Raw genomic sequence first — 144,179 nt, 5'->3', positions numbered from 1 at the left:
GTCCACGATCAGCTCCTTCGTTTTGATGACGTTGAAGGAGAGGTTACTTTCCTGGAACCACTCCACCAGGGCCCTCACCTCCTCCTTGTAGGCTGTCTCGTCATTTTTGGTGATCAGGTTGTGTCGTCTGCAAACTTATAATAATAATAATAATAATAATATATGCCATTTAGCAGACGCTTTTATCCAAAGCGACTTACAGTCAATACATTTGATGATTGAACCCACTATCCTGGCGTTACAACTTGATGATTGAATTGAGTGTGGCCACGCAGTCATGGGTGAACAGGGAGTAAATTATGGGGCTGAGCATGCACCCTTGTAGGGCCCCTGTGTTGAGGATCAGTGAAGTGGAGGTGTTGTTTCCTACCTTCACCACCTAGGGGCAACCTGTCAGGAAGTCCAGGACCCAGTTGCACAGGGCGGGGTTTAGACCCAGGGCCCCGAGCTTGATGATGAGCTTGGAGGGTACTATGGTGTTGAAGGTGGAGCTATAGTCAATGAACAGCATTCTTACATAGGTATTCCTCTTGTTCAGGTGGTATAGGGCTGTGTGCAGTGCAATGGCAATTGCATCGTCTGTTGATCTATTGGGGCGGTAAGCAAATTGAAGTGGGTCTAGGGTGTCAGGTAAGGTAGAGGTGATATGATCCTAAACTAGTCTCTCAAAGCACTTCATGATGACAGAAGTGAGTGCTACGGGGCAATAGTCATTTAGTTCAGTTACCTTTGTTTTCTTAGGTAGAGAAACAATATTGGACATCTTGAAGCAAGTGAGGACAGCAGACTGTGATAGGGAGAGATCGAATACGTCCGTAAACACTCCAGCCAGCTGGTCTGCGCATGCTCTGAGGACACTGCTAGGGATGCCGTCTGGGTCGGCAGCCTTGCAAGGGTTAACAAGCTTAAATGTCTTACTCACGATGGCCACGAAGAACGAGAGCCCACAGTTCTTGAGAGCGGGCCGCGTCGATGGCACTGTGTTATCCTCAAAGCGGGCGAATACGGTGTTTAGCTTGTCGGAGAGCAAGACGTCGGTATCCGCAACGTGGTTGGTTTTCACTTTGTAGTCCATGATTGTCTGTAGACCCTGCCACATACGTCTAGTGTCTGAGCCGTTGAATTGCGACTCCACTTTGTCTCTGTACTGACGATTTGCCTGTTTGATTGCCTTACAGAGGGAATAACTACACTGTTTGTATTCAACAATATTCCCAGTCACCTTACCATGGTTAAATGCGGTGGTTCATGCTGCCCTTCTTCCCGGAGAGTTTTTTATTCCTGTCTGCGCAATGTACTGAGAACCCAGCTGGCTGTATGGACGGGGAGATCCATGATTCATTGAAACAGAGTATGCTACAGTCCCTGATGTCTCTCTGGAAGGAGACCCTCGCCCTGAGCTCATCTACTTTATTGTCCAGAGACAGAACATTAGTGAGTAATATACTCAGAAGCGGTGGATGGTGTGCCCACCTGAGTTGGACTAGAAGTCCGGCAGCATCTTGGAGCAGCCTATGGGATAAGTTCAATTGCCCGGGGGTGCGAACATAGGATCCAATTCATAATGCCGGTGAGTTACTGCTCCTCTGATATCCAAAAGTTATTTCCAGCTACAACCCCTACATACCCGATTGACCTAGTCTAAAAAACACTGCTGTATCAAAATAAAAGATGGTCAAATCAAAAGTGGAAGGGTGATGGGCCTAGTTCTGGTAGGCTTTGTCAAAGTAAAAGCCCTCTTATTCATAATAGGGAACAATCACCATGCTACACACTCATTTAAGAACAAACTGAATGTAGATTACAAGAGTTATTAGAGGAAGATAGAAGTCCAAGTATTAAAAGGCAATATGTTTTGGTTTATCAACCTTCATCTGGAGGTGATGCATACCAATACCAGAGACTTCACCAGAGATCTCCAGGCCTCAGCAATAGTTTCCTCTGCATCAGCTACCTGTACAGTGTTTGAGAAGGAAATAATAACATGGGGAAGCCACACAATGAGATGGGAAACTCTTTGGCTCATCCACATGTGTCCAAAAGAAGTGTGTCTGGCCTTTAAAAGAACACACCTAGCCAATCCCAGTAAGGATGATGAACACCATGAGCCTAGATTTTGCAGGTTGGCATTTATTAAGATGACTCATGTACTGTAGGCAGCTCTGCAGTGGTCACTAGTAGGCACAGCTACAAAGTCATCAAATCTGATTTTAAACCTAACCCTAACCGTATAACCCTACCCTTAACCACACACTAACATTAATGCCTAACCCTAACCTTACATTAAGACCAAAAAGCATATTTTTGTTTTCAAGAATTTTATGATTATAGCCAATTCTGGTGGCCCATCTATCGAAAACCACTCAGTTCTGCCTCTAGGGCAAGACTCGTTACAATAAATGCCAACCTGCATAGATTTTCCCCTGGTGCCCTCCAGGCAGAGTACCTTCCTAGAGGTTCCCGGAGATCCACCTGAAAGACATGGAATTACTCATTGGATGGGGACAGATGATAAAGATTGTTCCAATGGCATTTTCTAATTCCTTATTGTGTGATTCCTTGGTTCTGTTTCTATTTTACCAGTGTTTCAATGATAAGAGGAGAAAGAGACGTTTTTCACCGTAACTTGAGCATTGATTGATTCCTTTACGATACCTCTATTCGGGGTTGAATGACATAAACTGGGATTTTAAAAAAAAAAATAGATTGGCTGGACTTTAAATTAAACTAACACAAACTATGATGAGGTATTAAAACATACACTTTACAATAGTAACACAGATCACAGATATAGCAGATAGATAAAGCTGCCATGGGTGAGTGCTTTCCGTGGCAACAGGAAACAATACACATCAAGTGAAACCTGCTGACTACTGCAGACACAACCCAGCAAACCAAAATTGATTCTGTGAAAGTTCCCAGAAATGTTTTTCAATCGCTGCAAATGTTCTCATAACACAAAAACTGACCAATCGTGCTGATGATTATAAAACATTTGCCTAATTTTGCAAGAACATTCCTATAACACATTTAATATGTTCTTTAAAGGTTCACTAAATCTTTCATTAGGTTGTGGAAACAGTTTAGTGAGAACATTGTGGGGTCATCAAAAAATATATCTTCCCAAAACACCAAAACTATCCAGTTGTGCGGAATATTCTACAATGTTTATTTTAGGGTGCAAAAAAAAACACAAAAAAAACATTCACCTGATGTTACAAGAACGTTCCCACACACTGCGTCTGTTCTTTAAAGGTTCCCAGAATGTTTCTTTAGGTTGTGGGAACATTGTGGGTACATTAGAAGAGATAGGTTCCCAAAACACAAAATATGCTCACTTGTGATGACATTCATACCATGTTTAAGTAAGGTTGCACAGGACATTCAAATAATGTTGTAAGAACGTTTACAGAATACCTGGTCTAAGTTATTTAAAGGTTTACAGAACATTGGGAGTTGTCAGGGATGTTGCAAGAAGATTATTGTGATATTCACATTCAATGCATTCAGAAAGTATTCAGACCCCTTGACTTTTTCCACATTTTGTTACGTTACAGCCTTATTCTAAAATGGATTAAATAAAACAATATCTCATCAATCTACACAATAACCCATAATGACAAAGCGAAAACAGGTTTAGATATTTTTGCACATTTAGAAAAAAACAGTACCAGTCAAAAGTTTGGACACACCTCCTCATTCAAGGGTTTTTCTTTATTTTAACTATTTTCTAAAACTTTTGACCGGTAGTGTGTCATATTTCCGTTTTTAATACATTTGCAACAAATTCTAAAAAACTGTTTTTGCTTTGTCATAATGGGATATTGTGTGTAGATTGATGAGGGGGGAAAAAACTATTGAATACATTTTAGAATATGGGTGTAAAGTCACAACATTTTGAAAAAGTCAAGGGGTCTGAATACTTTCCGAATGCACTGTAGGTTGCACAGAACATTCCCACAATGTTGCACAATTTCCAAATAAATCTGTTTTTATGTTCATATACTGAACAAAAATATAAACACGACATATAAAGTGTCTGTCCCATGTTTCATGAGCTGAAATGAAAGATCCTAGAAATGTTCCATACGCACAAAAAGAGGATGTCTTTATTTCACCCAGATTTATAAATCCTGTCAGAAATGTAGAATTTTGACTAACTGTGAAAATAAATAAAGCATTGTGAAAAAATGTACTGTTCAACTTCTTAACAAACACAACCAATATAATACCTACCTTGAGATGCTTGACATGGTCCCCCGTCTTGTTTTTCATTATCTGAAAAGCAAAAGTGATGCTAGATTAGCACGCATAGTCTTGGATACCAGTATATCTCTGGGTTAGTTATGTCTAAGAAGGCTAAAAAGGAAGTGAGAAATTCCTGATTGAACATACTGCCATGGCTATATACGGGGTACCAGTAGTGAGTCGATATGCAGGGGTACGAGGTAATTGAGGTAGATATGTACATATAGGTCGGGTAAAGTGACTTGGCAACAGGATAAATAAACAAATCAAATCAAATTTATTTATATAGCCCTTCGTACATCAGCTGATATCTCAAAGTGTTGTACAGAAACCCAGCCTAAAACTCCAAACAGCAAGCAATGCAGGTGTAGAAGCACGGTGGCTAGGAAAAACTCCCTAGAAAGGCCAAAACTTAGGAAGAAACCTAGAGAGGAACCAGGCTATGTGGGGTGGCCAGTCCTCCTCTGGCTGTGCCGGGTGGAGATTATAACAGAACATGGCCAAGATGTTCAAATGTTCAGAAATGACCAGCATGGTCAAATAATAATAATGACAGGCAGAACAGTTGAAACTGGAGGTGGACTGGGGACAGCAAGGAGTCGTGTCAAGTAGTCCTGAGGCATGGTCCTAGGGCTCAGGTCCTCCGAGAGAGAGAAAGAAAGAGAGAAAGAAAGAAAGAATTAGAGAGAGCATTCACACAGGACACCGGATAAGACAGGAGAAGTACTCCAGATATAACAAACTGACCCTAGCCCCCCGACACATAATGTACTGCAGCATAAATACTGGAGGCTGAGACAGGAGGGGTCAGGAGACACTGTGGCCCCATCCGATGACACCCCCGGACAGGGCCAAACAGGAAGGATATAACCCCACCCACTTTGCCAAAGCACAGCCCCCACACCACTAGAGGGATATCTTCAACCACCAACTTACCATCCTGAGACAAGGCCGAGTATAGCCCACAAAGATCTACGCCACGGCACAACCCAATAAACAGTAGCAACAGTGTATGTGATGAGTCAAAATAGTTAGTAAATAGAGGGTCAATGCAGATAGTCAGGATAGCTGTTTAGTAAGCTATTTAGTAATCTGATGGCTTGGGGGTAGACGCTGTTCAGTGTCCTGTTGGTTCCAGACTTGGTGCATCAGTACCGCTTGCCGTTCAGTAGCAGAGAGAACAGTCTGTGACTTAGGTGGAAGGACTCTTTGACAATTTTTATGGCCTTCCTCTGACACTGCCTGGTATAGAGGTCCTGGATGGCAGGAAGCTTGGCCCCAGTGATGTACTGGGTCATACGCACTACCCCCTGTAGTGCATTGCAGTTGCCATACCAAGTAATGATGCAGCCAGTCAAATTGCTCTCAATGGTGCAGCTGTAGAAATTTTTGAGGATCTTATTGATGTGGACACAGAGGAACTTGAAGCTCTCGACCCGCTCCACTACAGCCCCGAAGATGTGGATGGGAGCATGCTTGGCCCACCGTTTCCTGTACTCCGCAATCAACTCGTCTTGCTGATGTTTAGGGAGAGGTTGTTATCCTGGCACCACACTGCCAGGTCACTGGCCTCTCTATTGGCAGTCTCATCATCGTCGGTGATCAGGGCTACCACTGTCGTGTAACCAACAAACTGAATGATGGTTTTGTAGTAGTGCTTGGCCACGCAGCCGTGGGTGAACAGGGTGTACAGGAGGGGACTAAGCATGCACCCCTGAAGGGCCCGCGGGTTGAGGGTCATGTGTTGTTGCCAACCCTCACCACCTGATGGTGGCCCGTCAGGAAGTCCAGGATCCAGTTGAAGACGGAGGTGTTCAGTCTCAAGGTCCTGAGCTTGGATGGCACTATGGTGCCCCTTTTTGGGGCAACCCGACAAAATTCACATGTGAGTTAGAGATCTGTCATTCTAATTGAAAGCAAGTCTAAGAAGCACTAGATCTGTTCTGTCTATACTTCCCATTTCTAAGTTTTGTTTTGCTTCTTTTATAATAATAATAATAATAATAATATATGCCATTTAGCAGACGCTTTTATCCAAAGCGACTTACAGTCATGTGTGCATACATTCTACGTATGGGTGGTCCCGGGGATCGAACCCACTACCCTGGCGTTACAAGCGCCATGCTCTACCAACTGAGCTACAGAGCTCGTTTTTGTACACCAGCTTCAAATATACAATATTTTTGGTTATGGAAAATATATTTCACAGCGGTTTAGATAGTACAATGATTCTCTACACTATACTTGTTTGTTTTGTAACATAAACTGAAATTAGGCTAACTATTAGAATTTTACAACCAGGAAATGGTGGAGTGATTTCTGCATAGTGCAACGTAACTTAAACATTGTATGCATGTCATCACAACTGAGCATATTTAGGGTTTTGGAAACCTATATTTTGAAAAGTATCCACACTGTTCCCACAAGCTAATTAAATGTTCTGGGAACCTTTAAAGAATAGACGCAACAAAGCATCCTTCACTCATGCTGCCAAACATACCCTTGTAAAACTGACCATCCTACCAATCCTCGACTTCTGTGATGTCATTTACAAAATAGCCTCCAATACCCTACTCAATAAATTGGATGCAGTCTATCACAGTGCAATCCGTTTTGTCACCAAAGCCCCATATACTACCCACCATTGCGACCTGTACGCTCTCGTTGGCTGGCCCTCGCTTCATACTCATCGCCAAACCCACTGGCTCCATGTCATCTACAAGACCCTGCAAGATAAAGTCCCCCCTTATCTCAGCTCGCTGGTCACCATAGCATCTCCCACCTGTAGCACACGCTCCAGCAGGTATATCTCTCTAGTCATCCCCAAAACCAATTCTTTCTTTGGCCGCCTCTCCTTCCAGTTCTCTGCTGCCAATGACTGGAACGAACTACAAAAATCTCTGAAACTGGAAACACTTATCTCCCTCACTAGCTTTAAGCACCAACTGTCAGAGCAGCTCACAGATTACTGCACCTGTACGTACATAGCCCACCTATAATTTAGCCCAAACAACTACCTCTTTCCCTACTGTATTTATTTTATTTATTTATTTATTTTGCTCCTTTGCACCCCATTTTATTTCTAATTTGCACATTCTTCCACTGCAAATCTACCATTCCAGTGTTTTACTTGCTATATTGTATTTACTTTGCCACCATGGCCTTTTTTTGCCTTTACCTCCCTTATCTCACCTCATTTGCTCACATCGTATATAGACTTGCTTATACTGTATTATTGATTGTATGTTTGTTTTACTTCATGTGTAACTCTGTGTCGTTGTATGTGGAAGCGGCGCAGGTCCTAATCCATTTTTACATTACATTTAAGTCATTTAGCAGACGCTCTTATCCAGAGCGACTTACAAATTGTCATCTCCCGTCTGGATTACTGCAACTCGCTGTTGGCTGGGCTCCCTGCCTGTGCCATTAAACCCCTTCAACTCACCCAGAACGCCGCAGCCCGTCTGGTGTTCAACCTTCCCAAGTTCTCTCACGTCACCCCGCTCCTCCGTTCTCTCCACTGGCTTCCAGTTGAAGCTTGCATCCGCTACAAGACCATGGTGCTTGCCTACGGAGCTGTGAGGGGAACGGCACCTCAGTACCTCCAGGCTCTGATCAGGACCTACACCCAAACAAGGGCACTGCGTTCATCCACCTCTGGCCTGCTCGCCTCCCTACCACTGAGGCCTCCCTACCACTGAGGAAGTACAGCTCCCGCTCAGCCCAGTCAAAACTGTTCGCTGCTCTGGCCCCCCAATGGTGGAACAAACTCCCTCACGACGCCAGGACAGCGGAGTCAATCACCACCTTCCGGAGACACCTGAAACCCCACCTCTTTAAGGAATACCTAGGATAGGATAAGTAATCCCTCTCACCCCCCCCTTTAAGATTTAGATGCACTATTGTAAAGTGACTGTTCCACTGGATATCATAAGGTGAATGCACCAATTTGTAAGTCGCTCTGGATAAGAGCGTCTGCTAAATGACTTAAATGTAAATGTAAATGTAATGTGTCGAACTGCTTTGCTTTATCTTGGCCAGGTCACAATTGTAAATGAGAACTTGTTCTCAACTGGTTAAATAAAGGTGAAAACAATAAATAATGATTCAACCAACTTTTTTAACCTATTAAAAATCATAAAATGTGTTTTCTTTGCATTTAAAACAAGTTTCCGCTGTATAAAAGACCCTTGTAAAATCTTGAAATCTGTCTCCAATAGTGATAATGCTTGGTCAGACATTGAAGCGATAGAGTACATGACAGTGTCATCAGCATATAAATTAATTTGACACTTTCTTATCTCATCACCGATATTGTTTATGTAGAGTGAACAGTAATGGACCAAGTATAGAACCTTGTGGGACCCCTTTAACCAACTCCAATGGCTCTGACTGGATGCCGTCGGCTCTAATAGCCTGACTTCTATCCTTTAGATAGTCATGAAACCAACAACAAGCATCCAGTCCCAGTCCTATTGATGACAGCTTACCCAAAAGTTTTGCATCGTCTACAGTGTCAAAAGCATTAGATAAATATATGAAGAAAGGTCATGGATAAAGGCTTGCTCTGAGAAGTGTTTATAGTTTCTCTTTAAAATGATACGTGGGTCAGGGTTTTTTAGCCTAGTATCTCTGATGCATGCAATAGGGCAGTGGTCACAGATGTCATTAGCAAATAACCCACTAGCTAATTTGCTTAGTGCAGATACCAGAGCTGAGGGTGGGTGATAAACTCCCGCTAGCGTTAATAGTGCATTATGATCAAGGACCACATTTAGAACTAACCATTCATACTGTTTCGGAACAGAAGTTGAAATGGACACAGTGACATCTAGGTTGCATTTAACATATATGGCAATACCTCCTCCTCTACCCACTCTGTCTGCTCTGTAGACATTATACCCAGCTAACAGAACATCTGAGTCTGGAACAGAGACACACAGCCAGGATTCAGATATAATCATTATGTCAACATGTGATTGTGAGACCAGTATTTCAATCAAATCTAGCTTTTGGATCAAGCTTCTAGCATTCAAATGAATAATTCCTAGGCCAGAGCTCATATCAGATGGAGCATTCAAGGTAATATTAGATGAGTGACGCTTCCTTGTGTAACTACTGACAGGCCTGAGTTGGATGGAAATAATATTACTTCTAACAATACCCCTCTGCCTGTGCGAGGAAGTGGCAACAAGTGACAGTAGTGTAACAATAACATAAAGTCCATCAAAGGTTTCATCCATGTTATCAGCACCTGTAGAGCTATTTAAACCTATGGGGAGAGCAGTCAGTATAGCCTGATGGGGAATCGACCAATTCCGAGTATCAACCCCCAGTGTACCTGTGTTCTGAGTTTGTCTGTTGCCAGTTCGTTTTGTTCGTCAAACCTTATGGACTCTGATCTGGATTACTGCGGTGAGGTCGCTAATGTGATAGGGGAGTAGAAGCCCATTTGCAAAAATGGTTTCAACAATGTGTTGTTGGTCTCTTCCACAGATGGTATCTAGATGCATGTAAGGGATAATAGGAATGAGAACAGTGTGAGCCTCACCCACTCTAACCAGCTGAAGTGATGTCTAGAATGGCGTTCACTATGGCCCTGTCCTTCACCACTTCTACCTGAGACCTGAGTCAGTCAACATGTGCACAGCATCCAATCGAAGCTATTCACTGCCTTTTCTCTCAGGAGTGTGACAGGAGTCCAAGTGAAGTGAGCATGGAGAAAGATCCTGTCCAAACTTCTCTCATGCTGCTGGTGTACTGGTCGGTAAATGGACAAGACATAATGGATCGTAAAGGATGGTGGCGACTCAGGTGAGATATTTGTCTGCTTGGCATATTTGTCTATAATATTCCCCAGATATTGGAATTAGGACATTATCAAGGGCCATCCACTTTGAACATGTGCCATTGGGAGGACGAACTGAAACACTACCTGAAGAAGAAAATGAAGAAATGCCAGAAGAATGAGTGCCAGGAAGGAGGGGGATGATCAACCGTGCCCGTAATTGATTTAGGCTTGTCCAAAATTGTTTGTTTGGGGTATCAGGTTGATTGTGGAGGTCTGCACACTGAGAAATGTATAGTAATTTAGAATCAAATGCACTGAGATGCCGATCTGTCATTAACATGCACACGCAACAAAAGCCAGCTGAAATGTCATTGCCAGAATCCATCAATTAAATTGTGAAATGAAGCATATGTGTAACTGTATGAGCTATGGAAATAATCTGAGTCTACAGATCCCTTGTATCTATTTTAAATTGTACAACACAGAGTGAAATGTTTGAAAGGATGAAGTGTCTGGTTTTATGTGTTGATTTCACTTACTTTGATAGAAGTACAGAACCTCCTTTTGATAGAAGCTTTAATCTAATGCTTACCTTAATATTTAACGATAATGAACACATGGTGATAAGAGGAGGGAATGTGAAGGAAAATGTTGTGTTTGTGCTTTTCTAATAACCAATTTGACTGGGTTAATGCAAGTTACTGATTGGTCGTGCCTGAGAGGAATCCTCACTATCAGTACAAGCAATTTGGCAGTACACCCAAGAAATTGCTTTGAGAACCGAAAGGTGTATCTCAGTTCCAAGGTCTCAACTTGGAGAGAGGAAGCCTCGTGGGGAATTGGTTGGTCACATGCATGAAACAAACGTTAATGATGAATTAATGGTGAATAACTAAAAATGTTAATCATGCGAATAAAACTTGCCTGTGTAGGCAGTATATAAGAGAACTAATGGGACTGCCTCGGCGGAGCTCCCAACCGACGTGTACTATGGTGTACCTCTCCAGCTTGCTTATAATAAAGAATGATTCATTTAAGATTGACTTCAGGTGTCCCTGGTGGTAATTTCCACTACAATATATTTTGTGATGTCCCAACAATGTTCCCACCAGACTGTTCCCACAACCTAATTAAACATTCTGGGAACCTTTAAAGAACAGACAAAATGTGTTTTGGGAACGTTTTTGCACTTTCAGGCGAACGTTGTATACAAACATTGTCTATTCATCAGTACGACTGGACAGTTTTTGTGTTATGTGAACATTTGCTGGAATCTAACGAATGTTTTGTGAACTTTCACAGAACCAATTTTGGTTTGCCGGGAAAACATTACTGGTACATTGTGTTATTACATTACCTGGAAACCTATCTGTGGTTGTTGTTACAGATGTTGTGTACAACATTTTTGTGAATACTCCAAGGATATTTCATTTAAAACACATTTATTTATAATTTCTTTGTACTTTTCCTCCTAAATTTTGTGATAACCAATTGGTAGTTACAGTCTTGTCCGATCACTGCAACTCCCCTACGGACTTAGGAGAGGTGAAGGTAAAGACATGCATCCTCCGAAACACAATCCTGCCAAGCCGCACTGCTTCTTGACACACTGCTCGCTTAACCCGGAAGCCAGCCGCACCAATGTGTTGGAGGAAACATTGTCCAGCTGGCGAACGAAGTCAAATTGCAGGCTCCCGGCCCATCACAAGGAGTCAATAGAGCACGATGAGACGACGAAATCCCGGCCGGCACAGGGCCAATTGTGTGTCGCCTCATGGGTCTCCCGGTCACGGCCGGCTGTAACACAGCATGGGATCAAACACAGGTCTCTAGTGATGCATCAAGCACTGTGATGCAGTGCCTTAGACCTCTGCGCCACTTGGGAGGCTCTTAAATCATTTTGGGGGAGAGAAAACAAGATTGTCATCCTAATGTTAGATAAAACTCTAACTAGAAATGGAAATCTTAGCTAATGTTCTGGGAATGTTCCCGGTTTGTTGGGATTACTACTGACATTTTTAAAATTTTTACATTTCATCTTTATTTAACCAGGTAGGCCAGTTGAGAACAAGTTCTCATTTACAACTGCGACCTGGCCAAGATAAAGCAAAGCACTGCAACACAAACAACACAGAGTTACACATGGGATAAACAAAAGTACAGTCAATAACACAATAGCAAAATATATATATACAGTGTGTGCAAATGTAGTAAGATTAGTGAGGTAAGCCAATAAATAGGCCATAGTGGCGAAATAATTACAATTTAGCAATTAAACACTGGAGTGATAGATGTGCAGAAGATGATTGTACAAGTAGAGATTCTGGGGTGCAAAGGAGCAAAGAATAAACAAGAATATGGGGATGAGTTGAGGGTGGGATATTTACAGATGGCCTGTGTAAGCTGCTCTGACAGCTGATGCTTAAAGTTAGTGAGGGAGATATAAGGCTTCAGTGATTTTTGCAATTCGTTCCAGTCATTGGCAGCAGAGAACTGGAAGGAAAGGCTGCCAATCGAGGAGTTGGCTTTGGGGATGACCAGTGAAATATACCTGTTGGAGTGCGTGCTATGGGTGGGTGCTGCTATGGTGACCAGTGAGCGGAGATAAGGCAGGGCTTTACCTAGCAAAGACTTATAGATGACCTGGATCCAGGACCTGACCTGGATCCATACAGGTCACAGTTGCGGGTAGTATATAGGGTTTTGGTGACAAAACCGATGGCACTGTGATAGACTACATCCAATTTGCTGAGGAGAGTGTTGGAGGCTATTTTGTTAATTACATCACCGAAGTCAAGGATCAGTAGGATAGTCAGTTTTACGAGGGTTTGTTTGGCAGCATGAGTGAAGGATGCTTTGTTGCGAAATAGGAAGCTGATTCTAGATTTAATTTTGGATTGGCGATGCTTACTGTGAGTCTGGAAGGAGAGTTTACAGTCTAACCAGAGAAGTAGGTGGTGAACCAGGTGAGGCAGTCATTTGAGAAACCAAGGCTGTTGAGTCTGCCGATAAGAATGCAGTGGTTGACAGAGTCGAAAGCATTTACATTTACATTTACATTTAAGTCATTTAGCAGACGCTCTTATCCAGAGCGACTTACAAATTGGTGCATTCACCTTATGACATCCAGTGGAACAACCACTTTACAATAGTGCATCTAAATATTTTAAGGGGGGGGTGAGAAGGATTACTTTATCCTATCCTAGGTATTCCTTAAAGAGGTGGGGTTTCAGGTGTCTCCGGAAGGTGGTGATTGACTCCGCTGTCCTGGCGTCGTGAGGGAGTTTGTTCCACCATTGGGGAGCCAGAGCAGCGAACAGTTTTGACTGAGCTGAGCGGGAACTGTACTTCCTCAGTGGTAGGGAGGCGAGCAGGCCAGAGGTGGATGAACGCAGTGCCCTTATTTGGGTGTAGGGCCTGATCAGAGCCTGGAGGTACTGAGGTGCCGTTCCCCTCACAGCTCCGTAGGCAAGCACCATGGTCTTGTAGCGGATGCGAGCTTCAACTGGAAGCCAGTGGAGAGAGCGGAGGAGCGGGGTGACGTGAGAGAACTTGGGAAGGTTGAACACTAGACGGGCTGCGGCGTTCTGGATGAGTTGTAGGGGTTTAATGGCACAGGCAGGGAGCCCAGCCAACAGCGAGTTGCAGTAATCCAGACGGGAGATGACAAGTGCCTGGATTAGGACCTGCGCCGCTTCCTGTGTGAGGCAGGGTCGTACTCTGCGGATGTTGTAGAGCATGAACCTACAGGAACGGGCCACCGCCTTGATGTTAGTTGAGAACGACAGTTTGTTGTCCAGGATCACGCCAAGGTTCTTAGCGCTCTGGGAGGAGGACACAATGGAGTTGTCAACCGTGATGGCGAGATCATGGAACGGGCAGTCCTTCCCCGGGAGGAAGAGCAGCTCCGTCTTGCCGAAGTTCAGCTTGAGGTGGTGATCCGTCATCCACACTGATATGTCTGCCAGACATGCAGAGATGCGATTCGCCACCTGGTCATCAGAAGGGGGAAAGGAGAAGATTAATTGTGTGTCGTCTGCATAGCAATGATAGGAGAGACCATGTGAGGTTATGACAGAGCCAAGTGACTTGGTGTATAGCGAGAATAGGAGAGGGCCTAGAACAGAGCCCTGGGGGACACCAGTGGTGAGAGCGCGTGGTGAGGAGACAGATTCTCGCCACGCCACCTGGTAGGAGCGACCTGTCAGGTAGGACGCAATCCAAGCGTGGGCCGCGCCGGAGATGCCCAACTCGGAGAGGGTGGAGAGGAGGATCTGATGGTTCACAGTATCGAAGGCAGCCGATAGGTCTAGAAGGATGAGAGCAGAGGAGAGAGAGTTAGCTTTAGCGGTGCGGAGCGCCTCCGTGATACAGAGAAGAGCAGTCTCAGTTGAATGACTAGTCTTGAAACCTGACTGATTTGGATCAAGAAGGTCATTCTGAGAGAGATAGCGGGAGAGCTGACCAAGGACGGCACGTTCAAGAGTTTTGGAGAGAAAAGAAAGAAGGGATACTGGTCTGTAGTTGTTGACATCGGAGGGATCGAGTGTAGGTTTTTTCAGAAGGGGTGCAACTCTCGCTCTCTTGAAGACGGAAGGGACGTAGCCAGCGGTCAGGGATAAGTTGATGAGCGAGGTGAGGTAAGGGAGAAGGTCTCCGGAAATGGTCTGGAGAAGAGAGGAGGGGATAGGGTCGAGCGGGCAGGTTATTGAGCAGGCCGGCCGTCACAAGACGCGAGATTTCTTCTGGAGAGAGAGGGGAGAAAGAGGTCAGAGCACAGGGTAGGGCAGTGTGAGCAGAACCAGCGGTGTTGTTTGACTTAGCAAACGAGGATCGGATGTCGTCGATCTTCTTTTCAAAATGGTTGACGAAGTCATCTGCAGAGAGGGAAAGCCTTGGCCAGGTCAATGAATACGGCTGCAGAGTATTGTATTTTATCGATGGCAGTTATGATATCGTTTAGGACCTTGAGTGTGACTGATGTACACCCATGACCATCTCGGAAACCAGATTACATAGCGGAGAAGGTACGGTGGGATTCGAAATGGTCGGTGATCTGTTTGTTAACTTTGCTTTCAAAGACTTAATAGCTCCTTTATAAAATGTTTAACCTACATTAAACCGCATGATGACTTGCTGCTCTTGAGTTTGAATACTTTGACAACGATATAGATGACCAAGTAAGAAAATATAATAATATCAAAGGATCTCTCAGATAGCATTTGGAGGAGTATTCCACTAAAAGGATAAAGGGGTGTTGCAAAATTTCTCCTCCTCTGGGCCAAGGAATGTCTCCTTAATACGTGGTTTGGTAACATCAGTTTTTTAGGTGCATAAACGCCATAGTGCATTACAAGCAAGAATCGCACGATGGTGAGTTCAAAGTGGGAATCAAAAAGAACCTGTGTTTGAGTCAAGGCTATAATATTTATACAGCTGGCACCGTTTAAGGCGACATGTTCAAGTGTGTGAGAGTTTGTGGTCTTAGTTGTGTATAAAAACTCTATGCCCTGCCTCTGCTTTAGAAACTCAACTCTGCAATGTAACGAGTCGCTCTGTAATTCCCACTCCTAAATAAAAAAGAATGAGTGTTTTTGGCAGATCCTCCAGCAATCCTGTGGTTTCGAGACAGAACGGACGGGAATCTAGAGCACTGAAATTATATGAACGCTGCCAAGTTCAACTCTAAAAAATCTCAACCCGAGCTTATGATTCCCTATTCTAATTGTTGAAACCCCTTTGCTTTCAGATTCCTTGTTCCTGTTTGTACAATAAAGACTCATGTCCGCTCCACAGTATTGCTATAACGGCTGTCCAAAACAAACTGTTGAAGTTATTGCCTTTTGACTGGATCTCAGTTCACTCTCTCTCTAGCTTTTACTTCACCATCACGGGAAACGTCTCTGGTCATTGGACGTATGAGGATCCCCTCTTTCATATTTGTGGGATAACACCATAGCATTGCGTGACCACTATGGAAGGAGTTCTCAAACAGGCCCCAAAAGAGTTCATACAGATGTGTACATTGTTGACACACAACTCTGAGAGAAAACAGAAGGAAAACAGAAAAAAGTAAGCCTGTCTGTTTTCATTATTTCAATAGAAGGCCCCTTTTCACCTGGCGATAATGAAAACATTTCCAACAGCCAGGATTACGATATGTGTCTGTGGAAGACCTGTATGATTTGCAGTTTTAACAGCTAATAAAATTGCCTTATTCTCCCCAGTGAATAACCAAACCAATTAGATCCACATGCACCCACATGCACTCTCTAAAACATGCCAATCATGCAAGGCCTTCCGTGTTGTTCTGGCACGTCCTGTTTTGAAAGGGAAGGAGGTCTCCTTAGTGTGCAGCAAAAACAGACCTACACTGTAGTGTTTATAAAAATGCCCCAGTGTTTCACTCAAGTTCAAACCAGATACACATTTCTGAATTCAGATCGAGGTGCTGTTAAATGGCTAACCCTCCTGTTGAGTTTGCAAATCCTCCTCCAGTACACTGTCCAATTATCTGGGCCTTGTATAAATGGCCTCACACCTACACACTACATTGAGTGGCTTAATCCAATACAAAATCCCCCCTTTAAATACGTAATAACCTCAAATTGTTAACAGACATGTGAATCCTTAAAAACATCCCAGAGTTAAACACTATAAAAGATGACAAATGAGGGACTTTTAAAACAGATCATATGTTGTTTTGGACCAATTTCACATATGAAACCATTCACTCAACTCAGCTAATAAAAAATGGTTACCTGGGATGGTAATAACAGAATAGAAAATACACTGGTTGATTTCTAACCTGTTCGCCTGAATGGGCCCCTATACATTCCTTAAAACCATGAATACAGTACTGTATAATGGTAATGAACCCATCCAGTGTAACACACTACTCTCCCTCCCATTTGTTATTATGTTTTTGGACACAGAGTCTCCCGCCTGCCTCAGCAACAGTAGAGGACTAGAGGACTAGAGGACTAGAGGACTAGAGGACTCAGAGGACTCACTCACTCACTCACTCACTCACTCACTCACTCACTCACTCACTCACTCACTCACTCACTCACTCACTCACTCACTCACTCACTCACTCACAGACAGACAGACAGACAGACAGACAGACAGACAGACAGACAGACAGACAGACAGACAGACAGACAGACAGACAGACAGACAGACAGACAGACAGACAGACAGACAGACAGACAGACAGACAGACAGACAGACAGACAGACAGACAGACAGACAGACAGACAGACAGACAGACAGACAGACAGACAGACAGACAGACAGACAGACAGACAGACAGACAGACAGACAGACAGACAGACAGAAAAAGAAGGAAGACATGGCGCATGAAGGATTCCCCCAGGGACACAAAAATGTAAACAGGCGCAACCACCAGTCTGACAATTATCTGTGCCACTGTGTCAGACAGAGATACTCTGAGAGAGGTGCAATTTAAGGCCTGGAAGAGCCGCTGAGACCCGCTCTGTCAGACTCTGTACATGTGCCAGGCCAGCCTTTTGGGGAAAAATCCATCCCCCTTTTCTTCTCCTTTTTTTCCTCCTCTCGGAGCCTGGCTGTCTCAACGCTATCATTCCCTGAATCCCTTTGAATCTGCCCGCGTGTGAGCAGGATATGGAGCCAAGCGGGCTTCCTGAGCGGCCCGGAGAGGAAACGCTGTAATAAGCAAGGGGTGTGTGTTTAAAAATAACCCTCCTATATAAGAGGCGAGCAGGAAACCCACTCACTCTCAGAACTCTTGATCGCTCTCTCCGGCTCCGGCAGTGGCTCTCTTTCACTCTCTCTCAGTCCAGCGCTCTCCATCTCCCTCTCCCCAAAGCGCACACACAGAAAACGAGACAGCCTTCCTGCCGTGCAGAGGTAGGAGGAGAAGTAGAGCAGGTGTTTCCAAGAAGTTTAACAAAGACATAAAATATGCACCGTGGGGGCCCACTTTATCCAAACCAGGCATTCATAACTCTCAGACAGTGAGAAAGTCCGAGCTGTTTCAAATAAGAAATCAGGACACAGATAACATGATTCCGCCTTTTGTAGAAATGCTTTGACATTGATCTCATTCACTTTGTACATAACCTGAGCCTTCTTTTTTTTAAAGCTGAAGAAGAGGCATGGCAGCTTAGATAGTAGACCCTAGGGCTTCAAGTCCAGAGTTGTAAATCTATGTCAAAACTATGACATGGACACTCATTACCACGTGTGTAAACCATCTAGCCTTTGGAGGCTCCAGCCCTTTACACATGGAAATCAACGCTGACACAAAGTGACATCACTCAAAAACACGCAAAAACATACTAAGTCAAAACCATTGGCCATCGAGTGATGTGGTGCTGCTGCCTTGGGACACTTAAAGTGCCTAAATGTACGGACACGATTATCAGTGAGGGCTATGAGGACAGATGCAGGTGGTTCAAATAGCAAATATACTCTTTCACTTTAATGAACCACATCGTTTGGAAACACAACACGGAGGACAGAGATGGGACTCTCTTCAAGAAGATATATTGATTCTCATATGACGTGCCAGGAAACTGCCTCTATGCCAGAGCTGTAAAGCACATGCTGCAACATCACATTCATATGGTGACCAACTGGGAAAAGGTGTTCAACATGCTATCCATTCATAATACAAAAGATAGTGTCTGGGAAGTTAACTGTACATGGGAATGTACCTTTTTTTGTTGCTTTTACAATGCTTAGCAGAGTATGTCATGTTCTGTCCTGTTGTGCCACAGCGAAAGCAGATAATTAGCTAGAAACCCAAATGTAGCATGAATGACTGGAGATATCTCCAGTCATTCATGCTACATTTGGGTTTCTAGCTAATTATCTGCTTTCGCTGATGGATGGCGCTTGAATAATTTGCATTAAGACACCACTCAAGTAGCCTTCCCTCTGAAAGGTATGTGCCTACATTCATGTAGCACTAATCACGCTTAAGCACCGAGCAGTGAGTCAAATTCCTCCTAATCGCCAACAGTTTAGGGTTTTACCATATCAGGTCATCTATCAGAAGTTGACACTCAGGGCCAGTGAAAAAGTTCATGCTTGCTGTCTGATACTACTATGTAAGTGCTTCTGAATCTTGGACTGTATGTCGAGATTGGCTCTGTGCTCTTCAATACTGAAATTCCTTATAACCTAAATAGGTTTTCAGAGATAAAAAAATGTCAGACTGGACATCATTCTAAGGAAACAAGTGAAATTGGATACACATGTGGTAACAGCTGTTACCGATACCTGTTTGCTATCAACAAAAAGATTGATACCTACCCTATGTGCTCGCCTATAGTAACTTTCATGGATAGATATAAATAAGTGAAATATTTCGAGTAGCCTAGTGACCGTAATATTCTATGGGTCATACAGATGCTTTGACTTGTGAGTCACTGATACAACTGCTCATCACTAATGTTGCACATCAATCTAACCACTCTACCAATCACGAGTTGAAGGATAACTTATGTCCTGGTAGACGTGCAGTTTTCACCAACCGTCTTATACACTGGAAACAATGTCTGGCCGCCAAACAAAAGTAGAACGCATTGTAGAACATTGTTGCGAAACCTGATTTAATAGAGACATCCTTTCTAATGATGTTGGAATGTCACACATGTACGTACAGCATATGCAAACCACATCATCCCAGCCTATAATTAATACACCAAATTTATGTTGGCCTGAGGAAAGAACACATTGTGAAGTACAGATTAAAGCCTCACCGATTTGAGGTTGGCCTGAGGGAAGAACACGTTGTAAAGTACACTCCCCAGTCCCTGCCGGTGACAAGCGCAACCATAACATGATGCTGCCATCGCAATACTTGATAATAAAGTAAGGATGTATGAAAGGAGCAAAACCCAGATAAAAAGGAAAACCCGCCTCAGTCTTCTGAAAACCTGCAGTGCCTTCAGAAAGTATTCAATACCCCTAGACTTATTCCACATTTTGTAGTGTTACAGCCTGAATTTGAAATGGAATCAATATAAAATGTTTTACCCATCTACCCACCATACCCCATAATGACAAAGTGAATACATATTTCCAGAAATTTTTGCTAATTTATTTAAAATGAAATACAGAAATATCTTATTTACATAAGTATTTACACCCCTGAATGAATACATTGTAGGAGCACGTTTGGCGGCGGTAACAGCTTTGAGTCGTCTTTGGTATGTCTGTATCAGCTTTGCACGTCTGGATTTGGAGATTTTCTCCCATTCTTTCTTGACGATTTTCTTAAGCTCTAAAATTAGATGGGGATTGTCAGTGAACAGCAATATTCAAGTCTTTCCAGAGATTTTCAATGGAATTCAAGTCTGGGCTTTGGTTTGGCCACTCAAGGGATTTGACATCATTTTTCTGAAGCCATTCCAGCATTGCTTTAGCAGTATGCTTGGGGTCATTGTTTTGTTGGAACGTAAATCTTCACCCCAAGTCTAAGGTAGATTTGCACTCTTGAAGCAGGTTCTCATTAAGGATTGACCTATATTTGGCTCCATTCATTGTTCACTCTATCCTTACCAGTCTCCCAGTCAATGCCGCTGAAAACCATCTCCATAGCATGATGCTGCCACCACCATGCTTAATATAATAATAATAATAATATATGCCATTTAGCAGACGCTTTTATCCAAAGCGACTTACAGTCATGTGTGCATACATTCTACGAATGGGTGGTCCCGGGGATCGAACCCACTACCCTGGCGTTACAAGCGCCATGCTCTACCAACTGAGCTACACAGGACCACACGGTAGGGATGGTGTTAGAAGGGTGTGAGCTGTGCAGTGTGTGGAGAATGTTGTTCTTCTGGCAGAGTCTGGGTAGTTCTATATTTTTTTCCTTTTCCCTATGATGGAGACCACTGCGCTCTTGGAAACGTTCAATAGTCTAGATATTGTTTTATACCTTTCCCTTCTTGGAGATCTATGGACAGTTCCTTGGACTTCACGGTATAGTTTCTGTTCTAACATGCACTGTCAACTCTGGGACAACTCTGAACAAAGGGGGGGTCAAAACCAAAAGTAACAGTCAGTATCTGGTGTGGCCACCTGCTGCATTAAGTACTGCAGTGCATCTCCTCCTCATGGACTGCACCAGATTTGCCAGTTGAGAGTGTTACCCATACTCTTCCACCAAGGCACCTGCAAGTTCCCGAACATTTCTGGGGGGAATGTCAGGATGAGCCTGAAGGAAGGGTACCACATGAGGGAGGAGGATGTCTTCCCTGTAACGCACAGCATTGAGATTGCCAGCAATGACAACAAGCTCAGTCCGATGATTCTGTGACACACCGCCCCCGACCATGACTGACCCTCCACCTCCATATTGATCCCGCTCCAGAGTACAGACCTCGGTGTAATGCTCATTCCTTCGATGATACACGCGAATCCAACCATCGCCCCTGGTAAGACAGAAAAACGCGACTCATCAGTGAAGAGCACTTTTTGCCTGTCCTGTCTGGTCCAGCGACAGTGTGTTTGTACCCATAGGCGACGTTGTTGCCGGTGATGTCTGGTGAGGACCTGCCTTACAACAGACCTACAAGTCCTCAGTCCTGCCTCTCCAGCTTATTTCGGACAGTCAGAGCACTGATGGAGGGATTGTGCATTCCTGGTGTAACTCTGGCAGTTGTTGTTGCCATCCTGTACCTGTCCCGCAGGTGTGATGTTCGGAGGTACTGATCCTGTGCAGGTGTGCTGTGCACACGTGGTCTGGCACTGCGAGGACGATCAGCTGCCCGTACTGTCTCCCTGTAGCGCTGTCTTAGGCATCTCACAGTACGGACATTGGAATTTATTGCCCTGGCCAAATCTGCAGTCCTCATGCCTCCCAGCAGCATGCCTAAGGCACATTCACGCAGATGAGCAGGGACCCTGGGCATCTTTTGGTGTTTTTCAGAGTCAGGAGAAAGACCTCTTTAGTGTTCTAAGTTTTCATAACTGTGAACTTCATTGCCTACCATCTGTAAGTGTCTTAACGACCGTTCCACAGATGCATGTTCATTAATTGTTCATGGTTCATTGAACAAGCATGGGAAACAATGTTTTAATTCTTTACAATGAAGATCTGTGAAGTTATTTGGATTTTTACGAATTATCTGGCCACAGGCGGACTCCAATCAATTTGTAGTGATCTCTCAAGGATGATCAAAGTCATTTGGATGCACCTGGGCTCAATTTGGAGTGTCATAACAAATTGGTATGAATACTAATGTAAATTAGATATTTCTGTATTCCATTTTCAGTACATTTGCAAAAATGTCTAAAAACATGTTTTCACTTTGTCCGTAGGGGGAATTGTGTGTAGATGGGTGAGACAAAAATAAATTTTATTATTTTTTAATTCAGTCTGTAACAAAACAAATGTGGAATAAGTCGAGGGGGTATGAATACCTTCTTAAGACACTGTAACCCTGGGATAAAGTTGTATTTTTCAGCGGGACAATTACACATTTTTTTATGCCAAAGACACACTACAATGGCTTTCCAATAGATGCTGAGTGTTCATGAGTGGTGCAGTCTCAATACTGTCTTAAATTTGCTTGAAAATCAGAGACAAGGTATGAATATTGCTTGCCCATGAATGACTCCCAACCAAATTTACTGAGCTTGAGAAATTTTGACAAAACCATTGGATAAATGTTCCTCTAAAAGTTATTCAAAATGATTCACAGCTGTGATGACTACCAAAGGTGCTTCCACCAAGTATTATTAAGTGTGACGACATATGCAATCAATACTTTTTTAAATTAAATTTGGACAGTTTATATTTCTTTCACCTTGAAAATTTGCAGTATGTTGTGTAGATCGATAGGAATTAAATTAAATGTATCACCTTTTGAGATGTAATTTTGAGGCAGAACAATGTGAGGACTGTGCAAGGAAAAAGTGAAGACTGTTCATCAACGCACTCCCACTAAATGTGGTGAGGACTGGAAGTGTAGAGAGAAGTAGATGTGTCTAAAGGTGCAGGTTTACTGGGAACCTTTAGAAATATCCTACAAACCTCAAGATGAGCAGAACAATGTTTCTAGAATCTAGCAAAAGCTCAATAAACCACAACTATGAATTGCTGTCTAGGAAAAAAACTATGTATTAGGTAGGTACAAATAAAGGTACAAATAAAGAAAGCAAATACTTGTTTGTTTACTCCAGTCCATTCTAAAACATTGTTGCGACACCTAATAGAGTGATACAATATGTATGACATTCTTAGTAATGATGTTGGAATGTCACACATGTACCTACAGCCGTATGCAAACCACATCATCCTCGCCAAATGCAATGATAATCTGTACCATACAACATGTTCTTTCCTCAGGTCAAATAATATGGCCCATGGCCTGAGGAAAGAACACACTGTAAAGTACAGACTAAAGCCACACCCATGTTTCTTTATTTGTATGGTTGTTGTTCACAATATAATTTATATAATAGAAGTGTAACCGCTGCTCCTTCGTGCCACAATCAGATCCTTTCTATATGTTCTTTATGTCTCTCATTTGTTGAAAGACTTTACAAGGGTGTTCATGCATGGTTGACTATTGGTGTTTAAAATTGAGGATCAGAAGCAGTTACCATGTTTTGGTAACTGGTTTGCTGGGAAATCTTGTATAAATAAGAATAAAGTAATTGGCCAAAACCAAACTCTGAATTGCCAATCAGTTAAGCCAAAATGTAATGGCACAAAGGAACCGACATTAGCAGGAGCACTTTGGCATTTTAAATGAGTCCTACAAGATAAACAGGCAAATAAAACTTTAAATGGCAGTGGTTACTTGTAGACTTACGGCATCGGAAGGACCATATTTGGTTGGATGATTAGGGAAACTCAGATTACTCATTACATGGCGTTTATGGCTTAGGTTTAGAAGGATGTGGATTATGTAAGAATGATGATAAGGTATTCATTTACTGACCTTCCCCAACTATTCACTGTAAACAGAAGAACAGATAGAACGTGAGAATAGTACTCACACATGCACACAGTTGACATAGAACCAAAAACACTTCCGCCCAATTGTGAGAAAGGAAAGGTATCATCCTGGTACACCTGCATGGATATGGATGTTACAATATAGGTAACAAAACAATTATCTGCATTTAGCTGAAGACTGTTTTGTGAAACTGGCGCAAGAAACCCGATACCAATGTGAATACGTCGCTGGACAAACCAGGCTCAGCAGCCGCTCATTCAGCCTCATTATTTGCACATGAATGGGGCTTCATAGAGGTTAAATGCTTTGTTAGCGCGTGTTTACGGGAGCGTTTGAAGAGGTGAAACGTTTCTGATGAAGGCCTACATGGCGCCTGGTGGCTGCGCCGTTTCGAAAAGCCTGTTGCGTTGGGTAACTGGGTTTATCACAGGCTGATAATGATTGGCAAATGACCTGAGAAGACGGAGGAGTTGATCAGGTGATGGGAAGCCGACTGATCTGCCAAATTAAAGGTATTATATATAGGCCTATGAGAAAAACGAATATGTGGTTATTTTTTTATATATATTTTTTAAATATATACTTTAAATGTGACTTTATGGAATCAAATGCAGTGTCGGCCTTACCTCACGTGTTGTCCTAAATATGCTGCTCGGAGAACATCCAAGCATATGCACCTTGGACATGTCTTTCATATGTGTTTGGAGACAAAACATGAGTGTCGGTTTTTGTGTTTGTTATTTATATTGGGTTGAATGATAATGTATTTAATATGAATTTCCTAATGTTAGCCTATTTTGAAAGAAAAGCTGTGCTTAATAATATTCTATCCAAATGGGTAACTTTTTCTCTAGTGTTCATATTTTGGTTACCTTACCCTATTCGTGACACATGCATTTACATTTCATATATCGTATGCTACTCTGATTATTACCTATGCATAGTCACTTTACACCTACCTACATGTAGATATTATCTCAATTACCTCGACTAACCCGTACCCCTGCACATTCTCTCGGTATCGGTACCCCTTGTATATAGCCCCGTTATTCTTATTTTATTGTGTTACTTTTTTCCCTTGAGTTTATATAGCATTTTTTAAACGTTTTTTTCTAACTCGACATTGTTGGTTAAGGGCTCGTAAGTAAGCATTTCACCTGTTGTATTCGGCGCATAATATTTTATTTTATTTGCCATAATTTGTTAATTGCTTACTAGATGAAGTTCTGCAAGGGGCGGTCTTTGCCTAGCGCGTCATTACGTGTTATACTTGTTAAACTCGTTTCTATGCAGGAAGGGGCGTGTGTATATGTGGCTTTAAGACTTTAAAGCTCGCACGAGCGCATGAGGGAAAGCAAAGAGACTGCAAGGCGCACTGGCTTAATATAGGTGCCTGTTTCCTCCGCTTCGTACAATAGGTCCAGCTTTTCAGCTACAATATTTATAAGGTATATAGGAACTCCTACCAATCAAACTTGCACATGACACTGAAACACTATTTCAAGTGAGGAGATATAGTGATTTACTACTACAACTAGTTTCTCGCGTGGACTCTACATCGCTTTTGCTGATATTCATAGACAGAAAGAACGTTTTTTGTTCAAGAAAAAAAAACGAATTTATTTTGTCATTACAACGTATGGAAATGTCCTTAACCGGGACCATTTTACCATCCATCGCCACATTTGCGAATCAAAAGGAAAAATGCTGGGAATATGTAAGTATACTGGTTTATGTATTTAGAGATTTTTGAGGTTGTTTTACCTGTAGTTGATATATGAATCTAGTATATATTTGGTGTAGTTAGAATAAAGCAATAGCATTTCAGTCCAGATGTAGAGTGAACCCATATGTTGTATCAGTTGGGCTTCTAACTTATTACTTGGTTACATATTGCTTTTACAGTTTTTTTATGTAACAAATATGAATGTTCCATTTTTTTTTGTACAGAGATTTTTTTTTACATGTCTTTTCACTAATGGCATATTGTACTATTGCAGAGGTGGAAGGGCGAGATGGACAGGTCGGTTCATTCCAGCTGTGCCGTGGCTGAGGGCATGGACATCTGCATGGGCATAAAAGACGAAGAGGAGCTAGATAAATTCCTGGATCTGGAGTTTATTCTCTCTAACTCCACTGGCACAGACAGCAACACTCCATCCTCCGGGACAGAGGGAGAGTACAGGCTAGCAGAGCAGAACAACATGTATCACTCCGTGATGCAGTCTACCTACACGGTGCCCGAGATAAACATTCCACCTCCGCCGTACAACAGCCTGATGGCTGAGCTCCTGCGCAATGAGCTTGACAGCAGCTTCTGCCACCAACCCTCTGGCAACAGCGTCCATGGGAGATTTCTAGTCAGTTCGTCTGCTTTCCCAAATCAGGACTTTCCAGACAACATTAAGGTCGAGCAATCCATGGACAGTTACCGACCAGTTATGGAAATGGTACCTCAGAGCTGCCCAAAAATCAAACAGGAGGGGAACGTTTCGTGCATGATGTCCTTCGAGCATCCGAGACTAGCCAACTCTCCGCAATCTGCGGGGAACATGACACCACCTCTCAGCCCAAACGACCTGATGAGCTCCGAGTGTCAGACCCAGATGTGCCACTCCCTGACTTTCCCGCAGAGCTACCGCTCCGCAGCGTGCTACCCTCACTCTCACCCGCCCCCACAGATGCAGCTCTCGTACCAGAGCGCACACCAGTTCGGGATGTACGAAGACGGAATGGGTATACAGCACACCAATCAGAGAGCGCTGCTCACTCCACCGTCCTCTCCATTGGAGATGATGGACTCAAAGCCAAAAAGGGGGCGGCGTTCCTGGCCAAGGAAGCGCACAGCGAGTCACACCTGCACTTTCGCTGGATGCGCGAAAACCTACACCAAGAGCTCGCACTTGAAAGCGCACCACAGAACGCACACAGGTAAGGAACATTCCTCAATGTCTTTGTGCTTTTTGGAAACTAGAAACATTTGGCTATATGTTGCAAATGACTGTATTTTCTGTCAGTATACCCATGGTATTTTCCCCTTTGTCGTTCAACAGGAGAGAAACCATACCATTGCAGTTGGGAGGGTTGTGGCTGGAAGTTCGCCCGCTCTGACGAGCTGACGCGCCATTTCCGTAAGCATACTGGACACAGGCCGTTCCAGTGCCACCTGTGCGAGCGCGCCTTCTCCAGGTCCGACCACCTCGCGCTGCACATGAAGCGACACATGTGAGAAATCACATACGATTGAGAACTTTGCCAAATGAACCAAGAACGACATCAAGAAAGATATCTCCAACAATATGTATTTTGTATTTTTGTTTGTTTATTTAACGTTTTTTGATGAATAGGAAAACATCATATGAAAATAAAACATCGTCATAGGAATTCTATATACAAATACTATTTTAAAAATATGTAGCTGGTACTACTTTGTTATTTTTTATGGAATCATATTTTGTAAAAGGCTTTAAAAAGTGCATTACACACAGAGTTGGCATTTGTGAATTCAAGTCAACATATCAGGTTGGCTCTAAGTACACCCTGACACAACTGGAATCTTACAATAACATTGTTTAATATGATGTGTTTTGATATTCAAGATAGTGCCTTCTATTATATGCATCCTACGAGTGCCATATTTTTTACTGGCAAAAAATCAACGTTTATCTATGTGTTATAACTGTAAACAGCACATGAAATAAGCTTTAAGACAATGTTTTGATCTAAAACTGCCTTTCAGTCTTCAGAGGCTTGAATTGAATGTTCTGTGTGCATTTACCAGTTGAATAACATTTAATGTCAGGGTCTTTAAAAGTATGGAAATAAGAGTAACCAACTCAACATGACAAAGGGCTAAAAGTTTTGTGACTTAATGTTCTTTTTGGTTTTCTGAGTAAATGTATTATTGCCATGTAAATATATTTTATATAATGTAAATAGTTTATTTTAATGTACATATTAAACCAATTGAACAACATAATTCTTCACTTTGAGTAAAAATCCTTGTGGCTTTGGAAAATGGAGCAGCCCTGACATCTGTGTATCATTATCACACCATACTGTAACATCACACCAGTCATAAACTCCTCAACAATACATCCATATCTTTACATGAACCATGAGCCAGCTATCCTACAGCACCAGTTCAGGCCTGAGCAGTTTATAATATGATTTCTGAGTGCAGGGTTTTCCAGCTGTCACAGGGCCACTGCCAGAGTCTTGCGGCTCATGCAGCCTATAAATACAAACATTACATTTACATAATTATAGAGATTCAATATAGATGTCCCCTCTCTGGGTCTGGGCACAGGGGCACACCGCACTGAAAGAGAGAGGAATCCTGGTCGCTGCCTAAATGACAAGACCCAATGGGACAGGATGGAAAGTTCAGTGGGGATGATAAGAGAGAGTGACACAAAGGTTACACATCTGGTAGCCTGAATTTGAGTCTCACAATGAATGTATTCTGTCAAATCAAAGCTTTCACTTCCAGTAGTCCCCTGGAGTTATGTCTTATTGTCTTGTTACTTCAATGTTCATAAAGCATGAAGCAGTATTAAACAGCTATCACTTAAACATGGTTGCATATTCTTAAAAGTGCATTTTTAGGTTGGTATGCTACCCAACAACAAAGCACCTCCACTGTGGAAGGAGAAATATGTTAAAAGAAGAGGCTCAGAAAACCAAAATTTTACCCATGATCCATCTCTTAATCAGGGGCCTTCAGCCTGTGTATCTGGGTCACATGACAGCATCCCTGCACAATAAAGTTAGGTGTAGTTGCCTTCAGAATAAACTCCTATTCACTGTGTTAGGGGCCGAATTATGTCATTTGACTACTGTATGTGTAAAAACAGGCAGAGAGAGAGAGAGAGAGAGAGAGAGAGAGAGAGAGAGAGAGAGAGAGAGAGAGAGAGAATTCACTGTGTTATGGGCCTAATTATGTACTTTGGCTACTGTATGTGTAAAAACAGACAGAGAGTGGGAGAAATAGAGAACGAGAGAGAGAATTCCCTGTGTTATGGGCCTAATTATGTACTTTGGCTACTGTATGTGTAAAAACTGAGCGAGAGAGCGAGCAAGAGAGGAGAAAGGGTCCACCTTTGTGAACTCTGAAAGTCCACAACAATTTCTTCACATTGGCTCTATGGGGAAGCATAAAAGAGAACCCTTTTCTTAAAGTGTTATAACTTTTTAGGGACCGCATCATCTTCTGGTTGCCCCTGCCAGTTTAGAGAAAAGAGGAAATAAGAATGCCTCTATGAATAGCCCATATACTCAAGTGAAAAATGGAACATTCTCATTTCACTTTTTGCTCTTCGTGTAATAATAACTTCTGGAAGAGAGTGTGGGAAGATTGAACCATGAGTTAGGGCTCAGAGGTAATATCATATGGTTTATCCATTCGGTCAGCCATGCCTGTCTATCTATAAACAAAACAGATAGCATGTTTTCCGCATGCATTCATTGCTATCCGGTTTCCCCTTTAGAAGTCTTAAATTACAGGCTTTACTAAATGTTTACATTTATACCTCCTCACATATACAGCACAGCAATTCAGAATAATCTCTGAATCTGAATGATAACCCTCAAGTTACTCTGTTCCCGTTTCAACCGAAGATGATCTGTATTTCCTAGTATGAAACCATTCATAATCATAACACACAGCATTTGCTGGCTCTTTGCCATGGCGCACCTGAAACTCCATGACAGAGATCCAAAATACCATTAACAGAGCCAAGACAACCAAATTCTGCTCTACCTACTTTATTTGTGAATTAAGAGGGTGTATAAAAGCAGTAAATCCAGTTGCAAGGACTGTTCTTAAAGGTCACAGGAGGTTATTATCATAGTTTGGGGACTAATGTCAACATGATATAAGCAGATATCTCTTAAAGTTACCATATTTTATGCAAATGTATCTAGGCCTATTCACATCTCTTTCATATTAGATATACTTTAGTCTGAAGTGAGCATCAGGTCAGAGAAACTGTCCTTATCAAGCAGAAATACTTTACACAGAGTATCTTCAAAAACAACAGCATAATTTTAAACAATTCTACAAGGACGGTTACATAAAAAGGCAATAAAGATGTATGTCCGTAGAGAGAACATGGAGAAGAGAGCTTTTTAAAGCTCTACAGTACAAGCTAGATACGTATGTTTGAGCTTTATATGAAATCTCTGAAAGAGGTGAAAGAGTATTAACTGCTGAAAATCAAGGGCAGTTCAGTGTGTGTGTGTGTGTGTGTGTGTGTGTGTGTGTGTGTGTGTGTGTGTGTGTGTGTGTGTGTGTGTGTGTGTGTGTGTGTGTGTGTGTGTGTGTGTGTGTGTGTGTGTGTGTGTGTGTGTGTGTGTGTGTGTGTGTGTGTGTGTGTGTGTGTTTGTGGAGATACATATCACAGTAGGCCCACAATGGGCAACAGAACACACACAAATGCCCAAATTTCAGTTTCCAGTAATAACGCTCAACAGGATATTCACCAAGACTTTGAGAGACACAACAAGCCTGGCCTCCATATTCAATGTAAAGCCCCAACATCTCATACGAAGATCCTGTCTGAGTCAAATGTATAACATCGATTATACCAGGAAAGAGTTGATCTCCTAGACTTCACGGCAGCCAGAAGCCAATTACCATGTGTGGGAAAAGTGGGAATGTCAAAGGATGAGTACACCATCTACTGGAGCTGTTTGGAAGCTCCTCAGTGGAAGATACTCATCTGGTCTATGGATGAACAACATGGATTAACATTGGTACTGGCTAAATACAGTCCTATGTAGAATGATACTGTATGGAGTGAAAGAGTGGGGTCCTTTGCCAACAGACACATGGTGAGCACAGTCACCACTATGCACTTGAGGCCGGAAATACACAACTCAATTTCTAAGGCACTTGATATATACAGCATATTTTTGTTCATTGATAAATGTGTTCATGTCTCGGTTCATTTCGGGAAAAACACTTCCATACCAACATCAACTTCGTTGTATATTTACGATACAAAAACCATCTCCCCTCCCCAGCTGTATGTAGCCCTAGTACTGCTTCAGTGCATACCACAAGATATATTTCTCAAAGATAAGCATCAGACTAATGGTGAATTATATGGAGTGACAGAGTACCAGAGAGGGTCCATCTGGACTGTTTTAGTCAGCATTCCTCCCCTGACAGTCAGTCCTATTGGAAAACATGAACACTTTCCCCTGGTCTGTACCACAACATTCATGGGTCAGCCAGGCCAGGCAGCCCTGCTCTAGAGCAGCAAGCCCCACTCCTTCCCTCACCAACAGCTGATTAAATAGACTGGGCCAACGGGACTGGGTCTGCTACTCCTCAGGTCCAGGGCAGATTATTTATTAACTATGGCAGATTGGTTAAAGGAGAGGGGGTTCTCTTAACTGTTTTCCTAGGCTTTTCTAGCATTGGGGTGGCAGGTAGCCTAGTGGTTAGAGTGTTGGGCCAGTAACCGAAAGGTTGCTAGATTGAATCCCTGAGCTGACAAGGTAAAAATCTGTCATTTTACCCCTGAACAAGGCAGTTAACCCACTGTCCCTAGGCCGTCATTGTTCTTAACAGACTTGCCTAGTTAAATAAAGGTTCAATTAAATTCTAGCTCTTGGAACTAAGGCTAAAAAACATAATGGCCCCCAGCTAGCTGTCAGAGAGTTGGGGTCTCCATGTATCGGCCCCAACAGGGAGAAGGCATACGGGAGATCCCCTTACAGATACCTCTGACAACTATGGACCCCCAACTCCCCTATAAGGGTGTGTGTGTGTGCACATGTGGAGTGTAAGCATTCTACAACATCATGAATCATTAAACTAGCATTGGAGACCCTCCACAGCTGGCAAGGGATATCTCATTATTTCCAGAAATTCTCTTTAAAGAGGGGGTAGCACAATTGTCCTAGTGAAAACACGTGCTGAAATATGCTGCTAGTGACAACATGTGCAACCTTTCTGCTCTTAACATGTCATGTTCTTGTTTGAAAACATGTCAATTCAGTCACTCATTGAAAAAGTAAAAGACAACACTAGTAAATACCCCAAAAAGAATGCACAAATATAGATACAAATATTGGAGGGGCAATTTGTGAGACGAGCATATCTTTAATACGTCTCCATGTCCCATTTTCATCCTTAAAGGCAAACAGCATTTAATTTCCGTACTTCCATTAGTATAAGGTAAATACAAACTTACCTAGGAATTTCCTGTTATTTCATACGGAGACTGTTAACATTCCAAACACAGGACTTGCTTGGGTTTCAAGTAATATGTCCAGAAATGTGTGGTCTGTTGGCACAGAATTATTTTCACACGTGCAGCTGTATCCTTGAAATATAGACGGCTGTAATTCACAGCCCATTTTATTGCCTGGTGTTGCTTTTTGGCAGGTCTGGCATTTGGGGGACCATCAATGAGCATCTTGTCTAGAGGTTTAGATCTACAGTATTTACTCATTTGGGGGACCATCAATGAGCATCTTGTCTAGAGGTTTAGATCTACAGTATTTACTCATTTGAGGGAGTTTTAATTCAAAAGGTGAAGAAGTATGAACCAACACCCATGGGGGGTAAATTAAGTCTATGAATCTTTGGCTGGTTCATATAAAAAAGAAATTTTGTATTTCAGATTCTTCAAAGTATCCACCCTTTTCCTTGATGACTGCTCTGCACACTCTTAGCATTCTCTCAACCAGCTGCAGGAGGTAGTCACCTGGAATGCATTTCAATTAACAGGTGTGCCTTGTTAAATATTAATTTGTGGAATTTATTTCCTTTGTAATGCATTTGAGCCTATTTGAGCCAGTTGTGTTGTGACAAGGTAGGGGTATATACAGAAGATAGCCCTATTTGGTAAAATATCAAGTCCATATTATGGTAAGAACAGCTCAAATAAGCAAAAAGAAACGACAGTCAATAATTACTTTAAGACATGAAGGTCGGTCAATACGGAAAATTTCAAGAAGTTTCTTCAAGTGCAGTCGCAAAACCCATCAAGCGCTATGATGAAACTGGCTTTCGTGAGGACCGCCACAGGAAAGGAAGACCCTGTGTTACCTCTGCTGTAGAGGAGTTACCAGCCTCAGAAATTGCACCCCAAACAAATGCTTCACAGAGTTCAAGCAACAGACACATCTTAACATCAACTATTCAGAGACTGAGTGAATCAGGCCTTCATGGTAGAATTGCTGCAACGAAACCACTACTAAAGACACCAATAAGAAGAGACTTGCTTGGGCCAAGAACACAAGCAATGGACCGGTGAAAATCTGTCCTTTGGTATGATGAGTCTAAATTTGAGATTTAGACTCATGCTTCACAGTGGGAACCACATGCGGACATCATCTCGATCATCCGAGTCATTGTCCTGTTGAAAAACAGGTGCAAACCAGATGGGATGGCGTATCGCTATAGAATGCTGTGGTAGCCATGCTGGTTAAGTGTGCCTTTAATTCTAAATAAATCACTGACAGTGTCCAGCAAAGCACCCCCACACCATCACACCACCTCCTCCATGCTTCACGGTGGGAACCACACATGCGGAGATCATCTCGATCATCCGAGTCTCACAAGACACTTGGGGGTGCTTTGCTGGACACTGTCAGTGATTTTCAACAGGACAATGACCCAAAACATACCTTCAGGCTGTGTAAGGGCTATTTGACCAAGAAGGAGAGTAATGGAGTGCTGCATCAGATAACCAACCTCCACAATCACCAGACCTCAACCCAATTGAGATAGTTTGGGACGAGTTGGACCGCAGAGTGAAGGAAAAGCAGCCACCAAGTACTCAGCATATGTGGGAACTCCTTCAAGACTGTTGGAGGGACCGCTGAGTGCTGAAGCGCAAAGCAACACTCACTACCGAGTTCAAAACTGGAAGCAACGTCAGCACAAGAGCTGTTCGTCAGGAGCTTCATGAAATTAGTTTCCATAGCTGAGCAGCTTTTTTCCAGATGTCCCAAACAATCGGAAAGGGGATTCATCAGCGATAATTACTTTACCCCAGTCCTCAGCAGTCCAATCCCTGTACCTTTTGCAGAATATTAGTCTGTCCCTGATGTTTTGTCTGGAGAGAAGTGGCTTCTTTGCTGCCCTTCTTGACACCAGGCCATCCTCCAAAAGTCTTTGCCTCACTGTGCGTGCAGATGCACTCACTCCTGCCTGCTGCTATTCCTGAGCAAGCTCTGTTCTGGTGGTGCCCCGATCCTGCAGTTGAATCAACTTTCGGAGACGGTCCTGGCGCTTGCTGGACTTTCTTGGGCGCCCTGAAGCCTTCTTCACAACAATTAAACCGCTCTCCTTGAAGTGCTTGATGATCCGATAAATGGTTGATTTAGGTGCAATCTTACTGGCAGCAAAATCCTTGCCTGTGAAGCCCTTTTTGTGCAAAGCAATGATGACGGCACATGTTTCCTTGCAGGTAACCATGCTTGACAGAGGAAGAACAATGATTCCAAGCACCACCCTCCTTTTGAAGCTTCCAGTCTGTTATTCGAACTCAATCCGCATGACAGAGTGATCTCCAGCCTGGTCCTCGTCAACACTCACACCTGTGTTAACGATTGAATCACTGACATGATGTCAGCTGGTCCATTTGTGGCATGGCTGAAATGCAGTGAAATGTTTTTTTGGGATTCAGTTCATTTGCATGGCAAAGAGAGACTTTGCAATTAATTGCAATTCATCTAATAACTTTTCATAACATTCTGGAATATATGCAAATTGCCATCATAAAAACTGAGGCAGCAGACTTTGTGAAAATGTATATTTGTGTCATTCTCAAAACTTTTGGCCACAACTGTACTCAGTGCACATGCAAAAGGAAAATCAATTAAATAAAAAAACACCACAAAAAAACATGAGACCTATTTATTTAAATGAAATGTTTATTCTAGTAAACAATGACCATGTACATAGGATTAACATTTAAAATAAATCCAAGCATTTTTTTTTACTCTTAGTGTATAGTCATATATCCTCAAAATGTTTTAAGTTGTACATTTTTTCACTTCTTATGGGACGAATATAACAGACATAATATACCGTTTAAGACAGCTTTGATTATTTCTTCTCATCTACAGCGGAAAGACAATTAAAGGCAGACCAAAAGAAAAAGGAATGCATCGAGCTTCAGAAGACAGATCAGTTGTCAGAAAAACAAAAGATAAGTCCTCTACAATCTCTACAATCTGTTTAGGCTTGTATTAGGCCTCTGCATGTACCTCTGAATGTATGATCAAACTCAGCCAAGTTGGGGCAGAGGGCACTCGTATTAAAAGCATAGACATATTAAAAGTCCAATGGGATTCACAGGTGTTTTCAGCACACGAACAACGAGAAAAATACTAAATAAAATCTATTGCACGATGTAGGTATCAAAGACAAAATACAGCATGAGTGGTAAGTATGTAGAGAACACTAGGTAGTGTTGGGCCCTATTTCAATACTCTCAAAATGCATCCTTCCATCCTGCCTCCCTAATCTGACATGATTGGTTGGGTGATTGGGATACATAATGGAACCCTTTCTTTCACCAATCCAACAGTGTCAGATCAAGGGAAGACCTATTCAGTTGCACAACTGACTGATTTCAAGCTAAATGTGTCATCCGCATTTAACCCAACCCCTCTGAATCAGAGAGGTGCCGCCTTAATTGACATCATCGGCGCCCGGGGAGCAGTTGTTGTTGGGGGTTAACTATCTTACTTAAGGGCATAATGACAGATTTGTTTCCACCTTGCCGGCTCAGGGATTTGAACCAGCAACCTTTCAGTTACTGGCCCAATGCTCTTAACTGCTAGGCTAACTTCAAAGAATGGAGTAAGAAATTATGGATGTATTTTCAAGACATACAAAAAGGGCCATGAAATGACCAATGAACAGAGAGCTGACACCCTCACTGTGGATTTCCCCTAACCTGAAGGTACACTACAGGGGTTCTGACATATAGCATGCTGGGTAAGGGCGGGAGTGTTGGCATCCAAAGCTTCGAGAGTCTGACCTGTAATTAAAACACCACAGGTAGGGCCAAAAAGGTCAAGGGTCAAATGCAGACGACCACAGGTTACCTCCCCACTGTGCACAGACATCAGTTCAACATCTAGTTTTGATTTACATTTGGTTGAGTTGTCAACTAACATGAATTCAACAACAAAAACTCCACATGTCATTCGATTTACGTTAAAAGTTAGGGTTATGGGTACCCTTAACTCTTCCTCCACATTTACTGGATTGGTTGAACAGTGCAGAAGAGAACCTCCCCCAACAGTTTTCTTTCTTCTCGTCAAGACCAGTGCATCTTGTTTCAGGCGTTTCATTTACCCCTGCTTCATTAGGTTACCCTATCCCTAACCCAAAAGACCAAATTCCCTCACATTGATTACTTTTTTCTACGTTGACTCAATGTCATCACATACATTTTTTTTGTTAAAATGGAAACAACATTGATTCAACGTGGAAAAAACATTGATTCAACCACTTTTTGCCCAGTGAGTCAGCTATATACAGCAGCACAGTTAAAGGTCAGATCTGTACCAGAACAGGTTTTTCACATATAATATAATTACACTGTTTTAACCACTAGAGCAAAGAAGTTTGATATGTAAACATTAACAAATACATGTTGAGAGATGGTTTCTATTTCAACCTTGTGGCAGCTTTAATGGCCCATACCACTGAATTGTAACTTAAATCATGTCCTTTCCCAACCCAAAGGGGATGTAACTTTCATAATGCATTTTCACAACATCCCATATAGTTAGGTGAGGTCTTTTCACTCAGACTAGTACAATAGAAGGTGACAATAATGACATTACATGGAAGCTTATAAAAGTCAATGTAGGACACATACAGTTCAGTACAACAGGAAAAGACAGAACACAGGGGCAATTAATGTAAGTGTCCTTTTCATATGGTTAGGACCTCAGCTGCTATTATCATCATCTCTATTCAGTTCAATTCAAAGCTTAATTAAGGTGAAAGTGAAGTAAAACCCACAGGTGTAATGTGCTAAGCAGGCAGTACCATCAGCAAGGAGTTTCAAGTAAAAGACAAAGCAGCTATAAATAAAAGTGGTTGAGCCCAAGTTGTAACATCAAACTATGACACACTGTACCGTAAACAGCGGAATATTCCAGTTATAGCTGTGAAACTCATGTGACCTAATGAATTTGCATATTATTGATGGTTAGCTGAAGAAAACCACAGGCCATTTCTAACTTTCTTTAACCTCTGCAGCTTGTGCTTGTAGGTTTGTAATTTTTGGCAGCTTTTTTTCAACTAGAATCGTAATAAACAAAATGTTTCTGTCTTTTAACAAATAATACATAAAATAATAAAATAACACATCACATAGTGAAAAAAAATATTATAAAAAAAACTCTAGAATAAAACTTGAAATAATTTCCCTCATCTCGCCTTTTTTGGTTGTTGTTTGATATACATCACAGCTTTGTGAACTTACTTGAACTTTCAGAGGAGGCACAGCTAAGTACCCATTCCTTCTTCCTATGTTCGCTGAAGAAGCACTGAATTATAGTCAAAACAATGCATCTACTATCTCACACTCAAAGAGAAAGAAAATATATCTGTACAGTTTGTTCTGGTCCAAACAGACCTCTCTCTCACACAACACTTACAGTAGCCAGTCAAAGAAGAACCCTGCCACTGGCTTGCCACATTCACATAATAAACCAATACTAAAATAATGTCTCAATCTTAATAAGCATTCCAGCATAACCTTTAGGTATTCCCTTCTTCACATCTGTCAGAGCTCCAGCTGCGATTAATGCTCATTCACCAAACCAACACATATTATGTTCATCTTTACATCTTTCATGTTGAGCCAGCCTCTATAGTGCATTTAAACAGTGCATCAGTTAATTCTAAAACCACGGGTCATCATCTTTTCCCCTCCCCACCTATCAATTAAAAACAGTAAGAGAGATTGTGATTGTTGGCTTCAATCTCCCACTCCAACTCCAACCTACCACCGTAAAGTCAAATCCAGTTCCATTTCCACCAGTGATGTAGTGGTAAAAAAATAGGTTGGTAAACTCTGATCACCGGTCGTGGTGAAAAAAGTAATGCATTTGTCCGCAAAAGGTGGATTAACTGTCACAAAAAAAATTTAAAAGGTTGGTAAACTGCATTTACTTGCGTTTCCCCTCCACTACACCACCACACCACCGGTTTCCACAGGGCCCAGTATAACCCCAAAAGTTCTGTTTTGTATTTTTTTTTGCTTTGAGAGTTTGTCCATCCAGAGATTGTGTGGTGAGGTGTGTGTTTCTGTGTGTGCGTATCAGATGGCGTGTGTATGTGTGTTGTGGCGGTGGTGTGTGTCTGTGTGTGTGGTTAAGGAAGCGGACATGTGTTGGGCACATCGGCCCTGAGAGAAATGGCCAGCTCCAGGTCCTTCACAGTGTGATGGGGTATGGTGTGTGAGTCGTACACGCATGTGTATGTGCACGAGTAATGCTAGTAAGAGTATGTCTATCTGTGTGTTTGTCTATATGTGTCTGTATCTCTATGTGTGTGTTTGTCTATATGTGTCTGTGTCTGTATCTCTATGTGCGTGGGCATCCCACTGGGCACAGAATTCAGTTCAACGTCTAGTTTTGATTTACATTTCTTCAAGTTGTCAACTAACGTGAACTCAACATGAAATCAACAAAAAATATGTCATTGGATTGGATTTAGGTTAAAGGTTAGTTGAAAAAAATACTAAATACCCTTATGTTGCTGACTTTTTACAAATCCAATGAGTTTTCAACGTTAATTCAATGTCATCACATGTATTTATTTTTTGTTGAAATGATGTGGAAACAACGTTGATTCAACCAGTTTTTGTGCAGTGGGATGTGTGTGTGTGTGTGTGTGTGTGTGTGTGTGTGTGTGTGTGTGTGTGTGTGTGTGTGTGTGTGTGTGTGTGTGTGTGTGTGGGTGTCCAGTCCAGTCCAGGTCACCCGTGGGACATCTCGGCCTTGCTGAGAGCGATGGCCAGCTCTAAGTCCTCTTGCTCCTGCTGCCGGAGCCTCTTCAGCCGCTCCCGTTCCGCTCGCTCACTCTCTCTCTTCGCCCACTCCAGTTGCTGAGCCTCATTTCCAAACTAGAGAGAACAGGAGAGAGGCATTTAACATACAAATGATTCATCCCTCACACCATATACAAAACACATACATTAGAAGGTGTCTTGACAGATTATTGCATTTTAGTGAACCTTACACTGTATATAAAGGGTAAACTTCCATGTTTGCCTGCTACAGTAAGAGGATATACTGTACATGACTGTAGATTTCATAGTCACCATCTAATCTGCTCTTATAACTATACAACGTATACACACATATTAACACACATCAGCACACACACAAAATATACACACCACTAGACACACACTAACTGACCTATCCCTATCCTTACTTTAATATTCAATTCAAGTGTGTTCTGCTGTTGGAGGAAAGGTGCTTCTTATTGTTTAACCTAAGTGGTTGTGCTCAGAGCCTAAAGTATGAGACCAAAACACAAAACAAGCCACTATTCAATTTGACCGCATGTTCAAACATTCTTACCTTAACCTTTTCTGGTCCTGCGAGAGAAAAATGAATGATAAAACACCAAAGAAATAATTCACCAATCGCACATCACCATCCATTTTACACCGAGCACACTTCGAAACACCACAAGATACAACTAACTATGACAAAGCAACATGGAGGACATTTCAGTTTGGTCCCAAGTGACAATGAACAAGCAACTAAAAGCATATTTAAGATATCATGCAACAGTGACATGCAGGGAGAAAATGGAAAGGAAGAAAGTGACATTTTCCTAATCTGTTAAAGTGATAGTATGAGATCTAGCCTGTGTAAGGATCACAGCAAAGTCGAGCTAGGAACTCTCCCATGCATACCAAAACACACATATCAGGAGACACTGCTTTACCAACCTTAGATCTGATTCAGATGTCAGACTCAAATGAGCGCCTTCAATTCTGACTCACCAAAATAAGTATGGAACAGAATCCATTGAGGCGTTTAATAGATACATTACATTTGTTTCAAATGATTCATCATTCAATTCAGGGGCCAAGTTAATATATGATTATATATTATTATTGTATTATAATATGATATGGTATTTTTCTAGATAATATCTTTATTGTGGAACACCATGCCTCTTTAGTTTCAATCAAATCCAGGCAGCTGATTCTGTTCAAAATGTTTTGGTTACTTTGGGAGTAATTTGGCACAAGTCAGAGATGGTAAAGTAAGATCTATGCTACCAATGTCATGCAGCAGACCAACACTAACCAGGCTGAGCAAACTAAGCCTCAAGAAAAGACAAAACTGATACGGCATCTACATACTAGTAGGACTCACATCACTGATACACACCATAGACATGCTGGGTAAGAACTCAGGACTGAGAGCTGAGTAGTGATACTGCTGCTTCCCATGTCAACAGATCCCACAGCCAGACCAGTGACCTGGACCTGTCAGTCACTAAACCACACCGGATTGGCTTCCCTCTCTGGCCTAGCCTGGCATTAGGGCACACACTGACTCACTGACTTACTCACTGAATGACTTAATAAGGGACTGACTTACTGACTGAATGACTTAATAAGTGACTGATTGACTGACTGGCTGACTGAGTGGCTGATTGACTGACTGCTGATGATTGGAGCTAAGTATTCAAATATGAGTATGCTGGATTATGGCTTCACTGAGTACATTTACATGCACACTAATCATTTTAGATTAAACTGATTATGGTAGTAGGCCGAGTATGGTAATAGTCATGTAAACACTTTACTCTGGTTAACTTAATTGGCGTAAAATAAAAAAATAAAAAAACGAAGTAAGCATACGCCGATTATAACACCTAGTGCAAGCCTCCCTCTTATCTGCGAGTGAGTTCAAAAAACTGAATTATGCATCTTAGAAACACACTACATGGCCAAATGTATGTGGACACCACCTCAAATGAGTGGATTTGGCTATTTCAGCCACACTCGTTGTTGACAGGTGTATAAAATCTAGCAGACAGCTATGCAATCTCCATAGACAAACATTGGCAGTAGAATAACCTTACTGTAGAGCTCAGTGACTTTCAATGTAGCACCGTCATAGGATGCCACCTTTCCAACAAGTCAGTTTGTTAAATTTCTGCCCTGCTAGAGCTGCCCCGGTCAACTGTAAATGCTTTTATTGTGAAGCGGAAATGTTTAGGAGCAAAAAAACAGCTCAGCCGCGAAGTGGTAGGTCAAACATAAGCTCACAGAACGGGACTGCTGAAGTGTGTAAAAATAATCTGTTCTCGGTTGCAACACTCTCTACCGAGTTCAAAACATTCTCTGGAAGCAATGTCAGCACAAGAACTCTTAGTCAGGAGCTTAATGAAATGGTTTTCCATGGCCAAGCAGCCGCACACAAGCCTAAGATCATAATGTGCAATGCCAAGCTTTGGCTGTAGTGGTGTAAAGCTCCTCGCCATTGGATTCTGGAGCAGTGGAAACGCATTCTCTGGAGTGATGAATCACGTTTCACCATCTGGAAGGAGAAAGCTACCTGCCCCAATGCATAGTGCCAACTGTAAAGTTTGGTGGAGGAGGTTCAGGCTCCTTAGTTCCAGTGAAGGGAAATCTTAACGCTACAGTATACGATTAGATTCTAGACGATTCTGTGCTTCCAACTTTGTGGCAACAGTTTGATGAAGGTCCTTTCTTGTTTCAGCATGACAATGCACCCGTGCAGAAAGCAAGGTCCATACAGAAATGGTGTGGAAGAACTTGACTCAATCCCATCAAACACCTTTGTGATGAATTGGAATGCCAACTGCGAGCCAGGCCTGATCGCCCAACATCAGTGCCTGACCTCACTAATTCTCTCGTGGCTGAATAGAAGAAAGTCCCCGCAGCAATGTTCCAACATCTAGTGGAAAAACTTCCTAGAAGAGTGGAGGCTGTTATAGCAGCAATGTTCCAACATCTAGTGGAAAACCTTCCTAGAAGAGTGAAGGCTGTTATAGCAGCAATGTTCCAACATCTAGTGGAAAACCGTCCTAGAAGAGTGGAGGCTGTTATAGCAGCAAAGCGGGGACCAACTCCATATTAATGCCCATGATTTTAGAATGAGATGTTTGACGAGACACTACTTTTGTCCATGTAGTGTCGTTTTCACATATAAACTTTATATGTCCGAACTCAGAGTCAAATAGGCTTTGCAAAAATAACATGGTCACTGTGGTAGAACATTTATTGTGATTGCCAATTATCTGTATTTATTTAAGTCCCATCAGGTAGCCTGATTTCAGATGTGTTCATGGAAACAGGATTATTAGGGAAATTGTTCTTCTTGCAAAGCATGCAAACGTTTTAAAGTATTATATTAATATGACTATCCACAATAATAATAGTGTGAATGTAACTGTACTCACAGACAGCCCAGGCCATAGCACAACACTGATTTTAAAGCAACCATTGGCTGGTTGAATAATAATTCACATTCTGCCAGAATCCACTTATTGAACTGCCAGATAGGATTGCCAGAGATATAATACTTTCCAATTGCGCTTGTTTTAGCCCTCAAACTCAACTCTGGACCTCAAAGCCAGTTCAACTGCGTTTTTAAAAATTGTTCCCCTCTAATCAGGGTGTAATTATTTATCAGGTAGAACAGAAAACCAGCAGGCTCCGGATCTCATAGGACAAGAGTTGAATACCCCTGCGCTATAGCATGCTAACTAGCAGCAAACAAAATATATTTGTATTTGTTTAAATGTTCCGATCGCAGCGTACACATCAAACCACAAAAATGGCTGACACCCTTGCCTGCATGAGTACTGGGTATCACTTCTTCAATGCAGCTCCTGTGCTTTACTGCACAACATCAAATGCATTGTAGGTGGTGTGCAACCAACAACAATGCATGTGTTGAGAGAAATCCCCCCCCAGAATCAGAACACAGTACAGAAAAGTGAGCCTTCTTCAACAGGAAACAGCTAGTGTCATCACATCAAATGCATTGTAGGTGGTGTGCAACCAACTACAATGCATGTGTTGAGAGAAATCCCCCCCCAGAATCAGAACACAGTACAGAAAATTGAGCCTTCTTCAACAGGAAACAGCTAGTGTCATCACATCAAATGCATTGTAGGTGGTGTGCAACCAACTACAATGCATGTGTTGAGAGAAATCCCCCCCCAGAATCAGAACACAGTACAGAAAAGTGAGCCTTCTTCAACAGGAAACAGCTAGTGTCATCATCTTAGATATGAGGTAGGGTTGGAACGCACTCTCAGATGATCAGTGATCATGAACAGTAGTTATTGCTATGGATTATGCCATAGGTCTGAACAGTTAGCCTGTTACATGGTGGTTAATATGCCATGGGTCTGATTGGACAGATGTCTGGCTCTGGTCTTTGTGTGGAGTGAAGGTAGGTTATTCACAAACAGAGACATCTGCACAGTGAAGGGGAGGCCAGGATGAGATGCAGCAGAATAGATAGATAGACAGGCTGAGCCTTGTCGTTTGCTCTTCTCTAGATCCTTCAGTTAAACGTTGTGGGAGCTAGAAGTAGCGAGGTAGTGGCTAGGTATATAAAGACTGGTCTGGACAGAGAGAGAGTATCACTGAGCTCAACTTACAGAACTGAAGTCTGCAAAACCCAAGGAAGAGTCTTTAGAGGCTTTACTTGAGGCAGAAGGAGCAAAAGGGTCTTTGCCACTAAAGGGGTCTCCGACCCCCTTTTTACTCTGAAATGGGTCGATGGCGTCACTGCCGAACGGCTGGAAGGGGTCGCAGGGCTTGGCCAAGTCACCCGCTCCTCCAGGCAAGTTGACAGGGCTGCTTTTACCTGAAGACATTGAGACAGTAAGGACACAGTCATTTCCCCAACAGATATGGTGTACTCCCATTTGAACTATAAATCTTACACTGATGTCTCAAAGATTAAATATGTGGTTACGGGGACAACTTGAGGTATTAAGTGATGGTTTTATAACTTTTACCACAGAAATGTGAAGTTTTTCTTTATCACTGTCTGCACCAAAAGCCACACGCAGCTCAACTTAAGCGAAATAGAGAGAGTAGACAAACAACACCATCGCATACACACAAAATTGTAATGAAACAATATGCCAGCATGCTATGAATTAAACACATTAAATTAGATGGGCCATATAGTATATTGCATGAACCCAGTACCAAAATACACGGCGAGAGCAGTTTCCTCTTTTATGCTGGGTTTTATGGCGAGCAGATGGGTAGAGTTTCTGCCCACATAACCAACAGAGGATTCAGTTCACAAGTTCATCAGATCTCTCCTCGGTGGGTGATGCCACTCCAAGGCCAACCAAGGGTTATTTGGCTGTCCCCAAAGGAGAACCCTTTTTGGTTCCAGGCAGAACCTTTTTTGGTTCCAAGTAGAACCCTTTTGGGTTCCATGTAGAACCCTCTGTGGAAAGCGTTTTATATGGAACCCAAAAGGGTTCTACCTGGAACCAGTAAGGGTTCTCCTTTGGGGACAGTCAAATAACCTTTAGGTTCTAGATAGCAGGTTTTTTCTAAAAGTGTAGGGACCAAAATTATTCCTGGTAATGTGAGGAAAAACTCCTGGTCTTATTTATGCCAAGGTATTGTATCCTCATACCTTTATTTCCACATATAAATATATAAATCATTTCACAAAGAACCGAAACTACTCTAAAATAGGCTCATGTTAACATGGTAGTGATGTTTCTCTGTAGGCCAACCTCGGCTGGCACAGTCAGTGGGCCATGGGAACATAGTGCTGGTTGTTGTTGCTTCTGAAGGTGTTGACCACATTTCCAATCAAACTGTTATTTATACCCGGCTTGTCAAGGTTAGCAGTTCACAGCCCCACTGAACAGCCAGGCATTCAGTTTCTCTTTCGCGTAATGGAACATAGTCTTTACCACATACCATCAGCTCCACCCTGTTCCAAAATACCAGCACATCATTAGTGCTACCTATCAATGTAATGCACAAGGCACAACTCAGAACCCCACAAACAAAGGTTCTGACATGATTCTCATAACATAAATCACATGGACTGTATCTCGTAAAAATCTAAAGTATTGCTATGTAATGACTTCAGAAACCACCTAGAAACATTAAGATATCAGCATCAAACTACCACACTACGCTAGTGACCTTTCACTTATCTACTGTATGTTGCAGATTCTTCTCTACCCATATTATTTAATTTCCATGGTTCTATAAAACCAGGTGTGAAAGGTGTTTATTGGCCAGGGCACAGAGTGTGACCCGAGTCGGGCAAGAGGTCGCCAAAAAGCCACACTTCTCACCCGAGTGTGCGCACACACGCACACACACACACACACACACACACACACACACACACACACACACACACACACACACACACACACACACACACACACACACACACACACACACACACACACACACACACACACACACACACACACACACACACACACACACACACACACACACAGGGTGGAAAGAGAGGAAGTGGGGAAGGGTGGGGTTGAGAACATTGTTGTTCTTACTCATCATCTCCTGTGAGACCTGATGCTCTGTGTTCTCCCTGCAGCTTGGCATCAAATAATAATGTCAAGTAAGGATTCTAAAGATAGGGGATTTTTAGTTACAATTCATTTCTTAATTTTAATTTAATTTCATGCATGTAATTCAGCACATAAACCACTCATATGCATCTAAGTTCTACTTTGTAATAATTACATTGCATATTGAAGATATGGTTTACCATGAGGGGGGACCACTTTAATAATAGTAAGTGGTGAAATCCTGAATACCCTGGTCCATTCAACTTCCTTTGGGAGGCTTAAATGGTGACATAACACTTTTACTAACTAACGTTCTGGCTAAAAATGCATATTAGGCCTAGCTACATTGCTACTAAGTTGAGCAGAGCTGCTGCATAGTCAACTGGACTCATCTCTTTGCAAAACTGATCTGTTTATTCGATCTTAAAAAGGAGAATGAGATGATCAACTCTTCTTATCTGTTCTCATGAAGATCCTATCATGTTTTCTAAGCTGCATTGACCATCGCTGTTTGATCTATGACTACTGACTAGCATACTCTACTCTACTCATGCGGAGGTAAGAGAGGAGGCGACACCAGCTGAGTGTTACCTACGGGCACAGACGTCAATTCAACGTCTATTCCACATTGGTTCCAGGTAATTTTGTTGAAATGACATGGAAACAACGTTGATTCAACCAGCGTGTGCCTAGTGGGTATTCAGGGCCCTTACAACTCCTTCTAGTCAACTAGGCTCTAACAGTCAGAAGATATGTGATGAGCCACGCCATTCATCCTCACAAGCTTATTCTGAGTATGTCACTAGAAGATCCAAGCAAAAGAGGGCAACACTTACAATGAGATGAGAAAGACCATTAATAATCTTGAAACTAGGGGGCACTATTTTTATTTTTGGAAAAATAACGTTCCCAAATTAAACCGCCTATTAGAAGCACCGAGCGGGAAGAGAAAAATGGTTTACGTATGTATGGGTGTGGATGGTTTGTATGTATGTATGTGTGTACGCATATATATGTGTATATGCATGTGTGCATGTGTTTTTTGGTGTGCTTTGTCTCTGTTGTTGTATCTCTTAATATGGGTGAAAATTGTGAAATTCCAATAACAATACTGTTACAAAAAAAGGAACCACCTATTTTTCAGAACCAGATGCTAGAATATGCATATAATTGACAGCTTAGGGTAGAAAACACTCTAAAGTTTCCAAAACTGTCAAAATATTGTCTGTGAGTATAACAGAACTGATATTGCAGGCGAAACCCTGAGGAAAATCCAATCAGGAAGTGCCTTTTATTTTGAAACCATTGTATTCCTATGCACCCCTATTGGCCATTGAAAGGGATATCAACCAGATTCCTTTTCTACGTATTCCCTAAGGTGTCTACAGCATTTTGACGTAGTTTCACGCCTTTATGTTGAAGAATGAGCGTAAACGACTACATTGCGTAAGTGGCAAGCTGAGGGCTCTCAGAGTGATTATTGCGTAAAAGACAAAGGTAGTCATTTTTCCTTTCGCTCCTACTGAAAAGCCAATTGTCCCGGTTGATATATTATCGAATAGATATTTGAAAAACACCTTGAGGATTGATTATAAAAAACGTTTGCCATGTTTCTGTCGATATTATGGATATCATTTGGAATTTGTTTCGGCGTTGTCGTGACCGCTATTTCCGGTGGATTTCTCAACATAACGTGACCAACAAACGGAGGTATTTTGGGTATAAAACTTATCTTTATGGAACAAAAGGAACATTTGCTGTCTAACTGGGAGTCTTGTGAGTAAAAACATCCGAAGCTCATCAAAGGTAAACAAATAATTTGATAGATTTTCGTGACCAAGCTTCCTGCTGCTAGCTGGACATAATGCTATGCAAGGCTATCGATAAACTTACACAAACGCTTGTCTTGCTTTGGCTGTAAAGCATAATTTCAAAATCTGAGATGACAGGGTGATTATTAACAAAAAGCTAAGCTGTGTTTCACTATATTTCACTTGTGATTTCATGAATATGAATATTTTATAGTAATATTTTTTGACCGTTGCGCTTTGCTAATTAGTGTAGTTGATGACAATTCTCCCGGATCCGGGATGGGTAGTTCCAAGAGGTTCAGGGGAAGTGGCCAAGGGATACTAAACCATCACAATTCTATAACACAGAACCAAGATCAAATTGACCTATATTGCGAAATGTACTGTTAATCAAGGTACAAGGTGTTAAGTAGTATTATTCATAGTGAAACCTAGAAGGTAGGCACTACCCATCCTTGGTTAACGCACTACCCGTCCTTGGTTAACCCACAACCTCACCCTCCTCTAGTTTTTTTCCTTCTCTTTCCCTCTCTCTGTTTCTCATTCTCTATCTGCCCCTCGTCTCTCTCTCTCCTACACCTCCACTCCACCTCTATTTCTCCCTTTTTCCCCTCGGGCCTCACTCACCACTGGGAGGTTTGGGTCTGGGGGGAACACTCATCTTGGGCGGCAGAGCTGGGCCGTCCTGATTCCTACTGAATGGGTCCTCCACAAACCCCGACTGGAAGGAGAGAGAGAGAAGAGAAGAGACGAGAAGAGGAGGGAGAGAGAGGGGAGAGAGAGAGAGGAAGAGAGGGAGAGAGAGGAAGAGAGGGAGAGAGAGGAGAGAGAGGAAGAGAGGGAGAGAGGGAGGGAGAGGAGAGAGGGACGGAGGGAGAAAAGGAGAGAGGGAGAAAGGGAGAGAATATATGAGTCTTCAGATGCCAAAGCTGAAGCTAATAGCAGTAACTTCACAACTATCCATAAGTTCCAAATCATATCAAGACTGATGTGCAGTGAAGGTGTTAAATCGGGAAGTTAGAAAAAATACCTCTGGATAGGAATTGTGCAGTCTAATGATTAAATAAATAAAATGTAAAAGTTCATAGTCTTTAGTAGAAATACCTGCTGGTATTCTGGGAAACCTCCTCTTCCTTCCATTGGGTCTCTGATCTTTGACATTTGGCTGAAGTCTGCGAACCCACTGTTACTGATACTGCCAAATGAGCTGTTACTGCCTCCAAAAGCAGTGCTGCTTCCAAAGGGGTCCAGAGTACCAAAGAGATCTGAGCAAATATCAACATGAGATGTTCAAGAAACGTTAGTCCAAATACACAAATATTCACAGTATTCGAACGGGTGCTGTATGAAACGTAATCAAAATGGGAACCCTGGCACTCTCCCAGAAGCTTGGCCGGTGGGTAAAAACCGCACATTCAGACAAACAAAAAAGTGTATTCGGTCCGCACTCAAAAAGATGTTGCATAAAGCTAACTTCATTATTAGATTTTTTTAAAACAAGACGGATATTAGTTGTGCTTCCAGAGTCATTGCTCAAATGTTGGCACACTGTTGCATCTATGTTTCACTGTTTCACCCCTGACTGTGTAGAAACCCTTTGTAGTTTCAGTCAAGAGTGACAAAATGAGCTGGCGAAAAGATTTGAATTTCAAGTATCCTTTTCACTTGGCTCATAAGTTCAATAGGCAAACTAACATGAAAACCTGATCCTACAAATATCCAACTGCCACAGCCTGCCCTGTGTTCTAGCACGGCGATGTTATTGCAGTACTGCATGGTGTAATGTGTTTATATGGACTACAGCAATTTCCTAGGGAAAATAAAAAGAGGACTTTCTTGCGCAACGCTAGGGAAGTGAAGGGGTTGATTGAGAATGGGACCTACACACTTGCACAGTTACAGATGGCCCTGGCCAAGGTCTCTCTGGGGCTATTTCAGATGCCACGAGCCATCCTCTGGGCCCAAGCCACAATGCATCTCTTGTTTTCACAGGGACTGTTTCAAGTGGTTCATGTGCTGCTAAGAATGGGAACCTTCGGAAAATATCACATCAAACAATAACCTCAACTGTTTCCCTCTTAAAACCATTAGGGTCAACATTTTACCCATCTTATTCATACAAATTCTATTTGAGGTAATGTGTTATTTTACACTGATATTTGTTAACCACCAGCACCCAAACACAGACTGAGACCTACCCTGTGTTCAAAAACTTGAAGGGGAAAAAAAGGGTTGGAGGGTTTAAACAGATTGTCAAAGATGGGAACTATTTCCAGTGCTTCTCGTCACCTGCTCTGCGGGTTAAGACAGCTCACAACGCCAAAGGCCTATAGGCTTATACACAGACAACAGTAGGCTGGGCAAAAAAGGTGTGGGTGCTCTTGTGCAACTCACCGGAAAATGAATCACCTTTATTCACCAAATACATTTGCAAGTAAAGAAGTGTGACTTTCCACATCACTAGTGTATATCTCTCTATCTCTGAATACAGAAAGCAGACTTATACATGACAAAGAAAGAGATGGGGAGAGGGGGAGAGAGGTAGTCAAAAAACAACTTGGGGTGAGGAGGAATAGGAGAATAGGAAAAAAGAGATTAGAGCATGTACCTGGTCCTGGGCCTCTGGTGGGTTTTGGGCTAATGGATAAGAAAGGGTCTGCGCTGCTTGTAAAATGACTTGTCTGCAAGAACAAGCAGAAAGAAACAGTTACATACATATACGTATACCAAATATTAGGAAGCTATGATCCCTTATCTATTTTATTTAGTTAAATCCACTTCAATCAGTGTAGATGAAGGGGAGGAGACAGGTTAAAGAAGGATTTCAAGCCTTGAGACAACTAAGACATGAATTGTGTATGTGTGTCATTCAGAGGATGAATGAGCAAGACAAAATATGTAAGTGCCTTTGAACGGGGTCTGGTAGTAGGTGCCAGGCGCACTGGTTTGTGTCAAGAACTGCAACGCTGCTGGGTTTTTCACGCTCAACAGTTTCCTGTGTGTATCAAGAATGGTCCAACACACAAAGGACATCCAGCCAACTTGGCACATCTGTGGGAAACATTGGAGTCAACATGGGCCAGCATCCCTGTTGAATGCTTTCGACACCTTGTGGAGTCCACGCCCCCGACTAGTTGAGGCTGTTCTAAGGGGAAAAGGGGGGGGGGGGTTGCAACTCAATATTAAGAAAGTGTTCTTAATGTTTTGTATACTCAGTCTATACACCCATTTATAAAATATACTCAGTGTGGTTAGAAGGTGCCATGATGGCTTCCCTGTACCTTGGTGGGGAGGGTGGCACTTTTACTGAAAGGGTCGGTGGTGCTGAAGGGGTCTGCCTTGATGGTGGTCTTCTTGAAGAAGTCTTCTGACGAGGCCTTGAAGGGGTCCGTCTCTTTGAAGGGGTCCCCTCCAAAGGGGTCTGGGTGGAGAGAGAGATCTAGGAGAGCAGACTGTGGATCAGACATGACCTTTCCTTCACACAGGCCAGTCTGACTGGTCTGTAAATGTCACACAGCTACGCTATATGAATCAGGTGTACTGTGTAGTCTAAAGCATATAGTGGCTGAGATAATGTCTCATTTGGTTAACCTTTTCAGTAAGACTCATTTAACCAGGTTCAGGCACTATATTCTATGCATATTGTTTATATCAGTTCAAAACTCATTGACTACTATAGTCAACTTTGAGAACGTAGCCATTCTCCATTACGCAAGACAAACACAACAAGTGTCTACAGATATTTGGCAATCACCATTTAGATAACATTCAATATCCAGCAAATATTTTCTTTGGAATCTATCTTATAATTACAGTTAGGAGTAAAGGAGGTGCTGCAATGAAAACATCAGTGTTTTTTTTCCCTCATCGTAGAGATAAGGGAACAGAAATTTCACAATATTACAAAGAGAGAAGTGTGACGGTGAAAGCCTGTTTCACAGCTCCATAGTTTCATTGACATAACAAGAGGATGGCATTGTATGTCCATCAGTGGAGGCTGCTGAGGGGAGGACGGCTCATAATAATGTCTGGATCGGAGCTAATGGAATTACGGTGCCACCAAACTCCTGTGATGTCCATGTATAATCAAACTCATGTGTTGTGAATAAATAAATACCTGCAGCGGATGGTAGTGATGACTGCTTTGCAAAAGGGTCATTTTGGAAGGGGTCACCTATAGGAGAAGAATCAAGTGGGGGGGAATCAGAAGCTATGCCAAAGAGGACAAAAGCTAAAACGCTGGAATTGGTCATCTAAAGAGAGAGAGAGACAGAGAGAGAGAGAGAGAGAGAGAGACAGAGACAGAGAGAAAAAGAGACAAGCGAGAGGAAAAAGAAAGAAGGACAGGAGAGAGAGGGAGAGGAAAGAGAGAATTTTGGAAGGGGTCACCTATAGGAGAAGAATCAAGTGGGGGGGAATCAGAAGCTATGCCAAAGAGGACAAAAGCTAAAACGCTGGAATTGGTCATCTAAAGAGAGAGAGAGAGAGAGAGAGAGAGAGAGAGAGAGAGAGAGAGAGAGAGAGAGAGAGAGAGAGAGAGAGAGAGAGAGAGAGAGAGAGAGAGAGAGAGAGAGAGAGAGAGAGAGAGAGAGAGAGAGAGAGAGAGAGAGAGAGAGAGAGAGAGAGAGAGAGAGAGAGAGAGAGAAAAAGAGAGAGAGAGAGAGAGAGAGAGAGAGAAAAAGAGACAAGCGAGAGGAAAAAGAGAGAGGGACAGCAGAGAGAGGGAGAGGAAAGAGAGAGAGGAAAGAGGGAGAAGGAGAGGAAAGAGAGGGGGAGAGGAAAGAGAGAGAGGGAGAGTAAAGAGAGAGAGGGAGAGGAGATGGAGGGAGTGGAAAGAGAGAGACAGAGAGGAAAGAGAGGGAGGGAGAGGAAAGAGAGGGAGAAGAAAGAGAGCGAGGGAGTGAAAAGAGAGTGGAGATGGAGGGAGGAGAAAGAGAGAGAGGAAAGAGAGAGAAGGAGAGGAAAGAGAGAGAGGGAGAGGAAAGAGAGATAGGGAGAGGAGATGGAGGGAGTGGAAAGAGAGAGACAGAGAGGAAAGAGAGGGAGGGAGAGGAAAGAGAGGGAGAAGAAAGAGAGCGAGTGAGAGAAAAGAGAGTGGAGATGGAGGGAGAAGAAAGAGAGAGAGGGGGAAAGAGAGAGAGGGAGAGAAAAAGAGAGAGGGGTGAGAGGAAAGAGAGCGAGGAGGAGGAAAGAGAGAGAGGGAGAGGAAAGAGAGGGAGAGAAAGGAGAGAGGGAGAGGAAAGAGAGCGAGGAGGAGGAAAGAGAGAGAGGGAGAGGAAAGAGAGAGAGGGACAGGAAAGAGAGAGGGGGACAGGAAAGAGAGAGAGGGACAGGAAAGAGAGAGAGGGAGAGGAAAGAGAGAGAGGGTGAGGAAAGAGAGAGGGACAGGAAAGAGAGAGAGGGAGAGGAAAGAGAGAGAGGGAGAGGAAAGAAAGAATCAGCACCTTTGAACGGGTCTGTCTTGAAGGGGTCTTCGGAGTGAAAAGGGTCTGTGTGCATCTCCTGAGGGACGCTATTGAACCCAGATGTATTCACCTTGAACGGGTCCTCCTGAGAAGGGGAGAAAAATAGGGATTTTGATGTCTGTCTGGCTCTGGAGAGCTTTGGTTTATTTACTCTTAAAATGCTACCACCATCTCCAACCATTTTCCCCTCAGACAGGCATTAAGGAGATAAACCAAGTCAGATCGACTCCATTGTTTATTCAGTCGACCGCTAAGTCTCGCCAAGCTGCCAAACACGATGGCCATCAAATCAAATACTTCACATTTCAATTATGGCCCACTCAGGTTCAAGTGGAGGAATTTGAGTTCAACAACACTAACAGAGACCTCGGAGAGTGGAATGTGTGCCTTTAGAGAAGCCCCACTATGACTGCCTGGTTCCAGACCAGACCAGAGCCCCCTGAGCTTGAGTTTCACTTTAATAACACACAGGCAATTTTCATTCTCCTGCAATTTGTCCATTCGGTGTCTGCTGCGCCCCACTGCACTCAGCTGGTCCCAATGAAATAGCACCCGAGTCGGTAGGAAACACACCTCTTATTAGGGCCCACATTCTTCAGGGTGTCAGGTTTCTCTAGAAAACCTGCCTTCACGGGCCAGACGAGCCCTGGCTATGAAAACGCTTACTTGTTATGTTTCATTAGCAGGACTTCTCATTTCAATAAGAAGTCTGACCATGATCCCTGTATTCAGTCCACCATGACATTCAATGCTGCCCAGAATTAGGACTAAGAATAAGAGCTAAGTGTCCGAGCCCTTTCAAAACGCACAGGTAATAAAGCTTAAGATGGAATAACAGAGGGCTGCCAGGTAAAATAACTGTGCGAGAGTATTTAAGGCAAGATAATTACATTATGCGGAAAGCAAATCAAATATAACCAAACTATGGGATTAATCCATTTAAGATTGTGGAGTCGCACGTTTGATTGGAATATTTCTGATGCTAAATCATGGAAGTGATACCTCCTTTCTCTGCAGGTGAAAGTTCTGCATATTCCCATCATCGTCTCTTTAGCTGCAGCTTTCTGCAGCTGTTCAAAGTGGTGACAAGCAGATCAATTTCACACCCAGGCCAGCAAGTTTCAATGACTCATCATATTACCATGATCTGAAATGAACTACAACATTACACTAGGGCTGCAATCCATTGTTCAAGTCCAAATGTACCAGCTGTGTTCAGTAGAGTAGGTTTAACCAGTTCTCCACTCGACACCAACCATTCAACCTCAATTTACCTCTCGTAAATATGACTTCTACAGACTTGCAATGCACTTAGGTACTACTACTATAGGTTTACAAATAGAGCCAGATGACGTGGTCAGGAAAGAAACTGTGGGCCGTAGTAATAAGGACTTCATTCAACCTCCTGTCCTTTTAAACAGTGTGGTGTCCTCACCACGGCGCCGAAGTCTCCGTTCTCGCGGTCGGGGAATCCCTCGCTCATGTCAGCCAGGTTGGTCATGCTGCCTCTGTGTGTCCCATTTAAGGTGCTGTTGTACTGCTCAATGCTCTTATTCATCTCCTGCTGGCTGTCCTGGATCTGAGACAGCTTACTGCGAGCCTGGAGGAACAGCACAGCACATACACAGTAGGTTAATGTAGGGTTTCTTTCAACACAGAGAATGTCATGGTTGTTAGGGTAACAACACCGTCCTATGTGAATGCAGGATGCTGTGGTCCATGTGCTGAGCTGGCTCTAGACTTTTTGGGGTCCTCAGTGAGATTTGGTTGGGCCCCCCACCCAATCTCGTAGGTAAAATCTCGTGGCCCCCCTGTTGACCGTTGAGAAAACATTTAAAAGTTTTGAAGTTCATTTCCTGCAATTTTACACAATTTGCCATGAGGCAAGGAGAAAATGTTGCCCTTTTAAAGCAGGTTTTATGAAATTCTACACATTTTGCCATGACTTTTGCCATGGTAAAATAATATCTAAGTGACAGTAGCTAAGAAAATCCATGGGGGCCACCTGGAGGTCAGGGCCCCTGGGCATGTGCCCTTCATGTCTGGTCGGTAATTCGGACATGATTACTACAAGTTTTGATAATTGGCTAGACTAATTTACCAACCAAAAAAATGTTAGTGTGTGACAATTGAGTGACTGTCATTGACTGACATAACAAAAGGAAAACTGCTGATGAACAACCAAATTTCAAAACTTCACCTTGTGCATTCTACTATTCTAACTTGTGGCTGGGGTCCTAAGAGACCACTTCCGTCACTTGTGCTTGGAGCCAGCCATGTCCAAGTGTTTGTACATAAGGTTGTGATGACTTTTTCCATTTTATTTCAATATGTCCTTGAGACTAAACCAAAAAGAGCCAACACAACAAAAATAATCATAAAGTGGCTACAGCTGAGTACTGGTATTCCCCTTGGCTCCTCACAGATGGTGGGCTGAGAATACAACATAAACTATGGTGGTATAATCTCAATATAATTCAAATTTACTGAGAGAAGAGTGACGAATTCTGATATTAGAGTCAATATGATTTGGTCCTGATGAGTATGGAAGTGCTGCCATTTGTTCATGAGTGTAGATGAGAACGGATCATCTTTCACTTACTTCGATGCAATGGCAAGGACGTCCCCACCTATAAAAGACAACACAGCCATCTATGGCTCAGCATCCTTTCTCGGGTGATATGAGAGATGTGAGATCTGAGGCGTGGGCTGTGGCATGTGGAAGTCATGTCAGATATGATGATTCAGATGATGCAGAAAGCAGAGGTAAAACAGCTGGTTCTCTAACTGAAACTGCCACACCCAAACCTGGCAGAGGACTGAGAACCAGCTGATATCTCCAAATTAATTCAAGAGGGGTTGACGACGATGACATGCACTTTAAAATATAATAACGGAATATATTACATTTCTCTCTAAAAACAACTTCCCTAGAACTTCACTGAAAATGAAGTATGCCTTAAATGTCCAGTTTATGCTGAATATCTTTCAGAGAAATGAGAGGATAGAACTCAAGGGGGAATGAACCGAGCCCAAATTGAATCTGGTTGTTTCCGCCATTCATGACACAGTTTCCCCCTGGTGGTCACATTAGAAAGTGTCTTGCAACAGGTCCTCTCACATCCCACATCTCACATCAGCCTGGTTCACACCACAGGACAAAACAGAGCCAAGCCATGCTGAGCTGAATTGCCTGGTTATACATCCAAAATAGATAGCTGTGCTGAAACCATGCAAGGAAAGGATAGTGCAACAATGAAATATCAGAGCCAGCATGGTTCGGGTTAGATCTATTGTGTGAATCAGGTAGGGTCGTGGTCCTTGTCCTTAGCCCGATCCACAACAGGACATTACTGTGTATGGGACCTCTGCATATCTGACTGGGAACATTCCTGTTCCTTCTCCTCTCTCACTACCTGGCCCCAGTGGTTCTCTCTCACCTGGTTTATCTCGTCCTGGGTAGCTTTGAGGGATCTGATTATAGTCTCCAGCTGGAACTTGCCGGCAGTCAGGCTCTGTTCCATCTGGCTCTCCTCCAACTGCAGCCGGTTCAGGTCTGCTTTAGCCCGGCTCAGTTCCTCCTCCTGGCTCTGCAGGTCTGTCTCCTGGGAGTGGATCTGGTTCTGCAGAGATGAGATCTGAGGTAGAGAAAGAGATTGAGAGCAACAGACAGAGGGGAAGAAAGAAAAAGTGGACAATGTAAGCTTTGTCCACCAATGCAAGGATGGAAGGTCTGTCTACCAGATTGATAGTGAAAAGTAGCTATGGATAAGTTTTATATTGATTCCACGGCTACTACATGACCCCTCCATCCCTCTCACCATTTGAGACTCCTCGTTGCACTGGATCCTGACGTCGTTAAGCATGTCCTCCAGCTTGGCCTTCTGCTGGTCCATCTCCTCCAGCCGCTCCTGGGCATCCTGCTTCTGGGCCTCCAGCTCCTGCAGACTGCACGTCTCTCTGTCCAGGTCGTTCTGCATCTCCTGATGGACAGATGGGGGGAAAGAAAAGGATATTGTTTTGGGGGAAGATTAATTTCATAATTGAAATAGTGTGTTTTGGATAAACTGTACATTCCTGATTCATCACAATACTTCAATTTGGAGAACCACCATATCACATTTAAATATACACTGCTCAAAAAAATAAAGGGAATACTAAAATAACACATCCTAGATCTGAATGAATGAAATATTCTTATTAAATACTTTTTTCTTTACATAGTTGAATGTGCTGACAATAAAATCACACAAAAATGATCAATGTATATCAAATTTATCAACTCATGGAGGTCTGGATTTGGAGTCACACTCAAAATTAAAGTGGTGAACTACACTACAGGCTGATCCAACTTTGATGTAATGTCCTTAAAACTAGTCAAGTGGCGAATTTGCCAATCTTGGTGTTCTCTGGCATATGCCAAACGTCCTGCACGGTGTTGGACTGTAAGCACAACCCCCACCTGTGGACGTCGGGCCCTCATAGCACCCTCATGGAGTCTGTTTCTGACCGTTTGAGCAGACACATGCACATTTGTGGCCTGCTGGAGGTCATTTTGCAGGGCTCTGGCAGTGCTCCTCCTGCTCCTCCTTGCACAAAGGCGGAGGTAGCGGTCCTGCTGCTGGGTTGTTGCCCTCCTACGGCCTCCTCCATGTCTCCTGATGTACTGGCCTGTCTCCTGGTAGCGCCTCCATGCTCTGGACACTACGCTGACAGAAACAGCAAACCTTCTTGCCACAGCTCGCATTGATGTGCCATCCTGGATGAGCTGCACTACCTGAGCCACTTGTGTGGGTTGTAGACTCCGTCACATGCTACCACTAGAGTGAAAGCACCGCCAGCATTCAAAAGTGACCAAAACATCAGCCAGGAAGCATAGGAACTGAGAAGTGGTCTATGGTCACCACCTGCAGAACCACTCCTTTATTGGGGGTGTCTTGCTAATTGCCTATAATTTCCACCTGTTGTCTATTCCATTTGCACAACAGCATGTGAAATGTGTTGTCAATCAGTGTTGCTTCCTAAGTGGACAGTTTGATTTCACAGAAGTGTGATTGACTTGGAGTTACATTGTGTTGTTTAAGTGTTCCCTTTATTTTTTGAGCAGTGTATATACTGTACATATGTGAAAACCCCTGAGTCCCCTTTTAATAAAAAGTGGTATGCCTGCTCACCTGCACCTCTGAGGACTTGTGTCTGATGGCCTCCTCAGCATCTCTAATGTCCTGCTCCAGGGTGAATTTCTCCCTGAAAGAGAGACAAACACACACAACCATCAACCAACAGCGCCACAGGGTAGAACCAGACAGTCTCCTGCTCCTCCTTCCTTCTCTCCTCCTCCTTCCTTCTCTCCTACTCCTCCCTCTCCTCCTCCTTCCTTCTAACCTCCTCCTTCCTTCTCTTCTCCTCCTCCCTCTCCTTCCTTCTCTCCCACTCCTCCCTTTCCTCCTCCTCAATCTCCTTCTCCTTCCTTCCCTCCTCCTCCTTCCTTCTCTCCTACTCCTCCCTCTCCTCCTCCTTCCTTCCCTCCTCCTCAATCTCCTCCTCCTTCCTTCCCTCCTCTTCCCTCTCTCCCTCCTCCTCCCTCCTTCTCTCCTCCTTCTCCCTTCTCTCCTACACCTCCCTCTCCTCCTCCTCCCTCTCCACCTCCTTCCTTCTCGCCTCCTCCTTCCTTCCCTCCTCCACTCCTCCCCCTCCTTTCCTTCCATCCTCCTCCACACAAAACAACAAAATAAAAAGGACAGACTGTGACAGCAAAGAGAGGGTTACCTGAGAGCATTCCAGTGTGTAAAAGCAAGATTTCTGACGCAGCATGTAAAGTATGTGGTGAAAACAAAAGATTGATAAAATACACACAGTAAAGGAAGGTTGGAGGGGGGGGGTGAGAGGGGATGAGGTGGGATGAGCGGAGATGAGGTGGGATGAGAGGGGACGAGGGAAGGAACACCAGCTGTGACCTGTCTTCTCCTTTGAAGTGTGCATTTTATGCCCCGAGTTCTAGTGTGTAGATAGCATAACGATATATTAAAACACAAAACAGTATACAGATGTAGAATCTTAATTCGAGTCAGTTTGCTGCAGCAGGAAAATAATCCTTTAGCAACAGGAAATTATTATTATAATTAAAGGACTTATTATTTCATTTTTTATATTTTATCAACAATACAAAACATACACATACAAATGACAACATCATACAAACATCAACAACATCACACCTGCCCAGACCCACTAGCACACACCCCCCATCTTCAGCGTCCGCATCACTTTCTACCACATGGTGTCAAACTGCACCCCGTTGCCCACACACTTTCCATTTTTAGATAATAAAGCAATTGACCTTTCCATTGCATTAATGACGAAGGATTGGTTAATTTCCAGTTTTAAGTATATGTTGTTTTAAGATGATAATGAATGGAATTTTGTAGGTGGTTCTGCAGGGGTTGATACATTTTCGTAAGGGACATTTCAAAGTGGAAATGTCAAACTTCAGAAGCCTTTTAAAACCTCAAATAAACTTTGCAGGAAAGTTATCTTGCAAAAGGGTGATCAAATTAAGATCATACATCTGTAGTTGCTACTTTTATTGCATTTAGGTTACTGCTGTAAAACCGCAATGTCTAACTAAATTAAGTCAGAGCTATGTTGAGTGATGATTGATGAAAAGGAAATGAAGAGAGGATCTCATACAGGGTGACATAAGCTGGATATGACATAACTAAGCAAAAAATATCTGAAAAAATGACATCCCTAAAGACGGTGTGTTTTTCAGGTACGGATTTCTGGATCATTGTCAGTGGCACAAATGTTGCATGATGAGAAATAAATTACAATTTGAGATCACTTTGAAAGAAAATAACCCCTTTGATGTCTCCACAGTGTTGTGAATTACCTCTGCAGCTGAGCGATCTCTTGACTGATGTCATCAAGCTCCTTGATTCCAGTGAACTCTGACCCTGACCCAACAGAACTGGAGCTGTCCTGTGGATGGTCAGAAAGAGAAAAAGAAGAAGAGAAAGAGAAGAAGAGAAGAGAAAGAAAGTTAGCCCTATTCTTAGATAACCTGAAAGCCCGAATGCCACGACATCAAACCATCCAGACCAAACCAGAGGGTAGATAGAGAGAGAGATCACAGGGAAGGAAGCATCACAGAGGGACGGGCGACGGGACGAGTGCAACAATGTCTGAGGGGAGCCGGTCACCATCGCCATGGTTAGGAAACTCAGGAGGTCAAGTCACACCACCGTTCACAGCCAGAGTTCTCACAAATGCTTTTCATCATTGGGTTTCTGTCTCGTGAGCCATCGAAAGCATTTGTCGAGTTTTACCAGTTACCTACCCAGAACTTGAACATTATTTGCTGATACAGAGATATAACCCAGAAAGTGGCATTCAGCAGCGTTTAGGTTAGGGTAAAGAAGAAAAGAGTGTGCAGTAAGCTCCTGGTAGGGTCTAAGCACCAGACTGGAGCAGGATCACAGCAGTCTACACACACAAAGCACATCACAACTCCGAAACACGGTTCCGAACCATTGCGATTCCAAACCATATAAATATAATTTCACACCAAATCAATCAATGAATAGTTATGTCCATCAAGAGGATACTCTCTCCACAGCTCAATAATGTAGTTACATAACACTCCCTGGCTGCCAAAACAAGTCTTTCTTATCAGAGGATCAATGTCCCTCCCTCCACGCTTTTAAACCAAGCACCTGGAAGCAGGGCCATGGAAAATGCTAACACATTTTCAAAAAGCAAAATATGGGAGGACGTCACTCACCCGCCTCATCTCAGACAGAGCAGCCATCTCAGAGCTCACAGGGGTCACATACCCAGACATACTCTGTGGATAGAAACAAGGGATGAAGACTTCCTATTGAACACAAGAATGATTCCTAGCCATGAGACACATTGAGTGTCAATCCAAGAAATGAATACAGAATTAGATATTTTTTTAACTGTGTTATATGTCTAAAAGTGTATAAACATAAAGAAAGTTGCACACTCTATATATGCTCCCAACAATTTCATTGGTAAACCTAATATCATTTTTCTCAAAGTGGAAATACAAGTACTTTAAGCATGTCCCTGCACCAAAATAGGTTGTTTTCAATAAAACATTACAATAATGTGTAGAGCAGTGGTCCCCAACCGGTCGATCGTCACTGGTGGATCTCCAAGCCATTCCTAGTCGATCACCAAACATTTCTGTTAAAAACCCAATAATAAAGCCTTAAGTTCCTATTTTTGTGTTTGTTTCGTGCTTGATTCAGCAGCCCTAGTTCCGGGAAGGCACAGTGTTCCCATTATGAACCATTTCATGTGTCTGAAGGTAGAACTCTGGCTACCTGGCAGGCCTAGTGAGCAAATCAAGTGCACCTATTTGTATTTGTATTTATTATGGATCCCCATTGCCAGCAGCTACTCTTTCTGGGGTCCAGCAAAATTAAGGCAGTTTATACAATTTTAAAGACATTAAAATACATTCACAGATTTCACAACACACTGTGTGCCCCGAGGCCCCTACTCCACCACTACCACATACTTCCAGTTCTAAATCCATGTGCATGTATAGTGCCTACGGCTGGCCAATCATATAGCTCAGACCACCGTGTCTGTAGTTTCCTCGCGCCATAGACTTTAAAAAGAAGCCTCGAACGCACAGTTTAAGTTGTTATTCAGCACTGTCAACACTTTTATGAGCCATAAAATGTGCATTCTCCCTACTTCCACTCAAGATACAACCAGCACTGCAGCTGCAATTAATGACTATAGCAAAGTGTTTCAAAAAGCTTGTGTTGATATTTGCAGCTTGTGTCTTTTTTAATATCGAGGAATATTTCACTTTCTCTGGTCATAGAAGTAACAACATAAATTGGTGCATGAGGCAGAAATAATGCTGTGCGACTTAAGTTTCGCCATCAACTAGAAGACTGTGTCCACTTTTCTCAGTGGAGGGAGGGAGCGAGGTGGGACGGTAAGTCGGGTGAGAAGCAGCCTCACAGCTGCTCCCTTCCCTCAGACTGGCCATCAGATGCAGGCCATCAGTCCAGTAAAATAAATAAGCTAATTTTTATGCTCACTCAGCTGTGCCTCACAAGTAATACAACAAATGATAAATTACCAGTGTGATCATATACCTAAAATGTTGAAATATAATTTCAAAATGGTCTGAGAAGAACAACTGTCATGCCCTGATCTTAGAGATCCTTATTATTCTCTATGTTGATTAGGTCAGGGTGTCACTCAGGTGGGAAAGTCTATGTTTTCTATATCTTTGTTTTTGGCTGCGTGTGGTTCCCAATCAGAGGCAGCTGTCTATCTTTGTCTCTGATTGGGGATCTTATATATAAGTTGTCATTTTCCTTTTGGGTTTTGTGGGATCTTGTTTTTCTGTTTAGTGTCTGTTCCTGACAGAACTGTGAGCTTTCGTTTTCACGTTTGTTATTTTGTTTGAGTGTTTTTAGAATATTAAAATCATGAACACTTTCCACGCTGTGCCTTGGTCCACTCTTCATTCCACAAACGAGAGCCGTTACAACAACATTGGCAGGGAAATTCAAATGTAGACAATATACAGTGATAATATATTGGGCCAAAGCCTATTTCACAAACTTCATTTCTACAAAACTGTTTTTAATTGGTTAAAGTTGCATAGGTTTAAGTTTTTGAAGTCCTGTTTAAAAACAAATCTGAGCGGTAAATCTCAGCTTGCATTTTGCCTCAGAAAGTGATCTTGACACTGGTGTAGAGCATTCGATTTGCTTACTGGGGAACACACAGTTCAGCTAAAACCATTGACAACTGCGTGCCGATTTCAAGGGATTGTTAAATAAATGTTAACTATTTGGTTGTAATATCATCACCTCTTGAAGAGCATAGTCAGACCTACGAATTTCAGATTATTCTATGCAAAACAATTGCGCACATTTATCTCTATCATCAGAGTTATACAGAAAGTACCTGCCTGCTTATCATGATCAGTAAACATCAATGATCATGTCATTTCAGATACATAGAGTAGCCTCACGATATCTCTCAATATTTGCCACCATTAACTGGATAGTTGAGAGATATAAACTAAACCTGACAAGTATAAGTGGTTTAGGTTAATTTCCCATATTTTGTGCGCTGTGTCTATAAGCTACCTCTAGAAACGTTGCACAGTTGGCTAAACATATGCAGTGGGGCAAAAAAAGTATTTAGTCAGCCACCAATTGTGCAAGTTCACCCACTTAAAAAGATGAGAGGCCTGCAATTTCCATCATAGGTACACTTCAACTATGACAGACAAAATGAGGGAAAAAAATCCAGAAAATCACATTGTAGGATTTTTAATTAATTTATTTGCAAATTATGGTGGAAAATAAGTATTTGGTCACCTACAAACAAGCAAGATGTCTGGCTCTCACAGACCTGTAACTTGTTCTTTAAGAGGTTCCTCTGTCCTCCACTCGTTACCTGTATTAATGGCGCCTGTTTGAACTTGTTATCAGTATAAAAGACACCTGTCCACAACCTCAAACAGTCACACTCCAAACTCCACTATGGCCAAGACCAAAGAGCTGTCAAAGGACACCAGAAACAAAATTGTTGACCTGCACCAGGCTGGGAAGACTGAATCTGCAATAGGTAAGCAGCTTGGTTTGAAGAAATCAACTGTGGGAGCAATTATTAGGAAGTGGAAGACATACAAGACCACTGATAATCTCCCTTGATCTGGGGCTCCACGAAAGATCTCACCCCGTGGGGTCAAAATGATCACAAGAACGGTGAGCAAAAATCCCAGAACCACACGGGGGGACCTAGTGAATGACCTGCAGAGAGCTGGGACCATCCTGCAGTGCCAGACGTGTCCCCCTGCTTAAGCCAGTACATGTCCAGGCCCGTCTGAAGTTTGCTAGAGAGCATTTGGATGATCCAGAAGAAGATTGGGAGAATTTCATATGGTCAGATGAAACCAAAATATAACTTTTTGGTAAAAACTCAACTCGTCGTGTTTGGAGGACGAAGAATGCTGAGTTGCATCCAAAGAACACCATACCTACTGTGAAGCATGGGGGTGGAAACATCATGCTTTGGGGTTGTTTTTCTGCAAAAGGGACCAGGACGACTGATCTGTGTAAAGGAAAGAATGAATGGGGCCATGTATTGTGAAATTTTGAGTTAAAACCTTCTATCATCAGCAAGGGCATTGAAGATGAAACGTGGCTGGTTCTTTCAGCATGACAATGATCCCAAACACACCGCCCGGGCAACGAAGGAGTGGCTCCGTAAGAAGCATTTCAAGGTCCTGGAGTGGCCTAGCCAGTCTCCAGATCTCAACCCCATATAAAATCTTTGGAGGGAGTTGAAAGTCCGTGTTGCCCAACAACAGCCCCAAAACATCACTGCTCTAGAGGAGATCTGCATGGAGGAATGGGCCAAAATAGCAGCAACAGTGTGTGAAAACCTTGTGAAGACTTACAGAAAACGTTTGACCTCTGTCATTGCCAACAAAGGGTATATAACAAAGTATTGAGATAAACTTTTGTTATTGACCAAATACTTATTTTCCACCATAATTCGCAAATAAATTCATTAAAAATCCTACAATGTGATTTTCTGGATTTTTTTTCTTCTCATTTTGTCTGTCATAGTTGAAGTGTACGTATGATGAAAATTACAGGCCTCTCTCATCTTTTTAGGTGGGAGAACTTGCACATTTGGTGGCTGACTAAATACTTTTTCGCCCCACTGTATAGTGGTAAGTAGACCTAATGTACATTTTTCTCCAGGCGATGGAGGCCTACCTAGCGAAGCTAGCTACCATTACAATTACTTCTGACAGACATGATATAGACTACATAGATTGATGGACCAAGTCAAATTGGCTAGCTAGTTAATAACAGATCACGTCAATATGGCTAGTTAACAAGCTAACTTTCAGGGGATAAACTAGATGGCTATACCAAAACATTGTTTGATTTGCTTGCCATTTATAGTGGTGATGACAGGAGTCCGACTGACAGCTTTACCAGGACGAGGACTTGTCGATGTCAAGCTCTTTTCAAAAGCCTAATGTCTGATGAAGCAAGCTAAATTATGTTGTTTGCTTAGCTAGCCACATGCCAAATGGATAGGTCCCTTTACATATTTGAAATGACATGATCATTGATGTTTACTGATCATGATAAGAAGGAAGGTACTTTCTGTAAACTCTGATGACAGAGATAAATGTGCTTTGCATGGAATAATCTGAAAATTGTAGTTCTGACTATGCTCAATAGGTGATTTATTTAAACCAAATAGTTCTAACATTTATTTAACAATCCCTTGAAAGTGGTACATAGTTATCAATGCTTTTAGCGACGCTGGGGGTCTCCTTGCAGCCAAACAGCCAAATCTAATGTATTGTGACGCTTTATTGAAAACAACCTATAGAAAGAGTGTGTATGTGTGTGTGTGTGTGTGTGTGGTGCATGAATGCGTACATGGGAGGGAGTGGTACACACTGGAACGGGAGTGCCCCTCTCTGAAGGAGGGATCATGTCAGGGGTCAGGGCCTGAGGAGGGTCCATGCCTTTGCTGACTTTCTGCTGGATGAAGTGCATGGCCAGAGCAAACTGCTCCCGTGTCAGCTTCCCCATCTGCCTGGTGTCTGCCAGGGCCCTGGACACACAATAATAACAACATGAGTAATACAGTCAATTCAGTCCGGTAATCAGGTGGCATCAGCCATCAGTCAATCTCTCCTACCATATATGTGCCAGTAGATTCTGGGGCAGCCCTGAGTGCATGAAGATGTCCTTGACTTCCATTCCGCTGACAAAGCCATCCAGATCCAAGTCTGTCTTCAGGAAGATTTCATCAAAGCGTCCTCTGTCTGTCACCGGGACCACCCAGTTCACTGAGTGCTGACATGGAGAAGAGATTACATGCATTATCACACACATATCTCACATGTTAAATGTTTTTGTGTGTGTGTGTGTGTGTGTGTGTGTGTGTGTGTGTGTGTGTGTGTGTGTGTGTGTGTGTGTGTGTGTGTGTGTGTGTGTGTGTGTGTGTGTGTGTGTGTGTGTGTGTGTGTGTGTGTGTGTGTGTTTACCTGCGCGGATTTGAGTGTGTGTTTGGGAGAAAGGCTGCCGGCACTGTTGAGGGAGTTCATGCTGCCGTGGGAAGGGGTGGAGCGCAGGCTGTCCTTGGGGGGCGGGGGGCTGGCGGGCAGCACAGGCACGGTGCCAGGGAGGGAGCCAACCAGAGACTTCTTCCTCTTGTTAGGAGGGATGAGAGAGGAGGGGAGAACAGAGGGGACCGGCTCCTTCTCCAGGGCCCGATAGACCAGGTGCATGGCCTGGACAACAGAGGGGAAAGAACAAAATCAACTAGTCATTACAAATGCTATTACAAGTAAGCCTTATTACCAATGTTATTAGACAGTTATTATGTTTTACTATTGTGTCAGTTATAATCTTATACACATGTGAAGGTGAGCTGTGAAATATTTGTTTATTCAGATCTAGTCATTCCACAAGTTCCTGGAGTACACCTTACCACAGCAAACTCATCTCGATCCAGATGTCCATCTTTATCAATGTCACTAAGATCCCAAACCTTTCCTAACACGTCCAGAGGTAGTTTTGAGTTGATTAGAACTGGTTTTACTTTGTCACCAGAGAGTAGTCCACTGACTGGTGCAAGACTTTCAAATATCCCATCGAATTTACTCTTTTCTTCGGGCTGGAATAAAAAATGAACAAAAATAACAATGAGTGATTGATAAACAAAGGTAAACTCATTGTTGATGATTCTCTGAATTCAGTGTTTTGGATGATACAATAAAAAAAAGTGTAAGATACAAAACTAAAATATGTCTGCATCAACCAAGCATATGGTCCTGGGGTGTTTCAACATGACTCACCCTCACAGCCCAGTGGGGTTCACTAGAGACCGATGATGTGCTTAGCGATGGGCTGCTAGTGTCCTTCTATAACAAAACCATTTTTAAAATAACTTCACCTTCACGCTTACTTTACAATCTCCCAACCAAACATATAAACATATAGGGTTTGAGAAAATAAACGCATCATAAAACTATCATGAAACATGAGTGTAGTTAGGAATGTACTAGTTAGGAATGTACTAGTTAGGAATGTACTAGTTAGGACTGTACTCTTTAGAATTGTACTAGGTAGGATTGTACTAGTTAGGATTGTACTAGGTAGGATTGTACTTGTTAGGATTGTACTAGTTAGGATTATACTCACAAATTTTGGGGGAGGGATAGTGAGGTTCAGACTAGTGAGGCTGACGTCTTGTCCGCTCTGTGCACAGGCCACCAACCGCAGAGCTACATAGAACCCCTATTAGACAAGACAGGACAACATAATTGTTTATGGGAACCATACAAATACCAGCTCAATTGCCCTCAAGGGCCACAGAATCAAAGGCATCACACAAAGAGAGGAAATGATTAGTTCTCTACCTGTTTGTCCAAGAACCCTTTCCCATCTGGGTCTGCCAAATCCCAGATCTGAGGGGAGACAAACACAAACAAGATGATCAACGAAGGAAACATCAATTAAAGCATCAATGTGCAACAATCATTATGGAATGTGTACAAAGTAAAGTAATAAACAATCAATGTGCATAACAGTCCCAGATAACCAGCTGAATGTGATGGTGAGATAGAATAGGCTAAGACTCAAAGCAGAGTATGACATAAACAGACCAAGGTAACACGTAAAACAAAAGATGGGTACAAACGGTACACCAAATATAGCTGAAACAAGTACACACCCTAAAGGTTCTGATAAAGAGAAAGGAACGACCCTGATTAAATCAGACCAGGCAATGACGTAAGATGTGGTCATCTTTTCCAGTTATATTCCTCTGGGAGTACTGAAGCATGCCTGTGTGGAGGTGCTCGTATTACTCCTTAATGACAGAGACACTCTAATAAACATAACTTCCTGCTGGTTGCTTTCAGAACATTTTATCCGTCTACAGTGTCCGAGACTATTCCCTTGAGTCTGCCACTCTGCCCAAGGTTTCAGAGGCCGGCAGTGCTACACAGTACCCGTGCTACCCACCTTTCCCAAGGTGACATCAGGAAGGCCAGATTTCTTCAGGAACAACGCAGCTTCCGTGGGCCCTACTCTCCCCGTGTTTCCTGGGTCCACCTTGCAACAAGCACACAGCAAACCAAATTATGAAATGTTTCTATCCACACCTTCACTCTATACTGTTGAATGTGTTTAGCGTTGTCTTAATGCATCCATTGAACAATAAAGACATGTAATGATCCCCAATCTATGTAGATAATATGACTATGTGATAACCAAACTTTAAAATGTATTTTACCTGTCTATAAAAGTTCTCGTACACAGGGTTCCCACTTGACAGCTGATTGGGGAAAGGTTTTTCAGATTACTATTTCAAATAGCTGCTGGAAACCATTGTCTTACGTCAAATAGTGTGACACACCCCACCAAACTACTACTGACATCTGGACCCATCCTTTAAAAAGGCACTTAAGGGTCTATCACAAACAATAGCTAGAGAGGGATTTCCTGTCCCATGACATCAAATATGAATGTCCTCTAATAGGCCATAGCCAAGTTGTTGAGTACCCTTTGTGAGCTCTTTAAACTTAAAGCGTTGTGTGAATGATAAGATGGCAAAAGGTGTTATAAATCCATGTTCTCCAATAACACTAAAAGCCTATCTTTGTTATGTTTTAATGGAATAACTAGAAGCATCATGTAGCCTAGCTAATGTGATTGACACAAAACTGGTCCTCTCTGCAAACTTACTTAAAATGCAAAGTACCCAGCATCGACATAAGCGCACAAGCTGGTCAGTCATCATTCATCACATCTAGTAGGTAGCTGCAGGCATTACGGTATCACTACTCACTTCATAGCTATCACAGTGTAGCAGTGTATTAATATGTATATATTAATATACTGTTATTACAGTAACTGTTCGTGTTATTACAATGTTATAATAGACCAATTGTGTAGCTTGCTAGCTGGTATTGTTTAGCTGGCAAGCTATCTAAGCTTACCTAGCTAACTATATATAGCTAGCCTTCTAGCTCGCTATAGCTAACTAACGTTGAAATATGTTGGTATGTTTTGGTTGCATACCTCCTGCTCTTCTGTCTTGTATCTACATCTAAATATTTATGAAACATATCTCAAAATATCTTTCCTCAAATGAGTATTAACGTTAGCTAGCTTGTTCATTTTTAAAGAAAGCTAACGGTAGCTAGCCCACTAGTCAGGCTAGCTAACTAGCTTTCTAACAGTACTCTCTTCAAGCTTACTGTCAAGGCCTTGTCCCATCCAGCTAGCAAGCTAAATACCTTCTGTATTTGTCTTCTTTCTTATACAAATTGGATAAAGAGCACACCACTAAAAACGGCAGGTCATCAGCATGCACAACAGCTAGACTGAAAGTCCACTGCATAATATTGAATACATTGCAGTAACATTACCTGGGTGAGAGATGTGAGTGCTGCCATCTTCCCTGTTGCTGCGGGAACGCACACACCCTCCAGTTCGTAGACAACACCACCTCCTAGTGGACAAGCTTGTGCATGGCACTTATGATTGAAATGATAGTCTTTCAAACGTGTGAAAATTGTCATATTGTTTCAAGCAGTAATGTAAAGTACTTAAGTATAAAAATGTAAAGTACCACTTAAGTAGTTTTTAGGGTATCTGTACTTTAGTTTACAATTTTTTGTATTTTTGACAACTTTTACATTTACTTCACTACATTCCTAAAGAAAATGTTTTACTTTTTAATTTATTTTCCCTGACAGCCAAAAGTACTCTTCACATTTTGAGTGCTTAGCAGGACAGGAAAAGTGTCTAATTTACGCACTTATCAAGAGAACATCGCTGGTCATCCTTACTACCTCTGATCTTACACTCTCACTAAACACACATGCTTTGATTGTAAATTGTTGGAGTGTGCCCTGGCTTTCCGTACAATAAAAAAACAAGAAAGTGTTGCTGTCTGGTTTGCCCTCAAATAAGGAATTTGAAACTATTTATCCTTTTACTTTTTTAGCAATTACATTATATACTTTTGATACTTAGTATTCAGACCCGTTGACTTTTTCCACATTTTGTTCCGTTACAACCTTATACTAAAAAATCTAGCATCAATCTACATAATGACAAAGCAAAAACTGAGCAAAAACTGATTTTCAGACATTTTTTGCAAATGTATAAAACATTTCAAACGGAAATATTCAGACCATTTACTCAATACTTTGTTGAAGCACCTTTGGCAGCGATTGCAGCCTCAAGTCTACTTGGGTTTGGGGCGGCAGTGTAGCCTAGTGGTTAGAGTGTTGGACTAGTAACCAAAGGTTGCAAGCTCAAATCCACAAGCTGACAAGGTACAAATCTGTTGTTCTGCCCGTGAACAAGGCAGTTAACCCACTGTTCCTAGGCTGTCATTGAAAATAAGAATTTGTTCTTAACTGACTTGCCTAGTTAAATAAAGGTTTTTAAAAAAAAGTCTTCTTTGGTTTGACACTACAAGCTTGGCACACCTGTATTTGGGGAGTTTCTCCCAAACTCAGCAGATCCTCTCAAGCTCTATCAGGTTGGATGGGGAGCGTCGCTGCACAGCTATTTTCAGGTCTCTCCTAAGATGTTCAATCAGGTTTAAGTCCGGGCTCTGGCTGGGCCACTCAAGGACATTCAGAGACTTGTCACGAAGCCACTACTGCATTGTCTTGGCTGTGTGTTTTTGGTCGTTGTCCTGTTAGAAGGTGATCTAGTCTGAGGTCCTGAGCTCTCTGGAGCAGGTTTTCATCAAGGATCTCTCTGTACTTTGCTCTGTTCATCTTTGCCTCAAGCCTGACTAGTCTCCCAGTCCCTGCCGCTGAAAAACATTGCCACTGCATGATGCTGCCACAACCATGCTTCACTGTAGGGATGGTCCCAGGTTTCCTCCAGGCATGACGCTTGGCATTCAGGCCAAAGAGTTCAATCGTGGTTTCATCAGACTAGAGAAACTTATTTCACATGGTCTGAGAGTCCACATGGTCTGAGAGTCCTTAACTCCAAACAGGATGTCATGTGCCTTTTACTGAGGAGTGGCTTCTGTCTGGCCACTCTACCATAAAGGCCTGATTGGTGGAGTGCTGAAGAGATGGTTGTCCTTCTGGAAGCTTCTCCCATCTCAACAGAGGAACTCTGGAGCTCTGTCAGAGTGACCTTTGGGTTCTTGGTCACCTCCCTGACCAAGGCCCTTCTCCCCCAATTGCTCAGTTTGGCAGGGAGGCTAGCTCTAGGAAGAGTCTTGGTGGTTCCAAACTTCTTCCATTTAAGAATGATGGAGGCCACTGTGTTCTTGGGGACCTTCAATGCTGCAGAAATAGTTTGATATCCTTCCCCAGATCTGTGCCTCGACACAATCCTGTCTCAGAGCTCTACGGATAATTCCTTTGACTTCATGGTTTGGGTTTTGCTCTGACAAGCACTGTCAACTGACATGCACTGTCAATATGTCAAATTAATTGAATTTGATTTACTCCAATCAAGTTGTAGAAACATCTCAAAGATGATCAATGGAAACAGGATACACCTGAGCTCAATTCCAAGTCTCATAGAAAAGGGTCTGGATAGTTATGTAAATAAGTTATAAAAATAAATAAAAAATCTGTTTTCACTTTGTCGTTATAGGGTATTGTGTGCAAATTAATGAGGAAATGTAATTTAAAATTAGAATAAGGCTGTAACTTAACAAAATGTGGAAAAAGAGAAGGGGTCTGAATACTTTCCAAATGCACTGTAAGTAAACTCAGCAACAATAAAAAAACATCCTCTAGCTGTCAACTGTGTTTATTTTCAGCAAACTTAACATGTGAAAATATTTGTATGAACATAACAAGATTCAACAACTGAGACATAAACTGAACAAGTTCCACAGACGTGATTAACATAAATGGAATCATTTGTCCCTGATCATAGGGGGGGGGTCAAAATCAAAAGTAACAGTCTGGTGTGGCCACCAGCTGCATTAAGTACTGCAGTGCATCTTCTCCTCGTGGACTGCACCAGATTAGCCAGTTCTTGCTGTGATATGTTACCCCAATCATCCACCAAGGCACCTGCAAGTTCCCGGACATTTCTGGGGGGAATGACCGTAGCCCTTTCCCTCCGATCCAACAGGTCCCAGATGTGCTCAATGGGATTGAGAATCAGGCTCTTCGCTGACCATGGCAGAACACTGACATTCCTGTCTTGCAGGAAATCATGCACAGAATGAGCAGTATGGCTGGTGGCATTGTCATACTGGAGGGTCATGTCAGGATGAGCCTGCAGGAAGAGTATCACATGAGTGAGGAGGATGTCTTCCATGTAACGCATAGCGTTGAGATTGCCTGCAATGACAACAAGCTCAGTCCGATGATGCTGTGACACACCGCCCCAGGCCATGACGGACCCTCCACCTCCAAATCGATCCGTCTCCAGAGTACAGGCCTCGTTGTAACACTCATTCCTTTGACGATAAACGTGAATCTGACTCGTCAGTGAAGAGCACTTTTTGCCAGTCCTGTCTGGTTCAGCGATGGTGGGTTTGTGCCCATAGGCGACGTTGTTGCCGGTGATGCCGGGGACATTCAATTTATTTCCCTGGCCACATCTGCAGTCCTCATGCCTCCTTGCAGCATGCCTAAGGCACGTTCATGTAGATGAGCAGGGACCCTGGTCACCTTTCTTTTGGTGTTTTTCAGAGTCAGTAGAAAGGCCTTTTTAGTGTCCTAAGTTTTCATAACTGTGAACTTAATTGCCTACCATCTGTAAGCTGTTAGTGTCTTAATGACTTTTCCACAGGTGCATATTCATTAATTGTTTATGGTTCATTGAACAAGCATGGGAAACAGTGTTTAAACCCTTTACAATGAAGATCTGTGAAGTAATTATCTTTGAAAGACAGGGTCCTGAAAAAGGGACGTTTCTTTCTCTTTTTTTGCTGAGTTTATGTTTAAAATCAAATACTTTTAGACTTTTACTAAAGTAATATTTTACTGGATGACTTTCACTTTTAGTTTAGTCATTTTCTATTAAAGTATCTTTACTTTTACTCAAGAATGACAATTGGGTCCTTTTTCCACCATTGGATTCAAGATGCATAGTCTTGTGTAATCATAACCAATGACACAATTTTAAAGCTTTGAAAACCTATTTATTGTACATAACGCTGAAACAATAACCTTAAAAAACATTCAGCAAACCTTCAAGTGGGGCATTTAAGGCTAAATCCCTATGATTTATTGTAGTTCCTGTGGTTCCACAGCATGCCATAGCTCAACTTAAGCCTCTGTTTTAAAACTCATGCAATCAACCAATCGCTCAGAGCAACAGTCTTCACAATAAAGTGTCTTATTTTGCAAAAGCTGAAATCAACTCCATGTACATTATGATACAGAAAGTCAGCTGGGTCAATCTTTCTCGTCTACACACAAGAGAAAAGAAAAAGCAGAGGCCTGTGTTGCGTGTTGTTCACACAAAACTGGGTGGTTTCTAGCACTTCCAGAACTTCACTGCACTTTTAACACCCATTATAGGATGGCTGTTTGATTATGATAGTCAATATAAATCCTATGGCACTCATCTATGAATAATTAAAAGACACATTTTGACTAACCATGGACCTATAAAAAAATCTGTACACAATTTTGCACAAACAAACAATTAATCTTCAACAAAATGAGACTAACCTCAAGACATGGTAGAGTGGATTAAAAAAAACATACAGCATGATTTATTTTGACATGATACATTAAGGATCAGGGGCAATCAAAACACACAAGAAAGTGTTCAGGGAGAACAGAATCAGGTGTGCATAGCATGCTTATGAAATAATAACAAAGGGACATGGCTCAAATGGCATTCAGCTCAAACTAAAAATCTAATCAAAATATAGATGAAAACTCTCTTGGTAAATAGTGTGGTCTACAGCTTATCATTAGAACTAGCTTTCAAGTGTTGAGCAAGTATTTGTAAAAAACAACTATGTTGCTCAAACTTCATTTAGTGCAGTCATATGGTACCTTACAGTGAAACTACACTGGGACACATCTGGAACCAAATCCAGGATTACTCATCATGTCTCATCCTACAGTGAAACTATACTGGGACACATCTGGAACCACTGCTGCTACTCTCTGTTTACCATATATGCATAGTCACTTTAACTATACATTCATGTACATACTACCTCAATTAGCCCGACTAACCGGTGCCACTGCACATTGGATACCGGGACTATCTGCATTGTGTCCCGCCACCCGCCAACCCCTCTTTTTCGCTACTGCTACTCTCTGTTCATCATACTTGCAGAGTCACTTTAACCATACCTACATGTACGTACTACCTTAATTCATCTGACTAACCGGTGCCTGTATATAGCCTCACTGCTGTTATAGCCTCACTACTGTTATTATTCACTGTCTTTCATTGTTGTTTTGTATTTCCTTACTTATCTATTGTTAACCTTATACCTATTTTCTACACTGTTGGTTAGGGCCTGTAACTAAGCATTTCACTCTAAGGTTGACAAATAAACTTTGAATTTATTTGATCTGAAATCCAGGATTACTCATCATGTCTCATTTTACAGTGAAACTACACACTGGGACACATCTGGAACCTAATCCAGGATTTCTCATTATGTCTCATCTTACAGTGAAACTACACTGGGACACATCTGGAACCAAATCCAGGATTACTCATCATGTCTCATTTTACAGTGAAACTACACTGGGACACATCTGGAACCTAATCCAGGATTTCTCATTATGTCTCATCTTACAGTGAAACTACACTGGGACACATCTGGAACCTAATCCAGGATTTCTCATCATGTCTCATCTTACAGTGAAACTACACTGGGACACATCTGGAACCAAATCCAGGATTACTCATCATGTCTCATCTTACAGTGTTATCACATTTCAATATGATGACACTTATCAATAACATAACTTCCTTATCTTTTACACAAATGATTTTACATAAACAATAGAAACATTAATTCTGTAAAAGTAAAATAAAGTGCCAAAGTAACTTTCCAACATTGATATGACATTTAATTTACAAAATATCTGAGTTACCTTTATATGAAAAAACAAACAATAAACAAGTTCCATGGCCATTTTGCTGGTTTTGTCACTTTATCACGGGAAACTCAAGTATATTCTCCCAAGAGTTGAGGCCCACATAGCAAACACAAATGAAAGTATGTTTGGGGTTTCCTTTAAGAGAGGTTGAAAAGCAATATATGGTGAGGCAAACATCCACTGTAACTCTATGGATGGAACCGGCACAAGCAGCAGTGATAACAGCAGTGATAGCAGCAGTAATAGCAGCAGGGCTAGCAGCAGTGATAGCAGCAGTAAAAGCAGCAGTGATAGCAGCAGTGATAGCAGCAGTGATAGCAGCAGTGATAGCAGCAGTGATAGCCGCAGTAATAGCAGCAGTGACAGGAGCAGTAATAGCAGCAGTGATAGCAGCAGTGATAGCAGCAGGGATAGCAGCAGTGATAGCAGCAGTAATAGCAGCAGTGATAGCAGCAGTGATGGCCGCAGTAATAGCAGCAGTGACAGGAACAGTAATAGCAGCAGTGATTGCAGCAGTAATAGCAGCAGTGATAGCAGAAGTGATAGCAGTAGTAATAGCAGCAGTAATAGCAGTAGTAATGGCAGCAGTAATGGCAGCAGTGATAGCAGCAGTGATAGCAGTAGTAATACAGCAGTAATAGCAGCAGTAATAGCAGTAGTAATACAGTAGTGATAGCAGCAGTTATAGCAGCAGTGATAGCAGTAGTGACAGCAGCAGTAATAGCAGCAGTAATATCAGCTGTGATAGCAGTAGTAATAGCAGCAGTGATAGCAGTAGTACTAGCAGCAGTAATAGCAGCAATGGTCGCAGTGATAGCAGCAGTGATAGCAGCAGTGATAGCAGCAGTAATAGCAGCAGTGATAGCAGCTGTAATAGCAGCAGTGATAGCAGCTGTAATAGCAGCAGTGATAGCAGCAGTGATAGCAGCAGTGATAGCAGCTGTAATAGCAGCAGTGATAGCAGCTGTAATAGCAGCAGTGATAGCAGCAGTAATAGCAGCAGTGAGCAAGAGAGACCACTGAGAGCTAACATACTCAGAGAGAATGGAGAAGGCATAGCTTACAGTAACTAAACATCATGCCTTTGTCCAATGACAAGTCACTTTTGGTAACCTTTTCCACTCCTTCCTTCCAAATCACATTTTGTAGCACTATCACTCGTTCTCTAGCCCTCCATTCTTCCCCTTCATGCTGACGCATGCACATTCACTCGTCATCAAATGTTTGTTGGAGCAGGAAATTAGCAGCTAAATTCTCGTTCTTCTCACATGCGAAATATGCTTGAATGACAAGTCCCTCTGGAAATCCCAAGGCTTTTAACTGTAATGAAAACACATAGGCAATTGTCAGCTCAGAAACACATAACCAATGACACAGCGAGCTTCTCATTGAGAAAGTGATATAAATGAGTTCAATCTCAATTATTAAACATAAATATTCATACCCTCTCGATGGCCTCCTTCTCTTGTGGAGTGACCTGGATGTAGTTAGTCTGTGGCGCCCCCTGGGACTGAACTCCCTCCTCTACCATCTCTCCTCCTTGGGGCTCGTTCAGCATCTGCACAAACCGCTCCTGGTGCTGGGTAATTTGCTGCAAAGAAAGAACATCATCATATAAACCCTTACGAATACAAATAATGATTTCCTTTTTAGTAGGTTAAGCCAAAACAGAATCTAAAGGGCAGAATATTTACAACCTCCCATAAAACCAGATTGGGTCTGGAAAGCCAAAACCGATGAGCATGGCTACGTGGATGGAGAGAGACTGCATGCAGTCACTGGGATGTCCAGTCTCCCCACTGACCTGCAGCAGCTGGGGGTTGTCTCTGCCTAGCTGCTGGAGCAGGGCAGGAAGGAGAGCTGGGTTCTGCTGGATGACCTGTCTCATCTGCTGGAACTGTGGCTGGTTCCTCAAAAACTCCAGGGGGTTCTCATCCCCAGTACTTCCACCAGTACCACCAGTAAGCCCACCAGTCAGCCCACCAGGTGAGAGGGGCTGCTGGGTTGAAGACACTGCGCCTGCTGCAAAACAAGAATTAATGGACAGAGAGTTCAAAGACCTCTATGAAACACAGTACAGAGCTGACAATGTGCGTCCAGAGAAATGATTGGTTGGTATGAGAGACACATGGGCCTGGTAAAAGAATAAGAGTAGAGTGGAGGGTGGTCTCACTTGTGGCTGCTGGCGGGGGCTGGGCTCTATCTGTGGCTGGAGCAGGGGCAGTGGGGTTGAGGTTGGCCAGAGCTGTGTGTAGGAACGCCTCCGGTGGAAGAAGGTCAGCCTCGGCTGGAATCCCCTGAATGAAGTAGAGATAAGAATTTTTGATGCCTTGGGAAAATTAAATAATAATAATGAAGTGCATTTATATTGCTCTCTCCTAAGTTCTCAAAGCTCTTTGCATTGTAAGGGAGACAGATGGATAAACACACAATGAACTGTATACAGCTTTGAGACTGAAAATCATTTTTTATTCTGTGTGCATACAGAATATGCACACTGTCAGTTTGTGGAAAAGAGTGTGGTGGAGCATAGGAATTAGCTCCACTGCTCCCAGGTCATAATACACTCATCTACCATTAAATCACTGATAGGATGGAAACTCACCATTAGCAGATACTCCACGGCTCTGTCTGGGTTGTTGTAACTGGCTCGCAGCGCTGCAATAACCTGCTCCCTTTCATATCCCATAGACATGATTTCAGACACTAGATTCTCATATGCCTGTCCTGTCACTGTCTCATGAAGAGAGGGGGGAAAGATACAGGGTCATAAATCAATGGTAAGATGAAGCATGATATTTTGATGTGAAAGATTCGACTAGTCTCTTGATTACCCAGTATTGACGCTGCTTCTTCCAGGAGACTTAAGTCATCAACAAGGCTGTGAGAGAATGTTTTGTTGTTGATCAAAACAGACACATTTATGAACTAAAAACATGTTTGCCATACACATCTTTAAACAATCTAAGATATAAAATATTTTATCAGAAGTCAATACCTGGAGGAGGAGAGGGCTGGTGGTGTAGCAAAGGGCTGTTCAGGGTGCTCCCCCTCAGGCTTGACCTCTGAGTGGGAGGATGCTGCTGCAGCTGGGGCTGCACTCGTCCCCAGGGCTGCAGGGGGAATAGAAGCAGGGGCTGGTGCAGGGGGTGTGAAGAACTCCATTGCTTGTGTGAGGCTTGAGGCAGGGGCAGGTGTGGATGTAGGGGACAGGGTGGAGATCTCCATGGGGGCAGGGGATGAGGTAGGTCGGGCAATGTCAGAGAGGGACAGCCCAGAAACAGCAGGAGGTGCAGGGGCAGGAGCAGGGGTAGAGGCTGGGGCTGCCAGGGGAGCAATCTGTGGAGTAGCTGGAGGTTTGGGCTGTAGGGAGACAACAAACAAGACTGCCCAGAGATGACCACTGTGACTACAGACAACTACCTCATCTTTAGACATCAATGAATAATATATTTCTACAAATACAAATTACTAACTCCTGCTTCCACTGTCATTAATGCTGTAATGACAGTATTATAAGCACATAAATGATCTTGTACGTCCTTTGTCAAAGTTTACTATCAATTCATCAATAAAATGAGGAACTCGTATAATATCCTCACATATGAATGGCTACCAAAAAAATCCATTAAAACAGTGTTGAAATTTTACCTTTGTAACCATGACCACCAGAAAGTTGTTCTCATCAATTCTGTAGTCTTTTAGAGGTATGTCATCATTCAAGATTTTGCCTACCAAAACACAACAAGAAGAACCTGCTCAATAACACTGAACAAAAATATCAAATGCAACATGCATGCAACTATTTTACTGGGTTACAGTTCATATAAGGAAATAAATAATCTTAAATGAATTCATTAGACCCTAATCTATTGATTTCACATGACTGGGAATACAGATATGCATCTGTTGTCACGCCTTGGTCATTGTATCTTGTGTTTTTGTTATATGTTTGGGTAGGCCAGGGTGTGACATGGGTTTATATGTTGTATTTCGTTTTGGGGTTTGTATTAATTGGGAGTGTGTATTATTAGGGGTGTGTCTAGTTAGGCTTGGCTGCCTGAGGCGATTCCTAATTGGAGTCAGCTGATTCTCGTTGTCTCGGATTGGGAACCGTATTTAGGCAGCCTGAGTGCGCGTTGTATTTCGTGGGTGATTGTACCTGTCTTAGTGTTAGTCACCAGATAGGCTGTATTAGTTTCACTCATTCGTTGTTTTCGTATTTTCAGTTATTTCATGTACCGCTATTTTCTTCATTAAAAGTCATGAGTAACCTACACGCTGCATTTCGGTCTGACTCTCTACAAACAACAGACGAAGTTCATTACATCTGTTGGTCACAGATACCTTAAAAGGTAGTGGGTGTGGATCAGAAAACCAGTCAGTATCTGGTATTACCACCATTTGCCTAATGCCGCACGACATACAGTGGGGCAAAAAAGTATTTAGTCAGCCAGCAATTGTGCAAGTTCTCCCACTTAAAAAGATGAGAGAGGCCTGTAATTTTCATCATAGGTACACTTCAACTATGACAGACAAAATGAGAAAAAAAAATCCAGAAAATCACATTGTAGGATTTTTAATGAATTTATTTGCAAATTATGGTGGAAAATATGTATTTGGTCAATAACAAAAGTTTATCTCAATACTTTGTTATATACCCTTTGTTGGCAATGACAGATGTCAAACGTTTTCCGTAAGTCTTCACAAGGTTTTCACACACTGTTGCTGGTATTTTGGCCCATTCCTCCATGCAGATCTCCTCTAGAGCAGCGATGTTTTGGGGCTGTTGCTGGGCAACACGGACTTTCAACTCCCTGCAAAGATTTTCTATGGGGTTGAGATCTGGAGACTGGCTAGGCCACTCCAGGACCTTGAAATGCTTCTTACGAAGCCACTCCTTCGTTGCCCGGGCAGTGTGTTTGGGATCATTGTCATGCTGAAAGACCCAGCCACGTTTCATCTTCAATGCCCTTGCTGATGGTAGGCGTTGTTACTTTGGTCCCAGCTCTCTGCAGGTCATTCACTAGGTCCCCCCGTGTGGTTCTGGGATTTTTACTCACCGTTCTTGTGATCATTTTGACCCCACGGGGTGAGATCTTGCGTGGAGCACCAGATCGAGGGATATTGTCAGTGGTCTTGTATGTCTTCCATTTCCTAATAATTGCTCCCACAGTTGATTTCTTCACACCAAGCTGCTTACCAATTGCAGATTCAGTCTGCCCAGCCTGGTGCAGGTATACAATTTTGTTTCTGGTGTCCTTTGACAGCTCTTTGGTCTTGGCCATAGTGGAGTTTGGAGTGTGATTGTTTGAGGTTGTGGACAGGTGTCTTTTATACTGATAACTAGTTCAAACAGGTGCTATTAATACAGGTAACGAGTGGAGGACAGAGGAGCCTCTTAAAGAAGAAGTTACAGGTCTGTGAGAGCCAGAAATCTTGCTTGTATGTAGGTCACCAAATACTTATTTTCCACCATAATTTGCAAATAAATTCATTAAAAAATCCTACAATGTGATTTTCTGGATTTTTTTTCTCCTTTTGTCTGTCATAGTTGAAGTGTACCTATGATGAAAATTACAGGCCTCTCTCATCTTTTTAAGTGGGAAAACATGCACAATTGGTGGCTGACTAAATACTTTTTTGCCCCACTGTATCTATTTCATCTTCACACTAATCACCCATGGAATAGAATAGAACAGAATACAACTAGAATACAATAGAATAAAATAGAATAAATAGACTAATGAGGTGAAGTTTATAATAAGTCCTCTCTCTAATACAATAGAATGGAGACAAAATAGCGCCAGAATAAATACTTTTTGACATAGAGTCATCAGGCTGTTGATTGTGGCCTGTGAATGTTGTCCCACTCCTCTTCAATGGCTTTGTGAATTTACTGGAAATTGGCGGGAACTGGAACATGCTGTCAAACACGTCGATCCAGAGCATTCCAAACATGCTCAATGGGTGACATGTCTGGTGAGTATGCAGGCCGTGGAAGAACTGTGACATTTTCAGCGTCCAGGAATTGTGTACAGATCCTTGTGACATGGGGCCCTGCATTATCATGCTGAAACATGAGGTGATGGCGGTGGATGAATGGCACGACCATGGGCCTTAGGATCTCATCACGGTGTCTCTGTGTATTCAAATTGCCAAATTGCCAAAATGCAATTGTGTTCATTGTCCGTAGCTTATTCCTGCCCATAGCATAACCCCACCACCACCATGGGGCACTCTGTTCAGCAAACCGCTCGCCTACACAACATCATACACGCTGTCTGCCATCTACCCGGTACAGTTGAAACCGGGATTCATCCATGAAGAGCACACTTCTCCAGCGTGCCAGTGGCCATTGAAGGTGAGCATTTCCCCACCAACAACGACGAGACGGCCTACAGGGAGGAGGTGAGGGCCCTCGGAGTGTGGTGTCAGGAAAATAACCTCACACTCAACGTCAACAAAACTAAGGAGATGATTGTGGACTTCAGGAAACAGCAGAGGGAACACCCACCTATCCACATCGATGGAACAGTAGTGGAGAGGGTAGCTAGTTTTAAGTTCCTCGGCATACACATCACAGACAAACTGAATTGGTCCACTCACACTGACAGCGTCGTGAAGAAGGCGCAGCAGCGCCTATTCAACCTCAGGAGGCTGAAGAAATTCGGCTTGTCACCAAAAGCACTCACAAACTTCTACAGATGCACAATCGAGAGCATCCTGGCGGGCTGTATCACCGCCTGGTACGGCAACTGCTCCGCCCTCAACCGTAAGGCTCTCCAGAGGGTAGTGAGGACTGCACAACGCATCACCGGGGGCAAACTACCTGCCCTCCAGGACACCTACACCACCCGTTGTTACAGGAAGGCCATAAAGATCATCAAGGACATCAACCACCGAACCACTGCCTGTTCACCCCGCTATCATCCAGAAGGCGAGGTCAGTACAGGTGCATCAAAGCTGGGACCGAGAGACTGAAAAACAGCTTCTATCTCAAGGCCATCAGACTGTTAAACAGCCACCACTAACATTGAGTGGCTGCTGCCAACACACTGTCATTGACACTGACCCAACTCCAGCCATTTTAATAATGGGAATTGATGGGAAATGATGTAAATATATCACTAGCCACTTTAAACAATGCTACCTTATATAATGTTACTTACCCTACATTATTCATCTCATATGCATATGTATATACTGTACTCTACATCATCGACTGCATCCTTATGTAACACATGTATCACTAGCCACTTTAACTATGCCACTTTGTTTACTTTGTCTACACACTCATCTCATATGTATATACTGTACTCGATACCATCTACTGTATGCTGCTCTGTACCATCACTCATTCATATATCCTTATGTACATGTTCCTTATCCCCTTACACTGTGTATAAGACAGTAGTTTTGGAATTGTTAGTTAGATTACTTGTTGGTTATCACTGCATTGTCGGAACTAGAAGCACAAGCATTTCGCTACACTCGCATTAACATCTGCTAACCATGTGTATGTGACAAATAAAATTTGATTTGATTTAAAGTATGCTATGACGGCGAACTGCAGTCAGGTCAAGACCCTGGTGAGGGTAACAAGCATGCACATTCAATTCTCTAGCTACAGCTCTGGTGAACATACCTGCTGTCAGCATGCCAATTGCATGCTCCCTCAAAACGTGAGACATCTGTGTCATTGTGTTGTGTGAAAAAACTGCACATTTTAGAGTGGCCTTTTATTGTGTCCAACACAAAGTGCACCTGTGTAATGATTATGCTGTCACGCCCTGGTCGAAGTATTTTGTGTTTATCTTTATGTATTGGGTCAGGCCAGGGTGTGGCATGGGGTTTTTGTATTGTGGTGTGTTTTGTCTTGGGGTTTTGGTGTGTATATATTGGGATTGTAGCTAGTGGGGTGATCTAGCAAAGTCTATGGCTGTCCGGAGTGGTTCTCAATCAGAGGCAGGTGTTTATCGTTGTCTCTGATTGGGAACCATATTTAGGCAGCCATATTCTTTGAGTTTGTCGTGGGTGATTGTCCTTAGTGTCCTTTTAACTGTCTAGTGTTAGTTTGCACCAGTTTAGGCTATTTCGGTTTTGGTTCCGTTTATTGTTTTGTAGTGTTTGTGTTTAGTGTGTTTTTTTTCATTAAACATGAATCGTGATCTACACACTGTGTTTTGTCCGACTCTCCTTCACCACACCTAGAAAACCGTTAAAGAATCACCCACCGTAAACGGACCAAGCAGCGTGTCAACAGGCAGGAGCAGCCCAAAGAGGAGATGCGCAATAAGGATTTCTGGACATGGGAGGAAATCCTCGACGGGAGAGGACCCTGGGCTAAACCAGGGGAGTGTAGCCACCCAAAGGTGCAGCAGGAGAAGAGGCAACAGGAGCAGCCCAAAGAGGAGGAAGAACTGGACGGTAAAGGACCCTGGGCTCAGCCTGGAGAATATCGTCGCCCCAAGGAAGAACTGGAGGCGGGAAGAGCGGAGAGGCGCCGGTATGAGGAGGCAGCACGGCGACCCGGATGGAAGCCTGAGAGTCAGCCCCATGAATGTATTAGGGAGGGGGTTCAGGGAAAGTGTGGCAGAGTCAGGAGTCAGACCTGAGCCAACTCTCCCTGTTTATCGTGAGGAGCAAAGGAGGAGACCAGAACCAGAGCCGGTGTTGGAGGTGAGCGAAGCAGAGACTGTGAAGGAGTTAATGGGGAAATTGGAGGAGAGAGAAATGAGGGAGTTGCTGTGTTGGTGCTTTTTGCATGGAATTCGCCCGACGGAACGTGTCGGGGATTTGATGGCACCTGGGTCAGTGCTCCATACTCGTCCTGAGGTCCGTGTTAGTCGGCTGGTGAAGTTGGTGCCAGCCTCACGCATCAGGCCTCCTGTGCACATCCCTAGCCTTGCACGTCCTGTGCCAGCACTGCTCTCAAGATCTACAGTACGCCTTCACGGTCTAGCCCATCCTGTGCCACCTCCACACCCCAGCCCTCCGGTAGCAGCTCCCCGCACCAGGCTTCCTGTGCGTGTCCTCGGTTCAGTTCCGCCAGTACCAGCACCACGCATCAGGCCTACAGTGCGCCTCGCGTCTCCAGCGCTGTCGGAGTCTCCTGCCTGTCTAGCGCTATCAGAGCCTTCCTCCTCTCCAGCGCTGCCGGAGTCTCCTGCCTGTTCAGCGCAGCCAGAGCCTTTCTCCTCTCCTGCGCTACCGGAGTCTCCCGCCTGTTCAGTGCAGCTAGAGCCTTCTTCCTCTACAGCGCTGCTGGAGTCTTAATGTCTGTTCAGCGCAGCCAGAGCTGTCAGCCTGCATGGAGCAGCCAGAGCTGTCAGCCTGCATGGAGCAGCCAGAGCTGTCAGCCTGCATGGAGCAGCCAGAGCTGTCAGCCTGCATGGAGCAGCCAGAGCTGTCAGCCTGCATGGAGCAGCCAGAGCTGTCAGCCTGCATGGAGCAGCCAGAGCTGTCAGTCTGCATGGAGCAGCCAGAGCTGTCAGTCTGCATGGAGCAGCCAGAGCTGCCAGTCTGCAATGAGATGCCAGTCTGCAAGGAGCTGCCAAAGTGCCGCCAGTCTGCCCAGCGCTGCCAATGGCGGCAGTCTGCCCAGCACCGCCAGTCTGCCCAGCGCTGCCAGTGCCGCCAGTTTGCCCAGCGCCGCCAGTCTGCCCAGCGCCGCCAGCGCCGCCAGTCTGCCCAGCGCCGCCAGTCTGCCCAGCGTCGCCAGTCTGTCGGGATCAGTTAGATCCGCCAGTCAGCCAGGATCCGCCAGTCTGCCAGGATCCACCAGTCGGCCAGGATCCGCCAGAGGTGCCAGTCGGCCAGGATCCGCCAGAGGTGCCAGTCGGCCAGGATCCGCCAGAGGTGCCAGTCGGCCAGGATCCGCCAGAGGTGCCAGTCGGCCAGGATCCGCCAGTCGGCCAGGATCCGCCAGTCGGCCAGGATCCGCCAGTCGGCCAGGATATGCCAGAAGTGCCAGTCAGCCAGGATCTGCCAGAGGTGCCAGTCGGCCAGGATCTGCCAGGATCTGCCAGTCAGCCAGGATCCACCAGTCAGCCAGGATCCGCCAGTCAGCCAGGATCTTCCACGATCTGCCAGTCGGTCAGGATCTGCCAGTCGGCCAGGATCCGCCAGTCGGCCAGGATCCGCCAGTCGGCCAGCAGGATCCGCCAGTCGGCCAGGATCCGCCAGTCGGCCAGGATCTGCCAGATCCGCTAGTCAGCCAGGATCTGCCAGTCAGCCAGGATCTGCCGGAACCACCAGCCAGCCAGGATCTGGTAGATCCATCAACCTGCCTGAGCTTCCTCTCACTCCCGAGCTTCCTCTCACTCCCGAGCTTCCTCTCACTCCCAAGCTTCCCTTCAGTCCCGAGCTTTCTCTCACTCCCGAGATTCCCTTCAGTCCCGAGCTGTCCTTCAGTCCCGATCTGCTCCTCAGTCAAGTGGGGTTCTGGGTGAGGACTACTAGGCCATGGTCGGTGGCGAGGGTGGACTATCCAGGGACGCGATTAGAGGGGACTAAGACATTGACTGAGTGGGGTCCACGTCCCGCGCCGGAGCCGCCACTATGGACAGACGCCCACCCGGACCCTCCCTATTGTTTTGAGGTGCGTTCGGGAGTCCGCACCTTAGGGGGGGCCGGGGGGTTCTGTCACGCCCTGGTCGAAGTATTTTGTGTTTATCTTTATGTATTGGGTCAGGCCAGGGTGTGGCATGGGGTTTTTGTATTGTGGTGTGTTTTGTCTTGGGGTTTTGCTGTGTATATATTTGGATTGTAGCTCGTGGAGTGGCTGTCTATGGCTGTCTGGAGTGGTTCTCAGAGGCAGGTGTTTATCGTTGTCTCTGATTGGGAACCATATTTAGGCAGCCATATTCTTTGAGTTTGTCGTGGGTGATTGTCCTTAGTGTCCTTGTAACTGGCTAGTGTTAGTTTGCACCAGTTTAGGCTGTTTCGGTTACGTTTATTGTTTTGTAGTGTTTGTGTTTAGTGTTTTTTTTCATTAAACATGAATCGTAATCTACACGCTGCGTTTTGGTCCGACTCTCCTTCACCACACCTAGAAAACCGTTACATATGCTGTTTAATCATCTTCTTGAAATGCCACACCTGTCAGATGGATGGATTATCTTGGCAAAGGAGAAATGCTTACTAACAGGGATGTAAACAAATTTGAGAGCAATACTATTTTCGTGCATATGGAAATTTTGTGGGATCTTTTATTTAGGCTCATGAAATATAGGACCAACACTTTATATGTTGCGTTTATATTTTTGTTCAGTCTAGATCTATAGGCTACAACATTCCTGATGTGTCCGATAGATATTCAAGATGCAGTTAGTGATTAACTGCTGTTTTACCTGCGTAGATTAACTTTTGCCCTGTGGCTGGATAGCCATCCTTCCCTTTTTCAGTCTCAATCTTCTCCTTCAGGGATTTTACCTGCCAATAACATAACATAATGACAAGCTGTTACATAGGACTAGAGATAGAACACATTTAGTTTGATCTCTACGGGTAGGGCATTCTTCTGATTAGTTCTCTGAGGAGAGCACCTCTCCTGGACCTCCTGAACCTAATGAGGTGACACATTAGTAGAGCATGGCGCTTGTAACGCCAGGGTAGTGGGTTCGATTCCCGGGACCACCCATACGTAGAATGTATGCACACATGACTGTAAGTCGCTTTGGATAAAAGCGTCTGCTAAATGGCATATATTATTATTATTATTATTATTAATATGTCTCAGCTCCGTCATAAAGCAGAATCTTTGAGGATTATGGGATTGGAAGTGGAAAGCTGTGAGCCTGTGATTCACATTCTGCCATTACTTCACCCTGTTGTGAGTGCTTCAAGGCAGTACACAGATATTTTTTATAGAGATGCATTTCAATGGCTCTACATTCCCTTATGTGATACACCATACATGTATTTTTAAAGTTGACACACTATACACAAGTTAATGATACAGTAATACATGTTCCAGTTTTAAAACTGAGCTGTAGAGTTGCTCACCAGACAGTGTTATTACCAGCAATGTAATATATCTCTCAGTCAATTAGCAATGCAGGCCTAGGGAAAGAATTTGTAAAGCAGATGCCATAGCTTGTACACAGTCGTACTACTATTTACATTTCTCTTAAGGTTGAGTGTTACTCAATCTTGGTCCTGTGGAACCTCAGGGGATGCAGGCTTTTGTTCCATCCCAGTGCTACTGCTAATTACTAACACACCTGATTCAACAAATCAGGGTCTTGCTAATCAGATGTTTGTATCTAAACCATTTTCCCAGGTGAGTTGACTGAGAAAGCATTCTCATTGACAGCAGTACTATAGTAGAAAGCTGCTCTAAAGGTAGAACCCTAAAGGTCACTGCTATGTAAGGGGCTATGGTAGTTACATTCTAAAGGGGAAACGTCACCTGAGAATTAAGCCAAGTATAGAGCAGATAAATATGCAAAGACGATGTGTTGACATTGGAAAGGTATTGAAAACAGCAAACAATCATAATTGTGTGTAATATTGTGTAAGAAAACATTTAAAAATACATTTTAATAATCAAGAGCCCCCCAATGTATAGTCTACGTTATTTTAATAAGGACAATTGTTGAATATCAAATGCATTAAATAATGTATATTGTTATTAACCTTATCTTTGTATTGTTAATTTTACAGCCTCTCAAACTGTTTTTTCAATGGTACAGTGTATTAACAAATATAGCATAACAAATGTACATAACGCCCCCCTCCACCCGATTCCTATAGTCCAAAAAAGGGGGTATACGAGATCCGCTCTATGGTATCGAGACCTGGGCTTGTCAAATCTTGCGTCATCATTCATGAGAATACAGCCAGGCAATCTCAGGCGCCACGAATATCGCCATTTGACAACAAAACCTGTTACAATGTGACATGAGGAATGACAACATAAAATAGCATCCCCCTCTCCAGATTAAATTGCATTGTCCAAGGCCCTGGTTACTCCCAGCCCCTCGGCCTCAAGCATTTTTACTGGAGTCACAAACTTAACTTCCACTACTTACCGTTAGTTCTGGATCTATTTCTATTTTAAACGTTTGCTGCTGAAGAGTCTTCAACGTTATCGACAGCATCTTCAAGACGATTCCCGATAAATGCCAGACGCTAAAGGGCTCTACACCAGTTTCTGTAGGCTACTGTTGCCACAGTAGGACCTAGTTGTGTGACTCAGCTATCACTGTATTGGTTGTGTTGTAGTCAGACGCCATCTACTTGCTGCCTGAGACAAGACATACTGCTGGGGCTACGGCTATACCACTTGAATCTTAATGATTGTGCATATGATTTACCCAATATCAAATTCTGTTCTAGTCTCACCTCATACAACAAAATGACTTTGTAAATAATTTAGTGGGTTTTCAACAAGCATTTAAAACATGACTGACGGAGACATTCATTTACAAAATGATCAGTTACGGAATTGTACAATTATTAGAAAGCAAACCATTTCAGTGGTTTCTTTCTACTGACAATGTTGTGTAGTGTTACTGACAAACGTGCATGTATTGCTGTATCTGGGTATGGATTGTTCCAGAACATGGTTTAGAGAAAAGGCCCACCGCCCTGTCCCGAGTGTCCTCAGAGAGGCAGAGACCTGCCATCGCCCTGTGCCGAGTGTCCTAAGAGGCAGTGACCTGAAATAAAACACACGGTCAAGAGTACCTCTCCTCATTGTGTCTACAACACCAAATTAGAACAGTTACAACAAACCCATCCATATCACAAAATCAGTAAGAATCTAACCTTTCTGGAATGTAAGTCTCCTGAAAATACTTTTATTGAAATAAAAAGCTTAATTTATTCACTGAAATTTAAACAGTAATCTGTGAGGACAGTGACATGTTTAAGATTGTGAGTCACAGTTTAGATCCTTTAGTCTGATAGTCATGTCTGCGGTCTGAGACAGCAACATGTACAAAATAGATCATGGGGGAGTTATGAATGGTGGACAAACATGATGATTGTAACGAGGGAATAAATTAAAAGGATGTTGATTATAATAATGTATAGTACTGCATACAACTGTATAAAAATAAATCAAACAAACTACAACTGATATGCACCCAATTTGTTTCCCAAAATAGACAGCACCAGATAAGATTGATGACAATAATGTGGGGAATAATCCTTTGCTTTGACACTGAAGGGATGAACTGATGGTAGCTGATGATAAAAGCAAGGAAGCCAGTGGCAGCACCACCTAGAGCAACTGTAGGACACACGGACAGGACAGACCACATTCTGAACAAAGGGGGAAATTATCCTAAATTAATCACTCACAGAAACATAAAACTTAAACCCAGTTATTCAACCCTAAACACCTATTTAAAAAAAAAATGTTTAAAAAAATGGAACCTCTAAGGCAAACATTGCCTGCCCCTTTCCCAACCCTACACCTGAAAAATAGGTTGCCACAGGAAGGGCAAGTCCATAGGGTATTACTCAATGTGATGATGCACAGCAGTCAGTCCATTGGAGAGAAGATAGGGCGGGACAGAAACATCTTCTGTTCAGTTTAATTTACAACTCGTCCTTGTCCTTCTTGGGAGTTTCCTCTTCCCCTTCTTCCGTTGGGCTGTCCTCTTCCTCCTCCTTTGACTCATCCTCCTCATCATCATCTCCCTCATCGTCAGCAGTGTCCTTCTTGCTCTTTTCCTCCTCTTCTCTCGCTTTCCTCTCCTCCTCCTCCTGTGCATCTTTCATTTTCTTTTCTGGTTCCTATTTTACAAATAAGGAAAATGGGTCATTGAGAGAGCATTGTGGGTCAGTTGTATTTTGGTCTAACATTTGAAGAGGAATAGCAAATTGAACTCATACTAACTTATGCCAAAATAGAAACGTATCATGAAAATAACAAAATCTTACCTTTGTAGTTCCCCAGGTTTCATTACCAAACTCCTCCGCCTCCTTTACATCATCACCAATCAGGAAGTTGTCAAAGATGGTGCCAGACTTCACCTACAGAAAGACAGACAAACAAATGTAACATCAAGCCCATAATTACCCTTCAGCTACAAATGTCTCATTCATTGTCTAACATACCTGCCACAGGTCCAGACCCAGCACTCCAATGTTGTCAAACTTGTAGATGGAGGTGTCGGCTGTGTAATCAGGGTTATCAATCTCAGGATGCACCCAGGTACCTTTGTAGTCGGGGTTGTCAATCTGCTTTGGATTCCACGCTCCCTGAAAAGACAAGGCCAGATATTAGACTACCAGTGGTGACCAACTAGCTGTATAATGCAGCTCATGGAAGGATAACACTCTGTCATGACTGTCTTGATCAGGTCAGGTTACAGGAGACCACAACCCTACACATTATCTCTCAACCCCAACAGAGGAGAGAACTAGGGGTCTGAAGACGTGGGGGTTTTATGGCCCCCACTCCCCTGGTAAATCTCAGGCCACAAACAAATTCCTTTGTCTTGTCACTATGAAGAACAAGCCTCAGAACATTAAACATTAAATAAAGGGGCTTTGGAACAATGGTTTCCGTCTGCCACAATGGTGGTCATGACAATAGATGGACTATGAAAATGTATGTCATTTTTGTTCGGTTATTAAAGGTTAATAGATTATGTTATTACGAAAACATTGTAATGTGAAGGGTTTTCCTAGTATACGTTTGATGTTTATACATTGTATGGAAAATATTCAAATCAAAGAATGTTTTGGGGCAGATGAAATGTTAAGTTAGTTGTCTAAAATGGGATTTGAGAAAAATCTAGCCCTTGCTTCATTAACTTGGTACGCCCAGAGAATTGCCCTAGAGGCGGCTACGCCCACTTCTGACCCAAGGGTATAAAACCTGTGAGTATAGAATTTACAACAGGACTACGTGACCCCAGCTGCAGCAGGGTCTTAAAAAGTAAACAAACCCAGAATGCAACGCAAGTTTGAGGACATCTCCCATCGAACCGTGGTATCTAAAGGGTTTTATTCCTATGCTGTGAGCTACAGAGCTGTCTGTCCTCAGAAGAACCCTTCCAGAGAAAGGGGTGGGGGAACAGACTCCTAAGCCAGAAAGGACACTCACACCGGGAGGACGCGCAGGAGAAGTGAGTCATCGAACCGTGGAACGGTCCACGCAGAGAATCCCTGGAGATCATCACCACGTAATTACATCATTATATTCTGACCCATAAGAGCAGCAGTTTGAGGCAAAGCTAGGGTTAGAATTGCATAGCTGACAAATTCACCCAAATGCATATTTCTCGTGTACTTCTTTCTGTTCCCTCTTTTGAAATTCCCATTGTGGGTAACACGCGCCATAGGGTGTTGGCCCGTTATACTAAGTTCTAATCAATAGCCTAAAATGTGTTTTGTGTATGTGTATCTTTTATCATCATTTTAGCTTTTAGTAAATACATATTCCATTAAGATTGTTGTATAGCCTGCAGATTCACAGGCTATACAAAGTTCAGAACGAGACTTTCAAGAGGCAACTGGTTAATTAGCGGTTGTTGTAAAATCGATATTCTTCGAGTTAATTTGGGAAATAGAATCTCAATAAAACTTAGTTTTCCCATGGTGCTCCAGGTTAATGAGTTAATACTTGCTTGATTCAGTTAATCATGTAATTAGAAACTTGTAATCATTCGATGAGCAACAGTCATCACATTAACTAATACAACAACTCTATAATAACTTTTATTAATAAACTATTTGTAAGTATTGTATATGCTATGTATGCATGAAGATTCTAGAGTATATTAACATAATAAGCTTAATCAGCATTTACATAAGCTGTTATAAATGCTTATAAATTAATAATTGAAGTTATTTAAGTGTTAGCCACTGGTTAAAACTAAGTGTGTACCTGATACTCCGGGTTGGGGATCACAGGAGGCTCCCACTCTCCATCCATTTCCACATCCCAGTCATCAGGCTTCTTAGCATCAGGATCAGGGATGTTCTCAGGCTTCTCCCAGCCCTAGTGAGAAAGTTCAAGATTAGTTGGCCAGTGACAGAACTTAAAGTGCTTTGGACAAAGAGAGAGAACTCCTGAAATGGTGTAACTAAACCAGGACCAAAGAAAGCTCAAGCTCTTTGGCTTTAATAGTCAAATTACTGTTAATATCAGGAAGAAAGATCATACAACATTTTCTAAGCACAATGGGCCCATAATATGGTAGAATGAAATGTGATAGCCATCAAATTCTTTTAAATGGTTTTACCATTATGTAAGAGTAACTAGCCTTGGGGAAACTTTGGGATCTGTCCATTTTACAGTAGATTGATGGACCTGTGTTTCCTGACTAGATGCATTGGGCCGAATAGGGAAACAGCGCTGACTGGACACCAATGCAAAAAAAGGGCTGAGCCTCTTCAGCACATTGTCATTTCCAGTAACAGCTTATAAACTTCTTTTAACTTGGATTACGCTTCTCAATCGGGATTCTGATATTCCCTATATCAATGCTGGTTTACTTTTGATCAAATGTCTTCAATCAAAGAGGCTCACCTCTGGCTTGGCGTCTGTAGGATCGTCAATCTTGGGCCTGTCGTCCCAGTCCTCTGGCTTCTTGGCCTCGGGGTCCTTGATGGTCTTTGCGGGCAGAATGTCCCAGTCCTCCTCCAAAGTGCCTGACTCCACCTTCTCATTGTTGATCTTCACCTCGTATGTCTGGTCCGGGTTCAGGATCAGAGTGTACAGGTGTGTCAGCTCGTCATCCTGAAGGGACAAAGTGGAGAACAGCAGGGGTCAGGTTAGAGGCAAAGAAAGGCCTGATGGGCAATATGCAGTAACAGAATTCCATGCTGAGGAATTTAAAATGTCTTACCTTGCATTTGATTTCTTTCTTGATGAGGTGGTTCTTGCCTTTATAGTTGAAGATGACGTGAACCTTCTTGGTGCTGTAGCCACAGATGTCTGGCCCTATGGGATGGATGGGTAGAAAGCATTTAATATAATGATTGTTATATCAATAAAACACAGAATCTACCTTAAAATCCACACGTTTCTCAAAATGACCAAGGGTCACAAAATCCATTTTTATTGGTCACATACACATATTTAGCAGATGTTATTGCAGGTGTTGTGAAATGCTTGCTTGTGTTCCTAGCTCCAACAGTGTCGTAATATCTAACAATTCACACAAATCTAAAACTAAAAGAATGGAATTAACAAATATACAGAGGAATTCATCTCTGACCAAAAATCATTCCTCAGTCAGAAAAACTAGTGGTGCTCCGCACCCACTCACCAAACATGATGTAGTACTGCGAGTCTCCGTGCATAGCTGCCTGGTCTAGGTCTGCTGGGAAGATTTTGACATATCCGCCGCCACAGTCGATCTTCTGCTCGTGTTTGACAGTGAACTGGACCACCAGGGGCTTGCCCTCGTTGCTGAAGGGTTCAAAGCGGCTGGACATAGCATAGAAACGGGCATCCTGGCTGGTCTGGAGGCCTGTGGAACAGGTAAGAAGAGAATACATTAACATCAGTAGGTATAAGGTATAGGAGGATGTATAATGAGTTTACAGTACTGTATGTCATGTGGATTACACTTTGATTAGTGTTGGCGATAATACGCTTTACATGTGCATTTACAACAATCCACAATCTAAGGGAGCCATTTGCAACCATTTGGCATATGCAAACTCAGACTCAGTGAAGGAATTGGGCATATCTCCATATTGAAACATCTTGTGATCAAACTACTGTATATCCCTATTCAGCTCACCTTTATCGGCCTCAGCATCGCCATAAAACTTCCCAGCAGTCAGTTGCCACTCTCCATAGTCAGTCTTGTGCTTTGAGACAAGCCACCGGCTCTTCCATGCATCTGAAACCAACATTTACATTCTTATCAGTCAGGATCTAAGGGAAGTTACATGGCTGAGTAAGGATGGTAGGAAATCCACGAACAAATCAAAAGTGAAAGAATCAATAATGACAATAATGGATTTCACCTTGATACTATGTCAAAAGTTATCTTGATACATACACAAATGGTGCGTCTTATACACACAGTGTAAAAAGTCTGACCATAATGATATTTTATGTAAATTCACTTTCATGCATTGTTTATGCAACAACAACTAAAAATCCAATAAAACTCAAAAACTTCCTTGGCGCACAAGGTGTAATCTCATGTTCCACATTACAGAAAACTTGTATTTTAACAGAAATTACACAATGGAGTGTTCTCCAAACAATAGCCTAGATACCAAAGTGATTGACTACCACATGCAGGAAGAACATTGAAAATGTAATTAAAGACCGTAAAGACCAAAACACTACGTTATGGGGTACGTTATGGGCACTTGATTAGATCATCCCCAAAACATAATCTATCACATATAAACGTTTAAGCAACGGTCAGTAAGACAAAAATCGCATTTACCTCCATCCTGAAATTGTTCCTTGAAGTATACAGTAGCGTCGATGATGACAGCTACCGATGCAAAAACTGAAAATATTGCCACTGCGACCCTCATGCTTCCACGGTCCCGCTGTCCAGGTTAACTGTGTCGTTTAGCTCCTTGAAACCCAGCAATAAACGCTCAAAGAATAAGGAAACAGGTTATATGATCATTTCTATCTCCGTATTCCTTCACAGATGGCCGCAGCTCATTGGATGTGATCATGTCCAATAAAATGAGACCACGAGTTATTTTTCGGAAGTGCTCGGATTACACACAGAGAGGAAGAGTCAAAGAGAGAGGCTCAACTCGACGGAAAATCTCTCTCCCTCCATCCATCAGGTTACGTTTTTTTCGACCACCAAGCAAGGAGTTTTTGTATGGAGGTCAATGAGCGAGTGTCGAATTTGGTCAACAAAAACGAATGATTTATTTGCTACGTGAAGTTTATTTGATCGAATAGAAGTTTTGTAATGTTTAGGTTGTCATGAGTGTAGTGACAAAGTAGGACACGTGACATTCCGGCATCTTGCGTTGTCTCGAGATGGCTATGCATATTTATTGTATGAGGCTAGTATAGTAGCATCTTTCCATCCAATACAGGCGGTTGACGTCAACAACCCTCGTCAAATATTCAAGAGTGTTAAAATAATTAGATTTATCAGCAGCAATATTTGTGACCTGTTGCCACAAGAAAAGGGCAACCAATGAAGAACAAACACCACTGTAAATACAACCCATTTTTATGCTTATTTATTTTCCCTTGTGTACTTTAACAATACTTTAACAATTTGTACATGGTTACAACACTGTATATATACACATAATGACATTTGTAATGTCTTTATTGTTTTGAAACTTCTATGTGTAATGTTTACTGTTAATTTATATTTTTTATTTCATTTTTGTATGTTATCTACCTCACTTGCTTTGGCAATGTTAACACATGTTTCCCTTGCCAATAAAGCCCCTTGAATTGAATTGTATCCACCGATCCAAAGAAAGGATAGGCGGGAGCTTTGTTGTCCACAAAGCAGCCCGCTATGCTGTTTTGTGGACAACAACTGCCACTATTAGGGGGGAGAGAAGCATCTTATCAGTATATCCATCATCTTTGTTTACACATCAACTCGAGGTCTAGGATCAGATTGCCCAATCCCAAACCCTAGATTTAACGGCATGGGGGATAAAAAAATATCTGACTCTGAACCAGAGTTTAGAGGCAACCTCTTCAACACCGAGTGGGCCATATTTTCAATCATTTCTCTGAATTTGTAAGAGCAGCAATAATAGGGGACGAGAGGGAAACAATTGAGTTTATGTTGTGGATAGGTTTGTAAAATTGTGAAAAACATGTTCACCTATTCTGAGAACCAAGTGGGCTATTCAAGTGTCTAAATGCACCTTTCCACACTGTTACATAGCAAAATAAACGTCCCTCCAATGTTGACACACACATCCACTAGGCTTACCAAATGCCTCGTTTAATGCAATAACAATAAAATATGGACATTGCATGACATACCCCTGAAAGCCCGTGCCTCTTAGCTTTCCGTAGAATGGCGCGTTTAAATGATGTCATGTGAGTAAACTGCGATTCGTCCCATGGATACGAGGGACGCTGTTTACAGTGAAACGTTGGATACATTGTAGCGATCGTGGCTGATCGATCCATGGTCAAATCATGTTGTTGCTACAATTTTAATTTGAAAACGGACACATCTAATCAAATGCATACGTCGTATGCATTCGTCTACTTGTTTTGTACACGACTGCAAAGCAGATATATTCTTGCTGGCAGCCCCGTGTAAATGTAGGTCACTGTGTTTTTTTTAACTGCTTAGAACTACTTATGATGAACATAGCTTTGCTGGTTTTTTTGTTGAATTCCTGCATTTATTTTTCTATTTCATATGATCCAAAATGACAACGCAGATGTTTTGCAAATATCCAATTGTTGAACAGCTAATCTAACATTCATTTGAATGTGTTTCTAACAAGCTAATAGATTGAATGTGGAATCGTTGTGGCATGAGTTCAGCTCTGGAAAGAGCACAGGCACAGCTCTCAGAGAGGAGAATTACCAAAAACACTGCTGACTTGAAGGATAACCCAGAGCGTTATGTGGCCAAAGGAACAGTTAAAACCCATGGAGATCCAGTAAGTTCAAGTTAATTTATTTTATACCTTACACCCAATGGTTGTTCATTAGCTAAGCTGCCCAGAGCTGCAAGAATGGTGAGTGCAAAGTATTCACAGAATGTTTTGCATTTCTATTGCAATTTTCTCCCCAGGGATATGTGGACACCATTGCCAATAGGAGAAACACCTCACAAGCCAGACAAACCCCACTCCAGGACCTGAGCGACCTATCATTATCCTTAGAGGACGACCCACCACCAGAGAGCGTTGGGGCTGGTTGGGGGAGCAGGTTCATCAAGAAAGCCCCTCCACCTGCTACCAGCCAACCTCCAGTCCAGAGCAGGACCCAGACACAGCCGGTCGAGCCCAAATATGTGAGCACATGCCAGAGGAGCTCACAGAGTGCGGCCCTGAGCCGACTGGCCCTCATAGAGAACCGCATCCGAAACCGGCAACAAGCCAGGGATCGACCAGCACTGTCTAATAGGAGTACACCACCAGCCCCCCAGGAGAGGGAGACGCCCCTAACCCTATCTGACCAGTCCAGCAGTGACCTCAGCATGAAGGGAAAACGCTTCCTGAAGAAGTCAGTGAATGCATCACCTACAGCTGCTGTAGTTCCCAAGGAGAAAGGCCCAGATCTGGATCTCATGCCATTGGGTGGTTTCAAAGCCCCTACTCCTCCAGTGGCCAGTCGAGGTGTGACTCTGGACAGTGATGAGGAGGATATGAGGAAGCTCCTGGGAGGCTCTTTTGAGTTGTCAGAGGATAGCCTGCACAAAGAAGCAAGAGTGTCCTCACAGACAACTAGAAAGGTACCTCACGGCCTTACTAAGAGTGGTATTATGTATTAATAGCAATTTAGTACCAGCAATGTGCAAACTAACCACCATCTCTCCTTTTGCTTGTATTCCACAGTCCTTCGTCAAAAGAAGCCAAAAGGTTTCACCCTCACCCCCACTGGTCGACTGGCTATCCTCAGTCAGAGCATTGTCCAGCTCCCCACCCTTTCCTCAACGACTCGGGTCCCCCAATCGCTTCTCCAGCCGAGGCCTGGCACAGCATAGCCCTTCTCTCTCCATCCGCAGTGCCTCAGCTGTCCTCTGTCCATCGCCCTCTCCCCCCAACACTCCCGCCCCAGGCAGACAGGACTCCCCCCGGGCCAGACACCTCAGGTGCTCCCGGTCCTCAGTGTCAGCCCTCAGCGAGGTGCGCTCCCTGGAGGAGCTCTTCCCTGAGGCCTTGGGCTCCCTGGTGGAACTCTACCCTGAGGACCTGCCCTCTGACGATGCCATCAGTGAGAAAAGTGGGGTCTCTGATGGTAAGATGTCATGCGTTAAATATCTGTAGTCTGAGTTGTAGTGAAAAGCAATATAGAAATGAGTAGTGTTTTTCTATATTGTTTTGAGTGTGAAGGCTAAACAGTGATCGAGAGCGCTTTAATATAATTTACAAAATTCTGTTGATTTATTAAGTCATGTTTTCTCTACAGAATTCAAGCTTAACATTATGTCACTGGACGATCTGGCACCGGTTATCACGCTTGGCGTGTCTGAGAACAAAAAATGAATAAGGTTGGTAATAATGGCAGCCAGCCACACAGGAAGAGGCTCGCAGAGTTACAGCGCTCTGTACAGGGCCTGATAGTGTTGAAGCACAGATCCCCTACTTTGTTTTAATTATGAAAATACTTAATGTTTTGCACTCTTTTATATTTAGTAAGTAGATGCATGATTTTTTTTTTCATTTCTAATGAGGTTTTGTTTTCCAGAAAGAAACCAAAGCGGTCAAGGACCCTGCCGCTAGATCATTTATGGAGGAAGTTTCCAGTGAGGAGCAGATCCCATCAGAGGAGCCCAGGAAGGACTATGAGAGTGACTATGAGAGTGACTTTGAGAGTGAGATCAGGACTGAGACAGACAGGAGTAGGGTGAGTGAGATCTCTGAGCACCTGGGGTACGGGGACAAGGACATGTCGGAGGTCAGGAACTACATCGTCTCGGACACATCCCGGCAAGACAAGTACTCCAGTGTCTCGGAGGGAGACCGTCACGTCACCCACACAGACGACAGTAGAACCGCTGATTCATTCACTGGCAGAAGCAGCAAGGGTTCCTATTCCCGATCACCATCTCGCTCCCCCTCTGTGTCTGACACCATCACGCCGTCTAGTGTGTGGAAAAGACGTTCGCCCAGCAGAAGGGGCGTGAGAGAGGCTGCGGTGCAGACCCAAGCAGACAGACTGGCCTACACCTGGTCCTCCGGTTTGTCCACTAACTAACTGCAGTATTATTTGTAACAGCAAAAACAATAATGCCATTTTAGTCAGTGTAATGTAGTAATGGTTACTTGTCCGTCATACCTTTCCTTACATAACTGTCAGTCTGTGTAGGTATGGCCGCCCTGGGTCCAGCGGTGGGGATGGCCTACGTGGATCCAACCCCTGTTGCAAGTCACACCGTCAGTGCAGAGGCTGTGGAGGGTATGTCCTTACAGCCACAGTTCAGTGACAAATTCTCACTCATGCTAGTCGACGCATTGTTTCACCCACCTCATTGTCACCATCGTTAACACAATGCCTGAGGCCTAATCTCTTATCTACAGGAAAGGTTCAGGTCTTCAACCTACTGACCACACCTATATTGTGTCTACCTCCTCCCAAGCCCTCAGTGCATACAGCCCTGCTGTGTTTGTCCTTAACGACATGCTGAGGCAGCAGCTGGCCCTCACCAAACACTTTGTCCAGACCAGTCGCCACCTCCACTCCTCCTTGCTGCAGTCCCTGGGCCCTGCAGACTACACCTACACCACTCTGGAGGACACCAAGGAGGTAGGCTACTCTATTGCCCAATCAAATTAATTCCTACACATTTACAGAGTACTGATGGTATAATTGAGTCAAACACCCCCCCATTGATACCTATCCTCTTATGAGGGGCTCTCAACCATTGTTAAATATTTGCTTTGGCCAGAAGATAGCGACCCTACCATTCCATAATAGCTGCTGTGGTTACTGGTAACTAGCAGTATTTCAATCTTCAATGTAGCAGTGAGGATAAACGTCCAATTTGAAGTACAGTGGCATATCCCATCCCTGAATCAAGATGTTTTCCAACTCATATCTCACGCTGGCTCGTGTCTTATTGTAATCATGATTGCGTTCCGACCTCAGTGTAAACAAGCGTAACTGTGGTTTTCACACTTCTTACACTGTCCAGTTGTAGTCATAATCCAAGACAAAGATTGGCATTTTCAGATTTTGTTAAACTTTTCCTTAGTTTATTGGGATTCAATCAACCTGTGTGATCTTTGTTATAGTTCATTCGCTGTCACAAGTCTCCCCAGCTGACCATGGAAGAGGCCTTGGAGGAGGTTCTTCAGGAAATGAGAGAGTATCACTATATCTGACAAACAGGAGCTGCCTTGACTGCACTCAGCGCTGGAAATGTATGGACACTTTACATGGTACTATTAAAATATTTTATACCAGATCATTTTTGTAATGAAATGTATTAGTTGGTGCATGTGAGACTGACCTACAGATCAGGACATCCATATGACAAGATCATTTACTGAGTGTCATGTTCAAAAGAATGTACCGCTTTTATATTCAGATCAATGTAATGCTGTTCAATAAAAAGTTTAAGAACTGGAATCATTTATTTTTTATATATATTTTTTTAAAATCTTGATATTAAATGGACCATCTTTGATGCTTGATTCTGAAGGGACCATTTGTCTTATTTACAGTGTACATTTAAGTTCAAGCAGAGACTAACAGTGCATTTATTCAAACAAATGAAAACATTAATCTTTACAGCGTGTGGTTAGAGGGTCATTTTAATTCACATTTGACATTACATCAGTGGGTGAATTCCACAAACGTATTTTGTTTTTCTTACAAAAGAGCAACAATACTTTATATCCATTTCCAAGTCATCAAACACTGGAACATAAGAAAATACATGAATGAGTATCACAAAAAAGCAACATTCAAAACCTTCTGGTATGTGAGGATTTTTCAAACAGATTGAAACATACTATAAGAACATTATTCTGTACAAAAAACTGACTGAAGAGGTATGTTCTGGGTTAGGTTTATTTGCTTTACGATGCACATTATTCAGTGGGAGGGGGCTCTTGTGGTTCCCGATTCACTGAAATAAAGAAGACCTTGTTATATTTTAGTTTGTCATATCACCTAAAAAAATATACCTATCCACTACATCAGGATTTCATTGCAACAGTTTAAAAAAAACACTCCTACCTTCCTCCCTTGCTTTCATGCGAGCTACAAAGTTGTAGCTCTTGTTCCTGCGGTAGTTCTCATAAGGGTCATCCAGAGACACCCCCACTCCTTTATACTGGTCCCACTTGTCCCGGAGTTCTCCCCCCTTGATAGGGTCCTGGATGCCCTGCTCCTTTGCTCCAAGCCCCCCAGAACCACTCCAGCCCATTTTCATGAGCAGCTGATGGCCCTTGTTCTCCTCTCCCAGCCTGCTGTCTGGAGGCAGGACTGAGGGTGCTGCACCCAGACCAGACGTAGCTCTGTGGAGATACATTCAGTAAACACTCTCCCGGGACCCCTCAGATGTTTCACATTTTCATTTTAACCCTTAACAATTAGTTGACTGAATCAGGTGTGCCAGTTTAGGGTTAAAACAAAAATGTGAAATGTGTGAGTGGGTCCCAGAGAAGAGGGTTGAGGAACCCTGATCTACAGCCTTCAATGCTCTGCTTTAACTTTTCAATGTGACGGCCTCGATTATCCCAATGGCGCAGTTACTATTTGGTCTCTACCTTCCCAAAAAATCTAGCCCTATTATATACACAGATATGCAAGCAATATGTCAGAGGGAATAGACTGTGTGGACAGCAGAATACAGTGCATGCGGAGATGAGGGACTTACGGAGGAGAGGGGCTACGGGACTTCTGGGAGGCAGAGGCTGGGGCAGAGGCTGGGGCAGGCGGCTCTTGCCGTCTCTTGTCAGGAGAGCAAGATCTGGAGCGAGACCTAGAACGAGAGCGACTGCGGGACGACCTGGATCGGCTCATGCTCCTGTGGAGGTGAAAGACAAAAAGTCATAAGCATCAATGTCTCCTTAACGGTCTGTCATGTTGGTGGTGCAATTAGATCAACTATCATCTAACAAAATTTGAATTTCAGAGGTCAAGAATTCCTGTTAAAAATCAGGAAGAATCCTATCTGTGCGTACCTGGAGCGAGATCGGGAGTAGGAGCGAGATCGGGACCGGGAGGAGGAGCGGGAGGACTTGGAGGATCTTGAGCTGGATTCAGACGAGGAGCGACCCTGACTATGAGAACGGCTGTGTGAACGACTACCGTGTGCACTGGGAGAGACAGAGAAACCACATTGTTAACACACTCACCTCTCATACAGTTTTTACACTTACCACAAGCGGCCAGCGGCACATTAATTGGGGAGGACGGGCCAATAATAATGGCTGGAACGGAATAAATGCTATGGCATCGAACACAAACACATGGTTTTCGATGGGTTTGATGCCATACTCCAGCCATTATTTTGAGCCGTCCTCCCATCAGCAGGCTCCTGTGACACAGATGGGAAAAAATACAGACTTACAAAGCATTTGTATTTACCTGCTGATTTCAAAAGGCACATTTATTTTATGTTAATAGACACCCAAAGTCTCCTTATACTACAGATACGTGTGTGTGTGCGTGTGTGTGTGTGTGTGCGTGTGCGTGTGTGTGTGTGTGAGACATAAGGCTGGTCAGCAGGCAGACGGTCTCACCTGTTGTGTTTCTCCTGGCCCTTTCGCCTCCTGGCTCTCATCTTGGCTCTGAAGAACTCATACAGGCCGTTCTGTTCCCAGCCCTCACTGACAAACACATTGCAATCAATAGAGCACATATTGCATTGATCACATAAAGTGAAAATGTTTACGTTTTACCTGTTCCTGGGTCCGTCATGGGAGGGGGGGCTGTAGAAGGCCTCCACAGCAGCTAGCAGGCGTTCACTGGGGGGCATTGGGGGAGGCAGACGGATGTCTTTAGGATCCAGTGCTTTGTAGTCATGGTCTTCCAGCTAATGCACATAAACAGGTAGAGAACACAACTGTTTAGACCACTGTGGTCAAGAAATATATGCATCTCCATAGTGAGCTGTGGAAAAAATGTATCCTTGAAAAGAAATAGACATCTTCATCCCTCTCTACTCACTTTGACTAGAGGGGCCATGAGTCCGGCGGGCAGGTCAAAGTAGGGGACGTTGGGGACCAGGCTGGGGTCATCCTGGTTGACGTGAGCCGGGGCCGGACGCTGTCTCATGTGGGGGGACTGGCCGTTGAAGCCGTGGGATGGGGGGCCGAAGTCTGGGTGCTGGTTACCCCCCCAGGGAGGGTGCTCTCCTCCCCCCATACCCGGAGGAGGGATCCTCTGGCTAGGGTGGTGGTGCGGAGGGCCCATGTCTTGGTCAACACGCAGGGGCATGGGGAGATACTCAGTTAAATTACATGTTACAGCCAGTACTTTCAGTTACTGATGTAAATCGCTACGTGATGGTGGTCAGGGATCTAAACCAGAGAGGTGCTCATATACAATAGTCATAGAAAAAACGGTGAATATTGAGCTCCCATGGTGGGACCTGTCCTGGATTCTTACCTCCAGGGAAGTCTCCCTGTGGGTAGTCAAAGCTGTGTGGAGGGTAGGGAGGCCTTTCAAAATGGTGCCTGGGTGGAAAGTCATCCTGCATGTAGCGAGGCGGGAACCGGCCGAAGTTGTGGGGAGGCGGGGGCGGCTGGTTAAAGGGAGGGGGACCTGGCTGGTGGGGCGTGAAGGGCCCTCTGAAGTGGGGGGGGCCTCTGCATGCGGGGGAAGGGGTGCTCTCTCTGGCCCCAGGGGGGCTGGTCAGGTCCCTGGTTGCTCCAGGGGGGCTGGTCGTACTGACCGCTCCAGTTGGGAGGGGGCTCATTCTGTCCTCCCCCTCCGCTCCAGGGACCCCCCTCCCCCCTTGGAGGGCCTCCGCTCCAGCTGGGGTCCCCCCTCTGCTCGTTCCAGATGCCCTCGTGGCTGTTCCAGGGGGGGGGCAGGGTGGGGGAGCCTGGGTGGGGTCAAACGGAGGCTGAGAGGGGACAAAAATAAAACTGGTGTTTCGACGGAGTCTCATCTTCCATGTTACTGTACCTTCACCACCACTCACTCATCAACTCAACAGTTTGCTATCATGGGACTGATTCAATAGATAGGAACATCAGTCATTCTGTTCAACTCTACGACAACAATAAACCTGTAAGTATATCCACACAGACTATTCCTTATAGTTTTGCATAATAAGGGAAAAGTCACACTACACACAAACACATTAGGAGTGCAGCTTACTGGCTGATTGGGGTTCCAGCCTCCAGACATGTGTTGTGGGTCGAACCAGGGTTTAGAGGAGGCGTTATCAGAGTGGCCACTGTTGACACCGGTGTCCGATCTGGACTGGGCGCCGTCATAATCACCAGGAGGGCCAGACATGGACGACTTCACCTCTCCTGTGGTTAAGTTTTGTCACATGCACAAGTACAATGAAATGCCTTTGACACCACAAGACAGTCAGAAGGATATTTGGTTAAAGGGTAAATATGGCAGATGAAGAATCTACCCATAATCAACATGTAAACAAAATCCTGAAGTGCTTGGGTCTGTGTGTACACAAGAAACAGCCTAAAAGTCAATCAAATCTTTCACCCACTTCTCTACGGTGCTGTTTTGCTAACAATACCCTCAACATAACTCATTATTATTCGACCATGCTGGTCATTTATGAACATTTGAACATCTTGGCCATGTTCTGTTATAATCTCCACCCGGCACAGCCAAAAGAGGACTGGCCACCCCACATAGCCTGGTTCCTCTCGGTTTCTTCCTAGGTTTTGGCCTTTCTAGGGAGATTTTCCTAGCCACCGTGCTTCTACACCTGCATTGCTTGCTGTTTGGGGTTTTAGGCTGGGTTTCTGTACAGGACTTTGAGATATCAGCTGATGTACGAAGGGCTATATAAATACATTTGATTTGATAACGAAGTGCCTGGTGTGTTTTTGTGTGAGAGAAGTGGTGTAAATTACTTAACTAAAAATACTTTAAAGTACTACTTCAGTAGTTTTATTGAGTGTCTGTACTTTACTATTTTTGACAACTTTTACTTTACTACATTCCGAAAGAAAATAAATGTACTTTTTACTACATACATTTTCCTTGACACCCAAAAGTATGCACTACATTCTGAATGCTTAGAAGCACAGGGAAATGGTCCAATTCACACACTTATCAAGAGAACATCCTTGGTCCTCCTCACTGCCCCTGATTTGGCAGATTCATTAAAGACAAAAGCTGTATTTGTAAATGATGTCTGAGTGTTGGAGTGTGCCCATGGCTAACCATAAATATAAAAAAAACAAGAATTGTGCTGTCTGGTTTGCTTGACACAAGGAATATTTTATACTTTTGATACTTAAGTATATTTAAAACCAAATAATTTTACGCAAGTAGTATTTTACTGGGTGACTTTCACTTTTGAGTCATTTTCTATCAAGGTATGTTTACTTTTACCACCACTGTGTGTGTGCATGCATGAGAATGTGTGTTTATGCATGTGTGTACGAGTATGTTCTTCTCCCTCTACCCTCTCACCAGGCTGAGTGGTGACTGCCTTAATGTCAGGCTCTGCTGCAGCTAGCTGGCTCACTGCTGCTGCAGTCTGCTGCTGCTGAACCGCCAGGTTGGCCACAAACTCCTCATGCTGCGTCTTCAGGGTCTGGATCTGTTGCTGGAAGGCCAGCTGAATGGGCTGCACCACCGCAGCGTACTCTGTGATCAGAGAGGCCTGGGAGAGAGAGAGGAGATGAGCAGGAAGATGGCATTGTTAGTGCTGCAGACAACACTAGGGGTGAATATCCTGGCTGGAGTGAATAAAATAACTTAAATTAAACCAATACGCTGTAAATGTTTACTATTTTGATGGACCTTCTTGTGCGGCATAGGGCAGGATACATATACAGTGGGGCAAAAAAAGTATTTAGTCAGGCACCAATTGTGCAAGTTCTCCCACTTAAAAAGATGAGGCCTGTAATTTTCATCATAGGTACACTTCAACTATGACAGACAAAATGAGAAAAAAAATTCAGAAAATGACATTGTAGGATTTTTAATGAATTTATTTGCAAATTAAAGTGGAAAATAAGTATTTGGTCAATAACAAAAGTTTATCTCAATACTTTGTTATATACCCTTTGTTGGCAATGGCAGAGTTCAAATGTTTTCTGTAAGTCTTCACACTTTTGCTGGTATTTTGGCCCATTCCTCCATGCAGACCTCCTCTAGAGCAGTGATGTTTTGGGGCTGTTGCTGGGCAACACGGACTTTCAACTCCCTCCAAAGATTTTCTATGGGGTTGAGATCTGGAGACTGGCTAGGCCACTCCAGGACCTTGAAATGCTTCTTACGAAGCCACTCCTTCGTTGCCCGGGCGGTGTGTTTGGGATCATTGTCATGCTGAAAGACCCAGCCACGTTTCATGTTTCAATGCCCTTGCTGATGGAAGGAGGTTTTCACTCAAAATCTCACGAAACATGGCCCCATTCATTCTTTTCTTTACACGGATCAGTCGTCCTGGTCCCTTTGCAGAAAAACAGCCCCAAAGCATGATGTTTCCACCCCCATGCTTCACAGTAGGTATGGTGTTCTTTGGATGCAACTCAGGATTCTTTGTCCTCCAAACACGACGAGTTGAGTTTTTACCAAAAAGTTAGATTTTGATTTCATCTGACCATATGACATTCTCCCAATCTTCTTCTGGATCATCCAAATGCTCTAGCAAACTTCAGACGGGCCTAGACATGTACTGGCTTAAGCAGAGGGACACGTCTGGCACTGCAGGATATGAGTCCCTGGCGGCGTAGTGTGTTACTGATAGTAGGCATCAGTTACTTTGGTCCCAGCTCTCTGCAGGTCATTCACTAGGTCCCCTGTGTGGTTCTGGGATTTTTGCTCACCGTTCTTGTGATCATTTTAACCCCACGGGGTGAGATCTTGCGTGGAGCCCCAGATCGAGGGAGATTATCAGTGGTCTTGTTTGTCTTCCATTTCCTAATAATTGCTCCCACAGTTGATTTCTTCAAACCAAGCTGCTTACCTTTTGCAGATTCAGTCTTCCCAGCCTGGTGCAAGTCTACAATTTTGTTTCTGGTGTCCTTTGACAGCTCTTTTGTCTTGGCCATAGTAGAGTTTGGAGTGTGACTGTTTGAGGTTGTGGACAAGTCTTTTATACTGATAACAAGTTCTAACAGGTGCCATTAATACAGGTAACGAGTGGAGGACAGAGGAGCCTCTTAAAGAAGAAGTTACAGGTCTGTGAGAGCCAGAAATCTTGCTTGTTTGTAGGTGACCAAATACTTATTTTCCACCATAATTTGCAAATAAATTCATTAAAAATGTGATTTTCTGAATTTTTTCTCTCATTTTGTCTGTCATAGTTGAAGTGTACCTATGATAAATTACAGGCCTCATATTTTTAAGTGGGAGAACTTGCACAATTGGTGGCTGACTAAATACTTTTTTGCCCCACTGTATGTGGTTGACTTCTAAGTCCAAGGCTTTTAACTCTCAGCCAACTTGCAGTATTTCACTTTACTAGGCCACAAGCCTCAGTCCTCACCTGATACTGGCCCAGGCCCACAGCTGGACTCTGTAACTGCTGGATCGTCACCCCGTCGAAGTAGCCATTCTTTTCCCAGAGTTGTAGAAGCTGTGAGAGAAACAGGAAAATAAAGGGTGTCATTCAACCACAGGTAACATCTATATGGCGCAATGTCTACATTGAACAGGAAGCCCACTGACACGTGTGATCTTCTGCTGCTTGTCCTCCTCTACAGCCAAGAAGCTGGTGCAGTAGATGGGCACCACCACCTTCTGTAGCGCTGCTAGCAGGTCCCTCTGCTGCTTCCTCTGACTGGTGGTACACAATACAAGTATCATGCAATTAACCATGAATACAATGCATGACATAATTACTAACATTATCTATAACAGGTGTATTTTATCAGTTTAAAATGCACATAGATTGACACTCATATAATTAAAAAAGTGCATTATGAGGATAAAAACAAAGCCTCATTTCCACCATGCTTTTACCAGTGATGGAGGACATCATTGGTGAGATAGATGAGGTGTAGGCGGAGTTCGAAGTGAGCTGTGTTGGCTGTGATGCGGTTCCGGAGGTGTGAGCACATCAGCTCACAGTGCAGTGGACCCTTGGCGTTGTTGAACATCCAGTTCTTACCAGCCTGGGAGGAACCAGAGAGAAACATACCACTGACTAAACATACAAGACCCTTCTCCTGCTCATGTTGTGTTAACCTGGTGTCATGAACCTACCGAGATGGCGTCTTTAGTGCAGGTGTCAATGATGGGCTGCAGCAGGTTGTCAAATTCAGATATGTCCTGCTGAGTCTCCGCCAGCAGCTTCTGGGTCTGCTGCTCCATAGCCAGAGCTATAGCCGCAGTCACTTGCTCCTGGAATCAAACGACAACCAGTTTTGGACATTAGGAAAAACAACAGCTGTCAAATGTATTTGCTTTGAAACTTCATGTACTCGGTCTTATACATTTTATGACCAGAGAATATAAGATATGGTAACGTTGGTCAGTCTGCACCATGGAAGGCCAGTGTGTGCAGGCATTTTCTCCAGCCCCGCACTAACACAACTGATTCAACTAATTATGGTCTAGAGGACTCAACGACCCTGGGGTAAGGTGACCCGTACCTGTCTGAGAGTGAGCAGCTGCTGTTCTTGCTGCTGCAGGTTCCATTGGCTCTGCTGGATGAGCTCATCTAGAGATGGCGTTGCAGGGGCGATTGGGGGCGGGGCCAGGATGGCGATTGGTGGAGGGACGTCTAGGACTTCTGTACCAGATGGATTATAAAGGTCTGCAAAACAAGGTCAAAATATCTAATAAAAGACAAACATGATAAGGAACATTGTAGTAGTGATGCCTTTTGTCATTTGCACAGGCAGACGTCTATGTGGCCTAAAAAAATGTAATTCATAATTGAATGAAATTCTGGAAAAGCTAAGCCAGTACCAGAATAATACAATTTTGACATCTTCATGCAACGTCAAGGAATGTTCTCATCGTCATTTAACTAAATTCCTTTATACTTCAAAGAAGTTGATATTGAAAAACATGTAAAGCGTTTTGCAGCACCTTCGAAACTGAAATAAAAAACAGGTGTGTGGATTATTAAGTCACAAAAACTTTGCAGCAGCATTGAAACAATCACAAGCGACAGACAAAAATGATCTCAAAAAGCATTAAGAATATCAAGAACAAGAACTTTCTCTAAAAACTGACATACATAGGCATCGCAAAGTACAAACTTGAATTGTGGTTGAAACATCAAAAATACAATGTTTAGATAACGACTAAAATATAAGTATTTTTAGATGAACACCAGCAGTAAGGGTATCCCCCCATCTCAAAATCATCATGATTGAAAAATATCAACACATTAAACACAATACAAAAACAAAGCCTTTGAATCACTGCTGATACAACATGTGCAGGTTGGTACTAGAATTGCACTTTTCTATCCAGTAAATACCTTCCAACTTATACTCCTCACATTCGTGGGTAGTAGGATCTATGTGGAGAGAAGCACACATTACAATACAGCTGGCAAACAAACAGCCACACATCATAATACAGCTGGCAAACAAACAGCCACACATTTAAATAATGTTGTCCATAGCTGCAGGAAGTATGGGTGCTGCATGGTGTTGTCACAATACTAGTATCAAGATAGTACAAATCTACGATACAAGATTTTACTTGGCAAAAAGAACACAGACACTGTGAAGCAGACTTTACTATTCTATGATCCTTTTCTAACTTTTTTGGGCTTCCAAGTGGCGCAGCGATTTAAGACACTGCATCTCAGTGCTAGAGACTCTGGTTCGATTCCAGGCTGTATCACAACCGGCCGTGAATGGGCGTCCCATAGGGCAGCGCACAATTGACCCAGCGTCGTCTGGGTTAGGCCATCATTGTAAATAGAAATTTGTTCTTAACTGACTTGCCTAGTTAAATAAAGGATAAATAAAAATAACCTAATTGTGTAAAATATATCAAATATAAATAAACAAATTTGACTGGTTGAGAACATAAGGCAGTTTTTTCCCAACATTGGGACTGCATTCCATAAGAAATGAAGTCTGCTTCATGTTGTGTTTCCTTCCTTAGCCTACTTCCTAGTATCGTGATACAAAGTATAGTAACAACCCTATATCTAATTTGACAGAAATACACACAGGTCTTCTTCCTGCAATAACTAGAAAGATGGGAGCAGATGTCACAAGTTATGCGACAACATCTGCACTTTGTGGTGGTTGTGCTCCAAAACTTGCTGCAAAATGGACGAAAGACTTGTTGTTACCTATGCAGTCACTTCGCCCCCACCTACATGTACAGATTATCTCAACTAGCCTGTACCCCTGCACACGGACTCGGTACAGGTGCCACCTGAATATATCCTCGTTATTGTGTTACTTTTTACTTTAGCCTACTTGGTAAATATTTTCTGCTTCTTGAACTGCACTGTTGGTTAAAGGCTTGTAAGTAAGCATTTCACTGTAAAGTCTACACTTGTTGTATTCAGCATTTCACGGTAAAGTCTACACTTGTTGTATTCAGCATTTCACGGTAAAGTCTACACTTGTTGTATTCAGCATTTCACGGTAAAGTCTACACTTGTTGTATTCAGCATTTCACGGTAAAGTCTACACTTGTTGTATTCAGCATTTCACGGTAAAGTCTACACTTGTTGTATTCAGCATTTCACGGTAAAGTCTACACTTGTTGTATTCAGCATTTCACGGTAAAGTCTACACTTGTTGTATTCAGCATTTCACTGTAAAGTCTACACTTGTTGTATTCAGCATTTCACGGTAAAGTCTACACTTGTTGTATTCAGCATTTCACGGTAAAGTCTACACTTGTTGTATTCAGCATTTCACTGTAAAGTCTACACTTGTTGTATTCAGCATTTCACTGTAAAGTCTACACTTGTTGTATTCAGCATTTCACTGTAAAGTCTACACTTGTTGTATTCAGCATTTCACTGTAAAGTCTACACTTGTTGTATTCAGCATTTCACTGTAAAGTCTACACTTGTTGTATTCAGCATTTCACTGTAAAGTCTACACTTGTTGTATTCAGCATTTCACTGTAAAGTCTACACTTGTTGTATTCAGCATTTCACTGTAAAGTCTACACTTGTTGTATTCAGCATTTCACTGTAAAGTCTACACTTGTTGTATTCAGCATTTCACTGTAAAGTCTACACTTGTTGTATTCAGCATTTCACTGTAAAGTCTACACTTGTTGTATTCAGCATTTCACTGTAAAGTCTACACTTGTTGTATTCAGCATTTCACTGTAAAGTCTACACTTGTTGTATTCGGCGCATGTGGCAAATACAGTTTGATTTACATTTACATTTAAGTCATTTAGCAGACGCTCTTATCCAGAGCGACTTACAAATTGGATTTGAATCTAGGATAAGACTAAGAATGGATAGCTAGCTATATGTGCTACATACGCTGGTGTTGTTCCATTGCAAGCTTGCACCGGTAATAGGCGAAGAAGTCCCCTCCAAACAGAAAAGAGAATTTGGAATTGTCCTTCTGTTTCTCCATTGTCATCTTCTCAAACTCAGGGCCATTTCGAGCCACAAACTGGGCCAGTTTGTCAATGACATTTTTCAGCTCTTGGTCTGTGGAGGAAAACAATACGGACATTTGTATGGTGAGTCACATACACCATACATACTGTACATAGGGGTCTCTTATTGTTACGTTAGCTAACTAAACGTCAAAGCAGAATTACTCCCAGTTATGTACTGCAAACCGTAACTGTGTAGGGGAGAAAAGTCGTCAAGCAAAAGGGACATTATCGACGCATGCGCGACTAACGTTATAGCTAGCTGTAGCCAGGCGTATCAGTCAAAACAGTCCAGATAGTTCCCTAACCTAAGTATAAATATACTCATTTACTGATCAAAAAGCTAATAAAAAGCATAGCATTCTAGCTTAGTAACGACAACCACGTGCCTGACTAGCTTTGGATAAACTAGCTAAGTTAGCTGCGTAGCTTAATTGCACAGCATGCTAAGTTAGCTAGCACATTGGCATTGCTAGTTATTCAAAATTAAAGATACAAACCCTCAGGAGCTGTAGGAATATCCATGTTTGTATTCAATAAATTAACAGCGAGTCCACTGAACCACAAAGACACACAGATTAATTTGTTTAAAAAAATGTTATCTAGCTATGTGGTTTAAGGAAAATACAGCAGCATTCCAAAATGTTAGAGACATTCCGGCACCGGAAGTACTTCGATGACTTCATAATTCAGGGCGCCACTGGAATCAAATCAAATCAAATCCAATTTTATTTGTCACATACACATGGTTAGCAGATGTTAATGCGAGTGTAGCGAAATGCTTGTGCTTCTAGTTCCGACAATGCAGTGATAACCAACAAGTAATCTAACTAACAATTCCAAAACTACTGTCTTATACACAGTGTAAGGGGATAAGGAATATGTACATAAGGATATATGAATGAGTGATGGTACAGAGCAGCATACAGTAGATGGTATCGAGTACAGTATATACATATGAGATGAGTGTGTAGACAAAGTAAACAAAGTGGCATAGTTAAAGTGGCTAGTGATACATGTATTACATAAGGATGCAGTCGATGATGTAGAGTACAGTATATACATATGCATATGAGATGAATAATGTAGGGTAAGTAACATTATATAAGGTAGCATTGTTTAAAGTGGCTAGTGATATATTTACATCATTTCCCATCAAGTCCCATTATTAAAATGGCTGGAGTTGGGTCAGTGTCAATGAATAAAGCAGCTACAACGCGTACCAAGCACTTGTAGGACTGACAAGATACACAGGAAGTTTAGCAACAAGAAAAAAATTGTTATGATGATGAATTGTTTTCACCCTCCCAAAACTATGATGACTCCAGTTTACTTTTACCTTCTTCTTTTTTTGCACTGCCTACATAAGGAAGCTATTGTTGTATGTACCTGTACCAAAAACCTCTCATCCATCTGCATCAAAGGATTACAGACCTGTCACTCTTACCCCTCTCTTGATTAAATCTCTTGAAAAGATCATCAAGGCATACATAATCAACACCACCAGACACCTTCTTGACCCTCTCCAATTTGCATACCGGTCAGAGAGAGGGACAGATGATGCCATCCTCGCTCTTACATCTGGTGTACATGCATTTGGAGGGCAGTAAAACCCATGTGCCTAACAGGTTCACAGATTTCTCCTCGGCATTTAACACAATCAATTGGTTGGTCCTCGCGGACAGACTGAAAGGAGACTTCGGACTTGATGCTATGCTTATCACATGGATCACCAACTTCCTAACTGATAGGTCTCAGCAGGTACGAGTTGGCAACACACTCGCTGAGGTGCGCATTACTTCAGTATGGAACCCCACAGGGCAGTGTTCTTTCACCAGTACTATACATACAGACAGCTGCCGGAGCCGTTCCCCAGGGCGTCACCTTATCAAATATGCCGATGATACTGCTTTGGTCAGTCTTCTCAAAGGGGATGAGACGGAGGACGGACCTGCTCTGAATGATTTTACTGCCTGTCTTTAAAATTACATACATAAAAAAACAAAGGACACAGTGATTTACATTCAAAGGAACACTACCATACACACAGTCAGCAGCATACCACCCTGCGTCCCATTTTTGGCTTTCTTCTGAAGCTAAGCAGGGTTGGTCCTGGTTGATTGCAAGATGGGAGGCCAGATGCTGCTGGAAGTTGTGTTGGAGGGCCAGTAGGAGGCACTATTTCCTCTGGTCTGAAAAATAATATCCCAATTTCCCAGAGCAGTGATTGGGGCCAGTGTAGGGTGCTGTCTTTTGGGTGGGATGTTAAACAGATGTCCTGACTCTCTGTGTTCATTAAGGATCCCATGGCACTTATCGTAAGAGTATGGGTGTTAACCCTGGTGTCCTAGCTAAATTCCCAATCTGGCCCTTGTACCATCATATTCACCTAATCATCCCCAGTTTACAATTGGCTGTTTCAACTACTCCCCATGTCATTGCTGTAAATGAACGTTTTCTCAGTCAACTTACCATGTAAAATAAGGGTTAAATAAAAACACCATCACTGATAAATGGTGAGCCCATTGAAATAGTGGAGGAGTACAAATATGTTGGGCTAGTCAGTGACAACAAGCTGTCCTGGGATCATTTTACTGATGCTATTTTTAAGGAAGGCCAGCAGGGACTGTATTTCCTACGGACACTGCACTTTTAAAATTTTGATCTAACCATCATGGTTCTCTTTTATGAATCATTTATTGAGAGCATTCTGTCCTACTGCTTGACCTGCTGGTTTGGAAATGTCAAGGTTACACAGAAAAATAGGTGGGCAAGATCTGCCATCTCTCTACCTGGGGAGAGCCCTCCATAAGGCAAATAAAATAGTGGTTGACTCTTGCCATCCACTAAACCCTGAATTCCAGCTCCTTCCCCCTGGCCATAAGTACAGGCTACCTAAGGTTAAAAAAGGGCCAAGTACTCTTTTATTCCAAATGCAATTCTTAAATTTAACAATTTGCTCTTAGCACTTGCACTATGAAACTGAAGTTACCCTGCCTATTTGCTTGTAAATATCCATTGCTATTTATTTACATTTTTTACATGTGTTATGTTTTATGACTGCTGCAAGATGAATTGCTGAGGACAATAAAGTTTTCTGACTCTGAATAGACAAGTGAGTGATAAACCATACATTGATATTAACAATCTCAGCAAATTAGTTGAATATAGGAGATGTTTTCCAAATGCCAACCATAGTTGGCGCTAGTAATCTCTTTTACATGCTGTCCAGTCTGGTGGCCAGAGCAAATACCCTTGGCAATTGCCATAGTTCACAAATGTTAATTCAAGTGGATATAAAATGGAAAACCAATATCTTGAGGATGAGATCTTTCATATTCTAGTTGTGGGGTGAGGAGAATGCATGTGGATTATATTTTTGGATTTACTATAGTGTCGACTGAATAGATTGTCTGTCTCTCCTCCCCTGTGATAGATTATAGTGTAACCAGATTATACAAACACAATGAGCAGACCAATTATATCAGGTGTGTTTTCCTGAACAGTTCCTGCACAGTGCATTATGGTGTGTGTGTTTGTGTTGCGCACATGCATGTGTGATCTACATTCGAAACAATCTGGGGTTATCGGGAGTTGTTTCACGTGCATTATAATAATTGTTCTAAAATAGCAGAGCAGAAGTGACAATCTCACACCGAATGTATAGCAGGCCCTTGCAACAGCTTATCCAAATGTGTGCTTTCTGGTGAATGAGAGCCTATGAAGGTTTACAACAAGATACACTACAATACCAAAAGTATGTGGACACCTGCTTATCTAACATCTCATTCCAAAATGGGCATTGTCATGCTGAAACAGGAAAGGGCCTTCCCCAAAATGTCCCAATCAGGGCAGAAATTTGATGAACTGACGTGTTGGAAAGGTGTCATCCTATGACGGTGCCAAGTTTAAAGTCACTGAGCTCTTCAGTAAGGCCATTCTACTGCCAATATTTGTCTGTGGAGATTGCATGGCTGTGTGCTCGATTTGATACACCTGTCAGCAATGGGTCTGAAATAGCCGAATTCACTCATTTGAAGGGGTGTCCACATATAATGATTAGGACCAGGTGTGCAGAGAGCTGATGGGATACAGGTGCGGGTAATCAGAACTCCCAACTGGCTACATTGCCCGGCAACCAGACAGGGTGCGTTCCCGGACGTCGGAAAAAAACACTCCAGGACAGAACACAGGCAAAAAACAGACTCCGTAAACGGGATTCGTGACAAGAGGCAATGGAGTAGGGAACAAAATAATATATTATGTTATTATGTCAAATTAATTGCTGGGGGTCAGTTATTGAAGCGTTCCCAACACTCGTGTGAGGACAACTCATCATGTTGACTATAAATCAGAGACACACGGAAGTCCTAAACTGTGTTGGGCTCGGATTCAAAATGTGAACGACATTGGAGGAGATGGTTGAATTTTGCACAACAAAAACTTCTACGTTGATCTGCTGCTCTTTTCCCATCCTTTTCTTTGTGCCACTCACTCCATCTCAACGCATGCCTACCCCGGCCCTGGCTGCGCCGTGCCAAGATGACCAGCAGTCAGTGTCTGCTCAGGCCCAGCCAGGCCACTAATCCCTGAGTTGTCAGAGAACCACGCTCTGAACTCATCCTGGTCCTCAGGAAAAGCCTCTAATTGGGAGCTTTTCTACATCATTAACTCTGATGAGCAGCCATCCCACCCTTACTACAACCCTTCTCTCTCTCTCTCTCTCTCTCTCTCTCTCTCTCTCTCTCTCTCTCTCTCTCTCTCTCTCGCTCACTCTCTCGCTCACTCTCTCTCGCTCTCTCTCGCTCACTCCCTCTCTCACTTCTACGCTCTCTCTCTTTCTTCTTGCTTCCACACTCACACTCTTGTCTCTCTTTCTTTCTCTCTCTTGCTTACACTCTCTCTCTCTTGTTCCCTCTGCCCCCTCCACCCCCACCCCCACCCTATCCCCTCACGATTAGGATGTCCTAAATTGTTTTACAGTGCAGTTTTCTCATCCACACGGTGTTGTTTGTTTGAGAACACTGGATAGATAGGATCTCCAAGAACAATATAACAGCATGTGTGCAGTGAGCTGTTCTTTAATGATGAGAGAGACTACTACTTGTTGCCATCAAAGGAAAACCTGTTTTATTAAGAATCCCCTATAACCACACTACTTTTGAAGATGAATCTTTTGGCTTACTTGTTCATTTGATTGCCAAATCCTAACACTTTCTCCAAAGTTTTGCTTAGAATCAGTCAAAGGACGTGAGTCATTAAATTACCTCTATAAAAAAACACCAGGTAGTTGAAATTTATAACACACACAGATCCAAAAAGAACCTTCATAGCAAAATCAAGTTTTTTTCTAACATTGTGTTGTGTTGACCCTTTTTTGGCCCCAGATGGCCCCAATGATAGGTTCTCCGGGCTCCCATCTGACAGGGAGTGTGGTTCACACGATGGGGAGGCGAGTGCGGCAGGACCAGCCCACTGTGAACATGTGCTGCAGCGGCAGCGCCGGGGGGCAATTAGGGAGCAGTGGCCCCTGTAGACCCCCCCCCGGGAGCCTGATTGATTGGAGCCTCATCATTCTAACGGGCTGGCACCAAGCCACCAGCCAGAGATCAGGGGACATGAGGGTGTCTACTATTCACTGTGTGTTAGATCCCATCTCTATCCTATCCTCTATACTATTGTAAGCCTACTGCTACAGAGCTGTATTATCCTACTTCAGAAACCATACTGTAGTGTCAACCATTTACATTCAAAGATTAGAGTAGGTAGGATAACGGGGCCAGGAGACAAATATGATATCAAACTATATTTGTTTATTTTTTAAGTAGATATTACATTTTTCCAGAACATGGACATCAACATTTCAGAAAAAAATCAAAGTACACAGTAGGAGAACAAGAACACATTACAAATTGATTGTTATACAGGGAATTAAAAGGTGTCCTGTATATTTTCAGATATAAATCTAAAATGAACTTCTGAAGTTTAGTGTATTTTTTAAACAATATCTAAACTTTGGCTTATTCTTGGTCCCAGTACCACATAATGAAAAAAACATTTCTAAACATATCTTTTAATGTGCAAACTAACCCTGTTTCTCTGTTGGGCGTGAGGTCCCAAAAATATCTGACAAGAGTTAAGAGCTAAAGAAAACAACATAAGACATAAAAACTAGACAACTGCAAGTAAATTAGGAAAAAATGAACAGCCTATTTACAGTTGAAGTCGGAAGTTTACCTTAGCCATATATATTTCAAGTCAGTTTTGCACAATTCCTGACATTTAATCATAGTAAGGATTCCCTGTCTTAGTTCAGTTAGGATCACCACTTTAATTTAAGAATGTGAAATGTCAGAATAATAGAGATAATTATTTATTTCAGCTTTAATTTTTTACATCACATTCCCAGTGGGTCAGAAGTTTACATACACTCAATTAGTATTTGGTAGCATTGCCTTTAAATTGTTTAACATAGGGAGAAACATTTTGGGTCGTCTTCCACAAGCTTCCCACAATAAGTTGGGTGAATTTTGTCCCATTCCTCCTAACAGAGCTGGTGTAACTTAGTCAGGTTTGTAGGCCTCCTTGCTCGCACACACTTTTTCAGTTCTGCCCAAAGATTTTCTATAGGATTGAGGTCAGGCCTTGTGATGGCCACTCCAATACCTTGACTTTGTTGTCCTTAAGCCATTTTGCCGCAACTTTGGAAGTATGCTTGGGGTCATTGTCCATTTGGAAGACCCATTTGCGACCAAGCTTTAACTTCCTGACTGATGTCTTGGGATGTTGCATCAATATATCCACGTAATTTACCTCCTCATGATGCCATCTATTTTGTGAAGTGCACCAGTCCCTCCTGCAGCAAAGCACCCCCACAACATGATGCTGCCACCCCCGTGCTTCACGGTTGGGATGGTGTTCTTCTGCTTTTTCCTCCAAACATAACAATCATTATGGCCAAACAGTTCTATTTTTGTTTCATCAGACCAGAGGACATTTCTCCAAAAAGTACGATCTTTGTCCCCATGTGCAGTTGCAAACCGTAGTCTGGCTTTTTTATTGCGGTTTTGGAGCAGTGGCTTCTTCCTTGCTGAGCGGCCTTTCAGGTTATGTCGATATAGGACTCGTTTTTACTGTGGATATAGATACTTTTGTACCTGTTTCCTCCAGCATCTTCACAAGGTCCTTTGCTGTTGTTTGCTGGGATTGATTTGCACTTTTTGCACCAAAGTACGTTCATCTCTAGGAGACAGAACGCATCTCCTTCCTGAGCCGTGTGACGGCTGTGTGGTCCCATGGTGTTTATACTTACATACTATTGTTTCTAAAGATGAACGTGGTACCTTCAGGCATTTGGAAATTGCTCTCAAGGATGAACCAGACTTGTGGAGGTCTACAATGTTTTTCTGAGGTCTTGGCTGATTTCTTCTGATTTTCCCATGATGTCAAGCAAAGAGGCACTGAGTTTGAAGGTAGGCCTTGAAATACATCCACAGGTACACCTCCAATTGACTCAAATTATGTAAATTAGCCTATCAGAAGCTTCTAAAGCCATGCCATAATTTTATGGAATTTTCCAAGCAGTTTAAAAGCACCGTCAACTTAGTGTATTATGTACACTTCTGACCCACTGGAATTGTGATACAGTGAAATAATCTGTCTGTAAACAATTGTTGTAAAAATGACTTGTGTCATGCACAAAGTAGATGTCCTTACCGACTTGCAAAAACTATAGTCTGTTCAAAAGACATTTGTGGAGTGGTTGAAAATGAGTTTGAATGACTCCAACCTAAGTGTATGTAAACTTCCAACTTCAACTGTATTAGGGCATAATTAGCAAAACAACAATGATGATAGTGAGAGTTTATCATAGAATCCCATAACACACCAGTCAAAAATATATATATATTATTTTAAATATTGTCCGATGGTGCTATTACCGTCTATGACAAAAAGACAGCTTTATATGTGCAGTAATACATTGAAAATACTTTGGAAAATTCACAGTAAGTTGGATGAATTGACAAGTCTGTGGTGAGTCTGCAACTTTTTCAAACAGTTGTTCTCTGTTAGTCTGGCAGCAAAGCCATTTTGAGTTTCCATTTAAATCAAATGCTGCAACAATATACATTTTGTGTGAAGGAATTGATTTCCTTCATATTGTAATAGTCTAAAAAATATCACCGAAATTAAAATAATTAAATGTTATCCCTCGTGCCTATTCAATTACATTAGGATAAATAATGTTAATATCTGTAAAAAGTATCAGAAAAATATAATTGCTAAATTATTTTCCATCAGAAATTATTCATTCTACCTTGCCCTATATATGACATATTGTCATTTTACAATGTGCTGTATACAGGGGTGGTTGGAGTAAAAAAAGTTTTACCATACACAAACCAGTTAATGGGGACCCAATCTCCCCAATGCCATATTAAATATACATGCAGTCATTATCAAAACATAATGCCACATTGGACCTGTACACCCCATGTAGTAGCTCATCTCTTGGACGTAGAATTACCAAAAAACATTCATGATAAAATAGACCATTCATGCTCTTTTTTCATTCCCAGAGGCCTATTTAGTGTAGTCTGATCATTTTCCCCCTCAAACTTTAGACAAAGAAGATGGTCTTGGATCAATTGTGCCAACAAAGACAAAACTATGTGTGGTGACATCAGACCATTCTCCTTCTGCTGCTCTGCATGTACACACAGTGACAGAAGGCCAAGCTGCCTTCTTCAACAGCCACTGAGACAAAAATAGATTACTTTAGTGGCCACTTCGCTCTGTCCCCCTGTCCTCTTCCAAACCCTACTGTGTAAGAAGGACCTGGCTTCCATTCTCTCTCTGTACGAGGCTTACGCCATAGAACTCTCTGTTTGACTGACCCAAACATGTTTAACAGCTCCAATCCAAAACTAAAACAGATATTTTCTTCCTCAGTTAATCAACATGTCCCACACTGAGGGTGCCATACAATTCAGAGATTGGATTTTGATATGTACCACTCCTCAAGACCCATTCTCAAGGAACAAGAGCCTCACGCTGTTTGACTTGCCAGCATTTCTGTGAAAGAAGTTGTTGATATCAGTGTGTGTGCTGTCTGGGGTGTTTGTGTGTGTATATGCAGTCTGGAGTTAGTCTCAGGACAATCACAATTTTAGTCAATTAAGACTAAATCATTGATTGAGTTGATTGAGTGTTAAAACATGCTCACGTCTTTTCAAATGAAATAGCATGACAGATTGTCTTACGCATCCTCAGCTGAAAGCGTAATCCAGCCAGAGCCAGGACATATCAACCATGACCCCACAACCCACAGTGTGGACAGAGGCTCTCCACTGTAACTGCAGTTACCACAGACAGAAATATAGTGTTCTCCGTCTTCGGGGAGGTGGCCCTTGTTTTCTTTTTCTTCAGGTGTTGAAATAACCTGACCATCATAACTAGATGAATGATAATGTTTTTCAGGGTCATAGACATAGTGATTCACACCGCCGCAACCTTCAACTACTATTATGGGAGACATGGCATGTCCAATCACAAATACTGAGAGAATGACTGGTTAATTGACCCATAACATTCATGACAAATTAGACAATTGGATTAATTACAAAAATACACAAACCTTAATTTGCAGAGTTAAATGTGACCATGTGTGAGCACTCTACAAAATGTATTTTGTGAAAGGATCTGGAGGGGACTTCATTATTAGATTCATGGCTAACAGCAAGGTACAAAATATTAAAACTACTCTTACAAAATTAACACATGGACAGTCTGAGTTATCTGCATTACAAACTTAACTAGCGTGTACAGGCTTTGCATTTTTACAGGAATACTGAGGAAGTATGTGTTGCCTTGGTTACGGCATCCAAACTTTGAGATAAGGATCCAAATCAAAAAGTTGCCATAAAGGGCAATTAGTGTCTAGTGGAATCGTTGTTCCAGTTGCTTCATAAAAGTTAATCTTAAAAAACAACATAGAAAAATCAAGTAACACTTGTGTCTCGCTGCCTTCCACCATAACTTAGTTTTAAAAAGTCCTTGCAGTCATTTTGGAAAATGCTTGCTTGTTAATTTACATTTGCGAGGCCATTCTTGACATTCTGAGTCATAGGGTCCTTTCTGGGTGGTGGCACACAAAATATGCATCAATTTCCAATCCTTCACATTACTAGTAGAAAAGGAACTCAAAACAGAGACCAAGAACCATTCTAATATAAAGGTCGCTGGTGCTGGAAATCTTAGATATATCAGGAGTCATAACTGTGCATTTCTCGGTGCCATCACTGCAATCCTGTCGCATGGAAAAAGGCATTAGCATGGACCCAAAATCCCAATCAGGCCTGCAAACACAGTGTCAATATCCCATCACATGGGCTGCCAGGTTTTGTCCATGGAATGGATGTGTTCCTTGGCTTTCATCCTCAGCGCTGCGATGCTGGAGCTCCTCTGGTCCATGTCCTCCATTGGATACTTGTCGGTGAAGGGAGCGGAACACTGGTATGGAGGAGGTGTCATGGATTGCAACCCCTGGCCCATGGGTGAAGGGCTGTTGAGGAAGCTGTGGCTGGGATAGCCTCCCTGCAGTCCCTGGCCTGTGCCCATGAGGCCTGTGCCCATGAAGCCTGGGATGCTGTGAACTGGGGTGGCGCTGGACAGAGGGGAGGTCAGCCAAGGGTCCAGGGGGAGGGAGTTGCTCATGGGCCCCATATTGCTGTGCATGGGCGGCCGGTTAAATGAGAGCATGGGTGAGTCATGCAACTTCATGGTGGTGGCGTCAAGCTTCTCCTGGCGCCTCCATTTGGCTCTGCGGTTCTGAAACCAAACCTAGAAGAAGGTAGAGGGTTTGGATTTATAGGGTAGAGTATTTACAGTACAGAGCATTTCAACTGATGCCAAATGGGATTAGTTTAGTGCTCACCTGCACTGGACCATCCATCACTATGACGATGCTGGGCAGTGGGTAACTATGGTGCTATCGCTATCTACCATCATATTAGCATTATCAAGCTACCTATTTTGGAGGCTTGGTATCAAATAAATTAATAAACTATTACTGAATGTAATTGTTCTGACACCAGTTAGGGTTGCAAAATTCTGTAATATTTCAATAAATTCTGTTTTTTCCAAAATCCCGGTTGGAATCAGGAGGGAGTAAGCAGGAAATCCCAAATCCTCCAAACAGGATTTCTGGAAACTAGGGAATTTATTGAAAGTTCCTGAAATATTGCAACACTAAGAGTCCTTCAATTGCCTTGGCCTTCACGTTTATCCTCCCCCTGCTGTAACACTTTGCACATTTTCTGGGATGTCCCTAAAGCAGGGTTTCCCAATTCTTAGAATTTTAATTGTTGGATATAAAGACTGTAAAAACAGCTGGAAATCAGTGATTTTAATTTAGGAAATCTGTTCCCAAGTATTCCCACGCATGACAGAGAGACATGTGATCATATACAAATGCAAGCAAGGCTTGAAATTATTATGTTTTAGTCAAATATTATATCTGTTTGGGCTCCATGCGGTCAATTTGCAGTCTGCAAATTGTTTAATTATGTTCCAGCCCCCCGACCATCCGCTCAACAAAAAAATCATCCCGCGGCTGAATCTACTTGATGATCCTTGCCCCAGAGAACCTGGGACCCGATCCATTGTCAGCAAGGCTTGGACAGTGACACCTATGGGCATGGTAATCTGCTGATTTTGTATTTTTACCTGTATTTTTTTTTTTTTAATCGCATTGATTGATCTCAAGGGGAACAACGTTTCAGACAAAACAACTTACATACACTAACACAACATTAAACAAAACTATAAACACACATACAGTACGACAATTACATATTACATTGAAAACACAAACATCTTGACTAAAAACAGCTGGCCTTAGAGGCCTTAACAGGAGCATCTTAGAGGCCTTAAGTAAAATGTCCTATCATTACTCAGCAGCAGAAGACCATAATGTCAATGAGGCCTGTGTGCACAACAGCTATAGTTATATTTACAGCATGAGGTATTTAACCTGTACAGGCCAATCTTAAATCATTTCAACCTGCTTTAATACTTTGCCCTTAGACTCTACTATAATACTTTGCCCTTAGACTCTACTATAATACTTTGCCCTTAGACTCTACTATAATACTTTGCCCTTAGACTCTACTATAATACTTTGCCCTTAGACTCTACTATAATACTTTGCCCTTAGACTCTACTATAATACTTTGCCCTTAGACTCTACTATAATACTTTGCCCTTAGACTCTACTATAATACTTTGCCCTTAGACTCTACTATAATACTTTGCCCTTAGACTCTACTATAATACTTTGCCCTTAGACTCTACTATAATACTTTGCCCTTAGACTCTACTATAATACTTTGCCCTTAGACTCTACTATAATACTTTGCCCTTAGACTCTACTATAATACTTTGCCCTTGCACTATAAGACGGCCCTCTGCCATGCTAAGACAAGCTTCTAATGTCTATCCTCAGGAAACCAGAGACCTGAGCCATTGGGGACACGACATGGCTTTCTTTGTCACTTGTATTTATAGTGCAACGTATATGCTGTGAGAGACCCCAAAGCTCCTGAGGATCTAGAAATCTGCCCTAAAGTCCTGTCATCCCTCATGATTATTATCTAAAGATTGAAAAAATGTATTTCTGACCCAGTGATGTTTTTTTATACGAAAGCATAAGCAATTTGTACACTGTATTCAGCTCTAAACAAACTTAACTAGGGGAAAAATTCACATTGGACCAAGGTTGTACCTGATCAGATTTGTATGAATGTGAGCTCACTACTGACTGCTGTTGTCACAATGATTTGCTAGAAAGTCAGAGGAGTTGACCAGAGCACAGCACAGTAACAATAGTGGTGGACAAACCTACCTGAACTCTGACTTCAGGGAGGTTAACCTTCATGGCCAGCTCCTCACGGCTGTACACATCAGGGTAGTGGGACTTCTCAAAGGCACGCTCCAGCTCGTGCAGCTGGTAGGTGGTAAAGGTAGTGCGGTTGCGTCGGTGCTTCTTCTTGGGCCGCTCTTCCTCGCAGGGCACTGGACTCTTCCCACCGTTGCTGTCCACATTCTTCCTCAGCTCACTCATGTCCCCATCACACTTATCGGAGTACAGTACTGAATCTGTAGAGCCGATAGGGAGAAAGAAGACATTCAAATATGTTTAATCCATTAACAAAGTTACTTTGACTCCTTTTGATTTACCCAAACAAGCTTGTTTGACTTTCTCTGTGTAAATGTAAGTTGTTATTTTTTTAAGCTTTACCCAGTTAAGTATCCTTAGCTTGTTAGCCAACTGTTGGCTTTAAGCTCCCCTATCATCAGCCTTATGTTATGGCTAATCAACATGTCTGTCTTGGCTAGACAGAGATTTTTCACAATTTCTGTAATCACGTGTGAGTGAATGGCCAATGGGAATGACCATTCAATGAAAGGTCTAGCTGTTGAAGGGTTATGGTTGGACAAAAGCTGAAAACAAGGGATATTCAAATGAGCTCCACAACCCATTAATAACTTGACCAGTGTATGTTCTGACAACTTTCCAGTAGAGCACACATTGTTTTGACACCTGCAACAATAGGCTACTGTAGGTCACTGAAGCTGCAGTTGACAAAAGGAGTTTGACCAATATACTTCAATCTGACACTTAAAAACACCCCTTAGCAAATTGATGGAGATTAAAATAGTCTGCGGTAGACCTATATGCTGGTATCTAGGTTAGCAGTAGCACAGTACAGAAAACCAGTGGAGAAGATGAAGAGGCAATCCCAGGTTCCTGTAAATCTAAACAAAGGAATATCATCTGATATGGATATGTTGTAGTTTACAACAAGTTATGTCAGATTACTGTAAACTGCACGTGTCAAAGCATTGTGTCTTACTCTATGCACGCAAAGACAAGTTGATTATCCTTCAGCCTTGTAACAAAGCATGCTTGCACAGCATACAGATGTAGGATCTTAATTTGAGACAGTCCGGCAGCAATAGGAAATGTGAATTATGTGGATTATATTTCATGGACATTTTTGTAAAGGTTGATGTATTTTTGTAAGGGAAAATCAAGTCTGACATTTCTAAGTGGAAATGACCAACTTCTGAAATATTTTTAAACCTCAAACACACTGCAAGTTAGAAATTTCCTGCATTGCATTTCCTGCAACAGGGTGATCAAATTAAGATCCTACATCTGTACGTGTCACTGACTTGCTAAGGCCTTCACTGCAGATTTCCCTCTTCAGAGGGAAACAGATGCACACTGTTATTTCCTCTGATGGCATCCACATATACTTAACTCTAATCTATGTAGGACAGTCATTTGTATCAGTTTCATAATCAGGAGAATACTGTAATCATTACAAGGAAGTGGGTAAAGCCGTAACATGCTGGCTGAATTAGCTTTAGTCAAAGGGTAATCAAATTCAAATCGGGCACAAAGATGACCATCAGATCAGTTGCCCCCTCTACACGTCTGCCATCATAGCAGTGATCTATGCATTAGTCCTGTACTGTATAATAAATTATCAGTAAACAAATTATCTATTGGGACACTTCAAACACGTCAATTCTGTAATTTTCCCCAGACATAAAAGTAAGAGAGTGTGTCAGTTTGGGTTAATATTGTGGGTGATATTCATTATCAGTTCACATTGACCATATAACTTTATAACTACCCATTTGGCACATGGAGGGAAAGGGATTCTTTGGGGGCTTCGTTTTTCAATACTTAACCAAACTTTCTTGCTCTGTCACCAAACCAAATATGGCTAGCCCCAGCCCAGTTCAAACCCAGTAGGAACCAATTTTAAACCCACTAGTGGATTCCGACCATTATCAAATCCTGCTAAACAAATCTTCATATCAAACCAGTGCCTGATAGAATCCAGACAGAAAGCCAAGCAAAACCTTAAATTAACAGACAGGGGCAGCTAGAAGTATTTTGGGGTCCATTGATCTTTCTCTCATTAACAGCCTATGACAATGCCCATAGTGACACAATGGAGAGGTCAGGCTGGGTTCAGTAACCAGCTCACTGCCTGTCAGCCTGTTGGAACCACCAGTCTAAAGATCTTGACATGTTAACAGTCCAGCAGTAAACCTCAATGTGGAGGGAACAAAGTGATGCAATGTAGTACGAAGTGCCCATTCAGACAGAACAGGGGTGACTAACAAGTTAGTTATGTGTTAAGGACATGTAAATTAGTACTGAATACCAAGTGCTCAGTTGGTAGAGCATCTCACTTGCATCTCCAGCTTTGTGGATTCGATTCCTACGGGGACCAATACGAAAGAGCACGAAAATATATGCACTCAGTACTATAAGTCGCTCAAGATAAGGGCATCTGCTAAATGACTAAAATGTAAATGTAAATTAAACATTAATGATAATATTTTATAGTCAATTGGTACAACCATATCAAAAGACATGAGTCGTGACAAATGCTGATTTGTGCTGCATGTTTCAAACTTTTTGTTTTTTTGGATCCCATAGAACCAGAATAATAAAACTGGCAGAGATAAAAAGATTTCCCACATTTCATACAGAGATAAAATGTTAATAAAATGTAACTGCACTACTGTAGAAGATCATGTGTCCAACAGAAGATTAGGGGAATTCCACAAGGGAATGGGGTTTGGGACGAAACACCCTCACCATCCTGTTTTGTTTTTTATCTCTCAATATCAGCATGATTTCACAGTTTTTGCAAGGTAGAGCAACATGTCATGTACAATACCCCTATAGAGATACAATATAATGTGAGAGAAACAGACTGTCTGCAGGGCTAACTCATGCAGCCATTGAGGTCATCTTTGCCTCAACGCATTGATGCAATGGAAATAATAAAATCTTAATGACTTAAGTAAATCATTACATCACGAAAAGGGAAGTGTGCAAGTTCAGGCGTCCTATGCACTTTGTGGTCCACTAATGAAAAATTAAGGGTTCGGTTTAGTTTTTTTCCATTGGTTCCATTGGTTGGACGTTAGCACGTTGGACTCGCCAATTGGTGTCACTTCGTTAGTCAGTATGTGATACACCTGCGCTGATCTTGTTAAACAGAAGGCGTTGTGATATAGGCTAGGGGGCAGTATTTTGATGTTTGGATGAAAAACATGCCCAAAGTAAACTGCTTATTTCTCAGGCCCAGAAACTAGAATATGCATATAATTGGCAGATTAGGATAGAAAACAATTCACCGGATGTAGACGAAAATGATCCCACTAAAGGGATCTGAGCGGCAAGAGGATTTATTAAGAGCAGCTGGCACAGTGCTCCAGTTGGCTTGAGCGATGTGGAACCTTTTAGTTGGCTCTCCCTATTTGATTTCTAAAAAAAACTATCCTGTATCTGATCTTCCCTGTTCTAATTTTACTCTACTTTTTGGATTGCAAACAAAATTGCAATTGTTTGCCTAGAGGCAAACAAAATTAAAATAATATGCCATTTAGCAGACGCTTTTATCCAAAGCGACTTACAGTCATGTGTGCATACATTCTACGTATGGGTGGTCCCGGGAATCGAACCCACTACCCTGGCGTTACAAGCGCCATGCTCTACCAACTGAGCTACAGAAGGACCACCCACCACAAATTTAAAGATGGGAAGCGGGTGGGTATAATTTGTGGAATGTTCCAACAGCAATCGGTTCCAAAAACTTTGAAAATAATGATGCCAACAAACAACGCATACAAAGTAGCATGATCAATTCACCGAGCTAACTAGCTGCCGAATAGGCCTCAACTCACCACATAGTTCATTCTTAATTTTTCATTTTTGTTGAACCTTTATTTAACTAAGCAAGTCAGTTAAGAACAAATTCATATTTACAATGACGGTCTAGGAACAGTGGGTTAACTGCCTTGTTCAGGGTCAGAATTACATTTTTACCATGCCAGTGCAGGGATTCAATCTAGCAAACTTTCGGTTACTCGCCCAATGCTCAAACCACTAGGCTACCTGCCGCCCCAATAATGTTTGTCCATAGGCTACCAGAGTGAGGACAGACATTTTTCTGAATAGATGTGGTGAGTGAAAACTTAACTAAATTGCCCACTCCATACCTGGTATCTTATTGCCACTATACAACTTTGTATGCGTTGTTTGTTGGCAACCTTGCTATTTGCAAAGTTTTTGGAACGGATTCCTGTTGGAACATTCCACAATTTATACCCACCCGCTTCCCATCTTTAAATTTGGGGTGGGTTTTCATTTTGTTTGCCTCTTGGGCAAATTTTGTGGCCGCTCATGGTGGGTGTCTATCAAGTCCCATTTGTTGCTAATCAACTTTCCAACCTCTCCTAGAACTCCACCTGTTTCATTGTGGTTGTTTTTTGTTAGTTCCCCCATCTCTTTGAGCGGGAACAAAAACAGCTGCACTCAAATGATTATGTTTGGTATGGTTACACAAGACAGAAAAAAAGAAGGTAGAACATCTAGCAACCCCAAACGGGTTGCATGTTCGAATATCATCTGACAACTTTATTATTTTTGCAACTACTTACAACTTTTTTGTTATTTTGCAACTACTTAACACGTCAGCTCTTCCCCCAACCGTAACAGACAGACAGCCATGGCAGACTGGATAGGCACATGTGGAGCAGACAGCCATGGCAGACTGGATAGACACATGTGGAGCAGACAGCCATGGCAGACTGGATAGACACATGTGGAGCAGACAGCCATGGCAGACTGGATAGACACATGTGGAGCAGACAGCCATGGCAGACTGGATAGGCACATGTGGAGCAGACAGCCATGGCAGACTGGATAGGCACATGTGGAGCAGACAGCCATGGCAGACTGGATAGACACATGTGGAGCAGACAGCCATGGCAGACTGGATAGACACATGTGGAGCAGACTGCCATGGCAGACTGGATAGACACATGTGGAGCAGACCGCCATGGCAGACTGGATAGGCACATGTGGAGCAGACAGCCATGGCAGACTGGATAGACACATTCGTTCTAATCTAGGCCTACTTAACCAAGTTTATGAACTCAATTTTCAAAAGAGCAGCATGGCAACTTGTAGTGTGGTTTTTAGACAATTGTCAACATTATTTCTGTCACTCCTGTCCCCGAATGCTTTCTTTTGACAGCATGTGATACTAGTGATGTAATCCACATGAGCCCAGATCCATAGGCTATATTATTCATCTTGTTTGGTTGGTCATTGGCAATTTAGCACTAGGTTCATTAAGCTGTAACATCGAAAAGGCAGCATTCAGCATGAATTTTGTCAGAGTGACCTGATTTCTCTGACTATGAACATGATTTTTCCCAAACAGATTGTGAACCCAAATGTGTAACTGATTCTCGTAGGTGGACACTACACTGAAAGACAATTTGGGTTGGATGTAAGGGCAGGCTGTGGCTACGTCATATTGTCTTCAGGAGATTTACTTTTACATTAATTTGCTCTTTCACCATAGCTGATGTAAGTCATTAGAACAATTCCGATCCCCTATAATGGGCTGACATATATAATAATTAGTGTGAAAGAACAATACTGTTATTCCCCATACTGGTATTAGTTTATTTGTATTAAAAATATATATTTGGCGATGGCAATGCATTCTTGTAAAATTTGAAGGAGAGCCGCACACTCTAATAATAACCTAATATCAACAGACAAGCTGTCTTCATCAGGGTATATATATAATGCATTATTGTAAGCATTTATGGGCAGTGTTGAATATAGGCTACATAAAATGAGAAAAGGCTATTTTGAAATACCCCTCGCCTCAAATATCCTGTTTTGTCATTTTAGTATTGTGCACAACATTTACATTACATTTAAGTCATTTAGCAGACGCTCTTATCCAGAGCGACTTACAAATTGGTGCATTCACCTTATGACATCCAGTGGGACAGTCACTTAACAATAGTGCATCTAAAACTTAGGGGGGTGAGAGGGATTACTTATCCTATCCTAGGTATTCCTTAAAGAGGTGGGGTTTCAGGTGTCTCCGGAAGGTGGTGATTGACTCCGCTGTCCTGGCGTCGTGAGGGAGTTTGTTCCACCATTGGGGGGCCAGGGCAGCGAACAGTTTTGACTGGGCTGAGCGGGAGCTGTACTTCCTCAGTGGTAGGGAGGCGAGCAGGCCAGAGGTGGATGAACGCAGTGCCCTTGTTTGGGTGTAGGGCCTGATCAGAGCCTGGAGGTACTGAGGTGCCGTTCCCCTCACAGCTCCGTAGGCAAGCACCATGGTCTAGCACAAGCTGCTAGACAGAAATGGCAGGCATACATGCAAAATATCTTGCCTATGTAAGATGTTGGCAAGGTTTTACATGCCTCAACCACCTGAAAATTGATATTCATTTGATTTTTATTGAATGTGGGGTCATTTGTAAAACAAATCTAATATCACATGAACATATTCAATCCCAGAGGATTTGGGAAACATAAATCCAGGGTGGCCTAACGCCTCTTGGAGAGCTACCTCTATTTTAAAGGGATGAATTTCTTGTGGACTAGGAGAGACTTCAATCCATCCTATGGTTAGCCACTGCCACCACCTGTTAATATCAGCATTTTCTAACAAAAACCAATGTAAATCAATGTCCCTCAATTAGCATACTCTAAATCATGCCCAAATAATCTCAAAGTATCTTCAAACCAAGTGGACCCCCAGACTAGGGGATAGAGCCACTGACATTCACGATAGCTTGGAGTGAAATTTCCTATCTTCAAAAGTTGGCAGCCCTGTAACCCTAACCTTAGCCCTTTAACCTAACTCCTAACCTTATCTTGCTAACGTTAGCCAATTGGAATTCGGAACATATACATTTTGCAAATTCGTAACATATTGCACGAATTGCAATTCACAACATATATACGAATTGTAATTTGTATTAATGTATGAAATGGATGATGGACATCCACAAATTAATATATACAATACAAAACATATAATATTAATTGGAGTATACCGGATCTACTACTGTATACTGTGAGCAATATCTCTCATGCCATCTTCCCCAATCCATATTGTATGTGTAAATGCATTGTGTGTTATTATAATGCCTATGACAGATACATTTCCCCCTTGGGCTGATGGTAAATGAAGTAAATTCCTTGCACTTATCCTGCATTAGCTGCTTTCTACATTCAACATGTTCCTATCAGATGGGGCTTGATAACTTATGAAGACCAGCAAATTTGTCAGTGTGTTATGTCCTTATACATTCTGAGCCATGCGTAAATGCCACAGAATCAGAACTGTGATGTACAGTTTGCCCAATGAAGTGTTTCTCTCTACTGGGAGACTCACCATGGTAGGACCTTTGTTCTGAGAGGTGCCCATAGGGGTGTGACAGGTCCTGCTTCCCAGGGTCCCCCAAGCAATCCACGCCCACTTTGTGTCGTCCTGGACCCTCAGAGGGGGTGAGCAGGGGGTCCTGGTCTTTGCTGAAGCCCAGGATGACATCAATGCTGTGGACGCGGCCGCCCATCGCCACCCCTCCTCCTTTCACCATCTCGTGGAAGTTACTGGGCGAGAGGCAGCTGTCATCCACCACACTCATGGTATCCAATGATAAATGCATTCGAACGTTCGGACGCTTTCTCTATAATTTAGCAGGGAAAAGTAGACTTGGCTCGGCTTCGTGAAGGAACAGGTCCAAGGATGAGTTTTAAAGTGATGTCTTCCACAAGTTCTCTGCACATGCAAAACACAATCCAAGTCATCACATGATCAGAAGCAAGTCTGCTGTTTAGTAGAGCCACATGAAAATATTCAAACACTCACAACCACTACTATTCTGATGATACTAATATATAATCATTTGATTAACATAGTCTATTCAATATTAACAAAATTTCAGACACAAAATGGTTTTGAAACTCTGAGCAATAGTTAAAGGGGTATATGGTGTCAGGACCCGGTTACGAACCCGGGTCTCCGGAGTGAGAAACAGTCACTTAACCAACTGAGCCACGAATAGTCGGCAGAACCCAGAAGATGAGGCAGACACAGCAGTACTTGAGACGGTGTATTTAATGAAGTAAAAAGTGAAGTCCTTCAGGAAAACATGTAACTCCACGACCTCAAAAGGAATTCCACAAGAACAAAGGTAATCCTCCAAGACAAAAAAGGTAAATCCACAAGGTGGTAGGTAAAGCATAAAAAGCCTCAAAAGATAATCAAAAATAAATAAAAGATAATCAAAAATAAATAAACAATAACAAAAAACAGAATTCCACAAGCGAGTCCACTGGGATCAACAATAGTTCACAGAATAATAGGGCTGGGTGCTAACATACAAACACAGAGCAAAGAACTGAGTAAAACTAAGGGTTTAAATACAATCAGGGGAAACGAGGCACAGGTGCAAATAATAATGGGGATCAAGGGAAAACAAAAGGTCAAAAAGCACAATGGGGGCATCTAGTGACCAAAAACCGGAACAACCCTGGCCAAATCCTGACATATGGTATGGTATGGGTGTTTATTAATCAAAAGCAGATCATGTAATGCATTTTTATTCTATTGCATAAACTCATTATCAAGGATATTGAATGAATTGAGATTGATAGAAGTGTGGTTGATTGACTTTACTGTATTATGATCCTTCTACAAAAATGTCCCACCACCAGGAAAAGCACTTACAAATGTCAGATAATGACACAAAATATGTTTTTGTTAATTGTTATTTGATAACAAAACATATGTTAGACAAATATATTCTAAACAATGTTTTTTAAACAGTATACCATAGAACATGGCAATTTGATGATTCATTTGGTAGTTTCATGTAAAGCCTTCAGGTCACACTGGTATAAAGGATTTGGAGACAGGTGCAGGAATACGCAATAGGGGTTTTTAATACACCCAAAACAAACACGTATACAAAAACACTGGGCTGTACCCAAACAAAAGAGTGAGGGTAAAGATTGTTGAACGACACGGGACGATACCTGTAATACACCATATACAGTTGAAGTCGGAAGTTGACCTACACCTTAGCCAAATACATTTAAACTCAGTTTTTCACAGTTCCTGACATTTAATCGTAGTAAAAATTAACAGAGCTGGTGTAACTGAGTCAGGTTTGTAGACCTCCTTGCTCGCACACGCTTTTTCAGTTCTGCCCACAAATTTTCTATGGGATTGAGGTCAGTGCATTGTGATGGCCACTCCAATACATCGACTTTGTTGTCCTTAAGCCATTTTGTGGTCAAATGGCTTGTGGACATTGTCCATTTGGAAGACCCATTTGCGACCTTCCTGACTGATGTCTTGACATGTTGCTTCAATATATCCAAGACTTTCGACTCTGTCAATCACCACATTCTGATTGGCAGTCTCAATAGCCTTGGTTTTTCAAATGATTGCCTGGCTTGGTTCACCAACTACTTCTCTGATAGAGTTCAGTGTGTCAAATCGGAGGGCCTGTTGTCCGGACCTCTTGCAGTCTCTATGGGGTTGCCACAGGGTTCAATTCTCGGGCCGACTCTCTTCTCTGTATACATCAATGATGTCGCTCTCGCTGCTGGTGATTCTCTGATACACCTCTACGCAGGCGACACCATTCTGTATACATCTGGCCCTTCATTGGACACTGTGTTAACTAACCTCCAGATGAGCTTCAATGCCATACAACACTCCTTCCGTGAACTCCAACTTCTCTTAAATACAAGTAAAACTAAATGCATGCTCTTCAACCGATCACTGCCCGCACCTGCCCGCCTGTCCAGCATCACTACTCTGGTCGGTTCTGACTTAGAATATGTGGATGACTACAAATACCTAGGTGTCTGGTTAGACCGTAAACTCTCCTTTCAGACTCACATTAAGCATCTCCAATCCAAAATTAAATCTAGAATCGGCTTCCTATTTCACAACAAAGCATCCTTCACTCATGCTGCCAAACATACTGACCATCCTACCGATCTTTGACTTCGGCGATGTCATTTACAAAATAGCCTCCAATACCCTACTCAACAAATTGGATGCAGTCTATCACAGTGTAATCCGTTTTGTCACCAAAGCCCCATATACTACCCACCATTGCGACCTGTACGCTCTCGTTGGCTGGCCCTCGCTTCATACTCGTCGCCAAACCCACTGGCTCCATGTCATCTACAAGACCCTGCTAGGTAAAGTCCCCCCTTATCTCAGCTCGCTGGTCACCATAGCATCTCCCACCTGTAGCACACGCTCCAGCAGGTATATCTCTCTAGTCACCCCCAAAACCAATTCTTTCTTTGGCCGCCTCTCCTTCCAGTTCTCTGCCGCCAATGACTGGAATGAACTACAAAAATCTCTGAAACTGGAAACACTTATCTCCCTCACTAGCTTTAAGCACCAACTGTCAGAGCAGCTCACAGATTACTGCACCTGTACATAGCCCACCTATAATTTAGCCCAAACAACTACCTCTTTCCCTACTGTATTTAATTTATTTATTTTGCTCCTTTGCACCCCATTATTGTTATTTCTACTTTGCACATTCTTACATTGCAAATCTACCATTCCAGTGTTTTACTTGCTATATTGTATTTACTTTGCCACCATGGCCTTTTTTTGCCTTTACCTCCCTTATCTCACCTCATTTGCTCACATCGTATATAGACTTGTTTATACTGTATTATTGACTGTATGTTTGTTTTATTCCATGTGTAACTCTATGTCGTTGTATGTTTCGAACTGCTTTGCTTTATCTTGGCCAGGTCGCAATTGTAAATGAGAACTTGTTCTCAACTTGCCTACCTGGTTAAATAAAGGTGAAATAAAAAAGTCTTTGCTAGGTAAAGCTCCGCCTTATCTCAGTTCAGTGGTCATTATAACAGCACCCACCCGCAGCACGCGCTCCAGCAGGTATATCTCACTGGTCACCCCCAAAGCCAATTCCTCCTTTGGCCGCCTCTCCTTCCAGTTCTCTACTGCCAATGACTGAAACAAACTGCAAAAATCTCTGAAGCTGGAGACTCTTACCTCCCTCACTAGCTTTAAGCACCAGCTGCCAGAGCAGCTCACAGATCACTGCACCTGTACATAGCTCATTTGTAATTAGCCCATCCAACCTACCTCATCCCCATACTGCATTTATTTATCTTGCTCCTCTGCACCCCAGTATCTCTATTTGCACATTCATCTTCTGTACATCCTATCATTCCAGTGTTTAATTGCTATATTGTAATTACTTTGCCACCATGGCCTATTTAATGCCTTACCTCTCTTATCCTACCTCATTTGCACATGCTGTATACAGATTTTTCTACTTCTATTTTTGATTGTTTATTCCATGTGTAACTCTGTGTTGTTGTATGTGTCAAACTGCTTTGCTATATCTTGGCCAGGTCGCAGTTGCAAATTTGAACTTGTTCTCAACTATCCTACCTGGTTAAATAAAGGTGAAATAAAAAATATAAAAAATATCCACATACTTTTCCATCCTCATGATGTCATCTATTTTGTGAAGTGCACCAGTCCCTCCTGCCAAAAAGCACCCCCATAACATGATGCTGCCACCCCCGTGCTTCACGGTTGGGATGGTGTTCTCCGGCTTGCAAGCGTCCCCCTTTTTCCTCCAAACAAAACGATGGTCATTATGGCCAAACAGTTCTATTTTTGTTTCATCAGACCAGAGGACATTTCTCCAAAAAGTATGATCTTTGTCCCCATGTACTGTTGCAAACTGTAGTCTGGCTTTTTTAATGGCGGTTTTGGAGCAGTGGCTTCTACCTTGCTGAGCAGCCTTTCAGGTTATGTCATTATAGGACTTGTTTAACTGTGGATATAGATACTTTTGAAGTTATTTATTTCCAATTTAAGAAGTGTGGTTTGAGTTAGTGGTCACCATCTTAGATATTATATATTTTCTGCAGATTTGTCACTGGTGTTACCATCACTGGTGTTACTGTTCCTGCTGCTTTTAACAGGATAGTTTGAAGATTTGTCACTGGTGTTACCTTCACTGGTGTTATTATAGAAATATGTTTTTTTAAAGTAAATTATTACTCATCCAAAACATTTCTTAATATTATCATGAACCTTTTCTGTCTTTGATTATTTATGCAAATTATATAGTCAAATAACATTCTGGAAAGCCTGAATTGTCATTAAAATATAGGTAACTCCAGTGACAGTCAAAGTCATCAAAGTATCCACCCTTTGCCTTGATGACAGCTTTGCACACTTTTGGCATTCTCTCAACCAGCTTCACCTGGAAGGCTTTTCTTGAAGGAGTTCAAACATATGCTGTGCACTTGTTGGCTGCTTTTCCTTCACTCTGCAGTTCAATTCTTCCCAAACCACCTCAACTGGGTGATTGTGGAGGCCAGGTCATCTGATGCAGCACTCCATCACTCTCCTTCTTGGTCAAATAACCCTTACACAGCCTGGAGGTGTGTTGGCTCATTGTCATGTTGAAAAACAAATGGTAGTCCCACTAAGTGCAAACCACATGGGATGGTGTATCACTGCAGAAAGCTGTGGTAACCATGCTGGTTAAGTGTGCCTTGAATTCTAAATCAATCACAGACCGTGTCACCAGTAAAGCACACCCACACATCACACCTCCTCCATGCTTCATGGTGGGAACCACACATGCAGAGATCATCTGTTCACCTACTTCTCACAAAGACATGGTGGTTGGAACCAAACATCTCACATTTGGACTCATCAGCGCAAAGGACAGATTTCCACCGGTCTAATGTCCATTGCTCGTGTTTCTTGGGCCAAGCGGTCTTTTCTTCTTATTGGTGTCCTTTAGTAGTGGTTTCTTTGCAGCAATTTGACCATGAAGGCTTGATTTATGGAGTCTCCTCTGAAAAGTTGATGTTGAGATGTTTCTGTTACTTGAACTTTGTGAAGCATTTATTTGGGCTGTAACATGAGGTGCTTCGATCACACCAACAGCGTCATTGCATTTTGGTACACCAGAATCACATTAATTTCCAATGAAACGCTGCTTTTGCCTTGCAGCATTGCGTTGCAGAGGCAGTCGCAGTGCGTTCTGTGTGGTGCATACGTTGGACTTATCGAAGGTATGCGTCAAACTGTATGCATAGACGGCTTGACAGAAACGGTAGCAGAAGGTGAATGTTGAACTTTTGTTGCATACATATCCAGATGATGCTGCATCTATTTTGCAGAATGACGCTGTCGGTGTGTTCGAAGAGTAATGAACTTATCCTCTGCAGCAATGGTAACTCTGGGTCTTCCTTTCCTGTGGCGGTCCTCATGAGAGCCAGTTTAATCATAGCGCTTGATGGGTTTTGCGACTGCACTTGAAGACACTTTCAACGTTTTTGAAATGTTCAGTATTGACTGTCCTTCAGGTCTTAAAGTAATGATGGACTGTCATGTATCTTTGCTTATTTAAGCTATTCTTGTCATAACATGGACTTGGTCTATTACCAAATAGGGCTACTTCCTGTATATCAACCCTACCTTGTCACAACACAATTGATTGGCTCAAACGCATTAAGAAGGAAAGAAATTCCACAAATGAACTTTTAACAAGGCACACCTGTTAATTAAAATATATTTCAGGTGACTACCTCAACACTTTTTTGGTTACTACATGATTCCATATGTATTATTTCATAGTTTTGATGTTTTCACTATTATTCTTCAATGTAGAAAATAGTAAAAAATAAAGAAAAACCTTTGAATGTGTCCAAACTTTTGACGGGTACTGAATATATATATTTTTTAATTGGCTGGTCAAAAGGACACCATTGTCGTAGAACCACCCGGTATTACTGTAACATGTCAAATCACGTCTATTCCAGTTGCTCTCTGAAATATCTTATTTAGGGCTACATATATTTATAATGAGATTGACAGGTTTACAAGTTTATAATGAGATTGACAGGTCCACACCTTAAAGTTTAGGACAATAGTTCAATTTGATGGAGAAAAAAAACGTATTCGGCAAAATATGGGTATAAGGAACCATATATCATTTTTTGTATTGTCATAAATGGCTTTGTACAGTAGAGATAAGAGACTATTTACTGATTAAATATGCAAAAACGTAAATGGCCCAAATGTGAAATTGAATTGGGCTTTACATATTAGAAATGTGCATAGTTATATTGTATTCAATATATATATACAGTTGAATGACATTCAATAGCACTTGTTTGGAGTTTATTTAAGCACTAGTATCATTACTGTAGTAAAATATACAAATTAGCCTACAATGCAAAGTTCTTAAAATGCACAATCTTTGTCTTTATATTTCACTGATAAGTTACTGTAAAACAAATCTATACTCTGTGGAAAAGAAGCGTCGTTTCCAATGCTAACAACATTCTCACTGTCAGTGTCCATTTCATAAGATTTAAATGTCATGTAGAGACACTCTGTATGGCGAATATTGTTTAAAATGTTCCTCTTTATTTTATAGTAGGCTAAATGTCACAACAAAGGAAAGAGTCATTTCGGTTTGAACCTACCTCTGAAGAAATGACATGCGTTTAGCACGGACTGTCAAAATTCCACCTGTTTCCTCCAATACCGCACTCTTCAATTACTGAGGCGGCTCATGCCGGCGTCTTATACACTGCACACCAAAGGCGTGCAAGTCTCACCCCCGGTCTATTCTTGGCTACCTTGCATCTCCTCTATATTCTCTCTTCACAACAGTGTGCATAACATGCTGACACAAAAAGTGTGTGCATAAAACAAGTTTGACCACTAATGTGGTTTTGTTGCAGGCTATAACTTAGTCTTTCCAAAGCTCGGAGAGAGTAGTTCTGGTTGTGCTGGAGAATGGAAATAAAACGAGGGGATTAAAGAGGTTTATTAATTAGAATCCTTCCCCTTTAAGAATGATTGACAGTTGTTTTCTAGTCAAGTAATTGCACTAAATGTAGTTTGCATTCACCCCACAGGAGGAGGCCAGAGCTAATGAAGCCATGACAATACTTTCTTTCAGAAATCTATTGTTTTAAAGACAAAGGTCTGACTGAAAGTTTTCACTAATCCCCTCATTATTAGACTACATAAAAAGTCTGGTAGGGACAATTTATACACGGTGCACAAGACTGGGGGAGAGAAGCATCTGAAAACATGAGGCTTCTAATGTTGACACTATATTTTACCATTTTGAATTTGAATTTGAAAAAGTCAAATATGAATTTACCTAATGTTATTAAAATATCAAAACATCATATGTCAGTCAAAGTATGCAGTTACAACTTATTTCAGATGTATTTAAACTACAGGCAAAGTGACAGAAAATATCACCAACATTATTTATGTCACATCATAATTCTTTGTCAAATAGCAAATAACATTAAACAACAAGTAATCATTAAGGATTTAAACAATCCAGTAAACAAGCAGTTCTGGAAAAATGCCTGACCAAATCAGTTGTTCTCCGTCTGCCATATTGTCATTGCATAGAGCTGGATAGGGGAAAACAAGACGTTTCTGGCTTCAAAATCTCAATTTAATGCACCATCACAGTCCAAAATAAAATGTAAAGGTCATTTGGCTTGGATATGTTTAAACTGTAGATATTTAATATTGAACCTACTTATGAGTTATTACAATGCCCCCTGCCAAACCCCAATGGAAAGTTAGTTAAATTAATTCACAGATTTTCACCATGTTGGTCTGATTAGTTGTTGAGTCAGAGTACATGGCAAGTGTGGACATGAATTAATTAAGAGTGCAACTGTCTTACATAGTTGCATAGTAGTATACAACATAGTATACAACTAAATACCTCTCACTCCATTATTTATGTTTTTGTTATAGAAGACTTTGTATTGCTTCAAATATTTGTTTACACTATGCCGGCTAATGGAATTTCCTTGCGTACTACTAAGTACTATTTCCTTTTCTTTGGGCAATCCCACTCCTTACATATTTTATTGTTTATTGGGTAAACAATGCCCGGACTCAAACTCATGCTGGCAGCGGTACATGTGTTCTGGAGGCAGCGGCCTAGACCAGTAGCCCACCCCAGGCCACACCAAGTGCTGTTTTGATGTGAAAATGCCAGAAGGCACCTTATGTTTTTGATGGTGACCCCATAGAGATAGTTAGAGGACACACAACATTGTATATGTCCAATTTTGGAGTCTGTGAGAGAGCATGGGCAGCGCCATTGAGGCCATCTCCATTTTGAAGTAGTCCATTTTCATATGGTTCATGAGAAGAAGGTTTTCCATCATTTCCAAGATGGGAGGAAAACCTATTCTGACTGACCTTATGGGTCCATGAAGCAAACTTTCTTCAGCATGAGAAAGACACCCACATACAACGTTTCAAGTCTCTGGGTCAAACTGGGAGACAGATATGAGGGTTTAAGTGAGACTGCTTATTACAGCACCCCCTATAGGCCATTTATTTTTGACCAAGTTACTCATGTCCTCTAGTTTCTGTGGGCCAAATTAGGAAAAAAAGAATGAATTCAGACAATAACAGTAGGTTTTTACAGCTTTGTTGTGAACCCACAAATATGATGGTTGGCAGATCTATTCAAGAGGAGTCACCTCAGGCATGTTTAACAGCTCATTAAGGATTTAACCTGACTTTTGTCAATTGGCTAGGACTAATTGTTGCAAGTGTTCAATTACATGATCATATCATGGCCAATCCATGTAGGTTAAATCACTGCGACACAAAGATCAAATACATCACATTTCTTCACATAAAGCCACTTTCGGTGGCTACTTAAAATAAAATGTGTAATCACAGTGATAATGATTTTTATATGACTAAACTAAAAAGTCTATACAATACATTTAAACAAAAACAATTAAAGGATTTATTGTAGTAACATAATTAATATTGGTCCATCTGTAACTTTAAACAAATAAACATATACCTGTGTCATTGGGGATATTTGGGAGGAATCTGTTGCTTTAAGAGAGTATTTGCACCAGTAGGACACTCTGAAGTCTTGGATGGGCTTAGAGAGTTAAGTGTCACAGAGATCAACCCTGCCTTTAATGAGGCTAAGGTCTTCTCAGGAGATTTCCTCTGTCCTCAATGAAATCTAAAGATAAGTTTAAGATGCTCTGTTGATTCAGTTTAGGTTGCCCAACTTGAAGAAATAAAAAGCAGTTCAGGACAAATGGCTCTGGCCAAATCAGTTCTCCGTATGCCATATTGTCTGTTACGATACAGTTATCCTGTGTGTGTGTGTATCCTGTGTGTGTGTGTGTTTCTTTTCTCTCCTTCTCCCCTCACAGGTGAAAATCATCACTCCCCAATAAGTCAACAATCAATCATCAATCAGAAGACACACCTCCTCCTATTTCCTGACCTATCACAGTTCCTTCCCCATGGTTTAAAAACTCCATCATTTGTTTGTTCTAAAGCTCAGCTCAATCTCTAGCTCAATCTCTCTGTAAATGCCATGTCTGTAGGTCTCTGTGTTTCACTCTCGCTTTGTGTCTTAACCTCTCTTTTGTTTAAAGCACCTCCATAGCACTTTGTCATCACCTGTGAGTATTGTTTTTGGTTATGGTGTTGGTTTGTTGCTGGTGGGAAAAGGGGAAACCAAGACAAGTCGCCCATGGGCATACACTACCCGTAGGTGAACTTTTAAATACACTAGGTAGAACTGGGTGGACCACCCACTGTATTTTTGGTTAGTTAGTTAGTTAGTTGTTGTTAAAGTAGGCTAGTCTAGCTTAGGGGTGTGTTTTTGTATATTGTTTCTTTCCTTGGGTCCAGCTCAGCCCCTTTTCCTGCTCCCCCTATTACCGTGTGTTTATAAATAAACCTAGAGTTTGACGGTAGATTTCTGTTATCGTGGTTATTTCGTGCACACTTTTACTTAGTCACAATAATAATTTGCATGAGTTATGTTACGGGTCTCATTACCATCCCCCCTAGACTGTCGGGCCAAAAGGGATTCGTAACATTGTCATTGCATTTTTATTAATTAATTTATCCATTATTTTACCAGGTAAGTTGACTGAGAACACATTCTCATTGCAGCAATGACCTGGGGAATAGTTACAGGGGAGAGGAGGGGGATGAATCGGTGTGTTACGGTTTTCTTCGGGTGAAAGAGAGGAGGACCAAAATGCAGCGTGGTAATTTTGATACATGTTTATTGAACGAATAAACACGAACAATACAAAACAAGAAACGTACCGCGAAAACCTAAACAGCCTATCTGGTGCAAACAAACAGAGACAGGAACAATCACCCACGAAAAACTCCAAGAATATGGCTGCCTAAATATGGTTCCCAATCAGAGACAACGATAAAACACCTGCCTCTGAGAACCACTTCAGGCAACCATAGAATTTTCTAGAGAACCCCACTATACCACAATCCCAATACCTACAAAAAAAAAAGACTAAACACACCACATAATAAACCCATGTCACACCCTGGCCTGACCAAAATAATAAAGAACACACAAAATACTAAGACCAGGGCGTGACAGAACCCCCCCCCCTTCCCCCAAGGTGCGGACTCCCGGCCGCACACCTAAACCCATAGGGGAGGGTCCGGGTGGGTGTCTGTCCATGGTGGCGGCTCCGGCGCGGGACGTGGACCCCACTCCAACAAAGTCTCAGTCCGCCTGCATCGCGTCCTTAGATTGGCGACCCTCGCCGCCGACCTTGGCCTAGTAACCTTCACCAAGGGCCCCATTGGACTGAGGGGCAGCTCGGGACTGAGGGGCAGCTCGGGACTGAGGGGCAGCTCGGCACTGAGAGGCAGCTCGGCACTGAGAGGAAGCTCAGGCAGGTAGTTGGCTCTGGCAGATCCTGGCTGACTGGCGGTTCCGGCAGATCCTGGCTGACTGGCGGATCCTGGCTGCTCCATGCAGACTGGCGGCTCTGGCTGCTCCATGCAGACTGGCTGCTCTGGCTGCTCCATGCAGACTGGCTGCTCTGGCTGCTCCATGCAGACTGGCGGCTCTGGCTGCTCCATGCAGACTGGCGGCTCTGGCTGCTCCATGCAGACTGGCGGCTCTGGCTGCTCCATGCAGACTGGCGGCTCTGGCTGCTCCATGCAGACTGGCGGCTCTGGCTGCTCCATGCAGACTGGCGGCTCTGGCTGCTCCATGCAGACTGGCGGCTCTGGCTGCTCCATGCAGACTGGCGGCTCTGGCTGCTCCATGCAGACTGGCGGCTCTGGCTGCTCCATGCAGACTGGCGGCTCTGGCTGCTGGCGGCTCTGGCTGCTCCATGCAGACTGGCGGCTCTGGCTGCTCCATGCAGACTGGCGGCTCTGGCTGCTCCATGCAGACTGGCGGCTCTGGCTGCTCCATGCTGTCTGGCGGCTCTGGCAGCGCAGAACAGGCAGGAGACTCCGGCAGCGCAGTAGAGGAGCAAGGCTCTGGCAGCGCTAAACAAGCGGGAGACTCCGGCAGCACTGTAAAGGAGGAAGGCTCTGGCAGCGCTGGACAGGCGAGGCGCACTGTAGGCCTGATGCGTGGTGCTAGCACTGGTGGTACTGGGCCGAGGACACGCACAGCAAGCCTGGTGCGGGGAGCAGCTGGTGCGTGGAGGTGGTACTGGATAGACCGGACCGTGCAGGCGCACTGGAGCTCTTGAGCACCGAGCCTGCCCAACCTTACCTGGCTCGATGCCCACTCTAGCCCGGCCGATACGAGGAGCTGGTATGTACCGCACCGGGCTATGCACCCGCACTGGAGACACCGTGCGCACCACAGGATAACACGGTGCCTGCCCGGTCTCTCTAGCCCCCCGGTAAGCACAGGAAGTTTGTGCAGGTCTCCTACCTGGCGTAGCCATACTCCCTGTGAGTACCCCCCCCCCAAGACATTTTTGGGGCTGACTCTCAGGCTTCCATCCGCGTTGCCGTGCTGCCTCCTCATACCAGCGCCTCTCCACTTTCTTCGCCTCCAGTTCTTCTTTGGGGCGGCGATATTGTCCAGGCTGTGC

The 144,179-nt window shown here is 42.7% G+C and overlaps 7 protein-coding genes across 19 annotated transcripts; 2 read left to right on the top strand and 5 right to left on the bottom strand.

Moving 5' to 3' along the window:
* The first annotated feature begins 24,085 nt into the window (after positions 1-24,085).
* On the top strand, positions 24,086-27,988 carry klf2a (Kruppel-like factor 2a). 2 transcript variants are annotated; one of them, XM_046304032.1, is made up of 3 exons: positions 24,086-24,521; positions 26,010-26,940; positions 27,063-27,988. In XM_046304032.1, exons 2-3 carry the CDS (start codon positions 26,025-26,027, stop codon positions 27,236-27,238), a joined length of 1,092 nt encoding a protein of 363 aa, XP_046159988.1. In that variant the 5' UTR covers positions 24,086-24,521; positions 26,010-26,024; the 3' UTR covers positions 27,239-27,988. The 2 variants fall into 2 exon arrangements, with proteins under 2 accessions (XP_046159988.1, XP_046159981.1); XM_046304025.1 differs by lacking the exon at positions 24,086-24,521 and adding an exon at positions 25,346-25,726.
* A 10,928-nt stretch (positions 27,989-38,916) lies between these two features.
* On the bottom strand, positions 38,917-69,432 carry eps15l1a (epidermal growth factor receptor pathway substrate 15-like 1a). 7 transcript variants are annotated; one of them, XM_046303996.1, is made up of 25 exons: positions 69,361-69,432; positions 68,223-68,264; positions 67,952-68,041; positions 67,345-67,392; positions 67,127-67,222; positions 66,781-66,846; positions 66,414-66,599; positions 65,968-66,213; positions 65,619-65,776; positions 65,354-65,531; positions 60,661-60,723; positions 59,770-59,858; positions 58,052-58,124; positions 56,699-56,860; positions 56,318-56,515; positions 54,313-54,477; positions 52,857-52,962; positions 51,530-51,586; positions 50,694-50,851; positions 50,021-50,093; positions 48,517-48,677; positions 48,040-48,133; positions 43,673-43,881; positions 39,592-39,608; positions 38,917-39,128 (listed from the first exon to the last, which is right to left on the bottom strand). In XM_046303996.1, exons 1-25 carry the CDS (start codon positions 69,385-69,387, stop codon positions 39,059-39,061), a joined length of 2,832 nt encoding a protein of 943 aa, XP_046159952.1. In that variant the 5' UTR covers positions 69,388-69,432; the 3' UTR covers positions 38,917-39,058. The 7 variants fall into 7 exon arrangements, with proteins under 7 accessions (XP_046159952.1, XP_046159933.1, XP_046159915.1 ...); XM_046303977.1 differs by having other exon boundaries at positions 43,720-43,881; XM_046303959.1 differs by lacking the exon at positions 39,592-39,608.
* A 6,465-nt stretch (positions 69,433-75,897) lies between these two features.
* rad23ab (RAD23 homolog A, nucleotide excision repair protein b) lies at positions 75,898-88,377 on the bottom strand. The gene is made up of 10 exons (XM_046303896.1): positions 88,050-88,377; positions 86,367-86,448; positions 78,664-78,743; positions 78,011-78,375; positions 77,847-77,893; positions 77,618-77,745; positions 77,186-77,309; positions 76,817-77,034; positions 76,457-76,603; positions 75,898-76,332 (listed from the first exon to the last, which is right to left on the bottom strand). The coding sequence occupies exons 1-10, from the start codon at positions 88,116-88,118 to the stop codon at positions 76,219-76,221; spliced, it is 1,374 nt and encodes a 457-aa protein (XP_046159852.1). The 5' UTR covers positions 88,119-88,377; the 3' UTR covers positions 75,898-76,218.
* Positions 88,378-88,800: 423 nt separating this feature from the next.
* On the bottom strand, positions 88,801-94,609 carry calr3a (calreticulin 3a). The gene is made up of 9 exons (XM_046303947.1): positions 94,395-94,609; positions 93,732-93,833; positions 93,252-93,455; positions 92,829-92,923; positions 92,510-92,719; positions 91,865-91,978; positions 90,088-90,231; positions 89,911-90,003; positions 88,801-89,763 (listed from the first exon to the last, which is right to left on the bottom strand). Exons 1-9 carry the CDS (start codon positions 94,486-94,488, stop codon positions 89,566-89,568), a joined length of 1,254 nt encoding a protein of 417 aa, XP_046159903.1. The 5' UTR covers positions 94,489-94,609; the 3' UTR covers positions 88,801-89,565.
* A 91-nt stretch (positions 94,610-94,700) lies between these two features.
* lg02h19orf44 (linkage group 02 C19orf44 homolog) lies at positions 94,701-100,275 on the top strand. 6 transcript variants are annotated; one of them, XR_006832340.1, is made up of 6 exons: positions 97,816-97,876; positions 98,048-98,129; positions 98,327-98,819; positions 98,948-99,037; positions 99,160-99,385; positions 99,874-100,275. XR_006832340.1 is itself a non-coding variant. In XM_046303929.1 (6 exons), exons 2-6 carry the CDS (start codon positions 98,121-98,123, stop codon positions 99,961-99,963), a joined length of 849 nt encoding a protein of 282 aa, XP_046159885.1. In that variant the 5' UTR covers positions 97,816-97,876; positions 98,048-98,120; the 3' UTR covers positions 99,964-100,275. The 6 variants fall into 6 exon arrangements, 4 of the variants coding, with proteins under 4 accessions (XP_046159869.1, XP_046159861.1, XP_046159885.1 ...); XR_006832339.1 differs by having other exon boundaries at positions 98,939-99,037; XM_046303929.1 differs by having other exon boundaries at positions 99,219-99,385.
* A 102-nt stretch (positions 100,276-100,377) lies between these two features.
* LOC123998755 (calcium homeostasis endoplasmic reticulum protein-like) lies at positions 100,378-111,988 on the bottom strand. Its single transcript, XM_046303882.1, is given in 20 exon segments — positions 100,378-100,712; positions 100,823-101,103; positions 101,466-101,615; positions 101,773-101,907; positions 102,334-102,420; positions 102,493-102,626; positions 102,761-103,008; positions 103,202-103,397; positions 103,399-103,623; positions 103,626-103,661; positions 103,919-104,076; positions 105,215-105,407; positions 107,238-107,327; positions 107,420-107,531; positions 107,714-107,865; positions 107,957-108,094; positions 108,346-108,509; positions 109,185-109,223; positions 111,180-111,353; positions 111,802-111,988. Coding segments are annotated over 20 exon segments (2,775 nt in total). The 5' UTR covers positions 111,827-111,988; the 3' UTR covers positions 100,378-100,674.
* A 7,018-nt stretch (positions 111,989-119,006) lies between these two features.
* LOC123991625 (retinal homeobox protein Rx1-like) lies at positions 119,007-139,047 on the bottom strand. The gene is made up of 4 exons (XM_046293259.1): positions 138,750-139,047; positions 131,611-131,997; positions 124,206-124,459; positions 119,007-122,143 (listed from the first exon to the last, which is right to left on the bottom strand). Exons 2-4 carry the CDS (start codon positions 131,882-131,884, stop codon positions 121,685-121,687), a joined length of 987 nt encoding a protein of 328 aa, XP_046149215.1. The 5' UTR covers positions 131,885-131,997; positions 138,750-139,047; the 3' UTR covers positions 119,007-121,684.
* Positions 139,048-144,179: the final 5,132 nt, after the last annotated feature.

Source organism: Oncorhynchus gorbuscha, linkage group LG02, assembly GCF_021184085.1.
Source record: "Oncorhynchus gorbuscha isolate QuinsamMale2020 ecotype Even-year linkage group LG02, OgorEven_v1.0, whole genome shotgun sequence".
Lineage (NCBI taxonomy): Eukaryota > Metazoa > Chordata > Actinopteri > Salmoniformes > Salmonidae > Oncorhynchus > Oncorhynchus gorbuscha.
This window is presented reverse-complemented; position numbering and strand designations above follow the sequence as displayed.

What these genes read in the sequence shown, in the direction of transcription:
- LOC123991625 (XM_046293259.1), bottom strand. Translation starts at nt 131,884, where the DNA reads ATGCATTTATCATTGGATACCATGAGTGTGGTGGATGACAGCTGCCTC. An exon ending in AGAACAAAGGTCCTACCATG is followed by an intron (nt 124,460 to 131,610) that starts GTGAGTCTCCCA and finishes TCGGCTCTACAG; the next exon opens with ATTCAGTACTGTACTCCGAT. An exon ending in TCCCTGAAGTCAGAGTTCAG is followed by an intron (nt 122,144 to 124,205) that starts GTAGGTTTGTCC and finishes ACCTTCTTCTAG; the next exon opens with GTTTGGTTTCAGAACCGCAG.
- eps15l1a (XM_046303959.1), bottom strand. Translation starts at nt 69,387, where the DNA reads ATGGCAGCACTCACATCTCTCACCCAG. An exon ending in CTATCCCTCCCCCAAAATTT is followed by an intron (nt 66,847 to 67,126) that starts GTGAGTATAATC and finishes GTTTTGTTATAG; the next exon opens with AAGGACACTAGCAGCCCATC. An exon ending in GTTTCCCAGAATACCAGCAG is followed by an intron (nt 48,134 to 48,516) that starts GTATTTCTACTA and finishes CTCTCCTTCCAG; the next exon opens with TCGGGGTTTGTGGAGGACCC.
- lg02h19orf44 (XM_046303913.1), top strand. Translation starts at nt 96,427, where the DNA reads ATGTGGAATCGTTGTGGCATGAGTTCAGCTCTGGAAAGAGCACAGGCA. An exon ending in TTAAAACCCATGGAGATCCA is followed by an intron (nt 96,574 to 96,707) that starts GTAAGTTCAAGT and finishes TTTTCTCCCCAG; the next exon opens with GGATATGTGGACACCATTGC. An exon ending in GAAAAGTGGGGTCTCTGATG is followed by an intron (nt 97,877 to 98,047) that starts GTAAGATGTCAT and finishes TTTTCTCTACAG; the next exon opens with AATTCAAGCTTAACATTATG.
- rad23ab (XM_046303896.1), bottom strand. Translation starts at nt 88,118, where the DNA reads ATGCTGTCGATAACGTTGAAGACTCTTCAGCAGCAAACGTTTAAAATA. An exon ending in CCAGCCCTCTCCTCCTCCAG is followed by an intron (nt 77,894 to 78,010) that starts GTATTGACTTCT and finishes ATTCTCTCACAG; the next exon opens with CCTTGTTGATGACTTAAGTC. An exon ending in AGAAGCAGCGTCAATACTGG is followed by an intron (nt 77,746 to 77,846) that starts GTAATCAAGAGA and finishes TTCATGAGACAG; the next exon opens with TGACAGGACAGGCATATGAG.
- klf2a (XM_046304025.1), top strand. Translation starts at nt 25,649, where the DNA reads ATGGAAATGTCCTTAACCGGGACCATTTTACCATCCATCGCCACATTT. An exon ending in AGGAAAAATGCTGGGAATAT is followed by an intron (nt 25,727 to 26,009) that starts GTAAGTATACTG and finishes GTACTATTGCAG; the next exon opens with AGGTGGAAGGGCGAGATGGA. An exon ending in GCACCACAGAACGCACACAG is followed by an intron (nt 26,941 to 27,062) that starts GTAAGGAACATT and finishes GTCGTTCAACAG; the next exon opens with GAGAGAAACCATACCATTGC.
- calr3a (XM_046303947.1), bottom strand. Translation starts at nt 94,488, where the DNA reads ATGAGGGTCGCAGTGGCAATATTTTCAGTTTTTGCATCGGTAGCTGTC. An exon ending in GGAACAATTTCAGGATGGAG is followed by an intron (nt 93,834 to 94,394) that starts GTAAATGCGATT and finishes TGTTGGTTTCAG; the next exon opens with ATGCATGGAAGAGCCGGTGG. An exon ending in AGAAAGAAATCAAATGCAAG is followed by an intron (nt 92,720 to 92,828) that starts GTAAGACATTTT and finishes TTGTCCCTTCAG; the next exon opens with GATGACGAGCTGACACACCT.